The sequence below is a fragment of the Colletes latitarsis genome, chromosome 2 (genome assembly GCF_051014445.1).
Source record: "Colletes latitarsis isolate SP2378_abdomen chromosome 2, iyColLati1, whole genome shotgun sequence".
NCBI lineage: Eukaryota > Metazoa > Arthropoda > Insecta > Hymenoptera > Colletidae > Colletes > Colletes latitarsis.
This window is the reverse complement of record NC_135135.1, coordinates 28154008-28282409: the sequence shown is the minus strand read 5'-3', so window position 1 is coordinate 28282409 and position 128402 is coordinate 28154008. Positions and strand designations below refer to the sequence as shown.

Below are 128402 nucleotides of genomic sequence, written 5' to 3'. Positions count from 1 at the left end.
ATTCGATACTTATCCTTCGTCGACACGACGATCGAGCGTCCGCAAATATTTGGCGGCCGATTTCAGGCAGTTTTTCTTGGCAGGGATTCCGGTGCTCCCGATTGAGGAGCAAAAGGTCCGAGAGGACGGCGAGCGTACCGGTGACGGAACAAGATACATAATAAGAGCGGCCACCATTATTTTGACATGACTCGGGTCGAGCAACTCTGCGGCGAGCCGCGTTCTCCGCTTACGTAATTCCGTCCGACCGCCAACGTGCCGCGAACGCCGACGAAATGAAAATGAAAGTAAAGCGACCAAACATTGAGTCGCCGTGCCGCCTAGCTGCCATTAGCGCTGTCGAGACCGAGTCGGATGGCAGAGAAAAGGGGCGGGGAGGCGAGGGGGGACCTTTGTTTGGTAAAAGTTTCTTTCCGCGGATGACAACTTCCTGTCCTGAAAAAATATTTAAACGAAGAAAATGCACGGTTTCATCTATCCCACATGGAACGTGCCAATTTTAATTCTCGATCAACAAGAAGTTCCTAAACTAAAATACGAATTATTATGTTTAGGGGTCCAGGCAACCGTCTACGAAGCCCCCATTTTTATTATTAAACATTTGCATAATGATCCGCAGTCTAAACATTTTAAAGACAGAAATAGAAGTTGAAGAAAAGATGTACAAAAGACCCTATTACCAGACATCATTGAAATGATTACGATTGAATGTATTATTTGAATTTCAAATGATTATTTGACCTTTCTGAGATAGTATAAAAATTGAAAAATTTCGCTTCAGCGTTCGACGATATATTTTGAGACGGAATACGATTGCGAACACATGAGTAATGTTCCTGGTAATAATTGACTCACTATATAACCTATAACTCATTGTTTCCGTTTGTAAATATTGACTTTGGTAATCGACCACTTTTTTTTTTTTAATGAACAGCACACGTACTGATTAATCGAAGCAATAGAATGTTTCAGCTGCGAAGATCACCTGACCTCGCACAACTTGATTTACATTTATACGATCGTGCAAAGGAAGTTCGGTAGACGGTAACTTCGAGACACAAAATCCGGTAAAAGAATCGGAGCTCGCTATATTTACGAAATAATCTTCCAATAACTTCGTCGTCTGTGTTTACAAACGCGGAGATAAATGAAAACGATTAATTACCAATAATTAAATACAATTTACTGATTACTGAAACCTGTATTCTATTTTATTTAGTGTAAAATATTCTCTCAACGTGCTTAGCGAGACCACTGTTATACAAATATTGTCGAACCTAACAGTGAAATGCAAGAAACTTGTAAGAAACTTGTAGGAAAAGTGATGTAAGAGAATTTCTTGTAACGAAACGGTCGATGTTGAAATCATCGAAAAGACTGAAGAAAGCTAAGGTGCAAACTATTGCAAGGCATTAATTACGCCAATCGACGTCAGCGAAAGATTTAATATTCGAAGGCGTTATAAATGCGATTTAGAATTCAGAGATCTCTCATCGAGAGTAGAAGAGTGGCGATATTTCTTGGTCTGATCTATTTTCTTGCGATTCAGTCGCTCGACCAAGCGGTTGGCTCCGAGCCACCTATTGCACCTTAGCAGCCTCTTCCTAACTTTCCGGACCTTGCTCCCATTTCTCTAGTCGAGGTGAGGCCGTGTAAATAGATTCGTATCTCGAGGAACGGTCACTCGAACGAAAACTGATCGCGCGAAAATGCAGATGGCCGCAAATAAAGCTGCAAATAAATCTTTCGATTCCTACGATGCGTTCTGAACCCAATTTCGAGTACGCGATTTTGGTCCATAACGTGTACACGCTGTTTTTTTGGTTGTTTGTACTAGTATATTATATTGTTTCGCGTATTGCGAGTGGCTGAATACGCATCTCGAAACGGAAACTCGGTTCGAACCGTACCATTAGCGAAACAGATGCCGCGCTGACGCGTTTCGCGCACCACGAAGGATTCGATGCAAAATTGCCGAAAGGCCGATTTCACTGACACAGTTTCCCACCGAGAGAAACAGTACCCGCTAGCGCAATAAAATCGTTTCTCCCTGTTTCCGTGTCGGTGCCCTTAGCAGCGCTTAGTACGTGCGCCGTCGAAGGCCAATTTCTAATCCCCTTTTCGACTCAAGGATAAGAGAAACGCGGCCTCTCCTTGTCTCGGACTCCACCCGGAGGGACAAAAAGTACGACGAAAAACTACGCGAAGAAAAGGCCTGACAGCCGAGGGAACCGGTGGAAATCGTCTTGGATAACGCGGTGGTTTCCTTCGACGCAAAGGACGTTCCGACAAAAACCCCAGGCAACTTCCTTAAACCTCTTTGACGGTGGTAACAATAAAAACAAGGGGGAAAAAATTAGAAAGAAAAAGAGAAAGATGCCACGGAGAGTAGACGAAAGAGAGGGTTGAGAGGCGTAAAAACTCTCATAATCTCGGCATTGTGACTGGTAACGGGCCGAATAATTTCAAGCCGGTCGCTTGTAAACGACCTCGTAAACGCCTCGTAATGCCACGACCGTGGGCTCTTTTTGGTCAGCCCTTCGACAGACACGCGGAAACGAGGCGTGGGTGAAGGGTTCCATTCCCTATTTTCCACGATTTCGCTCGTTTACTAATTCTAGGGACTATTGAATCCAGGGATAAGAACGTTACGATGACTTTGTTTTCTATCCACGGAGTTACCAGTCACCTACGTTGGGCGAAATTTCAATTAGTAAACAGTAAATATTTTATTTTTTAATAGTTCGTGTACTTTTAATATCTTGGGGAAATTCTTTGATATTCGAAGGACACTGAAATATTTCAGTAAGTTTGTTTAAAACGATTATTTCAAAAATGCGGTAAACTAAATAATGTAATTCAGAAACCGTAACGTCGTCTTCGAGACGAAATAAATAATTTTTTCAGACAGCAAACAGTTCCATAGTGGAACGTAAACAGCTATATTGCAAAGTAACTTTTTGCTTCGATAGTACGATATTACAATTTCATAGTATTTCTATTTCTATTCGCGGTTTTTCTATTCGAAAAACATCCGCGAGCGATGAAAGGAAAAACGCGATCGCGGCAAAGGAAAACAGTCATCGCGCGAGAACCAATAAAAGGGGAAGAAAAAACTTTTCCGCGTGTGAATAATCACGAAGCGTTCTCCGCGGGGATCGTCGTTGCGACTTCAACACCTATACGAACGTCGGGCGAAACCGCGATGCAATTTGCATACTTATTGGAAGCATAAAAACGATCGTTTATCATTTATACGCAGCGATTTGTAATCAGTTAGAACGGGAGTGTAAGAAATTATTTGCAAAATTATCTCGTGAACCATCTATTCCGAATGCAAAATGGATATACAGTAGTCGTGTAATTAGAAATAACAGAAGGGAATAATTCACGGTTCGATCGTTGATGTAACCTAACGTGTAATTATTTTAAAACGCCTGATCGAACAGGATGCACGCTTGTTCGTAGTTTGATCTTCATTCGATAAATAAAGTTACGTAAAGGAAAGTTTGTATTTTCCACCTACGATAACTAATAAGATGTGTTGAAAATTAATTTATTTTACGTACACTCTAGGCAGGCACAGTACAATGAAAACGCGAAGAGTAAATTATACTGGAATTAGATAAATATACAAGGTGTTCGGCCACCCCTGGAGAAAAATTTTAATGGGAGATTCTAGAGGCCAAAGTAAGACGAAAATCAAGAATATCAATTTCTTGACTGACGCTTCGTTTCCAGTTACATGAATTTTTTCTGTTATTTCGTTTTTCTGTTATTCGTCCGTTTCGCGCGTTTTAAATTTCGAAAAATGAGTGACGATTTTCAGAAATTTCCAGCGTCTCCTTCCTCGTCGACGTTCATTGTTATCGTTTCTTCTCACCTCCCGAGCCCCACGATTGCCACGAACGTCGTTTATGGCCGCGTCTAAGTTGGCCGAGGCTACATTTTACAGCGTTTCTGTCTCAGATGGTTCTTTGGTATCTATGCTTCGTTTCTCCTATCTGCTCGTTCAAGGTTGCAATTTTGTCGCGCGCTGTTTCTTCCAACGAGATTATGCTACCTCCGATCAGGACGCTGTTTTTGCATTTTCACGGTGCGAAACGAAGAAAAACGCGAGGAGCCATGTGCAACGCTCGCAGAATCAATAACGTTCGACGATTACGTAATTTTAGTACGTTGACCAAGAAAATAATTATCGAACACGGACTACTAAACCTTAAGGACATCACAGTATTTACGATCAAAATGGAAGCAGCACGATTTCGAGATAGTAAAAAAAAACTCAATACAACGTGTCGAACATTAATTTATGTAAATTTGGAAATAAATTGGATGAGTGTACAATTATTATCCCGAAGCGTATCGAAAGCCTTAACCTATCGTGCAATTTTTACAGAACGTTTAACCAACATCGAACACTTTCGATACTGTAAACTTCCGCCAGAGCAATTAGTACGTATTTGTCTCCATAAACTCGTAAGTTAGTGCCTCTGGACGTCAAGTCTGATTTTACACCGTTGAAAAGTGACATTTACGACGAGACAAGGCCATCGAAAAGAAAGATAGCGCGCAGCCAGATAACAGGCAACGAATAGAGTAAAAAAAATAAAAAATAAAAGAACACTTTCCTACGAGGTGGAACTGCGACGGACAAAGAATGCTTACATTTTACGAACGTTGCGTCACAATCGATCGAGTATCGTACGACGGCGCAACACGTTTCGCAACGATAAGTCAATACGATCGCACCGGGAACCGTGTAATCAATTTTCCATATTATCGAGCGTCGATGTTCCATCGAACTGTAATTGCTTAATTAATCAGACGCGACAGGAAGAATCCGCGAGGTGGATACGCTCCAACGCGACGCGAAATTCTCTGACAAAACAGGATCCTCGGTTGCTTCCACCCTCTGGCGACGCCACCTACAAGGGGGTTGTTAGACTCGGAATAACCAGACTTTACGTCGTTTTCGAATCGTAGAGCTTCGTGGATTCTTCCTCGTCTAAGCATATTTGATCGCAAGGACGTTTGCTCTTGGGTCTTTCTCTCTGAATAAAGTCCATTATTTGCTCGACTCTCTCAGAGACGAGACTCTTTCATCGTTTCCTAGAACCGTTCTCCATACGAGTTTGATCGTGACTGACTTTTATGAAATATTTCTTAGCTCTCATGAACATCGATCCACCCCTTGCACTTCACGGTTCGCCAGGAATTTTTTAGATTCAACGATGAATGAATCCACGACAACGAATAAAAGTGTTGGCTCGTTTTCGTTCGTGAATTTATTCGTAAATTAGAATCTATCTAAATCGAAACTTTCATTCGTTATTCGCGAACAAGAACGACACCGATGAGAAACCCGCATTTCGAGTCCGCGTGTCATCTATAATATTGCATAATCTCTGTTAGCGTCGCGTGCATAAATAGCAGGCGTTAAATGCATTCACGAATTTTAGCACGGTGCTTTATCTTGCTGTTAAACTTTATTACAGTTATTCGCCGTGCGCTATCCTTCGACCGAGTTTCCATTTGTTTATGCTCTATCTTACGTCTGATACTAAATACTGTTCCGTATCTTCCGTAAGGGAGTTTACGATCCGTCGAAAATTATTGTGACGCGTTTGTCTCTTGTTAATCTTTTAGTTGCACCTCCTTTGCTAAACTTCTGGGTGCGCCATTGATCTGTCGAGTCGAGCGCGTGGGTTGGTTACCTGAAACGGGCTGCACCGCAGTCTATAACAGCTCATTATGACGTCAATTATAAAACGCCCACGCTATAAATAACTTTATTTTATAATGAAAGCTTTAAAAAATACGCTGGTATCTCTTTTTTTATTTTTCATACGTTTTTGGGGGTGAGTTTAAGGCATAAGAATTCTAGTTATGCTTTTTTACGTTTCTGTAAAACTGATAATTTTTTCAAATAATTCGTCGAATCATTGTCAAATAACGCCCGACATACGTAGACATTTTACCAAAGAGGTTCGCGATAGAAATTAGGCACGTCTCCTGGCGCTAGAAATAACATCTCCTGTACGGGCAGTGTATTGTTGCTTCCTTAAACAAAAGTACATCTGCCAGTACAAGACGGTAAACCATCCACAACCATGAATATAAATTATCTATTAGTAGACTATAATTAACTTGACACTGTCGGCTCTGAAAACTTCAATTTCAGGTTTAGAATATCTCGAAGACATATTTTTGAAGTTTAATTCGAAGAAGAAATCAAACCTCCTATTTTAATTGAAATAAAATCCGCGACGTCTGATCGATCCGACGCCATATTGTCATGAAATCTTTTGCAAGTAAAAGCTAAGGGTGTCTTCAGAGGAGAATGCAAAAGCGATTTAAGTAGCGTAGGCTGTTCTAAGGATCCCCCGTGCGTTTGTATCGCCGCGTTATCGGTAAAATTTCACGTGTCGTCATTGCAGTTGCCGTCATCGCCGCGAAGAACAAGCGGATCAGCTTCAATTTCTGGCCGACCCAATTTCGCAATTTGCAGTATCTACGTACGGGCTCGCGAGTGTATGCACGCGGTGGCGATCCAGCAGCGACGAACTGTCGAATCGCCGTCTCATTGTTTCCTCTATCGAAGCAATTTTCGTCGATCGAACGAGTCGATTCGACCAGAGGAAGAATTTTCGTCTTTTCCCGCCGGGCAGTCGGCCATTTTTACGCATGCGCTCTGCGCGCGCGGAGAAAGCCAGGATTAAATCGAATAACATGCTTTTGTCTGTTACAAAAAGTCTAAAGGCAAACAAGATTTTACGAAACATCGAGTAGACGTTGCACGATCTAAGAATGAGATTTTTGGGTTCAAAAACATAGTTAATTATTCTACACAGGTGGAATAAAATCATTATTTTAGTAGAAATTAAACAGTAATCGTATGTTAGGTGTTATAGAAATCACAGATGAATGCATTATTTCGGCGAAAATAGAATTGTTTAACTTCCTCTGTCTGTCAACGCTTGTCTCGGCTATATTCAAGCCATTAATCACCTGTTCCGAAGATCACTGGTCCAGAACCATAATTATCAGCTCTTTCAACTCTCTCCGTATCATTGAAAAAGGGTACTTGACCCAATCTTAACCCCGAGTACCATTGCAAGAAGTTTTCTCTCGAATCTTTCATTTGTCAGCAACTAAACCCAGAGACCAGGCTCGAAATGAAAATTCCTATTTTTATTCCAATTGCGTTTGTCTTCTAACCATAATTCAGGCCACGCGTCATGCATCTTATTTCCATCTACGAAGTCTACGCAGCCGTGCTATCTCGTAACGGTTCAATTAACGATCGATCATTCCATTTTCTAATATTTGCGTGAAATAATATTCAACGAAGATTTCAACGCCCGAGTGGACGCGTTGAAATAATTTTTTTCGTTACGAAGAAAAGATGGCGGTGTCTAGAGAAGCTAAAATCTTGGAGTTACAGAGGTTTCGTGTTATTAACGCTGTCGGGTCAGCCCGGGTTAACAAGTTGTATAACGTTGGTATATAACGCGTTAAATTGTACAGCGTGGACCATCGAGTCTTTGGCCACGCAATCTTCTCGACGGCCACCGATTATCCGTAACCGAAAGTTTCAGCCAAAGAAAACGCTTGTTTAAGGTCGAACAAATGAAGCGCTGCAAAAGTAAGTTGTGAAACAGTTGTAAATAGAAAGGGAACTTTATTTCCACCGGCGCGTAGATAGGCTTCGCTCGCAAACGACACGGTCGTCGGCGTGTGTGTCGTGGCTAAGCGTTAAAAACGCTTGTGCATGAGCGATGAGATGCGTGAGTGCGCGTGCGATCACGTAAACGTCAGAGACGCGTATAACCGCGCACCAAGTATAAGTAGGCCACGGTGCTTTCACACGATAAGACCTTATCAGACTCTACGCACGCGGCTTTGGCTTCTACCGTTTCTTCCTCTCCGCTTCCATTCGTATTTCCCGCCGACACCATATTACTCTCTGCGCCGGATACTCTCTTTTCTCCCTCTGTTTACTTTAAGAACAATTTCGATGATATTTCTTTTAATAGGAAAACACGTTGACTGTTGTGAGTACTTTTTCTATGTATAGTTAAGGAATCGCACTGTTTGGCGAGTATTATCTAGACCTTGAATTTAAAAAATGTGTGAAGAGCCCTTTACAGTGATCGTGAGATATCTAATAATCTTCTATAATCGGTGTTACTTTTGTAAATAATAAGAGGAACCTACTATCTGGTACGAGGAACATGAAGTTGTACGATTCAACGATGAAATGAATCGTCGTAAGTACAAAATGTATTTAAAGAAATAATATTGGATGACACGATGTTGTATTAATTGAAGAATTGATTGTAAATGGTGCAATAATAAAAAAAACTACTCAACCTATGAATGTTATTAAGTTAGACTTGTCACCTATAACATTCTAGAGTCAAAAAGTATTTCAACAAATTAATAATCAATAGCAAACTTTTACCAAAACAAAACAAGTTTAATTCTAGAGAATAATTATTGAACGTATACGTATGGTATACGTATGGTACGATCGTTCCAATAGGAATTTATTTCAATAACGATGGCCTCTTCTTTCGTCCAGTGGCATCGCCACGCTCGACCCCATTTCGCTCTATCCAATTTCCATTTCGCCCCGTTTCCACTTTCTTTGTCCCGTCTCGCATTCGGACATCTCTGTGGCCTATCTTCGTCTTTAGTTTTTGCCCTCGGCCAGCTGCACGCACGATTAAGCCCTTCCCACGCACGGAAGCCAAAGGATTGCGAAGGCCACCGACCACCGCGTGAATGAAAGCGTCCTGGAGGCTCCCGTTTCCTCTTTCCCCCCCTTTTCGACCAACACTCGGAACCGTAACAATCAGCTAACAAATACAATAATTAAAACTGAACCATTAATAGACGAATCTAGTATAGATGCATGTTTAATTCAATTGTTTACATTAAATCGTAGGATAGTTAGCCGCCATCTTGGAGGAGCGTGAGAACCGCGAGTGCTTCTATTTTGGGCTCTGAATTGAATATCATTGGTTTTAGAATTGTTTCTTTCATACATTTGTTTCAAAAATGACTATTATGAATGTTTCATAAGAGAACTGTATAAAATATGGTAAATTTCGAAACTTAACTGCTTCCTTCCTTTTTCCAGTCTTTTCCAAATTGAATCGAACCATTTTCTTTTATAATCTTTCAACGAAAAAATCCAACCTTGTGGAATTCTACGCGATAAATAGAACCGGAGATATGTCGTTTCAAGGTATGACAAAAAAAGTGTAAAAATCACGTGAATATACCTCATTTGTATACACTGCGTGTTTCCTACACTTTTTTTAGTTAAACTTTGAAACGCTGTATCACCCGATATATTTATCGTAACGAGCTTTACAAAATCTCATACTTTTCGTTGAAAAGCAACGAAAACCAATACCTTTCTGCCAAAAAAAATCACGTTTTTTACATTTGAGTACATTCGTTCCTTCTATTTCTAATTATTGGAATTTTATGATTTCTGTGGATCGATCATCCCTTTCGAAAATGTTCGTTTCTTCGACTTTCCTACTTCGCGTCGTGTAAGAGTTTATTAAAATACTGGTAGAACCACTAAGTACCGCGCTGCAATTAGTCCTTCGTAATTATCGTATACAGGAAGGAGGATATAATTCTTCTGCTACCGTCCAGTGAGAATGGTGTTTACGGAATACATACGTCGTTGCGGAGGCGGTCTCAGAAGGAAAAAGCCGGACGCGATGGAACTTACGTAATCGCGTAATAATCGAGCTAACGAGATATTTAGCGAGTTCCATAAAATTATTGCTTTTGACATCGTTTCTGAGCATTGCGTTGCGCAATTGCTCCTGAACGTCAACTGTATTCTCGTAGCCCGTGATTTCAGTTCGAGTAACGTGTTTTGTATCGAGTAGAGTCGAAGGCTTTCTCGGTAATAATTTAGAAGCCAAAAGACAGCTTCTCCAGGACTTCGCAAGAGCAAGAAAAACAATACAATAATGATTTTGTAACACGTTGGTTATTCGAAGGGTTCAAGTTGATATAAGCATGCAAGAGGGAAATGGATCAATTTAATGGTTTACTATATCAACCATGCAAAGCTTCTTTCATCTCATAATATACATTTCATACAATTAATTCTTGAAAAAGAAAACAAAATACACGCATATAAATTATTTTTTTTTCAGTACGTAGCGTAATTTATTATCTATTATTTTCATTCTCGTTTCCTATTTCCTCATTCTATACCTTTTATTATTTTCTTTTTTACCGTACTTAAGGTTCAGTTAATAACAGTATAAAACTGCATCTCGTCTTCGAACCCAACATATACTTATTTTTAATTCCATACATTCGATCTAATTTTTTTTTTCGACTCGATTCTGATTCAATATATGCATGTTTGATACAACACTTTAAAAAATTTTTGAAATTGATACTTAGAAACAAGGAGTCACTAACTAAGTAACTGTATACACCTAATTTCCAAATTTTCTCGAGTCGGTATCGACGATGTGCACTGAAAATCCATCGATCTCGTCCGAGAATAGAACCGAACAGCACGAAGGCGCCCATGTAGTCGTTTCAAGGACCGAGAAAATCTCCTCCCTTTCGGTGGAAACGTTTCGAAAATAATTTACGGAGATGTAAACGACAACGAGGAACGCTTTCAAGAGCGGAATTCGGTGCTGAGCAAGTTCCATTGTAAACGGGGTAAGTTTTACGGTCGGTGCAACAGTTCTGGGAGAACAGACGATCCTTATTTATACCTGCTCGCAGTAATTAACGTTTACGACATTTCCGGCTCGCGGGGACGGAAAGTTTTGGTCCTCGAAATTACAGCCCGTGCCGTGTCTCTCGCTTTCCACCGTTTATTGGGTGCGTTCGCTCGGTCCCGGGACCAGTTGCGACGAACTCGATCGAGAGAAAGAGTTTCGAGAATGGCCGACAACCGAGATCGGTTCATAGAATTTCCCTTCGAAGGTGAACCTTGCGAAACCGTAACTCGCCAGAAATCTTAAGGCCTTCCGAGGGTTACGTTCCTTTTAATTTTTTGCCCAACGTCTAGCAAAAACGTCGGGTTAACTGTCCGTCCAAGTTTATTTCAGCAAATGTTCCGTCGTAAAAGTCCTATTCTTCTTCCACGAACAGAGGGAACTCGCGTTATCGAATTATCGAAATCGTGCTTTTACCCCGCGGAAAATTGTAAGATTTAGTCAATAACACAGAGATACAAAGGAACCTTGGCTGTCATGTCGGTCTTACTCTAAAAAAATAGAAAAATTCGACGATTAACCGCACCTTGGCTGTCTCTTTCTGTGCTATGATTTTTTTTCAATTTATTTGACCAGTTCTCTTTGGAGAAAAGTGGAGGGTTATATAATGAAAAAATATAAAATTTCGTAGCATTGGGTATGTTTGGTTAGGGTATTCCTAATTTTTCTATATCTTAGTAAAATTAGAGACTTTGTTTGCTAAGAAATTTGTGTCTCGAATAGTTAATGAGCTTCGAAACGGATTAAAAGCAGGTTTTCGACGCAGAAACGCGGGACAAAAAAGAAAATGGAGAATTTTGGGACGACGGTGGTAGATTTTTCGCGATCGATTGGACGATCGGCGTCGTAACGAGGCGACGTTGGGATTTTGTCCGGCGAATACGTCCCTGGATCGCATCGACGCGTTAACTCGTTGTACAAACAACAATGTAAAGACCTTGAGACCGCAATGGTGCAAGGCATCGAATGTAAAACGTTCACATAACGTTATGACATTACATAATGATCTGTAATGCCGCTGCAATGTCGTGTCTGCCGTGCTCGACAACCAGATGAGAGATCAGGATCGTCTAGAAAAAGGCAAGAAGGTACATGTGGGATTTAATGATCCGCCAGTCAAGGTGACGAAAGATCGAGCGATACGTCGTGTCGTTTATCGCGTATTTTCTATTTGTCGCGTCGCGAGCACGATCCTCGAAAACACAAGCGATTGATAGGCGCGACAATTCTAAAAAACCGGAACTTGTACCGAAAAAAAGTTGCAAACGATGCTCGATAGTCTAGAAATTTTTTCCCCATGGACAATAGTGCAAGAAAGAAAGCAGAAGATACTGTTTCCATCCTATACAATTCCTTATCTTATCGTATTACATGCAATGTAGACGAAAAATAGTTTCTAGGTTTATAATTCACAATTATTTGCAAAAAAATCACGAACAGAAAAGTAAATAAAAAGTTGTTCAAGACCAACAATTGATCTCTAGTAATTAGAATTTTGTAGAAACTTGTAATAATTTGTATAATAAATGAAGTTTGGTTAAAAGAGAGTACGTTTAGGTAATGATGATTCTGAAGGAATCTACGGAGAGTTTAAGAGACTCTTGCAACCACACACGCTGCTCCATGCCCGCTCCCCACGTGTCGATAGGGTTACAACACTTTTAACCGCTGAGCAAACACAATTTTTATCTGAATTTAATCGACGATGCTCCGACAATACGTGAAAACAACCATAAGCGGCACAGAAAAGTAAACTCGCGAGTTCCTCGCCTCGATTATTTCTCTCGACGCAGATCGCGCGGAAGTCGATTTTTAATCTCGGAAGTGAATAGGATTTCGGAGGTATATGTATTCACCAAAAATGATTGTAATCGACCCCCGCATCCAAATATAATTTTTCCAGAATGATTTGAAATTTTTGAATTTGATTGTTAATAACTTTTTAACGAAGCCCCCATCAACAAATTGGTATTCTTCATTTTCGTCTTATTTTGGCCACTAGAATCCCCCATTAAAATTTTTCCCAGAGGTGGCCGAACACCCTGTATAAAATAATAAAAATTCAAATTCTTGGTAATCTCATCCAAATATACAATATTTTACAACAAAATTATTTCCACCATTGTACCATTTCATGTTCTTCGTGCTTTATTCGCACATAATTTGTTCATATCGATCGTAGATTCGCGTACAATCGAGCGTCAGATTATACCTCATCGCGACGATGACTATCGCGACGAAAATTCCGCGAAGTAACATTTATCTGGCATCGGGTTTCCCATTTTTTTTTTTTTTTCGTTTCAAGTCTCGTTGCAGCAGAGTTCGCACTCGATACACCGAGATTGCATCAACGTTTGTTCGCATCGATTTTTTCCTCATTTTCCCTGGCAGCCTGGCCGACTATTGTTTTCCAATGCCGTCGGTCTATTCAATAGCGCTTACGTTTTTCCTCTTCTCCGCGAGCAAAATGGCAGCCACGGTGCGTGCGCGTGCACGTCACCGCGCGCGTTTTCCGCTTTGGAAAGTCGTGGAGGGCCTTCGTAGCCATTATCTGGTCACGTTCACGGAAAAAGGGAGTCTTATCTGTCGTCGTTCAAAGATTCGTCACGGATTCTTGCTCGCTGACTCTTTTCACGAGCTATCGTTTCTATTTCGATACTAGAATTCTCTTTTAATTCGCCTTCTTCTCTTGTCTCGTTGGATTTTAGAAACCCCCATCTTTAAAGTCATGTTGCTTGGTTACTGACTATTTTATACTAGTTTGAGAATGATGCTCTTAGAAACTCGGTATGGTTGTCTATTTTCTCCCGATGAAAGTTGTCTTTTAGTGTTGGTACTTTATGAATATGATGCGATAGATTAAAGTTCTGAAAAACCAACTGTTTGTGCAACGTCGATATCTGTATTTAAACAGATAATATTTCTGCTTAGCGAATCCTAACATGTGCAAATATTAATATACCAGGAAGTACATATAACGTTAAGTTGTAAAAGAGGATTTTAATTGCTGCAGAATTCAACTTCTCTCATCAAATATTATAAAGCAAAGATTATTGACTTGGGGGGCAGAACAGCTCAGAGGTAAATTAAAATAATTATTTCAAGTCGCTTAAGTAGCAAACTGATCAAGTTCAGAGTCAACGAAATCAAAAATTTTCATATACCACACTTATTTTGGTTTCTTCCTATTAGTTAAACAATCGACTTTTCATTGAATAAATTTGTTAACAGCGGGGCAGCACGTGAATTGGCAACTGAACCAATGCTTCAATGTTTCACAAGCTATTATGACTAACTCCATTCAGCTGCCATCAGATAATTCATAACGTGTTGTCTGAAGTTATTTTAGCGAAACAATGTAACGTTCTAGGAGTGTTGTTTGTAACACCGGTTGAAGGAAAGCATTATTACACGTTCGTCTTATCCGTGAAATTAAATTTGTATTTTAAACAAGCGTCGAAAGATACGTAACGAAAGAGCGATGCCTATCTGACGAATATACAATTGTAAGATGATGAAAGGACAAGGTACATTTGCACAATTTCCACTCGGAACATCGTGAAAGTTAAATAGAAAAAAATAAATAGATAACCTGCGATCATCCCTTAACTCCGTATCAAAATAAGTAAATAAATAAATACATACGAGTTCTTTGAACTCGACGAAGGCATATTTAGAGAAAAACCAAGTACCATTACGCTTTTAAAGGTACAAGCTTTTCAACATTCGACTATTGTTCCTCGTATTACAACGATACGCGCCAGAAAACTGTTCTGTTGTCTGAAAATTTCCTTAACCGAACGTTCGTGTTTCCCAATTAGTACGGATAATGATACCACGTTTAACGACTTTAAACGGTTTGTCATCCGAGCGTCCCACTTAAGTGTCTCACGAGTCGAATCGGCCAACTTCGAGGAAACGAAAGGTAAAGAAAATTGACGTTATTAAACATCGTTTCGAAAAATCTAATTCGCAGGAAACGGAGGTTAATCGGCTGCGATTCTGAGAGGTTTGTTTGTCGTTGCACGCGCACAATGGAGTCGCTTCTGGGCGAGAAACGACACGGTTAACAGGTTAACGGAATGGTAACGGCCACGGAACCGCCGCGGAATTCCTAATTACGTAACAAGTAATTACGTTGGACGTTCCTTCGACCACTTCCTAGGCAATTTTACGACCGCTTCGCGGGTTTTTTCGCCGGACCATAGCTCCATGGACGCCCGCCGGTGTAAAAATATTCCAACTGTATTGTGCAGCGGCGCAGTAGGCGCGCATTTCTGTGAACAGCTGTACGTGCAAAGTAGAAGGTTAACGCATGACATCAGCCCGTGCTATTACAACATTCTATTACTTCGTTCTATACAACGACAGCGTGGCAGTCGTGTTCTCCACTGTCCCCGAAAAACGCGATTCACCACCGATCTGTGGTGAACCGTACGTTCTCGGTGGAGGTGGGCACCGCTCGATGGCGGCAGATCGCCCCTAACTATCAAAATCGCCGACCTATACCCTCAGGATGTCACCAAATTTGATATCAGTGACTAAAGTGGCGTCTGAGACCCAATTTAGGAATGGATTCCACTCCAAAAAGAAGAAAGAAATTATATGGTCCTGTTTGACCTTATCTTTGGGTGGTGCACAGAGAGAATTTTTTATTAAAAATTACCCTGTTATATAGAGGAAGCCTGGGACGACCTGACTTTTCAGATTCTACTGCTGTAATCATCCCACCAAGATTAGATTGTACAGTGTGTACATGGTAATACTCGACTTAAGGGTAATTTCACCCCATTTTTCACCCCATACATTAAAATATTTCTAAACTTTCCATTTTCACATTTGACGTCTTTGAATAACCTGACACTTAGTGCTCCAATGCTCTAGTGTTTCACAAATGGATTGTTACCATTCTCTTCTTTCCACCCCTTCGAGTCAGGACGAGAGGTTGATGGATGTGATGTAAGTTCCCAATTAAAATTTTTCTCAAGAGTAAAGGTTTCGAGTGGACCACAGATACGAGTCGCGGCCAAATATGATCAGGAAGGATTTTTCCTCGAGCGCTTTCCGTGAAATGTAAATGCAAGAAGCGAGCCGAACGAATAGAAATACAACGGCGATGGACGCGAGTACAATGCTGGCGTACTAGGAATCGTTTTACGACTTTCAATGAATTTATGAATAATAATTTACTCGGTAACGTTGGCAAACCGTCCGGTTGTCCGGCTAATTTTTGTCGTCGACGTTCAAGAACGAAAAGCGCTTAGCATGACAAAAACCGCCGCGTGATTTTGCAAACAACGCGAATTGAGCGCATAAATGGATAGATTCGTTCGCGTTCAAGCTATTATTAGCACGCTCGAGGAGTTTATTCGCGACGCGTTCGATTTTACCTTCGAAACTCTAATGAAAAAACTTGGTTTTCGCGTTTCTCGATCTCGTTTGGTAAACCAATCAGGAACTGGTAAAGATAATCGTCCTTTATTCTTTGCAAAATAACAGAAAATTATCCGTAACAAATTTTGGAGCTGTACTTCGCTCGTGACAAAATGTTTTACGCAACTTTCTGCTTTTGGGGCACAAAGAGATTGAGGTTCGTTAAATCACTGTATCCACGATGAAAATAATAAATTCCACGCAACGAATAACGAATATATAAAGACAGTGATTAGAACAGACAATATGGAGTTTCGAGTTTGAGGCCTGTAAAAAGAGGTAGCTCGTCGATGGGACCATGGAAGAATCACAGGGGTCTTCTAAAATTTTATCAAACGACACGCTGACACGACGCGCCACGAAAATAGTGTACCTATCGCTGTTAGCAGTCTGTGCATACGCTTGCACAACCTTGTTCTGGTTTTAGAACGAGCCGTATCTTTCCACGGAGAAACATAAGCATTTTTTCATCAGACGCTGCCTCGCGACACTTATCGCGACATTGTACGGCCGATCCAGAAGAATTTCCAACGTCTTCGATATTCTCGCGCACGACAGTTCCTGGATCGCGGATTCTATTAATGCGAGCGCAATTTTCATACCGTCGATACAATGAATGTATAATTAAGTCTCTCGGGCAGAAGTATTATGCTAAGGACTGTAATCAATTACGAGAAACCGCGAGCTGCGATACATACTTCGAGCAGGAAGACAAAGCGGCGTAAATGACGTAAGTTCGCTCGACTGATCGAAGCCACGATGGAAAGGTATTTTCCTCGAATCCTGCCGGGGCGCGGCCGTTACGCGAGTTTTTCCGAACGGGGGCTTGTTTTTTTTCATTTTCGAATTCTCGTTTCGCGACGCGTTATCGAAAAAAAATAATTAAATGAATAATTGATACGCGAGCGTTGTTTTCGCGACGATGTTACTTAATGCAACGCTCGAGACTGGATACCTGGCTTTTCTCGATAAAAACTCGTCTATTTTCTTAATTAAAACTACTCCTCATGTATTATGTATATATCTACCACAGCCAGAACTGTTTTTTTTTTTAATTGAAATTCCTAAAACCTTATTTTTTAAATTGCATCCTTAGAATTTTATTGCGTTGTTCGAAGATTTAGACAAGAGTGGAGTACGTGTTTTTAGAAACGTTTTTGTCGGAAGAAGTTTTCTTCGCTCGCTGTTGACATAATCACGAGAAGTAATCGAGATATTGCCTTGAAATTTTACATACTTGTTCAAAACATGTCTGGCTACGAGTATTAGAATTATTTAAACAGAGTTTCCCTAATTTCCCATATACACAGGAAACAGCCATATTTACACAAATTTTATATACGTCGTAGAATTATGTTTATAGATTACTTTATCCATAGCAAGTAATCACTCTAATTTTTATTCAAATATTTAACGTACACCCGCAGCATTCGAATATGCTAGATACACAAACATTAAATTATTCGAATAGTCCCAGTTTTATAGTCGACTCGTTCGACCGGCGGTCCCAGGAGCGAGCGATAAGATAAGCCATAACGTATTATAGAAAAATAATGCCAATATGTACACGCTATAAATGATACTGGCACTGTATCATCGCCAGAGTATTATCGCTGAATTAATGAAGTTTCTCCGACCGAAAATAAGTCCAAACACGATCGCATTCAGATTATTCTTAATTATAGTTCGCTCGAGTTACTTTCTTAAGATTTTTGACTATGTATGATTGTGAATAATCCGAACGAAGGTGTGTTTGGACTCGTTTTAATTGGAAAAACTTCGCCAATGCATTGGTGAGGCTTTAACGATGGTATCAAAATTTCGGTTCTTACGCCATCTTTGAAATTCTATATTATTTGCTTCAATGCAAAAGACACTCCTGTTTTCAACAAGTTTTCAAACTATGTAAGTACTAAACACTTAAAACGTGTTTTTCATTGATAACTGGAAATATTTTTGAATAATTCTCCATACGTTTCGGTAAATTTACGAAGCTTCAAATATGTAATAAACATGAATAAAAAAAAGTAATTCGAAACTTAATTATCGCAACGAGGGTGAAGAACAATTCCCCAATCGCCTGGAAAAATATTCAAAATGGCCTCCCTGCGAAACAGGGATACTTGGAGTTTAATTAAACATAACGAAGTAAGGGTAACAAGATCGTCTGAGAAAATGGTGTCTGGGTCTGAATTAGCATTTTCCAAGCCGGACAGGCGAGTGTCGGATGACTTATGAACGAGTAGCAGCCGTGTGTGTTGACGAGCAGCCCGCAAACCGGTAGAAAAGCACGGACTTAACGTAAGAGATCGGCCGCGAGGAGTACGCCTAGTTACCGTATACACCGTGTGAGAGTCGCGATCGTCGAGGAGGCAACCTTGAAACTGGCCACCACCTCCAACTTCATCACCTCTATCACCTACACCACCGGCGCGTGGTGCGCATCAACGGCTCGACGACCGGTCGGTAGCAACTGCCAGTAGCAGCAAGAAACTAACCAGCACCGACGCGTTCGCCGTCTCATCGGAAGCAGTCCGGCAGCAAGTTAGCATCGGTGTGCAGCAGCAACAACTAGAGCAGAATAAGAGGAGAAAGGGACGGGGAGGGAGGGTCCCGGGTCGGTGAAACGACCAAAGAAAGATCCCTCCCTTTCCTTTTCCTACGACTCCTCCTCCTCCGCTTCTCGTGCACGTCGTACGTCCTGGGCAGCCCTCGCGAGTTCCAGCTCCGTCTCCCTCTCTCTTTGTCCCCGTCCCGGTCTCTCATCCTGTCGTCCTCGCGCGTCTTCTTGCTCCCTTCGTCACGGGGAGCAAACCGGATTCACAATAAAACGACTCAGCCTCGAAATACACGCGAGACCAACGAGGATCTAAACCTATACGGTCAAACTGGATCTCCATCTTTCTACTTCTCATTCTGCATTCTCTTTCCCTTCCCTCTCCATCTTTCTCTACCCCCTCCGTTCCATTTCTCTGTCTCTGTTTTTTTTTCTCCTCGCTCCCTCGTTTCCCCGGACTTCTCTCTTCCTGCCCTTTTCTCCGTTCCCTTCTTTCGCCCGTTTCGCCGAACCGTCTCTCCTCGTCTGATCACGAGTGAAAGGGACCGTGGAAAGAAGGGAAGGCTAGACCCGCGTCGCGCTGTGAGAAAGGTGCAAGTACTTACGACCGTCGTCGACCGCCACGTGGGATGAGGTAGAGGCTAAGGAGTGTTAGAAAGGAGTATCGGGGTGGGAGACTGGGAGCTCGGAGCCAGACAGAGACGAAACGAAAGAGTTCGGGAGGTGAGACTGTCTCACGAGTGACCAAACGGGGCCAGGGGGGGTGTTGCTCCATAATTTCGGACCCCCGTGTCAACGGATTAGTTTCCAACGCGCTGAAAATGTTGCGACGAGGAGCAATGTGGCGGACTGCACGGAAGAAGAAAAAGAGACTACGATTTGCTTTGTTGCTCGTCGCCGGCGAGCAAAGTAGACTGTCCTAATTATAGCCAAGCGTGAGTCAGACGAAGAAAACAACGTCCGTGTTGATAAGATTGCGCGGATAGCAGGAGAAATGTTGCGTATCGCCCGACGCTGCAACCGTGTAACTGCGCTTTCAGCGAGATAAAATTTAGTTGTGGACGGTAACAAACTTCCCTCGGTTTAGTCGATGCTTTTTAATCTAGGAAGGAGCTGACTCGAATAATTTAATATAGCAAACATTATTATTTTGTTATTATTATATAGTGTAGAGTACGTCGAAACGTCGAATCAACGCGCAATCACAAAAAAAGTAAATAAAATTGTAGCTTTCTAGTTCGTTCGAAAGAATAAAGAAATAAGTATGTACGTATAAAGTATGCAGCGACGAGTAACGAGTATAGAATTATATAAATCGTACGAAAATCGTCGAAAATTAATAACGATAAGTGCGGATCGATGTAGCGCCGAGGATAAAGAACGCCTGAGGATCTCGAAAGCGTAAACGCGAGAGGGGAATGCGAAAAAATAGTAAGGTGCTTAATTGCATGCGTGCCGAGAATTGAAGAGGACCTTGCATTCGTCCCCTCTTCTTCTCTCTCCTACTTTGACTCTTTCTATTCCGTCCTCTCCCTCACCCCCCTCCAACGCCTAACTCCTCATGCTCTTCTCTTTCGCGCGTAATGATAAACAGCCGCGTGCTCCCTGTAACGATTACGCAAAACGTTTGGCCTTCTCGACGCGCTTTTAATTTAGACCGCACCATAAATAAATAAATAATATCTAGTACGATAACTCAAGGCAGCCGGATCAGCCGGCGGGTGTGCACGCGAATTAATTAATTTTCTCGACAATTACGACCACGCTGATAACGCGGAGCAAATATTTGACGTAACGCGCCGCTCCTTGAGAAACCGTTTGGCGTTTTTTCGGGGGTACACTTTTATTCATCGGTGTTTCCACGAACGACGTATTCGGGACACAGACGCAACGATTTATTGTACGATAAACAGAGCCGTGTTTGCCTTCGTTTGCGACCCCGGACAGAAAATTATTACGCCCCTACATTCCAGTTATGAAAAGAGAGAAATTGTCGATAGTAAATTTGGAAAAAATTATAAACTGCGTCACGCTATTTTCTATATTTTCTATAACTCTTAATGAGCTCAGAAACCATCGATTAAAGTGGGAAACATTTAGCCACGCGATAAACGAGAACGAGTATTTCGAATAACGAGTTAGTAATTTTCTGATAATGGTCGTGGAAGGATAGTGTATTAAAAAAGATGATTAATCGCGTATGGTGTCAACCGTAGATAATAATATACTGTTAATATCGTAAGAAAATATAATTGGAACAGTTTTCTGGTTGAAACGAATAATATAGTATCTTGAGATCCTGTAATAAAGCGTATTTCTTGCACGCCAGGAGGTGGGTCTGTCAAGATGCAATTATAATAAAGCTGCATCTTCCATTTTCTCAAGAGTACGATTAATCTTCGGGTCGTTGGTATATAGTAGAAAATCAATGTTTACAATAACATCGGAATTGCAGTAATATAGAAGAATATCGGCCAAATTTTGTTCGAATAAAAAATAATGAATAAAAATTTACCCGTAGAAATTGTTGCACGAAAAATCGTTACGTCTGTGATTTCTAATACCGTCGAACGATCGATCGCGTGCACGATGTCTCTTTTAACGTTTAATACTTACGCAACAGTACCTGGTAGAACTTTTTATCGAATATCGAAACGATTTAAGCCACGTAAACTCGGTAACGTCGGATTGATTAAGACAACGTTCCCGGTTGGAGCGTTCGTATTTGTCCAAAAGGTTACCGATTTCTCATCGATTACCGGCTAAATCGTTACTCGTGGAAATGACATTTTTAATGGCACAATATCGTCGAAATAGACCAAACGAAGGAAATTGGGTCAAATTTGTAATAATTAAGTAATAATATTCGAACAATACTGTTCAAATAACGATATTCGAGATTATTTGTAGCATTTGGCAATGAAATTATTCGAATAATCGTACTGTGAATATGCAGTCTATGTATATACAGGGTGGGGCATTTGAAACAGGTCACCCGAATAACTCGTTTATTTTTAACGAATCTTTTCCAAGTTCTTGACGAATTCACGAACATTTATAAACATTCCGTAAAAAAAGAATTTATGTTTACTTTTGTTTCCAAAAATGTATTCAGCGCATTCGAAAAGCTCTTTAAATTTTAATAAACGGCGGATAATTGCAAAGTGTATGTAAAACTGATAAAATTGTCAATAAATAAATAATTCCATCGGTGTATTTATAAATTCCTTGTACAATGTATCAAGCAATTTAGTTCGGTAGCAATATTACTGAAATATTGGAATGGTATACAATTAATAGAACAGTCTGGGTTGCAACGTGGGGCACCTTTGGCGACGAGAAAGAGCAAAAGTGAAGCGATATCGCGCCGAATTGCACCGTCGTCGGCGTGCATATCGCATCAGCTGTTCCTCGACCTCCTTTCCGTGCGGCCCTCGAGCGAAATTCGTCTACCGCTCTAAGTATAGCCAGGCGCTGCCGTAATCTCCGGACGCGTGCACATCGTTGACCGAATCTACGAATGGCAATAGCTGCGTGTAGGTACATACGCGCCGGCCCGTTCGAGCTCTCACGGAGAAAGAGGGATAAAGAAACAATCACGTATCTGGTACACCGACTCGAATTAAAGCCGCGCGCACCGGTCGGCCATGAAATTCTTTCGAAGAATGTTTATAAATAGTTCCAATGAAAAGTAAAACGCTCGCCTGAGCTAAAGGTTTCGTTAATGAAACGAGTCCGACGGCCGATCGACGCGCGTCGACCACCGATGAATGAAAGGGTTTCGTGGGATCGTGGACCACTTTGGTGTTTCGACGACGCGGCCGGTTACGCAATCCCGCGGCACGGACACGCACCTACGTATCAATTTGGAGCGACCTAAACGGTGGCGGTCCGGCTCGAATATCGATGATACACGTGGGTTTAAAGAGAAAACGAACGCGCAAGCACCGTTTCGTTTAGAGCCGTACGATAGGTTAATACGATCGCCAAGTGTTCGTTAAAGATGTTTGTGTCACGAGCTAAAACCAGTAATGAAAGTAAACACGGAGGAAACCTGAAGCCGAAGGTGTTTACCAGCGAGTCATTCAAGCATTTCACTATCGATCACGGCTGAAAGCGTATTCGATGCATAACTAGAGCAACGGCATAATAATTCCTCCGGATGAAAAAGTTTCTTTACGCGCGGTGGCTGCGCGCGAACCGATTGGGCCCCGGCGCGCGCGGGGGCCAAACCGTCGTTTTTCCTCGAGTGGACGAAAAGAGCACGTGGGTGTGCGGTATAGGTGGCGAGAAGAATAGAGAGACCGACGGGTTGGAAGGTCGACGGAACGGAGCCGGGTCTAGAGCGTAGAGAAAGAAAGAAAGAAAGGAACGAGGAAAGGGAACGGAAGAGAAGGAGGCGGTGAAAACGTAACGTTCTATCTCCTCGGTTCGCGAGAGACTGAGGAGACGCGCAAGCGCGTTCTCGCGCACGAAGAGCACCGCGAGCCGGAGTGAGAAAAGAAGCGGGAAAGACAAAGAGACCGTGGGGGAGTGGGAGGGGGAGAAGAAAAGCAAAAGATAAAGTTCCGTGACGGCGATAAAGGAAGACGGGAAGAATCGGGAGAACGAGATAGAAATTACCGGAGAGACAGTGTGGACGCAAGAAGAAAAGGCTCATGGGAGGACGAACAGAAAGAACGGAAATGTACGGGGAAGGAGGGACAGAGGACGGAGGACGGAGGACGGGCGAGAGAGGGGGAGGGGGAGGGTCGTCGAAAGAAAAAGAGCGCGCAAGGGGTCTGCGGAGAGCTCTCTCGCTTCATTCTTACGTATTACGTGCACGAGTACGAGCCGAGTCTTGTATTACACCATTACCGTGACAAAGAGGCCTTCTATCCAACCGCATCCGAACGACGAGGATGAAAGCACCAGCAGCGTAGAACCGTTGCGATTATTTGCGTGTGCGTCGTCGTTGGTTCCCGCGATAGACTTATGCACGCGGCTAGATACAGAAACGAGAAAGAAAACCGTCGCGAGAGAGAAGGGAAAAGCCAACGAAGAAAGACGGACGAACAACTCTATACTCGTATCGCGCGAGAGTACGTGCATGTGCAACGGGGCACACCGACGCCAGTACACGCGCTAGTCGCACAAGCAGAGCGGCGAACGAGGCGCGCGCACACATAGACGGGGCTCGTGAACGTGCACGGAAGGAGCAACACCTCACAAACGAGAGGCCTAGGCAAGAGAGCTATTTGTAATGTAATAGTGAGAGCACCAGTGGGGAAAGGGAGAGTGGAGGAAGGTGGTGGTAGGTGGAAGGGCGATGGTGGGAGGAAAGAGTAAGCGTAGGAAAGAGATAGGTAGAGGGAGAACGAGCAACGGAGCGAGGGAGATGAGAATAGGTGCCACTCGACGAGGAACCAATACTACGGTCCCTTTACAAACCAACTCACAAGACTCGCGAGGCCTCCTCTCTAGCGTGAGTATTCCGCCAGGGAGTTCTCGAGAGAGAGAACCGTGCTTTTCGGACCCTCAACCCTTTCTGGGCTCGCCTGTAAGCCACGGGGCCCACCTGGCCTCTTCTCTACTACTACCACCACCACCACCACCACCACCACCACCACCACCGCCGCAGAGTCACTACCACCGTTGCCATTTATCGTCACCGTACTGACGTTCCGATCGGTGGATGGTGTGTATATACACGCGCGTTTACGAGCGGTCACGTCCGTGCGACCACACCACTACCATCGAATCGCATTAACCACCACCATCGTCACCACTACCACCACCATCTCTCGCTGACTGCCCAGTCTACCTCTCTCCGCGTTTACCTAGGACCAGACAGAGAAAGCGAAAGAGCAAAAGAGTGAGAGGCGAAGAGTAAGAGAGGGTCTCGGCTTTGCGCAAAAGTTACGACGGAGCGAGGAGCAGTGAGACACACCGCGGAGACCGGAAGAGACCCTCTCTCCCTGAAGAAGTCCTCCGGCGAAGTGAGAAAGAGAGACCACGCGCGAAAAACATAGATCGCTTCGATCGAGTGTCTCGACTCTGTGTACATACGCGGGTGCGCGGGCGTGTGTGCAGTGCGAAATAATATCGAAGAAACCGACGTCGACCGCTGTCAACGACGTGCTCTATCCGTTGTTTCTTTCTTCGTTTTCGTTTTTCGTATTTTCTCGCCGCCGCGGTGTTTGGTATCGTCGCGCGGACAGGCCACGTGGTCCACCTGGTTTCCTTCTTTTTCCGGGTTTCCCGGTAGGACGCGGCGAACAAACGTCGCCCCAGCGGCGCGAACAAACGTCGACTCTGTTCGGTGATCGCGCGGAAGGCTTCGAGGCGTCGTCGTTATCGTCTCTCCGGTCACAGTGCGCCGTTCCCGAGGAACGAAAACACCAGAACACGTGCTCATCCGCACGTGCTTTCGACGACGCACGTGCTCTGTTCGGACTGGTCCGGCTGCGTGCACGGAGGAATCGCTTTCGGGGCCTGCTCCCCCGGAAGGAAGTCCGTCAGAAGTTTCGAACACGGTCGGGGAGAAGAGCCGCGGCGCACAGCTGGTGGAGAATCGACGCGAAAAAGTTTACGGGGGAATTTGCGCGCGAACAGGTGTCGTCTTGGTGGACACGGCGTTGACGGTTGTCGGTGTGCCACGAACGTACACCCCGATCGATAGAAAGGAAGTGAAAGGAGACGAAGGAAAGGGAGAAACGAGGAAAAGAAGAAGCATCGAAACGAAGAGCGAGTCTCTCGGCCGTTCGGTTTGCGCCGCTTACGTACACCGAGCAAGAGCGGGCCCCGCGTTGTGTAAGAGCTGAAAGTAAAAGTTGAAACCGCCGACTTGGGCTCGCGGGAGCGCGTGCGGAGCGCGCTAAAATCCGATCCTGTCTCGTAGGCTGGGCATAGCCGAATATTACCTACCTCTCTCTCTCCTTCTCTTTCTCGACGGCGGCTTTCGGATTTGGTGTACCCACCATCGCGAGCCGTTTCACGTCGACGTGTTCCCGCGGAAAGCAAACACGGGTGATTGTCAGGAATTCGAACGGTGGAACGCAACGAACGCGAACACGAACCACGAAACGGGAAACCAGAGCGACGAAAGAACCGTGGGGCAATTGTGCAACGACATTTCTAATACCGTTACTTCGTGAAATCCACGGGAGGAAAACAGCGCGGGATACGTGGTCGTCGTTCAAGTTCGATACGGCGAAGAAAGCGATGGAAACGATCGTTGCCCGGCCGCTGCTGCTGGCGTCGTGCGCTACGAAACGCGAGTGCTCAAGGTCGTCGCCTGTATCTCGCCGGTAACCCGCTTCCGGGACGAACGTCGACGCAACGACACCCCGATCTCGCGGTTGAATTCGAGCGTGGCTGTCTCTTGATTCCTCGATCGCGTCCCGCTCGCTGCAACAACGTTTCGTAAAACGGATTACAAAACCAGAAGAGAAAGGAGACAGAGAAAGGGAGAGGCAGGGGAGGAAGAAGAGAAGCGCGAGAGGGACAAGGAGAGAGACAATCCCGCCACAGGAAATCGCAAGGCAACGATACACACGGTGGAGATACGGTGTTCGAGCACCGCGTCGAAGGTGGACGACGACGAGGTGGACGACAAGACCCGCGGAAAAGAAAATCCGGGGAAAAGGGAGGAGTCCGATCGTACGATCCGGATGTGGCTGGATCCACTGGTTTCCTTCGCTGTCGCCGACGGTGCGCGCCGCCTCGACGCCTCCTGGAACTGGATTTTCCCCGGTGCTCGTCCTCCTGGTGCATCGAGGCTCGGTCCCAACGAGATCCCGAGCTCGTGAACGCCGCGCGGAGACACGCGGCCGAGCGGAATTAAAAGTGCGCTTAAAAAGGTTAGCGGGATAAAAAAGGCGCGCGCGCGAAAGGATAAGAGAAAGGAATAGGAGCCACCTCCGAGTCCTTGAGAGTACCCAACGGGTAAAAGTGCCGCGCGCGGAGCCAGCCGGTTGACCCTGGGCAGCCAACGGAGCAGACCCCGTTGGAAAAAAGTTATCCACGTCGTTGTCGTCGTCGTCGTCGTCGCCGTCGTCGTCGTCGTCGTCGTCGTCGTCGTCGTTGTCGTCGTCGTCGTCGTCGTCATCGTCGTCGTCATCGCGGTCCGTAAATCTCGTCCACTGTGCGCGTTTCTTCCCATCTTGCATCCCCGTTTCGAAGTCGTCCAGCTACGGATCAGGAAACATCCGGGGAACAAATTCCAATTTCCTCGTCTGACGGAAGAATTCCAAGCCCAGCGATCGAATATTCGAACACGACGCCTCCTCCGCCGCCACCGCTGCTCTTCTTTCCACGTATCACGACTATGCGGACGTGCTCGACAGTGTGAAGTGTTCTCTCAGTGCTCCCGATATCGTCGCGATTTTTCGTCTGCGTTCCACCCACGACGTGCCGCGATCTGTTTCCCGGTGGTGAGATCTACGCTCCCGGAATATCAATGTACGTCACGTGTATGCACCGTCGTCCTCGTCGCCGCTATCACGGGATTTCGGGTCGTCGGCTCGTGGAGATGCTTCGTGACTCCTCGAGAGAGTCTTAACCGGAAAGTAACTGCGATTTGTTCCCATTTGGATACCATATTGGATAAAGTGCGGACGATCAAAATTACAAGGTAAGAGAAAACAAAAATATAACACGCGCAAACGGCCGCGATACATTGCTTTCGGGGAACGTAATCTCGCGTGACGCTCGTTGCACGGTTGTCTCGTTCGTAATGAACGTAACCCGAGTATCTGCGATTCGCAAACAATAGACGCTTCCGACTGCTACTCCAGTGTAAACATATTGGTAAACGTTTCCTTATCGCGACGGGAGCGTACAACTTCGCGTGAATCTCGTTTCGCGCGTAGATAAATGTGGCTCTTTGTGCGCGAAAATTTAACGATACCGCTGATAATATTTACACTCTCTGGCGACGCAATCGTTTCTGGCGCATACGTGCTCGGATTCGCTCTCGTTTTCGTCTCTGTTTTACTCTTTGCGATATTTTTTTTAACTAACGACTGGGCGAAAGTAATGCCAACTCGTCGCCCGATCGCCAGTTTAAATGGAGACATCGCCGCGAAATAATATATTTTCTCGCGCGGAACGACAGTCTGTCGCAAGAAACAAATAACAGGCTAATACCGTCGAGCATCGAGCACGCCATCGTTATTACCATCCCCCGTTGTCTATGGTTGATTAACGGTCATCGGGGAAGAGGATAACGCCGACTCGATCGCTATGCAAAAAACACCTCTTTGAGACGTGTAATTCAAGTTCAGGTGTTTCCATGGCCGGTACGTAGCGTTAGTTGCGCAACCATTTTTAAGAAAGAAGAAGGCGCGCTCGCGAGAGTCCAATGTGGTCATCAATGGCTCGCGATGACGGATCGTAAAGAAAAAGCGATCTTGAGTCAAGGTCGGGCTCGTCGAAAGGCGTCTTTACGCTCGTCATTTCGTATTCATGTGGCCATTATCTGCCGGATATATTTATGTTACCCTCTCTCATTGTACCGACGCATATAGGAGTTTGCATCTACGCAAATATCCACGGCGTTGCAAACAGAAATTACGGTCAAGTTTGAGAGACGAACGAGTTAATTTTACCTTTTCCCCTGCGCGCCAATTTCTCGCCTTTAATGAAGAGAGAAAAGAACGAAACGAAAGGAAAAGGTAGCCGTGACTAACCATTGATAGAATTCCTTGTCCATAAACGGGACAAAAAGAAGGACAATTTATTCGTTCGGAGCGCGATTTGTATTCCCGTCCATAACAGGATCTTTGTGCTTGAATATTATTTTTTTTCCTCTGTCTTTTACTTTCTCGACGGATGATTTATGCCGAGGGATCCAACGATGTTTTAAATATTTCTATCGGTGATGGAATCGTTGACGTTAACGTACGGATACGCGACGATCCGATTAATATTACTCGCGGCGACGAAAGAATTTCATCGGAATAACTTTTCCAAGCGTCGAACAGGAAATATTCTTATCGAAGACGGGTTATCTGCATGCTTTAGCAGCTTCTACGTTAGCAGCTTCTACGTTAGCAGACACATTCGCGAATAAATTATTGGTCTCGTAGGTAAACGAACTTCCACGATAGTAAACGTTCGTGATTACACTACGGCTGGGATTATTCAAATATTTTACAAGTATTCCGATGCTTTAAATGAACTTGGAATATTCGAGTGTTTCGTGACTGTTATACGAATATTTAAATACCGTCGAACAAAGATTTTTGCAACACTTTTCTACTTCAACGTTACGCTGTAGAAAATAGGAAAATTACAAATAGAAAATGATTCTTAAAAAACACTTGGACATTAACGTCCAAAGCAAATAAAAGATTACGTGCTACCGTTTTAGCAGTTCAAATTGAAATTTTTAACGAAGATTTCTTTCTCAAGATACATCAAAAACTTACCAAACAAAAATAATCCCAATAAAGTTTACTCACTTTTTAGTCGCTCGTCGTTTGGTTCAAGTGTTAATTAATTTATACATGCAAAGTGGAATTAACGCGTAGAACATATCAAGGCCTAAGAAACGAAATGAATACTATTACTGTTCTCTGAAATGAAGATTTAAAAGTCAGCCAACCTGATAAACCGAATAAGCGAAGAAATGTGGAAAGTAACCCTTCCGTAAACTTATCGTTGTACAAATATTATTATCGATGAACTTAAAGGATTTGATTTATAACTTAAATGCTACGAATACATTCCGATACTTACAGAACGTTTCAACGTAAGTATAGGCCTCTAGCTTCCTTCAAATTAGGTTGCACAACACGTACGACAAAACATAATTATGATTTTATCTATAATAGTCTCAATGCTTACTGGAAGCTCGTGAAACATTGACCGATGCTATCTCCATTTATAAAAGTTTTTCATGGTCAAATAAATTGTCTAGCTATCCACGATCTAATTAAACTTATCTCTCGTTCTAGGCCCCTTTGTGCGACTTTCTCGTTTAATATTATGTTTCGTAGAAATAATCTTCTAAACGCGCGTTCTATTAAAAGAACACGAATCATTGGAAACTGATTTTTTCCTGTCCCCTTTAAACATTTCTTCGGTATCGTAGTTTCTAAATACCAAATTACAATTGAATTTTATTATTGTAATCATAATATAAATAGTATTTGTAGGAATGATTTGGATAGAAAAATAAGTGGTTTGAATATTCTTCAAACATGCTTACCGAATAAGTAGAACAATTCTGTTTTCTTCATTCTAATTTCAAATAAAATGATGTGAATATTTCCTTTGAAGAATCATAAAAAACCATCGTGTTTACGTTTTCATAAAGTTTCGAGTGGCTTCGTTCGAATGACTTCGAAAAATCCGATTGACGTTTTATCTGCGTTACGTCTCCGTTGATCGAGCGCATCATCGATTCATTAAAGGCGGTAATCGGGACTCTCGAGCGATTAATTAACGAGGAAGCCGGTAATGAGTATCGCACGGATCAGATAGGTCACGGTACCCATTCGAAACAATGTCGCACACCTCTCGCGTCGATCGGCGCCGATTAACTCCCGACGATCGACGCACCATCGACTAAATCAATCGTGAGTCATGCCCAATCGATCTTACGTAAGTCGAGTTTACGTTTCTTCGCGTAATCGCGATCGACAGGTAGACCCGCGGCATTTCTTATTTCTCCTTTCGTCGATCGGTTTCGCGAGCGTGTTCGATACTCGCGAATCGACTTTCTTCGTTCTCGCGTACGGATAATCGATGGCTCGATCGTCGTCGATCGATCGATTCGGCATCGACGAGTCCTCCGGGTGTCGGCGGAACTGCAACGCGACGGAATTATCGCCACGCAGAAACGTTTCATAGTCGATGATAAAAACTCGATTATCGCGAAATGATTGTAACTAATATAGGTGCCGCGAGATAACTATAATCAGGAGCGCGCGTAGTGTGCATACTACCGTGTGTATATTTAACTCTGTTGCAATTTTTTGTTTTGGCGCTTAAACGTTGTGGAGGTATGAAGCGCCGGTAATAATATCCGACAAAACATGGACGCTTAAACGTATTTCAATGTTTTTGCGATCTAACGGAATACTAATATTGTCGACCGGAAAAACAACTATTCAGCAAAACTGTACCTGTTTAGAGTTATATTTGTTCGATAACATTTACGTGCGAAACGTAATCTGATTTTAGCAAATACACGAATGCTCGATCTTTTCCTTACGATAAATAATAATAGAGTAATAGTTGATCTACGGTAAAAAACTAAATTAATCGTTTCTGGAGCTACTTTAATCGCTAAGTTACTGACACGTTAGTCACGTGACGCCAAACTTTTCATTCATGCCGCGTCGACATCGCTATCTTTGAACCGATTGCAACATGTCGCCTCTTAAGCCCGTACGATTACGATTATGTTTAATTACGAAGTGGTAAACGTAGTTTCTCGTTTTTCTCGCTACAACCACTTTGAGACATTTGATAATCAGCCGCGTGGATATGATAGGAAAATATGTAGAAAGTAATCTATTATATAAGTAAATGGAAAATAATTTCTCAATAATAAGGGCACAAATAAGCCTTATATTATTAAATGAGAGAATTCTAAACATACTTAAGTTTCCTTAGAAATTATATCGTTCTACAGATCGATGCTACTTTCGAAGAGGACCACGCAAGGTGGTTGAAACGTAAAAATGAGCGTGTAAGATAATGACATCGCTGTTATTCCAAAGCCACTATTTACCTAGCTCCTCGGTTTAAACATAATTTCGTACAATTTGCTATTACAATCGACTCGTACGACCTGTCCGTCAACGTACGAGAATATTGTACATTATACTGTCTCTCGTATATCAGAATTACAAACGTGCAGTCGATAGTAACTCGCATTCGTGCATCATGCTCACAGTATAATCATCCTGTTATCTAACACATTTATGGTTTTGGCATAAAGCTTGGGACATAAGAAAAAGACACTCGACGGTTCGAAACGCTTCTTTACTGCAAAAAGTGAAAGTTTTCACATTCATGGTCTGCCATAAGGGGGACAATGTATACACGGAGCCATGTTTGTACTTTTTCATTCCTCCATTACGGTGGATAAGATCGTAAACTAAAAAGATAAATCATTGAATATTTCAATGAATCTTAAAAAAGAACTTGATTTATATTTATAGGATCGAATTAATCTCTGAATCTCGGTAGCAAACATTGTTGTAGTATGTACAAACAGCGATTAACCAATCTCCAGGAAATTTAATAGGCATGTAAAGTATGCGTGGCTTATCGCTGTGGCCACAACGAACACGTGTATCAGTAATCATTCTTTTTTTCAGTCATATTCTTTAAAGTGTCATCACTTTACAGATTTTCAATACTTTTATCTGTTCGTGCTCGTGCTGGGCGCGAAACAATTACACGTTATCAGCTTCGGGCGAATTACATTTGAAAACAATTACCAAGACAACGAGTTCTTTTCCCACAAAAGCTCTACGACATAATCTAATGATGCATCGACGTTTAAAAATTTGTAAAAGTATAAGTCTTGCCGATTTGTTATCGATCGACGAAAGGGTGCTGTACAATGCGTCCTGGCCGACCGCAAAGGATGAAAAGCGCGTTGCATTTTCTTCGTTGCAATTTTCGCGTTCCTCAGTCTCGCTGCGGTTGGCTGGAACGTTTCTCGACCGACGATAAGACGGTTATTAAGACGCGGTTTCGCGTCGCGGAGGCCACGGATTGGCCGAACAGTTTCGACGTGCGCGGGGTACACGTTAAATGAAGTTGCAATTAAGAGAGCTAAAAGCTGCGCGGCTGACTGTGCTTCTCAAGGCCTCGGGCCTCGCCGGAGCGTACTTCCGTTTCTGATTAGCTTCCTCTTTTCCCACATCGTCCTCGCCGTTTTCTCTCTTCCCTTCCTCCCTTTTCTCTCCCGTCCTCTCTCCGCTTATTATTTCCCTTTCCTTTTTTCCTCCTCTTTTTACCTCGGTTTCCCTCCCTCCCTCCCCATCCCCATCGCCGCCCCTGACATCTCGGCATGCGCGTTCTCTCTTGGTTCTCTTTATCTTCGGCAAGCGTTATCTCGCACCGTGGGAAACCGCGCGTGCGATTCGCGCCGCGAGAGAGAGGAAATCCTTAGTCTCGTTCCTCGTTTCTGCTTTTGGATCTTGATAATCGGCCCACGGTGCACCATTTGGTCGTGGACGTTGACCGTGTGTCATTTCTTATTACTTTTCTTTCTCCTTTTCGTTTTATTCGTCGTACGTATCGCGACTACACGCAAGGTGCGACTGGAAGCTGTTTGAAAACCTAACCTGCAAGGCCCGACTTGAAACAAAATTGATCGATGCAGGAAATGCGCGTTTAAAATAAATCGAATGATAATTATACCCATATATTAAGGTTATTTGTTGAACCTTTCCTCGTACGTATTGTTTCATTTGGCGAATAAAGGAATAAAAGTATACACGATGGCCTGTGGAAGATAGGGAAAGTCAAAGATGGCGGATCTAACGACGAGTTTAAGAAGATTAAAATGAAAGACAATCTTGCATAGACAATAGGTCAGCAGTTAATTTTGAGTTTCTATGAGGCCCCAGATATTTTTCCATATTGCAAAGTAAACTATAAGTCACGAATCTTCCAAGTTATGTACCCTAAAAAAAAAAGAAGAAATGTAGCGCTTCGAGGCGCGCGATTTTAAACGAAACGGATTCGAATTGAAATCGATCGTTCGATTCGCGTCCATAGGTCCTGGATTGCGCAACGCTATGGTATGCAAGAATATAGCTGAAAAGTCGATTATTGTTTCCGCGTTGGAATAAAAATCGAACGTCGTCCCGCGGTGCACGGAGCTCGGGGATTTTAACGACTCCACGAGACGTTAGGCGAAAATGTTTCACCGGCGGCGTACACTTTCACTCGTCGCGTCGCGTCGTCTCGCCGAATTGGCAGATACGATTACGTCGCGCGACGAGGTTTCTGTCGATCGTGCGAAACACGGTCGCGTCAGTGCTGTCTCGATCTTCCCAACCCAGGCGAGGCACGTTTCCAGCGCGGCCCAGCAGGAGTCGCTATCATTCGACGCGCGAAGAAAGTCACTCTCGTCCCTGAATCGCAAAACGTCCGATAGAAAGAGTCTCTTCTCGGTCTAATCGATGTTTCCACGCGAACGCGTTTTGCCATGCCGGTGACGCAACCTTGAATATTTCACGTCTTAGAGGGCACCGAGAATTTAGTCGACGAGCGACACCTATCCCCCTTTTATAAAACATTAGCTTTCGTTAGTCCTATTCTTACTAGTATCACTATCACTATTATTATTGAATCTATTTATTATATACAGTATAAAATCTAACCCTAAATCGATCTAACCTTCGTAGTACGAATTTTTCTCGTCAGTATAGTCGGATCCAATATGAAGGATGGAATATTCCTATCAATGTATCTGTACGCATATTTAAGGGTTGTATCGTCCATATTGAATTTCGAAACTATTACCTCGGATTCGTAAGTAGTGCCCTCCTGTAGTCAGACATCGAGTTTTGATCAATTAGTACCCGCTATGGCGCGCCATTTTGAATCTGATACTTTCAACTCCAAAACATCCCTAAATACTGATTGTCTTATACAGGTTGTTTAATATTCTGAATAAACGAACGTATTAACTAAAAGCAGCTCTTTTGAACACACTTTTATTAATAAATTGTATAGTTGAAATATAATTCCAAACATTCAGTTGTCATTATTTTATTAAAAAGACGTTTTTGAGTTATTTGAATTATACACGTACGCGTATATTTAGATTACGTAACCTCGCTAAAACCATTCGCATTTTTCGCCGGTCGAACGTGCATTTGCGAAACACGCCCCACTTCGAATGACAATTTCGTGCAAATCTCGGCGTGGTCTGGCAGTAAAATCTCCGAAACGACGCGAATTACGTAAACCGTAAAGTCCTCGATACCTCAAGGGAAGTTAAAATAGAGTGCCGAACAGGATTCAGAAATCGAAATACTTTGAACGCCCACGCGATGCGATTCCGTTCCCTCGTGTATCGATAGAATCGTCCCTTGTATCCGCAGTTTCCCAATTTATAATTTCTTGCGTGGCCCCGCGCCGGAGGTAAGCGATGGAAAATTATCGTGGAGCTTGTCAGGATCGTGTGGAGAGAGTTTCCGCCCACGCAATCGTTGGAAAAACATAACGATTCCTCTCTAGTCGAGCGAAGCGTCGGTTAGGAACGCACTGACAGCGTCTGCCTGCATTTTCAGTCTCCTCCACATTGAGTGTAGACTATTCAAATAATTTATTATTAGATTTTGAGAATTTATATTACACAAGAATGAAATGCAATTTCAAATCTTAAATAGTACTACGTTTCTTGTTCCTATTTTATGTCATTACATCGTGTTATAGATATCCTGTAATAGTTGACTTCGCGTATAGCTCATTAATAAGATCCCTGAGCTAGTATCTTGAACGTGAAAGAGCGAGTGGTGGGGATGGGCCAGACTATTGGATCATTGCTTAGGCTTATAAGATACCTAGAAATATACTATAAAAGAATAGCAATATCGTAATAATTTATTTACATTTGAGAATTTAGTAAAATTATCTTGATAACGGACTATTATTAGTTTCGATTCTCAACGCGTGAACGTGCATAAATAATTTTTAATCATCGACTGTACTTTATGTAGAAATATACAAATATTTGAATAGCAGAAGAATGGACGTCCCCAGAGCGCCGCTTCCATTCAGAACGAACGCGAAACGGTAACGCTCGTGGAAGAACCGAGCGGACTGTTACGTTCAGATTTAGTAAATCGTAACAACTTTCTAGACCTTTAACTCGGAAGCATTAGCTATTTTTATCATGCAACATTTTCCCCGTTCGCAGGATCTTGACTAGCCTGTAACGCGCGTCGATTTACTTGAAATTTTCAGCGCGATCCACCAGGATGGGTCCTGATTACTTCGCGTTCGTTATCATCTGTTGGTATCGCGATTTGCCCGTTTCGCGCAGGTATTCGCGACTGCCTCGTGGTATTTTCCTCTGGGTTCTGGCCCGTTCTGGCTCGTGGCGATTGTAAATCTTGCGTTCTGGGCCCCCGCGGCCGAGTACATGCCGAGTAACAGCGGCTAAGAGTATATGTATACGTCCGCCAACCCTTTCTACCTTCCCTTTCACTTTCATCTATCGCATATACTCGAGGCCCCTTCGGAACTCGCCTGCTTCTCGCTCGCTTGGCCTACTCTTTTGCTACCTACTTGCTCTCTACGTGCAGCCGCAGGAAAAGAGAGAAGAAAAAAAAACGAATATAGGAAAGATAATGTATGCCATGTGCAACGAAAGAATTGTTTCGCTGGTTGAGCCGGCCTTGAATCGTCCCGGGGATTAATTTAACGCTTGGACAAACGACGCCGTTAACTCCTGCATCGCGGCTAAAGTCGCGGCGTTATTCCACCAACGGATATTATGATAAATGTGTACGGTCCAAATAGTTTGTGGGTAGAATCGTTTATAGAAAATTAACTATGTTTGTTCGGTCCTGTAATCTGGAATACAACGAGCAGCGTGAGTACGCTGTTATTTCTAAGAAGAATCCTTGTTCTTTGCTCCCGGATTACGCGTGCAACGAATAAAAGGTTGCGCGGATGAAAGTTTGTGCGCATAAAATACACCGTCTGGTACGCATTGTGTGTGGTATTTGTGCCGCGTGGGTAATATTTCCGATCCAGACCGTAACGCACACCGCGTAAAAGTTACGCGCGTTACGAATACCGCAAAAATTTCACGAATGTAAATGCGTAAACGCGTAACGGTTCTTTGGATAATATTTCGTTCCATAATTGAAATTTTTGGACGATACCCACGGTGGGCAAATTTTACGTGTTTCAGTGTTAGTTACATTTCCCTAAGAAATTGTTAGATTGCACTTTGATATCCGCCATATTTAAATGGCGTATAATAATAATATTTAGACACTCGAATATTCGAATAGCGAAGTATTACGCACGAACGGCTACAAAACAGTCGAATATGAAATTGTCGGAGTACCGTCGGTCCTAGCAACAAGTATGCTGTAACGAAGCTATGCAAATCGAAGCCTAGCACGATTGAAAGTAGTGACCTGCAGACGAACGGCATTGTAACCTTCCTTTGTGACCCGAATGAAATATGGCCGGTCGAAGTGCCGGGAGTCTTTCAAGCGACAGTGAAAGTGTCCCAATTTTCAGGAGAGAAAGAGTTTCCGAAAACATTAACGGTAATGCGGGGCGTACGTAACCATTGTCGAGCGTACTGTTAGAATCTCTTGTTGTTCGTCGAATCAAACGCATGAACGAATGCGGAAAAATAAATTGCCCATCGTAAATTATGCAGACTTAAATACTTGACTGTATTATACAATACTGATTTTTTGGTCTAATTTGAAGACTGTTTTTCGAATACGATTTAAATACTTTGTTACCGCCATGTGTTGCGAATATATAGTTGGCCCGTAAAAAATGTTGCGAATAGTGTTTGGAAATTGCAACGACGATAAGGATTATCGTCGTTTTTAACGGTTCGCGCCTGCCCACCGGGGATTCACTTTGCCTCCTTAGCATAAGCACACGTTCGTTTTGCAATAATAAGTTCCTGTTGCAATCGTTATTTCACTTGCCGTTGCGTCGAAAGGCATAGGCACGCCTCATTAGAGGCCGTGACTGTCCCGATTGTTGTGCTTTTATTTTATACTAGGCGCAAACGTCTCTGTCATCGCTATTACTCACGATCGATATCTGATTCTTTCACCCGCGTTTCAATAGCTTTCCATCGATCTTGCTGGCCGGTTAATTAATCTCGCCAATCTGCGAAATAATACGGTGTTGTCGTTCGCTTCGAAACTCGTTCAATTTAAATATCTGTCGCCATTGCTCGCCACGAAAGTCTCGAAATGACTGTATCGTACAAGCTGGTGAGGTCTCAAGCCTAAAAATTGTATCTCAGCGCGTGTTGGACACGTTTCCTGAATTTCTAAACAGCATCGATGTTACGAAGTCATTCTTATGGTTAATTATTTCGATTCATGGTTGAATAGTTGAATCTTTCGCCCCGGAAATACACGTCAGAAGTGTATAAATACATGAAGAATATAGCGAAAATTAATTTCAAATACATGAACGTGCAAAATAAAAATAGTTAAATCATTTTGACTTATGACACGTTCGTGTGTGTGAAAAAGGAAAGATTCGTCAAAAAGTCACCGAACCGACCCAAGTATGCGACTTTCGTTACTATTCTCTCATAAACAATAATTCACGCGATACACTCGATCCCATCGCTACTTTCATCGAGTGCTGCCGGACTCTGAGCATCCAAGCGATCCGCCAGGCAGCAAAGTGGGGGAACAATTCCCCTCAACGAGGAAACTGGAGGACTCCCAAGCTGATTCTTTCGTTGTTTTTAGCACAAGTGCGCATAGAATTCTTTTTTTTTTGCTCTAGTACGCGTCAACGCCGAAACTAAACAATAAACCATAGATTCCTCTCGCCAAACATCGGTGTTAATAAACAACGATCGTATTACGAAATGAGAAACCACGTGGACGCGGATAATTCGCGTTTAAAAAAAAAAAATCGCGATATAAGTGCTTGTGACGGATGTGTTTTCCTTTGGCATTTCTAAATACCTTTAAAGGCGATCGTCGTGCCTCGACAGCATCTGTTAGATCATCCGTTAGATGCGTCGAAAAATGGCAACTTTCTTCGACGACTGAATACTCACGTGCTCGGTTACGCGTTCCACGGTGCTTGTCTACACCCAACTGACAGCGTAATTTCTCCTTCGCCATTGTTGCTGTCAAACGATCTCGTAACCGTCGTCTCCCTCTCGTGACACGCTAATCATCCCCGAAGCCTGTCACGTCGCGCCACGGAACGGTCGACCCACATACCGAATTTCGTCCCGCTTTGTCCTATCCGAAAGCGTAGTTATAGTCGTTTCCCGGTTATTTTCGCCGAACACGACCGGACGGTCGATCCCCGAGCCAGAGGAGAATGAACCAAAACGTATGAATGAATTATCGTCCCCCAGCAACACCAGTCTGCGCTGAGAATGCGCCCCGAAACACCACCCACCGATTCGTACGTTTCAAATTGGATGTTTTCTTTTTAAACGTCGTGCAGAAATTCCTTGCAAATTTAATAACTTTTAACTCTAGAATCAGCCCTTAAATTTTTGACGATTTTTAAACTGTTAACGTTATTTGAATTCAATGCGGAGCTATCGAATGAGTGGAGGACCATTGAAGAATAGAAGATGGTTTTTAGGAACGTTTCACGAGTTTGCACGACCTCAAATGCAATAGCAACCTGTCCGGGGTATCGAATTAGATAATCGCGAAAGGCGAAACGCGGGCGAATCTCCATCCGGCCGACGCAATGACCCAGATAGAGAGAGGCTGCTGAAAAAGTTCAAGTGGCTGTGTTTCGGAAATAATCTCGCGGCGTTCGCATTCAACAACAATACCCACTGTTGCACGATATAGGGCCACGACGAGACCAGCGCGATTCCGTGATAGATAAACGATATCAGCGCTGCCTATCTTCCGTTTTCGAGAGTATCTTTTCGGGCCTCCGCCATCAAACAATGCACCTCTACGCTGGTTCACCGTTGGAACTTGAACGAAACTGTAAAACTTTCATAAATTAAAGTCACTCCGTTTTAAGTTTACTTCTACAGTAAACGCTTTAATTCTTAATAAAAGTTCTCGAACAACACTTGTTCCTCGACTTTCTAGCAAACAACTATTTTTTTTACTTGCTTAATATTGCTCGAGGAATCGATTGAATAAGCAAGTCGTGATTCGAGACTAATCCTAACGATCGTTAAGAATAAATTTGAAAATTTGAAGTTTCGTTCAAGTCAAACTTTTTGGGTACCCTACTTTTGATTCCATACAATAGTTACGAACGTGTGCGCGCGAATCACGAACACTGTCGTTGAAGCACACAGTCGTTAACGACAAGTCCCCACCCACAATGTGAGATCATTTCTATTACGTAAGTGTCCAGTCCACGGTGTGGACGCGCATAAAAGTATCGGATAGCACTACACATGCCGCTCTAGTGGATGATAGATCGCGTCGTTCCGGATAGTTTTCTGTCGCGCTAGAATTTCGAGAGGAAATGGGAGTCGATCGATCTCCATCGACCTGGCGACGGTTTTCCTAGATTTAATATTTGTCATTTATCTTGTCTATTTTTTGGAATTTTTCTGCGTTCGAATATTCGGTGATTCGATTATCTGACGAATATAGGTAGGTCTCGATTTATTCAAAATTTACTATTACTTGTATATTCCATGAAATTATACCGTGGATTCATTCTCCTTGCTTCCTTCGTTATTAGTAAATTTTGATTGCATTTTGACATTTTTTTCGACACACTGTTGATCGCATTAATAAAACGAGAGTTACTGACCCTTTCATCCAAATAATGCCTTAACATGTGAACCGAGGGGATATGAATTAACTTGTCATTTATACTCGTTTGTATCTTCCGATATGCATTACCGCTCGAAAGTACTTGATAATTTGTTACGCGTTTGATAGCAGATTAAAACTCTGATTATTATAATTCTGCAATTTTTATGAAAGTAAATATACGTAATAAATGGAAACGCGATCGCATTGTCTTTTTAGTAAATAAAAATAAATTACTCACGCATCGAACTCGTAAAATACTTTCGAACGGCAGTGTCATTTCGTTTCCTTACGCGAGATCTCTATCTCGACCATAATATTTGTATTCGTATAAATTATACCGTGTTCGCATTTTTTGCCGAACAAGACTCATTAAATCGTCTTCATTCAGTTTTAACTACTCGCACACGAGCATTCATAATCGAGGAATGACACAAATTAAATACGCTGCATAAAATAACTAATGGATCGTTAACTTAAGTGACTGCATTGGCGCGGTAAGGTATTCGATAATTTAAAAACACCCACACGTCGCATAAGTCGGACATTCGTCAAAGGTATGAATGTATTACATAAAAAACGTTTTTATCGCCAACGAAACCGATTTCATATCTTTATTTATTCAAAGACTTTATTCATAGTAATGGGGGAAACATTTAATAGAACAAATTGTTGTTGGATACTAAATAAATACAAGGAATATTAACGAAACCACAGATGTTTCACGGTAAAGAAAGCGAGATGAAAGGATTGCAGTGAATTGCAGTTTCGCAACCTGACCTCGAATTAAGTACGGATTATAAAATTCGACCGACGCCACTGAACTGTTCGGAAACGGAATCCCCTAATTGTTTCGAGCTGCGTGGAGCAATAAATAGAGCACGGAATCGAGTTTGCCTAGAATTTCAAAGTGCCTTGATCGATGGATACAACAGTGGCGCCTGTAATAGGATTCACTGGTAACACACGATCAATCGCAACATGGGATTGCATAACATTTCGAAAAGTCGACGTAACGTGTCGGAAGTCATCGTTAACTCTGGCTACAGTATCGTCACGACTGACCAAGCGTGAATAAACAAATGAACAACCGACCAGTGGCTCGGATCATCGAATTGCTGGGAGTTTCGTCGACTCTAACAAATTTTTCATCCTTTTTTTATTTTGTTGATTAAATGGTAACAGCGACGGAGGCTCGACGCGTTGGTTTCCGATTGACAATCGTAACGAGGCATCGGGAATAATTATTCAAGGCTACGGTATGTTGCAATATATCGACTGGCTAGTTATGTCGATGAAAGTCCCCGTCGAGTTTAAAGAGCGCCAGCTATAAAGCGCACCAACGCATACGAAGGAGTTTAATGGTACGCGTCCCTTTTATGAAAAACGTATCGTTTGTTTCTTCCACTGATGTCAAATAAAAAAAAGACTAACCGACTATTTTTATAGTCTTAGGAAATAAAAATGGAATTAAAATTACGTAATCATGGTTACGGGATGGTTTAGGTAAAGTGTTGGATTTTTTGAAATAAAAACAATAGTTCAATAGCTATTGAGTTTTTATAATAAATAGAATTATGGTGATTATCTTTGGTGTAAATTAATAATTAATAAAATGAATTCATTAAAAATATATTTGACTACTTTATTCGTGGGGAAAAGTTTGATGAAAATTGGCGCGCCACGGTTAGACGGTGTTTGTCGTCGGTGTGATCGGATTGGAATTGAAAATTGCACGCTAGATCGTCGCGATCGGCCGATCTATTTCGAGAAAGTATGCTCACATCTCGCGGCAAACGCGAAATCGCACGTAGAATAAGAGTCCACTTCGCGCAAAACGTTGGTCATCACTTGACGTCTCTCGTTTCCGTCTGACTCATTTAGACGCGGCAGCAAGGCCGAGCCAAAAGCAGCGATCTTGGCTTTATTAAAATATGCCTGCAAGGCGATCACAAGGTAGCGAGCACGCGTGAAACCAAATAAAAGAAGTTTGCTGGCTGGTCGCCGTTTCTGGAGAAAAAAAATACGCGCGTGTCGGTGCATTTAAATTCCTTCTCGTAAAATTCCATTCCCCCTGCAATGGAGTATGATCGCGACGCAACAATCGACAATACTCTGCTGCGTACGTAACATTGTAGCACTTCTAGATCACTTGATTAATTTCATACTTAAGTTTCAAACTGTTAGTATTTTATATAAACCAAGTAAAATATCGAGTATACGAATTTATCATAAAATTTTTTATAAATTTTTACTTTTCCATGTTTGGTTTCGCTTTGAGACAACTTGAGAGATCGCAGGCTACCCTGATGGTTCTCCACAGTCGCTGTATGGAGTCAACGAGGGTGAAACAATCTTAATAACACGGAGTAAACCGTTTACTGTGCGCTGATAAGGTGTTCCATATTAGCCGGCTGTATAATAATTCGAGTCGTCCTAGCCCCAGCTCTGAAACGCTGGAGCGCGTGTCTCCGCAAAGGAGAGGCAGAGAGAAATAGCGGAAAAGAGGGGAAGCGATAGAGACGGGGAGAGAGAAAGAAGAACGATCGTGATTGCGTAACACGAATGCACGCGAGTATCTCGCGGCCGTGTACCGGCACCGTACGTAGGTGTATGTAGATCTTTTAGGTAGTGAAAGGTCATCCGTTTAATAGTCCTCAAACAGCTGCATGCGCGATCGGATCTCCGATGACTAACTCGCGAGAGAAGGATTCGACGAGTTATGGCGCGCGCGGTGCATCTCCCGATGCATAGTCGAAGAAAAGCACCGACGGAGGATGCCACCAGCCTTTGACATTGAATCGAAATTTCCCCTCGCCTCCGTTCCCCTTTTGGCGACCGTTGTTCGCGTGATTTTAATTGCGCAAACGTTGCTTTCGTAGCGTGGGCGTGCTTTTTAAATTTCGTTCGAATCGACGCGTTTGGTAATCTTTCGCGCTGGTCGACGCGTGCGCACGCGCCGCGATATGCACGAAACCTGGTCGCGCGCATCCGTTCGCGCAGACGGGTTTACGAAGCCCGGTTCTTCCCGCGCGAACCAGACGACCAAAGTTTCGCGGACGCCGCTCGATTTACGAACCTTCGATCCGAGAATATTTGTTATAAGAATTCATTAATAACTTGTGGTTTATATTTCGAGACGCTGCACTGAATTAGGTGACGAACGAGAGACGTCTTGGACGCAAACCATCGATTATTTCGAACCTGCATACGAAAGTACCCGGTTAATTCGTCTTGCTCGGTTAACAGGTTAAGCCCCCTCTTAGAGATGTCCCCTAGTCTGCAAAAGACTGGTACAGGGGTTGACAAACTATGGTTTGCTGTGTAAAGCAGATTATAAATGCAAAGGATTATCGGGAGGTTTATCCGCGGGTTTGTCCGATCATCCTTTCCACTGATCTTTTCTATGAAAGTACCTGCTGGCAAACCTCCAATAAACCTCGATCTTGCACGGGCTAATTATATAATTATTATTGCACGTAAGGTTGCGTTCGTTCTTAATTGAGTTTCATGGTAGACTCGTGTAATTGCTGTTTTGGTAGAATAGTTCGACGGAGTAATAATTATTAACTAAAAGTAGAATTCAATGTAACGATCATATTAGTATCCCTGCACGATTGAAACCGTTCTGCGTTATTTCTAAACGCGTCTTAGAGCATCAGCAGTGTTATATTATCTGCAGCAGTTATTATTCGTTTACGTAAATTTTCCATACTCGTTATCTTGGTGTGGTGTGGGATTTGATAAAGCCCCATGCAAAGAAGTCTAAAGGGGTTAAATCTAGCGATCAAGCCAGGTTTTATGAAAAATCTCTTTCCAAACTTCTCTTCGATTTCAATGCATTTCTCTGTTTTGAATTCGTCAAATCATTTTTGCAATAGATTCTTTGCTACGAAATTTTCAATACAAATAATTACACTTAAAAATAATTTTCCCGACCCCCTAGAAAACCCTTTGTGGCACCCTTGAGGGTTGCGACCTACAAGTTAGGAACTAGTGGCCTAAAGTCCATGTTAAATATGTACATTCTTCGAAAATGAACTCTTATCTGGTGCCTCTTAGTGTTATCTTTGATTTTAGGTTACATACAGTTAGTATAAACGCACTTATTGTCGGTACCAGCTTGAGGTAGGTGCGAACGGTGCAAATATTATTTTAATAGTCAAGAAAAATCAATCAAAAGTGAGATAACAGCTTATTTAACAACGTTGTTATAATCAAATTCGATTTGTTACTCGCTTCAACCGAGGCTCATTACCTATAAACATTCTTGTTCGTCGTTAACATTCACTTATCCAAGCAGGAGCGGATAAACCCGTAATCTTCTTTTTGCATTCGAGAATCTCCAAGTATCCGAGCGTCTCGGAAAATCCGGGATCTCGGTTTCTTATTCGAGATTCTCGATTTTTTTTTCGAGAATCTCGCTTGAAACAAGATCCCGGTTGACAAACCAGTCTCGTCTCGGATTGGAAATTCGAGACGAGATTATCTCGCGTCGCTTTTTCCGGGATCCTGTACGGCTCTATGTGGCATGGTAGCTCGATGCAAATCGACCCGCGGGTCAAAATAAATTCGACGTACAGTATTGCCTCTTAAACGGTGGAAAAGTTTATTTCAAGAATTGACTGTAGTTGACGCTGTCATACGCGTAAATAAATCCGTCTATCGATGCAGACCGTAGATAGCGCCGAGGAATTCTAAAGAATGGTGGGGATAGCTCGCGGACACTTAAGCGGACAGATTCGTGGACACTTAGGCGGACATCGGTGCACTTGCTTTTGGATCGTACGTCCGAAGAGACAGCTCGCGGTGCGTTTGACAGAAACGATCATTTGTTGCATGCGAACACGCAACGCGCGGAGAGGCGCGTGCGTGGCATAAAGGCGGACACGCGCGCGCGCGACTGTTTATACGCGTGTATGCGAACGCGCCAAGGTTGTGTGCGCGCACGTACACTCGGGTACGTGTTCCCTCGTTAATGTAAGGGGAGAAAGGACGAGCGTCGTGGAATCGAGAGAGCAACGTTGCCGACGTCCAAACGCAAAAGCGCATTTTTCATTTATTCCTTTTTTTTTTTTTTACTGGCGCGAAATCGCTCGTCCGTCGCGTTTCCGCGAGATCCTGCGGCTCCGGTGCACCGCGATCGGACGTCCTTCTGGTTACGCAACCGGTTAAAAGTGTCAGGCGCTCGATCTCACGTCTGACATCATGTTTATCGCGCGAGATCCTTAAGCGCGAAAAAAACATACCGATCGATCACTTGTTCGAAGGAAAGGATAGGATGAATGAAGATAAAAGGAGCTAACATAGAGATTAACGTGGCTCGAAAGGAAAATGGCAGAGAGTCCCGAGTTCCCCACGGTCGACCTTGGGACTTTCGCCCCAAAAACGCTGGTGAAAAATTTCCCCGATTTTGGCAACGCTGCTACGTGCGCGCGCCGCACGTGCACCCGATTGCTCCATAGAGCGGAGAAGTACACGACGCATGCGCATAACAAGCGTGCCCTTCAGATCCACAATGATGGAGCATCTATTAGAGGAGGCGATTGTTCTTATATAATGAATGGATCATGTAACTAGCCGCTTCACGGACTCGCCTCGAGAAACAAGAGACAGAAAGAGAAACGAGAAGAGAGCGGAGAGAGAGACACCTTCGCGCGCGTACACATACAAGGCCATAAGACGTCCACGTACACACACGCGACGCGTACACCTGGTGAGTGTGCGTTCCTGTGTGCACACGCGTATGTACGCGCGCTCGTGCTCGAACACGTACCAGTTAGAGTCGGCTAGGTTGGTACGTAAGTGCAGCTGAAAAGGCTTTTTACTTTCTGGCCTTGAACGAAATGTATCCGGTGACTCGACGACCGCCGATCGGCCGAGGGAACTTCGTCGTTCCCCTACGTCGTAACGAGTCCTCTCCTCGCTATCCTGACCGTCGTCGTTATTTTTGACGCGCGCGCTCGGTGTCGCCGTGCGAACCGATTTCTGGTTTAATTGCCGCTACGGACAAGTGGATAGGATAATAACAGGTTTCGCGGCGCGGCGCAGTTATCGAGGCTGCGATCCAGAAACGCATCCGCGCGTTATTGTTCTCGTTCGATATGAAAGTGTCGCCGGAATCACGGAAACGGGATCGTCGTCCACGACCGAAATACGCTAAACGATCTATTGCCGAGAATTGGACGGTGTTCCATTATTCTTCGAAACCTGTAGCTTCTTCAACCGTTCAAAGACCATGACTTCTGCAAATCGAACATGGAACATTTAGGTATCGAAATTCCTCAGCTACGTCTCCTCCTGTTTGGAAAATTTACAAGTCGAGACAATGTTTACAGAACCATTCGCTTTTATTAGAAAAGCTGTCATCCTTGGGCTGCAAGGGTAAACTAATATCGTGGTTCGAATCGTATGTGTTCCCAATTCTAGATCTCTTCCTACAGATGTCGGATATCGGATATTCTCCGCGGCCATTTTGGTACACTTCTCTTAGGGATGAGAAGGTAGAAGGTTCAACCTTTAAGATATCATCCAGTTCTCGTTGGTATTTATGTCTACCGTCTTCAATTTCAGTGTGCTAAATATTTTATTAGATTAAAAAGTCAGTAAACGAGCGTATTTCTCGAACCATTCTCCACGAAATATGATAATATCTAAGGACGTTTTATAATTGACATCATAACGAGCTGTTAAGAGCCGCGGTACGGCCCATTTCAGGTAACCGATCCACGCGCTTGGCTTCTACGGTCGGCTGGCCATACTACTCTCGCACTATATTATTTGAATGAAGTTTACAAACGAAATGAACAAGACTCATAGTCGTTCCGACGGTGTATCCGCACATTTATAACAGTTTTACTGGCTCTTTGCCAATTACACCCGTTCCATAACAATCTGATTTATAAATATCTGCTCGGTTTTTAATTAACGTCGAACGTAAAATTACCATTAATCTTCGGAATTAGTTTCTATTTTAATTAATATTTTTAATACAGTAGAAACGCATCAGCCTATTAGCTGGTTCTCTTCGGCGTAATTTTTATAGGATAGTACTTGGGTCGGCCGTTCAGATGGTGCAACTCGTTTATTCTCAAAGATGGCTGTCTCTTGGATCCTCCCGGAATCCTCCTGTATTTATGAAGTGTTAGATAAGACCGTATCGCGTCCAATTTATGGAGATCGCTATCTCCCGCAAGAATCAACGATCCCGTCTCGTACGATCGTTCCTCTCCGTTCGTATCTCGCGATATTGTTTTTCGCAATGTCTAAACGCGCCGGGGATTTTCGTAACGTGCCGGCGCGAACCGAGAGGGGCGAGGAAAATGAGAAGGTGGGACAGAGAAAGAATAACCGGAGAGAGTACGTCACAGTCGACGGAGCGACGCGCAAGCGGGAGAGCGTGAGAGACCAGCTGGAAAATAGCGATTCGAAATCGGGGAAAGGTGTGAGTCACGGGTTTCACGGGGTGTCATAACCCTGCCCTCGAGTTACGCGTTTTCGTTTCGAAAATATGAAACACCGGTGTCCGCTCGAGAATTAACGATCCACGAAGCTATTTCCAACGATTTCAAATCGATTGTCAAACGAGGCGGGGGGAACGCAATCATTCGTAAAGCGATTCCATAGATTCCGATCCAGTCAACTCGAAACAAACAAACCTATAAACAGACGGCTTCGAACAAAAATTCGAAAAACGCGCCATTCGATTTAGCGACTAAACATTTTGCAGTGGCAAAGTTGTGAATTTTATTTGTGAAGATGTATCGTACGAATGAAATTTCGATTTATCGGTGATCGGTAGTAGCGACGCGGGGAATTTCATCTCCGGTCGATGATGTTTGCGGCGGTTTGCGGTAACGCGGCATCGCGAAGCTCCACGATGTTCCGAACGAATGCTTTTCGAGGCTCTGGGGGGTAGAATGCGTGTATGTACACGCGAGAGGCCCGATGAGACCGCGAAACACGGCCTATTGAGGCTGGCGAAACGTAATTGGGCCCACAAAAAATGGAGCGGAAACGCCCGGACCCCATTACAGGCCTCGTAACGAGTTCTCTCCGCGTTGCTCAATCCTCGCTAGCTGACTCGAACGGTTTGAGCCGCCTCGCCTTAATCCGCGCCGTCACGATCTGTTCGCTTCGCGATAAATACCAAATGGTTCCATTATTTTCGAGAATCGTACAACTCCAATTTTATTAAGCATTTCGAACGACTAATTAATCATAGAAAATCTGAGATATCAGTAATCGCGTTGGTCCTAGGACAGGGCTAAGAACCCACCGGTCGGTTAATCGTTTATTTCTCGTAAAATATTTTCAAACAATAGTTCATCGTGTCTTATGTGTTTATTAAAATTAATGTTTACGAATCGAAGGATGCAATGGTTACGTACGCGCGTATGTTTGATGAACTTTCAAAAAACTCAAACTTTCTGAGTTGTGATCTTGATGGAACCAAATAACGATACAAAAACAATGTAACGATTGAAACTGATACTAGAAAAGTTTCTCTAATGAGGCCTAATTCGCGCTAGCGTGTGTCGATGCGTAAAGTTTTAATAAAGCAATCTTTGCTAAAAAAAATACTGTGGTTCTTGGTGCTCATATTATTTCTAAAACATTTTCATCATCGACTGGTGGGCCCAATAGGGATCCTCTTTGGTCCCTTTTCCCCCACTTCTAGTGTCTGTAGGGTTGATCGTTCGCGCCACTAAAGCGTCGATATTCGACTCGTCGCGTTTCACTTTCCCGCGAAATAGTTTTCGACGACCTCGACGTACCGCTTTTTCTTTCGTTGTTATTTAATCGTCGGAACGAAAGTAACAGTGGCACGATAACGCCACGGCTACTTCGTTCCACATGCCCGTTGTTATCGATAACTTGTGGTGTGTTTTGTCCACTAATCGTTCTCTCCGAAACTACGTTTCAAATTTTACCGAAACGTGAACATTTTGAAAATTATTGACTTTACAGCTGTTTGAATAATAGTCTGTGTCAAAATGGATACTAAAACGTATAACTGTTTGAATAATAGTACAAAAATTTCATTCGATAAATTATGACCGTTCGCTGGCAATCGAATGAGCCGAGTTTTATTCTGGTATCTCTTGAAACGCTCTCCAACGTGCAAACCAGACTTTCTTTTGCATTCTTCGCATGTATAACATATTTCTCTTCTTTCTTCTTGTACTTTACGATTGGAGCATTCTGTGCAATCTTCGCGTTTTTCTCGGGAACGTGGAATAATTTTATTCGATCTTCCATTTAAACGTTCTTGTCGATCGTACTCTAGGTTGATCTACATTTGAACTGACAGTGTAATTATAAATGCAAATCTTAATCATACCATGTTATCAATACCGATGATACAATTATTACATATTTATCGGAATTTAAAACGTCTTTCCTCCCATAATAAGTTGAAACGTAATAATGATAATTGCAATTATTATCGAGCCCAAAATGGATTAACCAGTGGCGTCAAGAAGGTTCCTTTCAACGTCGGGTAATAACGTTTCATCGACAGACGTTTTCTCCGTTTAAGGCCACGGTTTTTCGTGCGAGTTGCTCGATCTTTTTCGCTGCTCGACCCCGGTGTGTACGCCCCTCCCGATCTCTCTCTCTCTCTCTCTCTCGGCCCCCGGTGTCTCGCGCTTTAATTTCCAGCCTCGACATTTGCGTAACCCAGTTTCGCCATTGTTCGATTCAATGGTAGATCGTAACGTCCGCCATCCGGATAGAAGATTATAATGCTCGCGTGTTCATGGTACTGCGCATCGTTGCACCGAGGCTGCCACAGTGTGGAGCGTCGCGTGTACGTGCACGGATCGTGACAAACCGAAAGTAACCGCACACAATTTCTCGATACGAGCGCTCGCGCGCGCGCGACCGTATTAGTATGCCGCGGCGATAAGCGAAGCGTCGTCCACGGAAAGTTCGCGCAACAAAATTTACGAATTCCACCTACTTTCTCCTCTTATCTTATCTTATCCCGACCTCGCGAACTCGTTGCACCAGTTTCCCATTGTGTATCGTCACTCGTTTTTTCCTGCCACAAATGCCAGCCTCGTCGTTTACGGTGACGACACGAAAGTCTACAGACCTATTGGTATTATCTCTCTGCTCCAAGGAAATGTTTGCCGACTCGAAGCCACTCGCGATTGCGTAAAACGTTCGGTTCTCTTCTGCGATCGAATAAATGTTACGGCCCTCGCCGAATGCAAAATGTTCGAACGACATTACGAAAGAACCATCTTAGGATCGAGGATTCAAATAATACTTTCAAAAGTAACTTGTTCCAAAGTCGAAGTTCCGAGGATTCGAATTTCCCGCTCACGGTACCGACGCTCCACAGTTATCAGCGGTCGATAAGATAGAAATTCGTTGCTGTTTAACGACGCGACGCACGGAGTTTGGCTCGACACGCGCGGTGCAGCACCTGCAAAGCAGAGACAAGCTCCGAGCAGTCGGGGCCTGATTCGCCCCCCTCTCCCTGCCCTTCTGGCGAGCAAACGGGCCAGTCTCTACACTTATCGACGCGGAGCCTTGCTCCCACTAGACACGAGACCCTGCCCGGCAGGTCTTCAAGGCCCAAATAGAAGAAGAAAGACGAACGTAAGCGTAAGCGCGGACGTAATGCAGTCGGCCGGCCAGCGATTGACCCTGAACTTCACGAGCTATGCTTGTTAACAGCAGCAACACGAACGCAGACGTATCAGCAACGATTTCCTTATTCAGCGATTTTCTTAGTAAGCGGTCGACGAGATATTACGTATACGGCCGAGTAATGCCCCGCGCTTGTCGTACCATAATTCTTGCCCAAGCATCGTGCACCTTTTTTCTCGCGTTCTTCTCTTTTCGATCGTTGGGCAAGCGATACGTGCCTAATACGTATCCGTGAAATTTTATTTTCTATCTGCATTGAGATTTTTTAATTAACACATTCTGAAACCTTAAACTTCTTTATCGCAAAAATAAACTATTTTAAAAATATTCCTTTGCTTTTCTTAACCTTACACGATTGGAATCGCAAGAAACGCTGTCGTTCACTTGTAAGCGACGCGTCGCGAAAGTTTTAAGCTCTGTGCACAGCGCTGGTTTAAACGATGTTGTTCGCGGCTGTGGCGAAACGTGGAACGAGATCATAACCTAGAGCGTGCTAGTTCATTGCACATTTCCGTCTGTCGATTCGTTCGACTAAAATATGGGAGCGTTACCGCGTATCCATGACATCGATCGTAACGAAGAAAGTAACGTACGTGAGCCTCGATTGCTTAGAAGGATGGAATTCGCGTCCTCTTCGTGACTCTTACCCAAGGTCTTGCCTTTCCAATTCGATCGGATCACTCGTCGAAGGTCAGGCTGATGAGTATTCGTTTGACGAGTTCTTCTATCATGCCGATACCACGCGAGGACGACTTTGTGAAAATGATTCGCGACCATTATTCAGCTAATTAGTTCGCAGTAGAGCTCGGACTATTTGAATATTTTATGTGTACTACGAACAAACTCTGAATACTATTTTCCGTATTAAAAGTATATTTTAAAACATTAGGATTTCTTTAGCCAAGAAGATTCTAGCCTCTATTAAAAATGAAAATATAGAGGCACCGAGTAAGATTTCCTGATGAAGATTCGAGTTACAATTCTTGTAAAATCTGTGTGTCTGTGATTTCCTTATAACTTTTACAATTTTTTACCCGGTCCAGACATTTATAAAATTACAATTAAAGAATTGGTAAACGAAAGAGAGGAAGGATCGCGGTCGAGAGGATCTAGCACCGTCTCCGGAGTAAAACGAACGAAAGTTTCGCTCGCGTTCGCGAGTCCCGAGTGTGAAACTCCATTGTGCCTGGGACACGTTTGACATTGCGGAACGCGTCGATGCTTATGGCATTGGTTTCATAATGTTAATTATACTTCAGCTATCCGAGACTACAACGCGAAACGAAACTTTCTCTCTCGGCGGCACCCTTCGTGAAACGAAGAAATGCACGGTCGGTTGCCACGACGAAACGCCAAATTTATTTTTTAAAAAATCATCGATAGCGAGCATGGCTGAAACGTTTTTTCCATCGTTGCGTCACCGTCCAAGAACGACACGCGTTGAAGATTCATTATAAATAAATCATATTGTACCACCGTGTATAATTTGTTACGACGCTCCGAGTAAATGCGCGACTTGTTCACCGTCGACTGAGTTACCACGTTATTTTCTAATCGCGAATTAAATTGCACTGCAGTTACGTGAGTCACGGTAACATTTCGTTGCGAGCCTGATCTTCGACGCCGCTTCTTTAACAGGAAGTTTCTCGATAGAGTTGCACCGAGAACTGCAGGATTTCCCCTCTCGACAAGATCATTAATCAGTGAGATCGCGTAGTGCTTCGTTACGTTATTGCATCTCAGGCTTCTATTATGTTTATCGATGCACTGTTACTCGCGAACAATTATCTCGGTGGGTAGGTAAACTTGATTTCCCTTCCCAGAACGATACAATTACGATCTAACGGCTGAATTCCAACTATTACCCATCCCTGTTTCGTCAATAAAATGGTTTAATAAAATGAACCTTTGCTAACATCCAGAGGTTCCTCCAGAGGTAAAACTATTTTTGGATCTGAATATCTACTCTAACTAGAGTAACTAGAAAGGGGGGAAATGTATTAATGGTCTATTGGAAAATATCTATGCGAGCTACTGTTCGGAGAACGAGCATAAGTTCGACGCTTAATTACATAAATGAGCTCCCATCAAGCACAATTCAATTCCTTAGCAGAAAGCTAAGCGAATGTCAGAGAAACGTGAGAAACATAATCTTGCGACACGTCACCGCCTTCCGTCGTTTCTAAGAGAGGCGGGGCACGGAAGGATGAAATTAGTGTAACGAAGCCGTGTCTCTGGTATGACGCGAACCGACAAGACCGCATTATTGGGTTAAGGACGTCACACATGTTTCGTTTATTTCGTAGTTGCGAAAGAATTTCCACGGAAACTGTATCTAGCTGCATATTCCTGCGCGCTCGTCGCGACGATAAGAAATGTTACTGCCCAGTTACGTGTACCCGCGAACAATAAATTATTGCAATCTTCCTGCGAGAGATACACCTTCGTAATATTTTGCAACATCTGTTTCGTAATTTTTCTTTGCACGATCGAATGGTCCCTCGCTAACATTATCAAAGTAACAAATAAAAATTCAATCTTGAATTCCTTGGCGCTGTTTGGCCTCGACAACACCTTTTCTTTCCAGTTAATTTTGTCGTAATTTCAAGTTGCAACTTTCTTAATGTCTTCGATGATATTCAGCGTGTAACAAATGTCTTTTCTTTGCAGATGATGTATACTGACGGTCTCCTAACACTCCATTATGGGAAGCATCCAGCGACCTTGGCCGCAGAAGTCGGAGCCTGGTACACCGGGGACCGTCACGTGGACGTGACGTTGGCTTGCGACGATGGTTCCGTCGTCAAGGCCCATCGCGTAGTTTTGGCGGCAGCTAGTCCCCTTTTGGCTGGTCTCCTTCGTAACCCCGCGTTGGACCACGTGGTCCACTTGTCCGGGGTCCGAAAAACACAGCTAACTCACCTGCTGGAATTTCTCTACAACGGAGAAGCTCTAATTCCAGTGAGCAAACTTTCTCGTCGAATCGAGTCCCACACCTTTTTTAGATAAAAATATTCTTTGAGTGTCTTTTATCGTTGTTGTTCGTTTCAGTCGACGGAACTTACACCGCTGAGGGAACTGTTCGAACTTCTTCAGATAAAGTCGGAGCTGTTCGAGCCGAATCAACTTCAAACCTCTAGCAATTCCGACCCCGAAAGAATACCCACCCCCCAGCCTTCCGAGGGCCAAGAAAGCTCGAGCTATGAGTCGCAATACGACGGCAGGTTGGTAGAGAAACAGACTACGGACGCTAAAGTGTTCGTGAAATGTCAAAATGATCAGCGAAAGAGATACCGTAATTTCTCAGATAGAGAACTATTAAGATTAATTTCAACTTTTCTCTGATCTTTGCTCCGCCGGGGAACGGTTACGCTTGTGCAAGCTATCGATTCGCGTAATGTCATTCCTTTATCTCCTTTCGACATTCGTGTGATCGAGTAATTTGAAAATTATAGCCAATTTAGCGCGCGTTTGGACGTTTCAGGCAGTCCAACAATCCCGCGGACTGTTGCTCGGTTCTCATAAAAACCGAAGGCTGCGAAGAGGAACCGGAAGTGGACGTGGAAGGCATCGAGGGGGAGGCACTCCTCACGGAGAACAGGGAAAGCAGTATAGAACCGCCCCGAAGGAGGGATAGCTCCGATCCTGTGAACCTGAGTCTAAATTCTGGCACCTCCACTACCAGCGAAAGTTCCCACGATATCGTGCCTAGGTACGAATTAGTTAGGAGATATGCAAATCTTTCAGATAAATTGCTGCCAGGGGATGGGATCAAGTTCGATACAGGAGCACACAATGGGGCAATCTCGATTATTCGCCTGATAAATAATGTATTTTAATGGAAACTCTTTGGCAATTAATAATGAAATTGTAAAACGCGCTTCGAGAGTCCACTTATGCAATAGAAAATATTAAAACACGCTTTGATAGCAGATACTCTGCCATTCTATTATACATCTTTAAAATTATATGAAAGTGGTTGCAATACTTTAATGGTCTCCTGTGTTTTATGAAACTACTTTTTTATCATACATAGTGGCCATTCACCAGTACTAAAGAATATCACGTTTAATATGGAAGGACTTTATTAAAACTTCAGTAGAATTACGTTATTAAATTTATCATACAATTGTAATCGTCCTCAAAGAAATGTTCAGCAATTTATTTGCACAATTTGATAAAGCATAGAAAAACCATTTCAGCCATTTTTGTATGGTTTTAAAGATATATAGTAAAATAGAGAAACACCTGTCTGTGTATTTAAGAAATGTGTTCACCCTGAAAATTCAACTCTGCTTTGGAAGCGGTACTTTCATTTGTCGACATTCTGATAGAATCGCAACGTAGCCTACTTGATCCCACCATTGGCTACCATTGGCCACTATTGGATACGGACGAATGTAATTTTGTTCACCCAGATCAGAAAAACAAATGCTGGAAAGGCGAGAATCTCTGGAGGAGGCAGAAGAGAGAAGGAGGCAATTGGCGGCTCGACTCGCGCTAGGCTTAGAACCGGGAAAACGGAAACCAGATGAAATACCTATACCACCTGCGGAGGCATACGTTGTCACGCCCCATCGGAAACGAAGGCCAGGCTTTCACAACGCACCTGCGCAGAATCCGGCTTTTGTACCATTTAATCCTGGATTCGAGACGCCAAGGCGATTGCAAGCGCCACATCCCCTCAGCGTCTCGGCACCTCCGTACCTGGTACGATATGAATATCATTTTCTTGGTACGATATAGTGGTAATAATAGCGATAACATTCTCGTTACGTAACAAACACAGGAAAAGGTTAATGTTAGGATAAAAATACGCGTACGTAAGCCTGCAACGGTCGAGGCGAGGAACAGCCACTCTGCTGTTATTTACCATATCCTCCGATAGAGCAGTATTTTTTTAGTGAATACACATACCTCCGAAATGCTATGCGCTTTCGAGAAAAAATATTCTTCACTGAAATTATAATCTGTGGTCAGAAATGTTTCTGTAATTTCATTTCCTGTCTCACTTTCTCTCGTATTCATTTCTCTAACCAGTCGGTAATGTTGCGAGCGACACGAAAATGGTAATGAGATTCTAGAGCCCCAGAAAAATGGGCGGATAATCGGAATTTTACTGTACTATAGTGGTACAAAGTTTGTACAAGATTCTATAATGTTAAATTTGAATAAATTTTGCGGTTTGCAGCAGGACAGGTCGGTGACGCCACCAGGAGCGTCTCACAGGCCACCGAGCGCGGACCCGGCGTCGGCGACGGGATTGGAGCCACCGTGGGGCTCTTGGGCCCTGCCCCCAGCGAGGGCCCCACCGCCCCCACCGACGGACGACCCGCCGAAATCTACCCCCGTTCGCGAGTACCGGTGCAGTTATTGTGGCAAACAGTTCGGGATGTCTTGGAACTTGAAGACTCATCTGCGAGTGCACACTGGCGAGAAACCGTTCGCGTGTAGACTTTGTGTCGCCATGTTCAAGCAAAAGGCCCACCTGCTGAAGCACCTCTGCTCGGTTCACAGAGGCGTCATAGCCGCCCCCGACAATACGTTCACCTGTTGCTTCTGCTCGTTGAGTTTCGATAGTCTGCAAGAGCTCATCAGGCATCTGTCGGGACCGCACAACAATTTGCTGCTCAGCAAAAATCTCCACGACTAGCGACAAGGTTAAGGCCCAACCGGTGCTCGAAGCGAAACTCCGCGAATCCTCTACGGGGGGGATCGGAAAGTACGAGTACCTTCTCAAAATTTTATTTTCTTTTTTCTTTTTTTTTTTATCGCGACGCGAACCACTCATAGTATTTGCGCGCTCGATCCAGCATTTCTTTGTACCGCTTTTTAATAGAAAATTAATGGATCTGGACGATGATCTCGAGACGCCCAGGGCCACTCGCGAACAGCTGTCTCCAATTATTTTCATTAATTCCCACGGCATACATCCCGAGAACTGTTTTAGTGTCTCGAGAGATGTCGTACCCTCGACGATTTTGAAAATCTTTGGAGGAAGCGCGCGTCGATCGTTGTTTCTTCGCGAAGAGAAAAAGGAAACGCGATTTTCGAATTGTACGGATTTAACGAGAAACCAAAACAGCGTTTTTCTTTCGGAAGAAACAGCAGACACGCACACGGGGGCACCGGAAGAGCCTTTAACGGAAGCGTTCTGTCGTTCTCGCTACTCTTCGGGTACGCGACAATCAACTACCAGTTTATTATAATAAGCGATGACCAGTAATTCTGACCAAATAACATATTTCCGCCAATCGACGTAAGTCGGAAGTGTGTCGGGTATGTTGACGGTCTTCTCATCAGGAATCGTTAAGGAAGCCGAAAACGAGAATACAAAAAAAAATGTGTGGAAGGCGGCGAGAGTCAATTATTGTCGCGAATGATAATTGCGTAAACGCACCATTTTTCTCGTTGCGTCTTGCTTTCACCGAAACGAAAAAAAAGAAAAAGCTCTTTTTTTTTAGCGCTTTCGTTCGCGTCACGTGACACTCTCAGCAAGACGTCTCGTTTACCTCAGCGCGCGCAGAATAAATCTCACATGTAAATAACGTTAACGTTAGTAGTAGGGAAAAAAACAAAAGCGGACGGATAACAATTTATTTATTTTACACTTTGCAAAGGGACCAACCGATTTTCCACCGATTTCTGTCTTAGGTAGATCTTAGGTGTCCTGCCCGCCAATCGCCTCGAACAAATTCGCTCGTCGAGAGCTGAACGGTGTCGAAAAAAAATTCACGCATGGGAAGAATTTTCGTATTCGAAGGCCAAGGAAACGGGAACTAAAAGACATTGGCGTTCTCCTCTATCCTACGAAGAGGAACATTATCGACGTGACGCAAACGATCGATAGAACAAACGTTAATAATGTTCTTCCGCGTACGGATCCCTCGTCTTCCACTTAATCGTCCTCAGTTCTTCCTTCACCATGCCCATATTCCTCCTCTCGTGTGTTTTCTCTTTATCATTTCTTTCCATCGTAGACATCTTTGGTATCTCAGCGACACGAGTGCCTTGTCAAATGGGTCCAAATTGGTCGATTGGGCAGTGATTTCATGTGTTCATAGGCTTAAGATACGTACACGTGTAAGATGACGATACGAGCTCGCTTAGGAATTGAAGGAAACGTTAATTAATTCACGTAGAAAGGTTTTAAATATCACTCGAATTAATCCAAGTTTTGTTAGGATCTTTAAGTAGTAGCTTTTATTTCTCTAATTCCTTTTTTCCGTTGGCGCAGGACGTCATAATCATTTTTTCTTTTTTTTTTTTTTTTTTTTTATAGGTAGGTATTATTACCTAAGGTGCCTTGAAGAAGGGCCTCGACCTCTCTTTACCTCCTTGTCCGCGCGAAAATCTCGAGCACGAAACGAGCGGCCGTTTGCAAACGATATTGTATCGACTCGACGTACGTTCGTACCATGGGGTTTCCAAACTCAGTAGTTGCGTATTAAGAATGCAGGCGTCGCTAGTGTACCGCGTTCCTCCTAGGGCTTTTCTCTCGGAAACCTTACTGTACCTCCACTAATCACCGTAAATATGAAATTACCAAATCAGCGTACCAAAACGTACGTTCGAAAGAAACGCGGTAGGACCTCGATGACTGCAGGCGAACTGGAAAATTCGTACAAGTATCAAGATTCGTGCAATTACCGAGGCAATAACGAGGTGTTCGCGTGCAAGTATCGAGGTTCGATCGCGACGGAATTTCGATGGAACGCCCTCTTTTTGTTCTCGCGACGAAATCCCTCGAAGCGACGATGGCTTCGCGGAACGTTCGATAACGCGGAAAGGAGCGTAAGAAGGGGTTAGAGGGGTGGTGTGCGCTCTCGTTAAGCCAGACAAAAACGGCCAGCACAAAACAGTGAACGCAATGTGATACTAAATGATAATAAAGATAAAGTAATTATTGTTTAGCGTGCGACGCCTCGGCGCATGGCACAAGCGCAATCCGCGGCTACGACAGTGAAAAGGAACGAGTCTCTCGACCGTGGTTTGCAATACGCCCGACAGACGATCCCTTTTCATCTGCGAGTCGCCTAAATAATTGTTAGTAACCAACGTTTCGTCGTTTCTCTTTTCAACCCCTTTTTCTCCTAGAAACCCTCCTCCAAAACCCCCTTGTCCCCTCTTCTCGAGACGTAAGTGCACTAGGGTTACGTATACAGATTATTTTACCGTTCATTAGTTACGTTACCGTGTATGCATACGCGCGCATACGCACACACAGACACACGTACACCGACACGAACACCCACACTGTATACGCACACGCTCGCGTCCAGATGTCCAAAATGGACACCTCGTCCTTCTCGGGCGTAGCGAATTACTTGTAAAAATAAATGATTTTAGATCGATTCGATGGTTCATTCTCGTCACTCCCAACCGATCGGAGATAAATGTATTGCGGAGGGAAGGAAAGATCGGTCCCTGTCGTCTTGCAAACAAATCGAGACCGCCAATATTTCGTTTGGAGAGGGGGCGTCACTTTGTTCAAATGGATTTTTAATTACACGGCTGGCGACTCGAGCTGAGAAAAGATATAAACAACGATGGGGGAGGAGGCGTTTCGCAAGTATCGCTAACGCGAATCAATGCAAGATTTCGCTTGGTTACAGAACCTTACGAAGGCTGAATAAAACGACCGGAACCTACCAGGTCTAATTTTTCTTCCTCCCTGCAATACATCGACACGAGCACAGAGTATTGTTCGGATACGAGTAAAATATTTATGGCGACAAATATGGGAAACCTCGACGAGGGTTGTCGATTTTTGGCTAGTTTGATCGCTTTCGATTTCAAGGTTCGCGAGGTTCGCAAAATTATCTGTTTTTCGTTGTCCCTCCCTTAGTTATTTCCTCGAATTATCGTCGTTTACGTTTGTTCTGCCCCTTTGGACATCTGGTCAGAGTTTCGTAGATTTTAAGCAACTTCCGAGCGGAAACTGTTTTCCGCGTGCTTTCTTAGTGTTCATAGGTTTACAAGAAATAAATTAATTCAGACGACAAACGTGTAAGAGGAGATAAACGAGCGATGACAATCTGGCTCGCATCAATATCCTTTCCCGTTTCCTGACAAAGTCAATTCATTCGTAATTATCAACGATCGAGGCTCGTGCATCTCGTTCGCTATTCGGTACGTGAAAGTAGTGCACGTTTACGGATTGATACTATTACTATTATGGAATTTGATCTTTTAAACATCACCAAAATAAATAGTAAGAAAATTTTTAAAGTACAAAGAGTTGATAAATTGTACGAATATAGAGTCAAAATTTGGAAGAGCAGTTTTTGGATATGGTCAAATACCGCACGAAACGACCAAAGGACAAAATAACAAGGAATTTCTATCGAATGATTATGTAAATTGAACGTAGCGGTTCCTCGTTTACGGTTCGAAAGAAATGTCGGATAAGTATTCGACTCGAAACTAACGGTTCGATGACTTTAACGATTTCGTACAAAAAAAGAACTCGTCGAGGGGCCCGTTACCGATACTGCTTAAGGTGTATGCTAAGCACTTTGGCAATAGTATCGATTGCATAATTGCAACGTGGTAAGTAATGGTTCCTGTTTTGCATCGCGGAGAACTCTGATACCTATTCCGTTTCTGAACATAAATACGGACGGTAAGGTCGAGGTTGTGAAAACCGACTTCATGAATGGCCGCAAGAAGAGGAACGACGCCATCAAAGGTGTAAGTTTCGTAATCCGTGCATTCCCAGATGATCGTAACTATCTACTTGTTCAAACTTATGGTCAAAAGCATAAAATGTTATGTCTATCTTTGTTTTTCCTTTGTTATTAAAGCCAAAGTAGACCAATTTAGTGGGTTCAGTTAACACTAGAACTATCAACAGTTATGGTGTATTTATTTGTACTAACGAAATTAAAATGTTTATTCATTCTCATATAGAAAACTACGGTTTTTCAAAAATCTAGTCGAGTAAATTGTTTAGAATTTTTATTGCAAATTACGAATGGGCCATTTTGATAAATAATTGTAGTGCTTAAGGATAAAATCTATGTAGAATAAAGAGGAATTATACCAAGTGAGAGTCGAAATAAAAAGTGGTAGTGGGAGTTAGCTGTTAGTAACTCTTGGCGCGTATGTACGAGCATTTGTAAAGTACAAATACGTGATTAGTGTGTAATTATCATTAACACTCGGCCAGCCAGGCTGGATCAAAGTGACCCAACATTGGCACGCTGCTCTGGGAGGCTTGCGTTTGCCAAGATTGCAATTGAAAATCGACGAGTATTTTCACTTGCAATTAATTCTTCGATTACAACATACTTCAATTGCAGCTAGATTTTAAACGTTGCTCCAAATAGTGTTCACGTAGAATGATCCGATTCGAATAAAACTTGATCCCCGGATAACAAAATGTGCTCGTAAAGAAAATTTACAAATTTAACTCGATTGTGAGAGATTCTTAACTGTCCGAAAGTGGAAATGAAAGAAAATAATCCACGAATGCTAGCTTTTGGGATCACGGTCAAGGCAAGGAAATTTTCGAACGAGGGATCGCGCAACCTGTGACCTCGTGCAGTTCCAGAGTCGTGGCGAGCCCGTTACAATTGCCATATATATTCAGGAAATCTTGGCGTTCCATCAAATTGGCTGACACCGATCCGCCAACCGAGGGGATTCGTCTTCGCTGACCAAAAGTACCGTTCGTCGAGGAATTGCATAATGGAGCTTGCGTTCGCCTGTTTCAAGACGAGTGGTCGCGGCTACCACCTTTCTTGAACTTTGTTTGCCAAGAAGTCTCGACGGTAACATTGACCAATGACCATCGTCTGTTGACCAGATTCTCGGGCCACGGAGAGTACCGTAAGAATACTCACGTGTAGGTAAAACAGAGGGGAGTAGTGGCCGGTCAACGCTCCTTCGCTCCCCGGTTAATGTATATAAGACAAGAGGTTCGAACGATGCCAACGACAGATCCACAGAAGACATGATCGGAAAAATTGTTTTGGTTCTATCGACTTTGGCGTTGGCCAGGGCCCAGATACCCAGTCTGGGCTTCTGTCCCGACTACGTGCCCATGGCGAACTTCGACATGAACAAGGTAAATAGAACAGTGACTTTGCCCAACGAAAGTCTAAATTCGTTCGAAACGTTCGGTACCGAATTACTCGTGTTTTAAAAATTTTCTAGTTTCTATCGATCGTCTATTGAAGTAATTTCTTCCATTTTGTACTAGGTTTAAACAAATATTTATACAAATATAAAGTACTATTATTTCTTACTATATACTAAAAGCATTGAGGCACTCGTATAGTATATGATAAGAAATAATAGTACTTTATATTTGTATAAGTTTTGCAAGCATTCTGGTCACACCTAAAAGTAATCATTGTTCTCTTTGATCATTGTTTAATCATTGTTCTCGTTTGTGTTGCAGTTTTTGGGTGTCTGGTACGAAACTGAAAGGTACTTCCAGCTCACAGAGGTGGTGTCGCGATGCGTTATGGCAAATTACACAGTGGGTACCGACGGTAAATTCCACGTCAGCAATCAAGTTACGAATAGATTGTGAGTACCGTTAAAAAATTCAGTGTAAATACCAAACGAGGATTCGTACATAAAAAGTCAATTATTATTATTACATTCCTGATCTCCAATCGTATACAACTCTAAGATTGAAAAGCTTGCCATTTATACTGTACAAAATTTTTCTCCCACGTAAAATTTCTGTGTTTCGAATAATAGCCCGCAGATCGTAACCCATGATTAATTTGACATTTAGCACTGGCATCAAGAGGGTAGTGGAGGGTGAAATCAAGAAAGCTCCTTCGAAAGCCGAGGAAGGTAAACTGGTCGTGAAGTACACGATACCATTGACGCCAGAGACGAAATATTCCGTGCTCGAAACCGATTATGACACCTATGCAGTTCTGTGGAGTTGTTCTGGTATTGGACCTTTCCACACGCAGAACGCTTGGGTCATGACGAGAGAAAGGCTGGCTCCAGGAACGGTCGTGCAAAAGGTTATTTTTTTTACCACAACTTCTTATCTAAACTATCACTTTCCTACGAAGTAACATTCGAAGTTTATTCGTAGTACAGAAATATCTATAAAACGTTCAAACTTCCCTAATCCTAAATTTATACAAACTCAACGCGTCACTCAGAGTTACATCCCCATAGAATCAAGACAAAATTATTCTCCTCTTTATTCCCACTTAAAATAATATTCAAATTGTAAAACAATGTTTCCCTCGATCAGGCGTACGCCGTTTTGGACAAATACAAGATCTCCAGGACGTTCTTCGTGAAAACCGATCAAGACGACTGTGCTCATTTGGACGTGTCGCCATCGAAACCGGCGGAAACGAAACCTCAGGAGGCGAGTGTCTCGGAGGAAACTGAGGAAAGTAATACCGGAAACGTGAGAACAGCTATAGTGCCGGACGCTCCACAAGTGATCAGCGAAATAAAGAACGTCAAAGACGACAAGGAGATAACCAAGAACGTCCTGTCGGTCGAGAAAACGAAGAAACCGTCGATTAACACCGTTCCCGAACGAATCATGGAGGTGGCCGACGCCATGAAAGAGGATATGCCCGAGAAAAGCACAACGATCGTCGAGGAGAAGAAATCAAACGAGTCTAAGGAAAAAGAGAATGCTGACGAAGCTATAAAATCAATTGCACAAACGGAAAATACCGCATGAAAACAGCGTTTAAAAATTGATTTTTCCTCGATAGACGCGTAGATGGTGGTTAGTTTGACGACTTCGGGCTCGTAGCGGTTTTCTCGAGAAAACCAGTCTCGCCAGAATGTTATTGTTCATTAGTCATTGTTCCTTCCGGGTATTATCACTTTCATTAGTTTATGGGCGGAACGGGTAATTGCTTATCTTTAATCATGTACAAATGCGAAAAGAAAAGAAAAGTTGAATAAATTGTTACGTAAAATGTTACTGAGAAATCTTATTTTGTTTACCCCTCTCCTTTAAAATTACTCCTTTAAGAATTGTACGCGGAATTATGAAAATTTTAGGAGATAACAAATGTCGTAAGAATAATATACTCTACGATTAAAATGAACTAACATTTATATTCGACAATTATTAAACTCTAATATTTATATATGCAAGATGCGACAATAAAGTTTCAAAATTAGCGATAGTCTAAATCTTGTCGAGTTTGGTACAAGTAATAACAATTACTTTTATCGAGTTGTTTATATACATAAATCAACAGTATACTTTCGTGACTTAATTTTGATAGATCGTCATAGTTTCAAGATGGAATAGAAAATAAGTATCAAATTCTAATTTCAAACTACTTGCAACAGCCACAGAAACTTTCGAAATGGTTGGAAAGCGCGTACGAAGACGAATACATTGTCAATTACAGCTATTCTTTTGAGTGGTAATTTCGAACCGATTCAAAGAAGACTACGGTACAGTGAAAAGAGAAATCGGAGTCTGCTGCATTCTTATAACTGATTTAGGCCAAAATAGGTGTTACACTAACTAAATACCCACTTTATTTACCGAAGATTAGAAACCATCTTGAAAGGAAAATTTTCACGTGTTCTAAATAGCGTACAGAACAAACAATTTGGAAGAAGTTCTCAAACTTTATATAAAAAATATACGAATATCAAAGAATAAAATATAACAGTTATCTGACGTGTTTTTTATCACCACAATTTCTTCTAACGCACTATTATAAACTGTACTCCGTATAATATACTATCCATACAAATTTTCGTTAATATATTGCATCTTTGTGTGAAGTTATACCCCTCAAGAAGAAGAAACAAAACAAATACATTTTCGATCCACTATGGATGTTGAAGAATCGATCAACGGAGATTTGATATTTTTCTGAATGGTAACTTCTTTGTATAAAGTTATACCTCTTCCCAAAAAAAAACAAAGAATGTAATATTTTTGATCCACCGTGGATGTTAAAGAATCAGTATTTCTCCGAGTGTTAGATCAACGATGCTTCTATCTATAAAGTTATACCCAAAAGGAAACAAAGAGTGAATAAAGTGGACGTTAAAGAATCGGTCGCCGGAGAATTGGTCAATGGTACATTTGGATCGCGGACCTGGGTTTTTTGAACTTGGGACGTACCGTTAGTGACCCACTAACTGACAGAAATTTTTCGAACGCATCCAGTCAGCCTTCAAGAGTTCGTCCGCGTAAGTGGACGGCGTAAGGAACGGGAAGAGGCCAGTCACCGGCGAACAGTTCATCGCGCGAGAAGTGTAACAGTCAACCCCGACGACCAGTTCCTCGAATCGACAACTATTCGTGTGTACAACAATTATCAATTCGGTACGTGTTGCGTAGGGGTATCGAAACGATTCGTGATCTTCGTGGTCTCCACTTCCTAACGACGATTACAAAGTTTGCGATCTCGTGACACGCGCGTTCGTTTCGAGTGAAACGTCGATGCTCCTATTCAAATTTGACACTGGGGAAGAAAACATTGTCCAGAAAATGGGACGAACGCGCAGTGTACTTCAATTTTTTTTTCGATCGTCTTGGATGCCCTTGTTTCCATAGGAGAAAGTATGAGAGAAATAAGTAGCTTGATTCGAAAGAGCAACGTACTCGCGAGAATGAAATTTTTCTAGGTTACCGGTCTCTTAGAAATTTCAAGGTCGTTTAAGGTTTCTTCTTTAATGGAAACTTGTAACGTAATGTGCACGATTTTATAAAAAATTTTAGATTTAAGGTGTGTTTGAATTTTCACTTCTCGCGTTATTTATGTTTGACAGAATATTTGACTTGGAGAGTTTAGAATATTTTTGTTAAAATATTAGAATTTAACTGGCCTTGTAGAAAATTTAGAAAAATTTCGTTTAATTCTTCAGATTTTCTCTCGATTAAAAAAGAAAAACAAGATAGTATGTTCTTTTGCCATGATATAAAAGTTTATTTTAATCGAGAAAACTCGTTATACAACTTTTAATTGCATAATGAAAAAGTGCTAATAAAACTGAATCCAGTATGGACTAACGCAACGCGGATATTATTCAGTTTTATATTAATAATCTACGATATAGGTAGGAAAATTGTCGTTGCGACAAAGTCATCTTCGTTAGTAATAAATATTCTTTCCAACGTGTTATCATTCTGAATTTGTTGCGCCCAGATATAGAAATAACGGTAACTATGCAAGCAATACCTGTATCATAACTGCGTCGCTAAAAGAGCTTCGACCACTCAAAGTTAACTGTTCTTTTGAAATGTGATTCGTTCGAACTGAGACCGTAATTTGTCTGCCGAGATACATTTGCAACCATTATGCGTAAAAAATCACGCTGCAAATTTATGTACAATATTCATTTGCACACTAATAACGTAAAATAATTTGTAGCCACTGATATAGTTTACTAACAAATAATTAAAAATGTAGAATTTTTGGATGAATAACGAATTATTAATTCATATTTTGATCGCTCGGAACAAATAAAATTTGTTATTTTATTTACAGAAAAAAAGGATGATGTTGCGGGTGTGTCTAATTCTAATAATCGCGAGCGTGGCAGTGGCACAGGTGCCATTTTTGGGTGCGTGTCCAAACTTAGAAACAATGCCGGATTTCGATCTAAACAGGGTACGTATAACAAAACCAAAAATGGACAATATTTTTATCTGAATACAAATATTTGACCTTATGAACTTATTACTCATCTTCGAGATAGCGAGAAATGTTAGAAATTGGAATGGATTTTTTCAGCCTTTCTCTGTGTTATTGACTTACTTATGAGTTAATGCAACCGTCAATTAGAAAGTTGTCCTCGATGTGACAGTGATATACATTCGACGTAATGAGAAGCACATAAATTGTTCGAGTTGCGCGAAAGTTCATTCCAGTTTTATCGAATCACATGTCAAATAATTTTCTATTATTCTACTATCAAAGATATTTTATCAATAATTATCGTTTTTATTTCTGAGCTAATATCGAATAATCGTTTCGAAAAAAGCACCCAAATTTGTCTCTAACAAAATTGCTCTAGAATTTAAGTAATCATAGTTGCCTTACCGTATTTTCCAGTATATAGGGAAATGGTACGAAGCGGAGAGGTATTTCGCTCTTTTCGAATTTGGTGGAAAATGCGTGACTGCCAATTACAGCCAAGGTGAAAACGGATCGGTAAAAATTTTGAACAAGCAAATATCTGCCCTGTAAGTATGATTCGTGTATGTTCTATGGCCCTCGACAGTTTTCGCAACGTTCCAAAATTTCGAAATGAAATTTAAACTACTAGAAAAAATATAACTAAAATCCTTGGTATTTATTCAGGACGGGAGTATCTTCGAGCATCGAAGGTATCGGAAGAGTGATTGGCAGGAACGAGGATCCTAAATTGATCGTGACATTTCCATCCCTACCACTGCCTATAGACGCGCCATATTGGATCCTCGACACTGATTACAAATCCTACGCTGTGGTGTGGAGTTGTTCAAACTTTGGTGTATTCAGGTGAACATACTACATCGTTTGGTCACTCGATAAATGAGTCATAATTACGTTATAAATATTGTGTGAATGTTTTAGCGTGCGAAACGCATGGATCCTGACGAGAGAACCGAAACCGCCAGTTTCAGTTTTGGAGAAAGCTTATCAAGTGATCGATAAAAATAACATAAGCAGAGCGTACTTCATTCGCACGGACCAGAAGAATTGTCCGGAAGGAAATTAAACAAAATGTTAAAAAGTATCGCGGAGCTTGTTGTAAAATAAGTTAACGGCATTTCCTAGGCTAATATTTTCTTTTTAATCATAAATCATAATGAACACCCAATTCATTTTGTGATCGTACATAGTTAACGTTCTCTTGCTATTAATAATAAGTCGTATTTATTTTGTGCGTTTAATAACGCACGAGCAACACGTAATTCGCTTTATCGTGCATTGGTAAAGTCGTCTGATCTATAAAGATTTTTATCTGCTCTATTTATCTTGTCACCTGCTTTTGTTAATGAATTCGCGAAACTATTGCTAAATGATTCTCCGTTTAGATAGAAAAAATTAAAAACTATTATAGGTTTTACATACTGGGCACTACAAAAGATAATGTGACGATTATTTTTATATTTTGTTACTTTTTATTGTTACATTTACTATACTTATTTATTTATTTATTTATTTATTACGCAATGTAATTAGACTGAGCTGTAATAAAATGTACGATAATAAAGTGCTATTTATTGAAATAAACTGGAAGAACGAGTTAGTCACTCGCAACGTTACCAACAGACTATAGAAAGAGATCATAGCGCTTATCATGGTAGGAAATGATATTACAGGAATTCTTTTGTTTTTTAATGGAAAATTTAGTTCTCAGAAGTAAGTCACGCTCAATGAAAATGAAATTAAATTATAACGCTATTAACTATAACGCAACACTATTTTATAATATAGAAATTCTAAACGCGATTTATAACAATAAAACCAACCGCGAATGGTGATTATTCGTAACACTACTCTGAATAGCAAACGCGAAAAATAATAATTCGCAACGCTAAGAGCAAACGCGATTAATATATTCACAACTCTATGAATATATAATGAAAAAAGTTATTAACATATTGACTGCCACGTATAAATAAGTTTCACATGAAAAGTATAAATACATCGGTCACAAAAGACCTTTATTAATAGAGGGTGGTTTTAATCATTGATTCGTGCGATACGAAATCTTAACAAATATTAAAATAACTTTTTACAAGAATACCAATCGCTGTATGTAAACTCCATACAGAGTATGTACTCGACGATGGTGTGAATTAAACAATTATAAATAAAACTTAGCATTGTTTAACATTCCAACGCAATAGTTTAAACAATTCTTAACAATATGTGGTATATGAATAATGAAAGGGCCCATCAGTATGCGTAAATAATAATTTTTCGCGAAATAATTTGTCCATCGGACGCGTAAAGATGGCTGACGCACGCTGTGCTCTCCCCACTCCTCCGCCACTACATTAAAGGCTCATGCGGAGACTTACGTGTCTCATTCTCGCGGGGGGGTCCAAGGGTGGCGGACTGGCTCGGTGGGTATCCCGGGATCATCCTAGAGGACCAGGAGGACCAGGGGGACCAGGAGGACCAGGGCTGACCAGGGCTGACCAGGGCTGACCAGGGCTGACCACTACTGACCAGTGCTGACCACTTGACCAATGGTGAGCTTGTGATGACCAATTGCGTCTACTTGCTGGTCAGTGGTGAGCTCTGTTCAAATTTCCCCCCTCTCTTATTTTATTGATGCCAAATTTACTTGTATGTTTCTGAGTACCGTTTGATGGAAATATTGATTTTGTTTGATTTACTGGTTTCTGTTTCGTTTCTATGGATGTTTCCCCTTATCGATATTCTCTTGAATTATTGGTCATTTTTGTTCTTCCATTATCAATTTTGACAATCCTAGTGGTATCTTAAGTATATGTGGTCATTTACTGTTTCTATCTTTCGGTTGTTTCTGGAATTCATGTCTGTCTCTAACAAGAACTGATGTTGAAAGACGATCTATGATAAAATACTGCTTTCACTTCTTGTTATTTCGTACAATCGTCTGACTCTTTCCTGCGTACATCAGTATCGTCAGTTGATTAATTATAATTTTTACTTTGATGTTATTTGTGATGTGGTTTCGACGTTTCGTTCATTTTCTTCCGATTCTGACTCGATAAAAATATTCTCAATTCGTACAATTCATTGACTCCAGCTGGATACATCAGTATCGTCAGTTGATTAATTATAATTTCTACGTTGACGTTATTTGTGATGTGGTTTCGACGTTTCGTTCATTTTCTTCCGATTCTGACTCGATAAAAATATTCTCAATTCGTACAATTCATTGACTCCAGCTGGATACATCAGTATCGTCAGTTGATTAATTATAATTTCTACGTTGACGTTATTTGTGATGTGGTTTCGACGTTTCGTTCATTTTTTCCGATTCTGACTCGATAAAAATATTCTCAATTCGTACAATTCATTGACTCCAGCTAGGTATATCAGCATCGTTTATTAATTAATTACAATTTTTATTTTGTCTTTATTTGTACTATTCTTAGGACATTTTGCTAAGTACACTGCTAATAGAATAAGACCCATACTAACATACATCATTTAATTCTTTAGGTATCAGTGTTTCTAAATTTCGTAGGTTGTCCAACTTACAGATTTTCATCTGCTCCATTACATTCTCCGATACATCAGCGCAACAAATTACTCCTCTACATTGGTCTTTATTAAGTGTTCTTTAATGATACTAACACAAGTAGCAGTTTCTGTTTCAGGTCAGATCTATTGTAGATCAATTCCAAGGACATCGAGGGAGGATGCTACAACCGCCGAGGAATTCAACCATCAAGGGATTCAATCATCGAGGGATTCAACTACCAAGGGATTCAACCACAGAGGGATTCATCCGCCGAGGGATTCAACCGCCAAGGGATTCAATCATCGAGGGATTCAACTACCAAGGGATTCAACCACAGAGGGATTCATCCGCCGAGGGATTCAACCGCCAAGGGATTCAATCATCGAGGGATTCAACTACCCAGGGATTCAACGACAGAGGGATTCATCAGCCGAGGGATTCAACCATCAAGGGATTCAATCATCGAGGGATTCAATCATCGAGGGATTCAACTACCAAGGGATTCAACTACCAAGGGATTCAACCACAGAGGGATTCATCCGCCGAGGGACCTTTAATTCCAAGTACATTAGTCTTAAGCTTCGTCGCGAATATTAAAATTAACGTCGAAGATTTCTCTATTGTCCGTGTTACCGCGCCCTACCAAGTAATTATTGATCAAGTAGCTTCACTTTCTCTCGTCCTCTCGTTTCCCGCTTCGATCACCACTGCTTTAATGTAGAAAGCAAGTGATCGGCCGTGTAGTTGGTCCAAAGGATATAATCGCCTTCCCTTGGTAGCTCGAGATATCAAGGGCAGTAGATTCGATCCTAAGATCCGCTGCATGGTTTAGCATCGCGTCGCGTCGCGTATCCCACGATTTAGCTTCATCCCTTCATAAAAGAGATAATTGCTTGGTACCACTAATTTAGAAAATAGGAGTCTCGTTTTCTCCTATCTTCTCAATTTTAGTTCCGAATCTGCTAGCTCAAATTTCGACGTTAATTTTAAGTCTCTAGTGTATCCGCGTATGTGCCATGCAATTGTTTACCAACTAGCTTCTCTCGACTCGTTATCTCGTTTCTTGCTTCGGTCACCACTGTTTCGTCGAACGAAACATGTGATCGGCCGTCCAGTTTGTCCGAAAGATCTAGTCGCCTGCCAATGATAGATCGATTTCTAGAAATAGAAATCAATCTACCAAGGGTAGTATCGATTCGATCCAAAGATCTGCTGCACGGTTCAGCATCGCGTCGCGTCGCGTCTCCCAGAATTTAGCTTCACCCCTCTTTTTAAACAAAACAATTGCTTGGCACAATTAAACTAGACTTAAGCGTCGACGACCATTGTACGCGTCTCCGTATGTCAAGTAATTATTTAACAAGTAGCTTCACTCGACTCGTTCTCTCGTTTCTCGCTTCGATCACCGCTGTTTCGATGAACGAAACATGTGATCGGCCGTCCAGTTGGTCCGAAAGGTCTAACCGCCTTCTCTTGGTAGCTCGATTGAAGGAAAATGTTTCTTCGCTGGAAGGTGTGGAGTTTCCGTATTCTGCGGAAACGCATACCTTCCAGCGGAAGTCGTTCCTGTCTCAGGTACTCTCTCTTTGTCAGACAGCCCAAGTCGGGTCCTTCGGGCTCCCGGCGGGTTGCGTTGGAGAAATGGAGACCTCGATTCAGGGATGCAGCATCCATTTTTCTATAGAGATCGAGTTAGCAAGTGCAGTAGGTTCGGTCCTCAGATCCGCTGTACGGTTCAGCATCGCGTCGCGTCGCGTCTCTCACGACTTAGCTTCACTTCTCTTTAATCTAAATAATTACTTGGTATAATTAAACTAGACTTAAGCATCGACGACCATTGTACGCGTCCCCATATGTCAAGTAATTATTTAACAAGTAGCTTCACTCGATTCGTTCTCTCGTTTCTCGCTTCGATCACCGCTGTTTCGATGAACGAAACATGTGATCGGCTGTCCAGTTGGTCTGGAAGATCTAACCGCCTTCTCTTGGTAGCTCGATTGAAGGAAAATGTTTCTTCGCTGGAAGGTGTGGAGTTTCCGTATTCTGCGGAAACGCATACCTTCCAGCGGAAGTCGTTCCTGTCTCAGGTACTCTCTCTTTGTCAGACAACCCAAGTCGGGTCCTTCGGGCTCCCGGCGGGTTGCGTTGGAGAAATGGAGACCTCGATTCAGGGATGCAGCATCCATTTTTCTATAGAGATCGAGTTAGCAAGTGCAGTAGGTTCGATCCCAAAGATCCGCTGTACGGTTCAGCATCGCGTCGCGTCGCGTCTCCAATAATTTAGCTTCATCCCATTTAAACAAAATAATTACTTGGCATGGCTAATCTAGTTTCTAAGGATGTAAAAGGGAGATCGATGGAACTGTGATTCCATCTATCTCCCTTCGGGTCTCCATTCGCAGCAACCTCCTCGTGGTGAGACCTGGGTAATATTATTTACGTTTAATTAATAATCGTATCACTCTTAGCCGGGTAATGCAATTATTAATTAAAAACTAAATAATATTAGCAAATTGGCTGCGATCCGCTTTGCATAGGTCATCATAAATATAGAGCTTTTTCGCTAGGTTAGTTTTGATTCTCATTGATTCATCCAAGATTGTAGAGTATTGTCAGAGACGAGGTATATGAGTAAATCTTTCAACTAATGTATTTTTTCGGCCCATTTTTATGGGGTCTCGAAACCCCACTACCATTTTCGTGCTATTTATAATATTACCAACAGATTTAGAAATGAATTTCAATCCCTGCATAGTCAACTCACATGTATTCATGCACACACTACAGCTATCAGCCCATCAATACTAATTCAGTGAATAGTGTGTCAACTGACCACTATCCACGAGAAGAGGGCGCTAAAATCAGCCCTGAATTTTCAGGTCGGTATGGCAGTAGACCTTTTACCCAATGTACTTTTTCGGCCCATTTTTCTGGGGCTCTGCAGCTCCATTATCATTTAGACGTCGCTCACAACATTACCAACAGGCTAGAGAAAGCGACCATAGCGCTTCTTATGGTGAGAAATGAAATTACAAGAATTCTTCTGTTTCCCAACGGAGTGAAAGAAGACTCAGGCTGCGAAGACTCACAGCTGATTGCTGAACCTTATCCAGAATATCAAACGCGAAAAAATAATCACAACACTAAAGAGAATTGCAATCAAATTCATATTACTTGCAACTTGCAACGCGATTAATATTCGTATTTCGTAACGCTACTGTAATTCGAGATTAATGTTCATACGTAACACTATACTGGAAAAGCAAACGCGAAAATTTTCATTATTCGCAACTCTAAAGTTAACTATAAAATTAATTAGAACACTAATGCACACCGCGATTTACCCCAAAATATTGATTGTTGTAATATAAGTACCATCTGAAAAACTACACCTAACTACTATAACTACAGACAAATACAGTGACAAAGTAGTAACAGAAAATGACTTTCCATCCTCATCCGAAGACGAAGATGAAGAGCCATTCGTTGTAGCCCACTCTTGAGACAATTTGTCAGGGCCTCTTCGACTCCGCAGAGCCTTTTCTCTCTTCGGCGGTCCTGCCGATGCCTGAAACTTAATACTAGGCTCGAAATTCCGTGCAACATACAGTCCTTGAACGATTCGAGGAATCGTTATCAGAACAGATGTGACGAAACTCGAGCGGGACGAGCGTCTCGGGAATCCTGCCGCGAACGAACGCGACCGCGAAGAGCGACAGTAAAGCCGCGCGATTCCAAGAATCGAAACTAAAACCAGAACAAACGGAACAATCCGTTTGGATCGGCTAACGTTTCGACTCCTCAAATCGAACTACAGGCACAGGACTTGTACAGTCCTGCCCTGACCCTACCTACTTACAACTAACACACATACCAGAAAGTTAAGTTACCTACCTACCTAACGCTATATTTAAAAAATTCCAAAACTCATTCTCGCAAGCAAACACTCCACGGTTCTCACACATAATGTCCGGGCGCAAAAGCCTACACTAGAGAGGATTCCCCGGGGTTCCTCCGACACCCGAACATTTCACACAACATTCATACTCTAAGGTACGTACCAAATCCTGAAATCGGCTGACAAAAACTAATGATCACTGCGTGTTTTTATTATATGTATGTTATTATTATAATTGATGAGAATCTAGTGTTAGAAAATTTTTAATTACAAAATAATGAAACGACGCACTTCCACAGCCTAACCACACACACATGTGGAAAGTACGTCGTGCACGATGCACTAGCTTTGCCAACCGCACATGTATAGATTATTGTTATAAATCTAAGTCATCGTGCCCGTGGCCTACACTCACTCAAGTAGCACCTGGGCACTTGAGTGAGATTAGGCAATGAACACGGAAAAATAACCTGGAAATCCTGAATTAGAAAAATGATTAAAGTGAATACTAACGAATAACAAAATAGTATATATTTAAATAAAATACTTTCATCAAGACTTTACGATAAAATAGTTTACTTTGAAATCGCAGATAAATTATTGAAACAAACTAATTAAAATAATCTACCCTCGGGCAATTCTGTCATCAAAGCATATTATTTAAAGATGAAAATAGTATACATATCATGCATGACTCAAGAATTTATCCGTCGCGAAATGTTTTCTTGTGCATAAATTGAAACATATTTTTCAATATGTAAGGAAAGGCTTTGGTATCTTTGATACAAAGTCATTCAATTATATCTACATGCGAGACACGAATAAAATGAAAAAAACAATCAATATTCAAAATTATATATTCAATAATCATGATTATAGCAAATGTAATTAAGTTAGTACAATAATTTATCATACTATGAAGCATCCATTTACCTAATTCGTAGCGAGGAAATCGCGGGGCACAAGAAAACTCTAGCCTACACTAAAAAAAATATAACAGTACATGTTACTACTCACGGGTATGATTCATACCCGTGGTCACTGTATTTATCAAAAATTGCACGTATACAACTGGTCACCCGCGTCGATTCGGACCTTTTTGTCCTACGACGTGATGGGGGACCAGAGGAAACAAAATAGCATGCAACTCACCAATTGTAGAATGAAAGCACCCGCACGTCGAAGTTGGCTAGCAGGAGTCATCAGCGAAGTCATGCAAGAGGTTCCTGGATCCATATGTAGGTACGTTGATGGGATGTTAGGATCCTGTAAAAAGAAACAGCAAATATAACACACTACTTCTTAAAATGTAGAGATTTTAATTTTAATAAAAAAATGTCTGCTATTATTGAAAATTTAATGTAGCAACATTTCAAAAAAAGAACTTTTTCTAAACGTACACGGAACAAAGTACGAAGATACTTACATTTTTTGCTCGTGGGCATCGGCAAATACTCCTGTTCATGTATGCACTGACTCTACTATCGCGATTCATGAAGCAAAGGGAGCACCGGTGCTCTGACTAAAATTTACGAGAGCGAGAATATACACCGACTCGAACTTCGCGTGTCCCTAAAATCGAAACGATAATTTATTAGAAACCACTATGCTTCGAAAAACGAAACACTCTAAACGACGCAAGCACTGAATTTACTGACCGCATTGCGCGCGGCCGTCAAAATTTCTAAAAAAAAATAAACATTTCGGATTAGAAATAAAAAATAATTTAGTAAATACACAGATCTGTCTATCTATCGATTTAATATTAAATTTCATCGATAAAAACACAAAAATTGGTAAACATATATAGGTACATACTCACTTGTTATAACGAAGTTGAGTTTACCAACGAATTTCTTATTTCCTCGATTGGCGATGTCCAAGCATTAATGGCGTCCATCCGTTGCATGCCGGTAGCGTCCCTTTCAGTCGAAGTGCAGCAAAGTCTGTAACAGAAATAAATCAAAAATTACGATCCGATGCGTTAAAATAAATGCATCCAGACCTTAATTATAGATAGACTGAACCCGAAATATGGTCTATGAATTGATAATTACGTTTGCATGTCGATTAAAGATGCAAAAAAATGCACGAAACTGACTCGACTTTTTTCGCGATTTCGACAGAATTTCTACTAAATACGTCTTAATATTGCACGAAAGCATCAAGAAAGAGTAACGGAGAGTACCACGAACGATTCTGGACATTCAGATGACAATAATTAATAATTACGTACCTAATTAGACGGGAAACTGTCAACGCACTTCTCACCCTCTTTTCCAGACTAAGAATGACGAACAGGATCGGACGCGTCTACCGTGTGAGGAGTGGGGAGTGGGGTGAGGGAGTCACGTACACCGTTTCGACTCTCGATGTATACTTTGAAGGAAAGATTAAGCCTTATATTTCGAATAACTGAAAATGAATAATGTAGATACGAAACATAAATAAAATAAATACAAAAAGATACCAAACAAACAATTAATTACTTAATTGACGTTATACTCTTGTGACGTCAGAATGCAGGCCGCTCATTGGCTCTGCTTGAACATTGAATATCGACCTGTTATTGGATGCACAAGTTACTAGATCGATTCAAATATATTAACTCTAATCATAGAAACATGTGTTAATATTAGTTTTCAACCTAAATTTCAATCAATTTCTTGTATGAATGTTCCTTTTGTATATAGTATATGTTCTGCAGTTATTTGTCTGAATTTTCACTAGATCTACATAAAAGCCTATCGTGATTCTGCGACGATACCATTTGGTAATCTGTTGTGCAGGCAGATGTCAGCAGCAATTATTTTTTCGTGACACACGGATTAACGACACAGACAATGCATCGTGTAGACGTGTAAAAAACACAGTTTCCCGTGCCACGCGACCAAGAAATCACGAGCTCAGTTCCAAGGCGAAGTCGAGAGGCTGGCGACCAAAGATAATAAACACGGACCGATCGAGTTTCCCTGGCCTGCGAATGCTAGCAATGGTAGGAATAAAATTACTTTTAAGAAATATTTTAGAATACACAAGAAATACGTACAGATGAGTAATAGGTTAGAACAGTCATTTACTCAAACATTGTGAATATTAATGCTTTTGTGTACGCTATACATAAACTACAAAATTTACATGAAAAGCATTGATCAATTTTTCAATCAAACATTAATATATTTAAACGTTATTAAGCAGATATTTCGATCGATTTAATTACCCATGAATAGTATAATACATCGATATATCATTTTTAAGAGACACTATCGAATTTATCGAATGTATCGATGTTCAAGCAGAGCCAATGAGAAACTTGCATTCTGATGCCACAGGAATATATCGATAATACATCATTAAGTAATTAGTTGTTTCTCTGATATCTTTTTATATTTATTTTACAGCCACAGATCCTAAAAAAAGATATAATCAATGTTATCCGAAATATAAGGCTTAATCTTTCCTTCAAAGTATACATCGAGAGTCGAAACGGTGTACGTGACTCCCTCACCTCACTCCCCACTCCTCACACGGTAGACGCGTCCGATCCTGTTCGCCATTCTTCGTCTGGAAACGAGAGTGAGAAGTTCGTTGACAGTTTCGCGTCTAATGAGGTACGTAATTTTTAATTATTGTCATCTGAATGTCCAGAATCGTTCGTCGTACTCTCCGTTACTCTTTCTTGATGCTTTCGTGCAATATTAAGACGTATTTAGTAGAAATTCTGTCGAAATCGCGAAAAAAGTCGAGTCAGTTTTGTGGATTTTCTTGCATCTTTAATCGACATGCAAACGTAATTATCAATTCATAGACCATATTTCGGGTTCAGTCTATCTATAATTAAGGTCTGGATGCATTTATTTTAACGCATCGGATCGTAATTTTTGATTTATTTCTGTTACAGACTTTGCTGCACTTCGACTGAAAGGGACGCTACCGGCATGCAACGGATGGACGCCATTAATGCTTGGACATCGCCAATCGAGGAAATAAGAAATTCGTTGGTAAACTCAACTTCGTTATAACAAGTGAGTATGTACCTATATATGTTTACCAATTTTTGTGTTTTTATCGATGAAATTTAATATTAAATCGATAGATAGACAGATCTGTGTATTTACTAAATTATTTTTTATTTCTAATCTGAAATGTTTATTTTTTTTTAGAAATTTTGACGACCGCGTGCAATGCGGTCAGTAAATTCAGTGCTTGCGTCGTTTAGAGTGTTTCGTTTTTCGAAGCACAGTGGTTTATAATAAATTATCGTTTCGGTTTTAGGGACACGCGAAATTCGAGTCGGTGTATATTCTCGCTCTCGTAAATTTTAGTCAGAGCACCGGTGCTCCCTTTGCTTCATGAATCGCGATAGTAGAGTCAGTGCATACATGGACAGGAGTATTTGCCGATGCCCACGAGCAAAAAATGTAAGTATCTTCGTACTTTGTTCCGTGTACGTTTAGAAAAAGTTCTTTTTTTGAAATGTTGCTACATTAAATTTTCAATAATAGCAGACATTTTTTTATTAAAATTAAAATCTCTACATTTTAAGAAATAGTGCGTTATATTTGCTGTTTCTTTTTACAGGATTCTAACATCCCATCAATGTACCTACATATGGATCCAGGAACCTCTTGGATGACTTCGCTGATGACTCGTGCTAGACAACTTCGACGTGCGGGTGCTTTCATTCTACAATTGGTGAGTCGCATGCTATTTTGTTTCCTCTGGTCCCCCATCACGTCGTAGGACAAAAAGGTCCGAATCGACGCGGGTGACCAGTTGTATACGTGCAATTTTTGATAAATACAGTGACCACGGGTATGAATCATACCCGTGAGTAGTAACATGTACTGTTATATTTTTTTTAGTGTAGGCTAGAGTTTTCTTGTGCCCCGCGATTTCCTCGCTACGAATTAGGTAAATGGATGCTTCATAGTATGATAAATTATTGTACTAACTTAATTACATTTACTATAATCATGATTATTGAATATATAATTTTGAATATTGATTGTTTTTTTCATTTTATTCGTGTCTCGCATGTAGATATAATTGAATGACTTTGTATCAAAGATACCAAAGCCTTTCCTTACATATTGAAAAATATGTTTCAATTTATGCACAAGAAAACATTTCGCGACGGATAAATTCTTGAGTCATGCATGATATGTATACTATTTTCATCTTTAAATAATATGCTTTGATGACAGAATTGCCCGAGGGTTGATTATTTTAATTAGTTTGTTTCAATAATTTATCTGCGATTTCAAAGTAAACTATTTTATCGTAAAGTCTTGATGAAAGTATTGTATTTAAATATATACTATTTTGTTATTCGTTAGTATTCACTTTAATCATTTTTCTAATTCAGGATTTCCAGGTTATTTTTCCGTGTTCATTGCCTAATCTCACTCAAGTGCCCAGGTGCTACTTGGGTGAGTGTAGGCAACGGGCACGATGACTTAGATTTATAACAATAATCTATACATGTGCGGTTGGCAAAGCTAGTGTATCGTGCACGACGTACTTTCCACATGTGTGTGTGGTTAGGCTGTGGAAGTGCGTCGTTTCATTACTTTGTAGTTTAAAATTTTCCAACACTACATTATCATCAATTATAATAATAATATAAAATTTCTATTTACCATTTATTTGGCAATAGTTGATATTGCATACACAACAGTAAAATTATAAAATGCTTAGTAGATTAACTTCTCGATTTTACACATACATATTCTATTGTATTAAAGACAATATTAAAACGTTCTCTATAAATGCTTATATGTACGTATAATAAAAACACGCAATGGTCGTTAGTTTTTGTCAGCCGATTTCAGGATTTGGTACGTACCTTAGAGTATGAATGTTGTGTGAAATGTTCGGGTGTCGGAGGAACCCCGGGGAATCCTCTCTAGTGTAGGCTTTTGCGCCCGGACATTGTGTGTGAGAACCGTGGAGTGTTTGCTTGCGAGAATGAGTTTTGGAATTTTTTAAATATAGCGTTAGGTAGGTAGGTAACTTAATTTTCTGGTATGTGTGTTAGTTGTAAGTAGGTAGGGTCAGGGCAGGACTGTACAAGTCCTGTGCCTGTAGTTCGATTTGAGGAGTCGAAACGTTAGCCGATCCAAACGGATTGTTCCGTTTGTTCCGGTTTTAGTTTGGATTCCTGGAATCGCGCGGCTTTACTGTCGCTCTTCGCGGTCGCGTTCGTTCGCGGTAGGATTCCCGAGACGCTCGTTCCGCTCGAGTTTCGTCACATCTGTTCTGATAACGATTCCTCGAATCGTTCAAGGACTGTATGTTGCACGGAATTTCGAGCCTAGTATTAAGTTTCAGGCATCGGCAGGACCGCCGAAGAGAGAAAAGGCTCTGCGGAGTCGAAGAGGCCCTGACAAATTGTCTCAAGAGTGGGCTACAACGAATGGCTCTTCATCTTCGTCTTCGGATGAGGATGGAAAGTCATTTTCTGTTACTACTTTGTCACTGTATTTGTCTGTAGTTATAGTAGTTAGGTGTAGTTTTTCAGATGGTACTTATATTACAACAATCAATATTTTGGGGTAAATCACGGTGTGCATTAGTGTTCTAATTAATTTTATAGTTAACTTTAGAGTTGCGAATAATGAAAATTTTCGCGTTTGCTTTTCCAATATAGTGTTACGTATGAACATTAATCTCGAATTACAGTAGCGTTACGAAATACGAATATTAATCGCGTTGCAAGTTGCAAATAATATGAATTTGATTGCAATTCTCTTTAGTGTTGTGATTATTTTTTCGCGTTTGATATTCTGGATAAGGTTGAGCAATCAGCTGTGAGTCTTCGCAGCCTGAGTCTTCTTTCACTCCGTTGGGAAACAGAAGAATTCTTGTAATTTCATTTCTCACCATAAGAAGCGCTATGGTCGCTTTCTCTAGCCTGTTGGTAATGTTGTGAGCGACGTCGAAATGATAATGGCGCTCTAGAATCACCTCCGAATTTTCAGGTCGGTATGGCAGTTAGATTGGGCCACGAAAGTTCTACTCGTATACGATTGATACGAACCATGGTGTACTGTGAAATTTACTATTTCTATTCGGTGTACACAGATGTCACTACCAGCATAAACTTTCATAGGAAGAGTATCATCTTAAAAGAGACAAGAGTAATAGCAACATTATCTAGACACCTCAGATGCACGACAATAAGTAAAATGCATATATCACGAACAAGGTATAGATCAGACCTAGCAAACGATGCTATTTTTTATCATATAATCTTGGGACTCCAAAGCATCATTATCATTCCCAGGTCACTTGTATCGTTATCGATTAAATCAGATCTATGTAAAAATTGAATAAAGAAGAGTCGATATCTTAAGATATTATTCTTCCCATAACGATCGATTAAAGAAAGACAAGACACCTTCGTAGAAAGCTGACTCGGTTGGAGGAGACAATCGACTGATTAAAAGGCGAGATTGAAAATGTTAACCAAGAGCGAACAGTTTCGTAAATGAGATCTTAAGACGGGGGTAGGATCTAACCAGTAGTTAGAATAAGTCTGCGGTAAAACTGAACCTGTAGGATTCTTTCGAACTAGCCGAAAATCCGTAGATTCGGCAGATCCATGTAATCCTCGCAAGGTAATCAGGAAAGGCCGGGAGGGAAATTAATGGCAGTGGATCGGTGCGATGCATCTGAACCCGGGGCGGTTCGAGGCCAGGATCCAATTTGCCCGTTAATCGAGAGACCGTCGCGTCGCGTCTAGGTGAGATTCGAGGATACAATCGTAGATATACATATAACTGGAGTGCTACATCCGAAATATCGAACGTCTTGGTTCGGTCTGTGTCTTTTTGATAAATGTCTTGTTCGATGTTACCAGCTTGACGCGTTTCTCGAGACAAATTCTTCTGTGGATGTCCTCTTCTGGATGATTGATATTTTTGAACATTTTATAATCAATACTTACGTAATCGCAGAATTAATTAATGAAAATGAGAAAAATCTCCGTTATTTGGAATTACATCCGAAAATAAATGTACGTACTCTGTAAGAAAGGCATTTCAAGTCGCAAAAGTTTCGAGAGTAGACGTGGTAACGAACGAGATTTGCGTAAATGAACAGGAATCGATAGAGAAACGATTAATTTAATTTTAGGTCTTTTTAACGCGTGATTTGTTAAAATTTATCGCGAATGAATAATAAACGAGGTCGTGACGAGTTGTTATTTTTCGTGGATAAGTACGACGACGTCTGGAAAGACGTTGCTGAGATTCGGTCGTTCCGTATTTACATAACGTAGGCAAGCATCGTGACTTGACAGCACCGGAAATGATGTTCTCACCATACTCTGCAGGTCATTTCCACGAAGAGGTGCGTGGCCGATGTAGCCCAGAGAAATCACTTCCGACTCGCTGAGCCGGAAATTCGAGCGAATCCCTGATCCCGTGTCTATCTCTCTCTCTAATGCGAAATGCGGATCGTCAGGAGTATCGGTGTTTCGATACGTTTCTGGATCGACGTTGTCTCGAGTCGTGGGATTATCGAGGAGACGGAGGATGCGTAATCGACGAATCCGATAAAACAGTCGGAAAAGATGAATTTATGGGCAATAATTCGAGCGCAATCAATTACGGAGAACAGTAGGAATAACTCGAAGGAAGAAGCGTAATAGCTTTGGTACTCACATACGTATTTGTAAAGTTTCTGACGTTACGAACGAAAATCTATTTGACTTTTACAAATTAGGTACCGTAAATAATTATTATGTGGATATTAAGTAAATGCAATTGGATAAATAGACGTCGAATTCATCGCATAGCGAAAGACGCCCTGAACAGAGCACGACCACGTAGCAAACAATTTTTACGAGAATACGAAAAAGTTGAAAATTCGTACCAGCATGGCAGATGTCGTGCGTTTTACGGCAATAAATACCTTAATTGCAACCCGAAGCTACTCCTTTTATCTTTGCTCGATTACCCTTGGGCGAAAAAAGTCCTTGAAGGGTATTTAACGTCTCGTAATTACTTGCGTAATTACTCTTCGTTTAGTCCGGTAAGAAAAAAGCAACAACCAAAACGCGCAGCAGTTATAATGTTTTTCTTTCTCTTTGGGACGTGAATATTTATGCGGTGGTATTCTCGTTGACGATCACGGTACGAAGAGCACAAAACAACACTATAGTCGTTACGATCGATCGAAACCTTTGATGTTTTGATTTTCGTAGGAGAGGTTTTATGTTACTAAAGCATGTCGATAATTTCCAAATTTTAAGAACGCGCAAGTCCGTCTATATTCGTTTAACGTTGAAAGCGATTCGCATCCGGTGTTAGAGATTCGTAAAAGAGCCTGGAAGCTAGTGGTATCGGTAATCGGAGGGACGCGAGATTCTTGCTGTGTACACGCGCGTCGACGTAGAGGATCGTGAACGCTTAAGCCGAGAAACTGTAGCATCGACGTCGAGGCATCATGGTCGACGACGCAGAGACGACGAGCCGCTAATTTCCTCGCGGAATCGTCACACTCGGTTTGTCACCGCATCCGGGAAGCAATTCCGTAGATTCTTGCTCCGAGGAATGCTCCCTTTGATCGTCACTCGCGAACATCACTCTAACAAGAAACGGCGCATAACTCGCCGCTCTGTATCTGCTGATCCTCCCGTTATAGCTCTCGTCTGGTCCTTTGAAACACCTTCGTTACAGACGCGAACGATATTTGTGAAAAGTTACAGAAGGACCACTCCAGTTCGAAAGTAAAAATATCATCGTAATCGAGACACGGGTCATTTTGCGGTCCGAGAAGGATAGATTCCGTCGATGTTAGGGCGGGACGTCGTCTCGAAAAAAATGTTTATTTTTAGAAATGGACGGTAGCAGGGTAGAAATAGTTGCAAGGATATATCTCGTCGGGGACGGAAACGTGCCGCGGATCGTGGCTGATTGTAAACAATTTTAGGATCCTCGCATCCGTGAGATATCCAGATCTGATCGGAGTATCTCGAGCCGGCGTTGATAATGTGGCGGAGCTGGCAATGGGGACGACATTACCGTCGCAACCCCACATCGGACAGGACCGAGGGTATCAATCAGTGGTACACGAAAGGGGCGCGGTCGGCCACGTCTGTCGTCGGATCTCGCTTTGTCTGCCCGCGACAGATAGACAGAACCGACGCGTAGTTCCGACGTATCTCTATTCGATGACGCTTTTGCCACTGGAAACGCCACGCCACGCCACGCCGTCACGTTACTTTGTTCGCGACTTTCCCCTCGACGCTCGATCCTATGGGGTGTTAATAAATTTGGGCGGAGCTGAATACGAGCAGAGGGAAGGGAATAGAAACCGTGAACAAATTTACACGCAATTTTAATTCACGATTCTTTCGTATTTTATAGAAATTAACAAGTTAAACGTAACTAAAAGCAATAGTTGATTGGTTTTCCGTATCCGTTATTCAACTTTTTAAACCAACTCTTTCGATCTTGGTTCGTATTAACGTCACGGTACGCGATCGTTGCGTCGTTGGTTAAGAAGCAAGCGAATCCTTCACGGTAAAAAGTCGTTTTATGCGCTTGAATTTGACGATTCGCGTCGCAGCGTGTTAATCTCTGGACTCTCGGCTTCTCGAGTAATTCGGGTTTCGAACTTTGTCTTCGACGGAGTTTCCAGACGGCGTCCGACAAACAACGCCAAAGGACTTTCGCGAGAAAGACATTTCTCGAAAGACTAAGAGATTGGAAAATTTCCATGGATAGAAACGCCGCGAACTTTGAAAGTTCCTTTGGGCGACCGAATGTTTTAATTTGATGATTTCCGAAAAGATGCTTTTACAGGGCGATGTTAGCTTCCAGCCGGCGTACTCTGGAATTATTTGTTTCCTCCGATTTAACGTAGAAAGATATTGTACCGAAGAAAAAGGAGAAACTTGCTGGGCGAGACGGGATCCTTTCTCGTCGAGGCAGGCCCCTTTAAAAGCTACCAAGTATTGCAGGAAACAAAGGATCTTTCCATTCCGGGTATTTCTGTTTTTTCGCGACTCGGGCAGTCGCTCGCGAAAATCCATTGTTCGGCCGCACGAGAACAGCGTCGACGAAATTTACTGTAGGGAAAACGAAGAAGGTAGATAGGTCCAACGATGAAAGTAGTCGGTACTCGTGCCTTTGACTTCTTTATTCGCCTTGGTACGGGACAATCGTGCTCACCGTCTCCTTAAGATGTACCTAAGAAAAAGCTTTTCCTGCGACTTTCGTATGTTATCTAGTTTGCGCGAGCATGACCTTACGATAACGCTCGAATTGCGTTTGCCAGATTCCCGATCTATCACTGGACAAGAAGCCAGATCGCGGTGCGTAAAGTGTTATCCGATGTTTCGCGTTTCTTAATTTTCTACTGCGATCTCGCCTTCTTTTCCACGCTCGGAGGTTCCCAGAGATAATTCAAGAGCACCGTTTGCGCGGGAAAAGATAGAATGGTGTATCGTAGGTAGGTATTTAATTTCGCGCGAAACAACGGAGAAACGGGGAGCTAAATTTTCGACGGAACAAACGTCTGCTGATCCTTTGAACGCGTTGGGACGGCTGGTTGCGCACAGTACCTACCGTGACAAAGCCGAACACGGTGTCCTTTCTTGTGTCGCGTTTCCGAGATCTCTTGCCGTTCGCGAAACAATTGCACACGCATGAAGGAACTTTTTTCACCGGAGCCCCCCATGATCTCTGGCCATTTAGCCAACGAGGCGGCTGGCTGTGTGTGACTCATCTTTCCCTTTCGTCGACGACTCCCTCTCTCCGACTATGCATTTCGATGCGTCCTCGTAACTCTTGTCCCATTCGGTTCGAGACGACCGTAAAATCGAGCATTTCTTCGGGCAAAGAGACGGACAATGGTGATTTATGTTGTCGGAGGATCCGCGACATCTCACTTCCGTCGATTCTCGGTTCTACTTTTCATCGAGAGCCTCCCATACATGTATACACATACGCGTGCTGGAAAGAAATCGAAAATTGGGAAAAGTGATAGTTCCGTAGGAATCGTTCGATTTTCGAATAAATAGATTACCAAATATTACTCGGAATTTCAGTTATTATTATAGAATATTTTGGTGGTGCCGTTAAACGTCGCGAGCATGTTAAAAGAATCGGCTGCGGCGCTCAAATTAAAGCATCGCTTTGAAAAAGAGGCGTAAAAAGAGGAAGACTTATTCGAGAAAATGATAATCGCGCGGAGCGAAAGTATATACGAGGCAGGACTCGGGCAACAAAAATAACGCTCCTCCGAGACCGAGCGGATATTAATATCCTTAGAATGGTGAAACGTCGAAAAAGAGGAAGGAATAATGGCGTTAGGCGTTCGCGAAGGTGTGGGTTAGGTCTGGCACGGACAGGCACTCGACGTAGGAACCGCGCAATGCCACGTACCTTTATCTCCGGCGGTGGGTGCGAAAACGTACTCGGCAAGTATCCGGTGCTAGATCCGGCATTGGGGTCGAAGAAGCCCGCAATGGTAAACCAGTGGAGCCTCGGTGAGTTTCGGCTCTGTTATCGGTCGTCACGGCAGGAGGGACGCTCGGACATTTAAAATGCAGATTAGCGCGGCTCGAGGAACGCAACGCAAACGCAAACGTAAACGTAAGAGCGTCGGGTGGCAAGTGTTTTATTGGAGCCAGCTTCCGTTTTACTTCCCTCGGGCCAGCAGCTGCCACGCCACGATGCCACCGCGAAGATAAAGTCACCTTCGAGCTTGAACCATCCACTAATTTATCGATCCCTGATTTATTCGACGGCTCTGCTTCCCCCCCGGCTTTAATTATCCGTCCCGCGAACACTTGGACGAATTTTAATGCAACACGGGAATCGAATTAAATATCGAAACAAGGTCGCATTTTTAATCCCTGATTTCGCCTAATCAGCCGAACGCGTTTAATTAGTTTGTCCTTTGATCGAGTGCTTGGAATTGGTAATTTAAACGGTGCTCGTGATTATCCTTCGAAAGTTAAAGAGAACGTCGATTCTTTTAAAATCATCGCCGAGCGATACGGCGGCAAGAAAGGAAGCAAGTTTAAGAAGGTAGCATCGAAACTTGTCAAAGTTTGCCCGACCAATCGACACGGACGGAGATCCTTTCGCGACTTATCGGAGCCGAAGATCAAAGCGTGGCAAGCAACTCGAGGCAAAGCGTCGTGATTCCGAGGTAAACCAAGAAGATCCAGACTAACTGGAGAAAACTGAGCGGGCGGGTAGAGGTATGCAAACGCAAGACCCAGAAGGTGGTGGCGTTAAACCGGCTCTAGGAACTTGTCGATTTACTCAGGGTGTAACGAGCTTAAAACACGAGCCGTTCCGGGTCGGTTGGGCCTGAGTCGACTCACCCTCACCCAACAACCGCCTAGGCATCGTTCGTCGTCGATCGTCCTCTCTGTTTCTCCGGCCGACGTTCCCGTCTGTCCGTCTCCGCGCATCTCCGTTTCTCTTTCGTGTCGGAAGCCACGAGCGTTTGGCAGTTACATGAAATACGAGGGTGAGACTCGCTCGATGCGCATTGTCCGTTCGCAATGTTTCAAGCAGAGCCAGTAACAATAGAGACACGGCCGGGGAGTGACCTCGGCTCGATTGTCCTTTAATTTACGGGAATTGCTAGCCCCGGTTCGTGTCTCTCCCAGAGCTGCAAGCACTCGCGAATACCCGGCTCTTTACGCACCCCGCGAGCCATCTCTTCACGCGTCAAGCCCGTTGAGTACGCCAACGCACGCCACGAGCTTAATTCGATCTCCATAATCGCTCGGGCTTTACATAATCGGGGAGTGTTAATACCGATTCCCGCTACAACCGATTCTCGCCGCGATTGAGCGACGCGGATTACACCTGCACGTCGCCCCATCGCCGCGCACACCTGCGCCGACGACGCGGTCCTCTCTCGTCCCGCCGTTACCCTCGATTGCCCTCCGCTTTTTCTCCGATTATCGACCGACCGTTCAATTTCATTCAATTTACAAGGAATGCCCGATATATCGATCGCGAGTCTCTCCTCTGTCTCTTGTCCACCGCGATTTTTTTTCTTCGATTCGCCGGGAGATGACTTTGCAATTCTCGACATTGGAATTTAGAAAACTCGTTCGAGAATTTATTCATCGTTAAAGCGAAACCGGGATCTTCCGGGAGAAGATCCTAGTTACTTAACACTAAACCTACCACGACCGGTTCAATGATTTATATTATTTTGTAAAAAAAGAGACAAAATTTATCTTGGAACGCCTGCAGTTCCGAAATCACTCACGTTTTATCCATTATTCAGACATCGTTGGAAGCGATAAACCTTCCTCTTTGAAATGGTCTTCGGTTTTTGGCGATCCGACTTTCCGTTTTCGAGATATCGTAATTTATCTAAAGGGGTATTTTTCTTAATTTGACCTCTTTGTCGCGCGTGAGTTAAGACAGTCGTGCGATGCGCAGCGTAGTATTTCCAAGAATTTACTACGCACTGTTTACTATTTTCGACTGGTGATGGTAGGAATGATTTGGTATTAAATCGTTGATTTTTTGCTTGTTAGTGTATGAAGGGATCGACCTCTATCCTCGTAACTGTCATCGTTGGCGCTGTCGAGGCGGCCAAGGAGCGATTAGAAGCGGGGGCGTGATCACGCGCGTAACTAGAACCAAAGGATACTTTGGTGCGTGGACTCCTGGCGGTGAACAATCGTTTCGCACCCTCGCCTCGGTGCGAAATGGAAAATGTATCTCGCCTGGCAAAGCTCAAATAAAGGGTGGGACACACGCACGAGGGTCATCCCAGTTATCCTCTGGTCCCTACCAACTATCGCTCTTTCTCTGTCCGTCCCCTCGCAATCCATTCCGTCGCGTGACATTGCTACGACAAATAGTCCTTCTCGAACCGTCAAAGGATTAAAGTTGTTTCAGCTTCGTCTTCTGCTTTAACTACTACTCTCGAAATGTTTGCACGTAACGCATCGATTATTTGTCTATTCGTTTTCCAGAAACAACGAGAAAACGAACAAAAGACGGGTCAACGATGAGTCACGCGTTGATAATTGAACGGTACGATGCATAAAGCTCGAGATTCATTGGTGAACGTTAAAAGCGATTTGATTTTAATCGATACTAATTCCCGGGGGAATTCAATTCCGCAATTTAATTAACATCGCGCGAGGCGGAGAAGGAGCAAGCGTCGAACGCGAGCAATCGGACTGGCAGTTTTCGCCAGCGTGCGCATTTTAGTTGTACCGCGAGACGGTTTTTCGTCAGTTGCCTTGGAGCGGACCAAGACAAATAAGAAACGACGGCGCACCGCAAGATTTTCCATCTACGGGTACCAGCGTCGCCTGGACTTGGACAAAGTAAACACCGTTCCGGTCTCGCGGTAAAAGACGAGCGAGGAAGCTCGTTAAAAACTTTTCGAAGCTAGATATTTCCGCAGCGAGCTACTCTAACGTTTCGTTCGAGAGCTGTTAACGTCCGGTCGCCTCGAAGTCTCGATTACGCGCTTACGACCGAATGTTTACCGAGGATGCCTCCTCGGGTACAATTATTTCTCACGTATAAATCGAGCATATATTTCTATATCGTAAAGAAAAGAGCTTTTTCAACGATGCGTAACGATAGCGCCGCTGCTTCTTTGTTTGCGAGAGAGAAATCAGTCTAGGAAAGAATTGCAAGTAGTATTGGGTCAGACGTCGTATGTAGTCAGCGTTCGTAAAGCCTGCGGCTAAGAAAAGTTACTCGGCTCTGTCCGCATTCCTCTTACTCGTGATACCACATTCCTCTTAATCAGAGTCTCGTCTTCCTTATTCCACGGAATATTTCCATATCGTGAAAGAGAACCGAGATGCGTCCCATACGATAACGTTTCGTTTGCTTCTTCGACTACGCGACACGACCTAAAATTTTCGAAATTTTAAACAATTCTACACTATTTCGGCGCGTATAATGTATTGCTTTGAACGATCGTATCGCTGTTTTTCAAAAAATAAACTAAAACTGAATTATAATTGGAAGGGGGGTAGCGAACGTTTTCAAACGGAAAACGTAACATCGGAGTAATACTCGTTACCGAAGCAACCGGTCGTGGCGAAAGATATACGAGTCGGCATAGGAATTTCATTTAATCCGAGGTTCCGCGCGGACGGTCGAGATTCAATTTATGATGTAATCAGGGTCTGCACGACTCTGCTCTTCCCATGAAGTCTCTTTCGCGTAGCGAACTCACCGATAACTCCAAACATGACGCAGCCCTTTTATACTCTTTCTCTCTGCCTAGTCCCTACGTCCTGCTGGTTTCGCACGCACCTAAACGACTGCAATGAGAAAGAAAGAAATTAAATTCCAGGCATTGTTCGCGGTTTCGATCATAGTTGGTTCTTTTTCTACGGGATGTTCCGAAAGAAACCAGGCTGGCTAAAGCAAATATGTCTTGCTCGATAAAACGAATGCAAGTACCGTGGAAAAATCGCAAGTTGCCGAGTGCCCAGAAACTTTGTCGGTACGCGAGCAACGGGATAAGCTCTAATCCTTGGATGAACTTTGTCTTTATATAGGATTCGATAAGAGTTTTTATCTCGAAAATGGTGGAAAACTAATGTTCCAAAGGCAAGTTCGAGACGGTTGTTTCTCGCGACGCGCGAGCAAACGTTCTCGCACAATTTCTCTGCTGTCCGGCGCACAAAGCGTCGTTCTGTATTTCACGCGCTTGTATCTCTGTCAAGAAAACTATTCTCCGGGACGTGGTCCCGCTCCGAGAACACCGACGATCAATCTCACGCATGACACTGAGCCTCGCGGAGTTAATTTACCACGGGGAAAGCTTACGTATCCGTGTCTAATTGGAGACCGCCTAAAAGCGCATCCCTCTCCACAGGCGCGCGCGCGCGTGCACGCACAGCCAGGCACACACCACCGCGTCACCTTTTCATGGTTTAAGCGGACTCGTTCGGAATTAATTAGTCCGTCGGGAGCGGGGGGTGAGATGAGAAGTAACGAGTGGTCGGTTTTTACGCGGACGCGCTGGGTAATTAGGGCCGAAAGCAGTCTGACCGACCTGCTTCGACGATCTATCGACGGTACGCGACCGGATCGAACGGCGTCAATTACCGACAGACCTACGGGCCAAATACGTTTCCGGCTGACGGCTTAACGAACGCTCCGAAATAAAATCCGAGGAGAGAATTTAGGGGATAGCAGGCCGGAAAACGCAGACACGATCAGAGTCACTGATCGATACCGAAACACATACACCCCCCTTATGTTACTTCTATTCGACTTTTAGTTTTAAGCATTTTACGCAAATAAAAAATCCCACTGTGTGCCCTAGTTTTCGATCGGTTGAAAATCCGTAACCGTTCGCGTTCTGTAATTAATGGATATTTAAACGATCCAGTTACGTATTTTATCTGGAAATTTCAACCGCTCGCAGATGCAATCGTCTCGCCATGGAAATAAAAGTCACGCGTCATCTTGCTAGCATTGCCTTTGGCGTATCGGTTAGCACGAAAATTCTAATTTCCATGGTTTTATTTCGATACGCTGCCGCGATACACACCCGGTCCCGAGTAGTTTCGATCCGGTTTCGTTACCGATACGAATCTCTGTCCGTACGAACGAGCTTTGCGCTGCAGTGATTCGGTACTATGGACGGATAGAAGCAATAAATGAAGTCCGTCGGTCGTAGATGAGAATCTGTCTTTATTCGTTCCAATCGAACGAGATATCGCATCATCCATATTTTTCTTAACGCTTCTTCGAAAAATTTCCATTGTTTTACCGATGCAGGTTTAAGCAGAATAGCATTTAATTATTTGTTCGCGATCAATAATTCGAAAATAAGAGCAATTCGAAATTTTAATTCAAAACCGCTCGTCCATTTTTATAGCTTTTCCCCATTTTCAGATTTTCCTAGCTCGTGCGTTAAACAATCGTTGGAATTAATTCTGCGCGCGACACGCCGCGAAACGGATCAGTCTATTTGCGTATCGGTTGCATAACACGAACCGTCCACAGGATTCAATTAATAGCCATCCGTGTAATAGACTTCCATTGCCTCGACGATTCAACTAATCGCGAGAACGATCCGCTCGATAACTTTTCTAGCTGAAAAATTGCGAGTACATAATAAGAAAGCAATGGATAAATACGAGAAATTTTATATGCAACGAAATGAAAAGTGATTTTTTTAATAAAATATAGTTTCGTGTCGAAGATGGATGAGTTTTATAAACGTTGGAAAGATATCACCGTTACACGGTCGACGATTCAATAATGGAGATTAAAGCGTCGATCTCGTACGTGTCATTGACCGAGCACAGGATTCGCAGCGTCTCCCGAAGACGGTGATTAACGAGCGAGAATTAGGCAAAGACCCTGATGAATAATTATGCGCTCTGAACCCTCGGCAGCCAAGAAAGACCGTCGTGTCCGCCGTGCGGCCACGGGAAAAACCAAGTAACAAAAAAGCGGCAGGGATCGGAACGATAGACGGGTCGAAATCGAGATTAATCGACGTTGATTGAAAGAAGCTGCAGAGCACCCGTTGTTTCTCCAACGAAAAGAAAAGTGACGAAGGAGCAGTTAGCGGACTGCCGACGACCGGATCTTGCGAATTAACGTGTGCGATCCTGTTCAACGAAGGAACTTACAACACGGAGACTGCCTCGGAGGACTCTGCGCGATCATTAATCAGTATGCCAAGAAAAAGAAACAGAGGAACGGCCATCTTTTCGGCGCCTGATGAATCGAGACATCTCGGTCACTCACGGAGATGATTTTTATTCCGTAAAGTGCGTTCTCTTGCTGCGTGGGATTTCTTTCGGTTTCTTATCGTCTCTCGGATAGTTCTTTTTTTCTAAGAAGGGCCACGTATTAAAAGTAAAAATACGAGTAAATATTTCCGCGAAATATTTATAGCCGTGCGTGAAGCATAATAGCAGAAACAAAGAGAAAGTCAACTCGGTGCACGACTATCTGAACGGTCATAGAGACATAATTCGAGGCTATCAACGCGGCGGAATTTATGCGCGTGGTATGTCGGACTTCACGAGATAATTCCGAAACGTTGCTGTCGCGTACGACCGGATAATCCGCCGTGGTACGTTTCTTTTTTCGAGCCACGTACGACCAGACAGAGTGTGTATATTATCGCGCGTGCAGGATGCAGGTCGCGCGAAAACAATTTCGCTCCGCATGAAAAATACCGCGAGGCACGCGCGCTCGCTCGCTCGCTTCTCTGGCCAAGGTGAAATTGTAGCTGGTACGAGAGATGATCGATCGGCCCAGCGGGAAAGAGAAAGAAAGAGATAGGGAGCTGTTAGGTTGGTAAACATATCTTTCGGGAAGACACCTGTACGAGGAAAAATATACGAGCTCGGTTTCGCCAAGTGACGTGGAATCGCAGCTAATTTTTACCTCGGGGTTCGCTTCCTATTCTTTGCTAATTCCACACCCACGTACACTACTTAACTTGGTTCGAGTGTTTTCGATTTTTCGAATTTTAACGAGGACGCGATTCGTCTGGACGCACATACATAGCTGTAAGTGCGACCGGGAATGGACACGAATTTATCTCGTTCCAGGGAACAAGCTAACCCTACGGCTGCGAGAATAAATTATCGTAATCCCTCGTGGGCTTACGTCTCGCTACCTGTTACCGCGGATTTACATTCGAATTTTTGCAATTTACATTTATATATTGTCGGCTGCCGAAAAATGTTCCTGCGATTATTTCCACGATTCGTCTCTGCTATTATAATCCCGGTCGTGCTCGTTAGCTTCCATCAAAAACCTGTTCGCGACAATTTAAATCCCGCTGTTGGGATCAAAAATATAAAGTACACCGCGTCGAACGCACTCGAACGTCACCAGCGCGATTCCAGCAATTAGTAACGCAGCGGAAACCACTATTTTATCGGTGAATAGGGGAGTATTTATTTAAAGCAATCGAATCCCCACGGTGGATTAAATAAAATTCAATCGAACGAGAAGCAATTACAGAGCGAACGAAAAACCTGACGCAGAACAAGTCGACGAGCAATATTCGATCAAAGATTTTACGAAGACGCGTTCCACCGGAGCTCGCATGCTGTGAATTTATGGTCCTAGGGACTCCTCTATACATACGATGGACACGTCGAAAACCGGTGCGAGACGAACACGCTATTTCTTTGCAAGTTCCTGCTTCCACCTACGCATTTCCTCTCCCCTTTGCCATCCGGTATGCTTAAAGGGGAACCGAGAAAACGAATCCATCGAAATTACATCGTCCCAGTGTGTTCGAGCGAAATCCTATCTACGCGTTCCTTCCTTCAAATTTCTCGCGGTCTTTTCGGCTTCCTCTCGATTATGACTCCTATCGAATCATGGTAACGCGCGAGATCTCGGTAAAACACGAATTCACGATGCGATTCGATCGTTTGCGAAGTTATTCGCCGTCGGAGCTTATTTTTCACTTATTCTTTAGATTTTACAATTTATTTATTACCTCTGAAACTGATTCGACTCGGTTAGAGTTCTCCGTTAAATTTATCGAGGCGCAAGTTTTACAAAACTCGAGCATTCTAGACCGATAGTTTAAATTATTTGTTGCACGGTCGATTTTCGAAGCCGTCAACTAATCCCTCTCTGTCTGATTCCCCATGCTCCGTAGGATTCGTCGGAACCAGAATCAAGGAGTCGCTTTCACGGACTGTCTGAATCCCCAGAGAAATCATTCCGAACACCTGCGCTTAGAGTGCCAATAACTGTAGAGTTTACTACATCATCTATACTCGCGGAGCCCTCGACGCATCCCTGGTAAGAGAAAGCGTCCTGTATTATTTACCGATGTCTACCGGCATTCTATCCTTTATTAAAGAATACGCACGCTTTGATGCAACGTGTCTGAAGCTCGATCGAACCGACTTCGGTGCTCCATTATTTATTAATTCCTCCGTCGGAGGGGACCGTGTCTTTTCGTATCGATTCCAACGATTTAGATAAAACGGTCTTCTCTCATCCTCGATACCTATCTATATCTTCACTGTTAGTTTTCTATTCTATCTTTGCTTTTTTCACCTAACGGTATCACCGAATCTATATTTTCTCTCATTGTTATTCAACGTGGAAATTGGACGTTTCTCTTCGAAGCAGTGTTTGGGAACGATTCCGTCTGGAACCTCGTCTCTAACTTTTCGTTTCTTTTCATAATTCAACGAAACGGTGGAGGTTCAATTTAATCTGGACGAAAACTTTTTGCAACCGAGTCCGTCGAGAACGCAAACAATTTAAGTTGTTCGAAGGAACGTGTTAATAACGAGTTTCGACGGTGCTTTTCAACGAATTGCGTTCGACGACCATCGTCGCCATTTTGGTCTTTGATCCAATCCATAAATTCGCGAATTCACCCTCTTTCTTCGAGGAGACATTCGAGACCCGGAAATCAAAGTGCGTTGTGTTTGAAACGATACCTCTGTTGCATCGTGACATTATCGTTCAAACTTTCAGATGGTGGAAAAGAAGGTTAAAAAATGTATGTTTACTTTTAAATTGGATCCTGTTTGAAACTACGTCGTACGAATACGTGTACATAGGTAAAAACGTAATTCCCAACTGTTAAAGGATTAAGGTCAGCGAACTTTAAATTTGACTCGAACGACTTGCCAGGAAGGTTATTAGCGAGTCGTCAAGTTCCCTCATATTTCACGCGGCTGACAAAGAATTCTCGCATCGAGGCTAACGTTGCTTTGAGACGACAATTAAAATATCTCCGAGACATAACCGTGTCTGCAGCATGAGCTGGCAGTCCCTGAAACGAGTGAACAGAAGGAACCGCGGCGGGTCGCTTCAAATAAAACAAGGTGAATTCTGGCCAGAGTCTTCAAAGAATGTTTAGGGTGGGGAAAGCGACAACTACGAAAAAAGACACGACAATTAAGCGAGACGAAGCTAAGGGGGCGCCAACTGTTTTAACCCCGTTTAATTGTTCCTTGAAGCATCCGAAATATTTCCTAGCCTATGTACCAAACGCGAACGAAGGTAAAACGTGCTCGCGAAGAATGTCTATCCAACTCTGTTTCGAACTAAACTATTCGGCTAAAATAATTCTAGATTTCCATTAACACCCAAACACTATAATAATTATTAATTAGACTATATTAAAAGGTTGTAGTAGCAAAAAATTCTTGTCGACACGGGGAACTTTCTGGTTCGTGTTTAAACGAAGAATCTCGTAAACGGGGCAAGCGTGTTTCGTTGCATCGATCGAAAATCCAGCGTTGTAACTGTCGAGTTGTCGGAAATAAGTGGATCGACATCCCAGGTGCATGAAGGTTATCGGTTATTCGTACTCGATTCACCTAAAACGAAGATAAATGCGTTTCGATCGTTTTCGCATACGTCCCACAGCCCATCTCTCTTTTCGCAACAACCAACTCCGATTTTTTGTTCCCGGTGCTGTTTCGCGCTTGTCGGTATCTACCCGTAATATCTATCGTACAAACGTTCTGCTGGGTTTATACCTTCGAAAATGTATAGACGGTTGTTTCCGCTTAATTTAGCGTTACGCTGTACAACTCGCGTACAGTTTTTCCATGTATACGCGCATACGATGTCTTTCGCCACTATTGGAAAAAGTTCATATATCTTGTAGATCGTTTACGACGTCGTGTCGTTGTATCTTTCCTCCGGCACGTGGTTTTACAAGTTGCGTATCGGTTGTTCTTGAACGATAAAGAAAGATACGAGCGGAAGGAGGAGGACATCGAACGCGAGAGGCGAATATTCAAGGAATATTCAATAGGACGTCGGAACTCATCGGACGAGTCCTTCTGTCGTGCCTCTCGTCCCGCAATTTGTGTGTTTTATCGGTGGTGTTTTCCGCTGGGGGAAAAAGCCGGCGGGACATTATATTTCTAGAGACTCTTGTTTGCGTCTCTGTCGCACGGAACGCCGTATAATTTATGCACCCCGCGGGCGCGTTCATAAAGCCCAAATATTTTAAAACAAGAGCAAAAGAGCAGAAAGCACGATGGCTGTAGCTGCGTGCGGAATACCCGTTTCGCAGCTAGGCCGTATTACCGGCGAAATCAAGAGCCTCTTTCAGACGACAAAGGACTAAGGATGTCTTCTTTCGCGTTTTGTTTCCATCGCCAGACAGATTTCGTTGCCGCGAACAAGCCGATGAACCGTACGCGATTTTACCTTCTCGATCCTGATGAAATTTTTATTAGAAAGACAGATTATCAGGCTTGCTTCCATTTCGCTTCACGAAACCTGCACGTTTCTCCTACCAGGATCGAAGAACATGATTCCGGGTGACAGTACACTTTATAGATGCAATTATGTACAATATCACTACTCCGTCTAATATATTTTCTAGATTCGTTAGCACCTTCGTAAACTCGAAACTCCTCGAACAATGTTATTCGTCTTCTCTTTCTCCATCGATAAAAAAGAGAAAAAAAAACAATTACTCGAGCGATGACAGGTTATATTAATCGACCAAGTTTCAGGCTAGTTAAAAAGTCAACCAGCTATTAATCCAGGTCTTGTCCCCATTCAGCCATTTTGACCGCGGTAACAGTTTCCAACTATGACGCTGGTTCCATCCGCGTGGTAAACTTTTTTCAGTACGAAAGACAAAAGCAACGAGAAAGAGAGGGTGGATGAAAAAGCGTGTGCCCTAAATCAGGCTAGTTGGCGCGTACTCGCGACCGACCAGTCAGTTTCCAGAAAATCCGCCATTGTTTTCACTTTAGCTGGCCGTTTTAAGCGTGGTCCGCGTAATAAATATTCGCACTCTCCCCTAGGATTACGCCCAGCAGGAATAATATTCCTCTTTATGCGTGTCCTTTGTTACGGCTTTTCGCGGATGTCGACGATAGTTGATGTCGTTGTCGAGGTAACCAAGTGCCTTTAGAAATCGTCTTCTTTGTTTCTCGGTTAAATTCTCGAAAATCGAATTTTCAAGTAGAATTTTTAAGAAAAGAAATCGTTAGCGTCACGGGCGCACGAGGGATTCCTGCCCTAACGATTCTTTTAGCGTCAGCGTGTAATTTACGTTCAAAGTAGACTTTGTCAGGCCTGCACTACTGGCTAGTCGAAGAAATTGTAGCGAAAAAAATAATAGGACGTCAGGGGTGTCTACGTGAAAGGGTCGTTGGCGTGCTGCAGCGCGTTAAAGGGTGTCGTTACTCATAATTAGCGGCGAATCGCCGAGGCTTTTACACGGATGAAGGCCTTTCCGAAACGACGGATTCGTGACGGCAGGCTGTTACGATAGACGGCCGAGCAGCCATGATATTATGCCGTGTTTCTGACCTGCGACCACCGTGCTAACGCTGCACCTTAAACTATGGAGAGAGAAAAAAGGTCTAGTTGCGCCAGCAAGTACGCCAAGAGAGCGAAATTTCTTCCTGAAACTTTGAGTCTTTCGAGTCTCCTCCTTAACCTCGTAGCAATTCTCTTTCGATCTGAAACGATCGATAAGTGTATTTTATAAGGACTCGAGTCGCCAACGATCATTCTATCGAAATATCCATTGACGCGTCTCTAATCGTCGACGACGAGAATCTCTTCTTCCATAACTCAGGTTTAAGCTTCTGACGAAAATCCACACAGTTTCCGGGTAAAGCACGATGTTTAATCCGCGTAATCTACGAGTCGACCGTTCCAGAAGCTACATGGCTAACATTGGAATTAATTCGAGCGCCAAATTTAATTATCGTTCCGTGTTGGCAGGTGTTGGAGAACTAGTTGTCAGAGACAATTTACCGCATATTGGGTGTTCCGTGCGGTTTCCGAGAGTCGGACTGTTTGTCGCCCACGCCTATAGCCGGATTCTAAATGCAAAGGTGGTTGTCTCTGTAACACAGACGTTCCCATGGTACCGACCCAAGGATCTAGCTTAATCTCATCGCCGATCACGATCGAGCTTAAATGCGAGTTCGCGAACCTTTAGCATCGTCGATCGTAAACCTTGAAATTGTCGAGCATTTTAGTGATTTATCGATCGGGAAAAAGTAATACAATTCTATGGTTGCGCACTCTAACAGGATCTATCCATCCATTATGGACGACACGACCGGTAAATGTGTGTTCGAAGAGTCTGTAAACGATACGATTCTCTGTCGTCGAGACGTTATCAAAGACTGTTTTAAGGAGCTTGTTTGGAAATTGTCCCATCGTTCGATGCGGTGATCCGTCTACCGAAATTTCATCAAAGAAGCTGATCGTCTTCTCAGCGTTTCCAACGAGTCGACGAAAATCTTGGAGCCATTCAACGACCAAGCAAGGGGGAAAAAGTTTTCGAAAAGAACGTTCCCAAGTCTGTTGAAAGGGCGAATGGTTTCGGTGGAGGGTTCGAATGAGAGTTGAGCGCGAACAACCTGCCAGTTGGAAGAAAAAACGTTGCACGGTCGGTCGTAGGTCTGATCCATTGGCAGGCTATAGATAGTGGAACGGCAATAACCACGAGGGTTTTTTCGCGAGTCGATTTTCCTCGTTTTCCCTGCGACCGTCCGAATCTATTCATACTCGCGGCCAGTCAGCAAGTTTGAAATTACATCGGCTAACGAACTCGCCTTGCCACCCTTGTCTATTCGCCTCACCCTATTCTTTCAACACCGATGCCCGCAACGACGAGGATCGAATAAAATTTCAAACTTTATTCGAATCGACGTCTCGTCGTTTGGCTTCCCTCTCATCGTCGCGAGCCTTTTTCTCCACTCGAACGACCAACAACAAATATACAACTTCTCGTAGACTCGATGCTAACCCGCGCAGTTAATATGTTTAGCGAAGACGACGAGACACTCAACGCCCCGTTCATAAATCAGCAGTACCGATGGAAGGAGGATGGTACCGCCTTCGTGTACATGCTGCGACCTAGTATACGTATACAAGCGTACGTGTTTCATCAAACAGTCGTATCGAGCGTATTAGCATCGACGTAATTTAGAAATGTTTTCGAGACAGATAGCCCGGCGCTGTTTGGCTTTCCGAGAATATACGACTGGTTCGAGGACCGAATACGTGACTCTGACGAAAGCCATCCTACGATTACGAGCGACGATGACTCGAGATATCGCGTAGATATCGAGTGTCATTGATAGTTTCGAGTATGGTTGAATGAATTGTTGAAAGGGGCAAGCAGCCCGACGTTGACAGGCACTAGACCGGACTAAAAAGAAGAAGAAAACAGTACGGTTCCTCTTTATTTTTACAAGTTAGATCTACTAGAAAGTTCCACGACATCCGGAGATCCACTGGCACGTGTCGAAACGTAACGACCAGTTTCCAGATTAATTTATCGATAAAATAAACGCAGACGCGTTTAGCGATCGCGCGACTCCTTAGATCCCCTGGTTAAAACAAAGTTGAACAATGACGCTTCTCGTAATCGCACGCACCGTAACTTTCGAGACTCTTCTGGTTGCCAAGGGCAAGAACCACCCCTTTGGTTTGCTCACGAGCGTGCATATAACACACACGCAACGTAACGCGCGTATACAAAAGAGCCGTAGTTGGTTCGTTCCGTTGAGGAATCGGTCGCGAGATCGGCGAGTGCCCTCGAAACAATTTATGCTGCTGGGCGCGTCCGACGTGCCTTATCTCTGCGCAACCTTCCCTCTGATAAGACGGCGAACGGTCTGGTCTCCACCGGATGCCTAGCGAGCAAAACCGGGAAGGACGCGAGGGTGAGCAAGGGCGTAAACCAGAGAATCGAAGGACCCGAAGCGGGCGCGTGTAGGTGCGACTCTTTATCCTGTCGTCGACAGACACGTTGGTTACGATTCTCACGTCGAAGGGAAGCGTAAGCGCGTCGACGCGACGCTCCGATTCAGGGGTAGATGAAAGGGAAAGAAAGTTTCTTTCCGCCGTTTTGGTACCGAATACTCCACGCTCTGGATGAAAAGCTCTTTCAGAAAACGCAACAAGATGACCGTACGTTTTTGACGTCTGCCAGGTTTTCTCCAGTTATTCCAAGTCTCGTTAGCCAAGTCCCGGGATCGAAGCGAGCGAAACGGGTTTATTGGACTTTTCACGATCCTTTCCGTCGAACGTTAATTGGATCGTTACGTTCGGAAGGAATCGATCGAGTCACCGATAAATAATTTATCCGTAAAAATGAATCAGGAACGAGGTACCGCCGCGCCGCGCCGCGCAGCGGCGCAATAACAAGGAGGCTTTTGTACTAGGAGAATATTGTTCCAGCGACAACTTGTCCGCGAATACCGCTGCGGACAAGACATTAAAAGGCCTAATTAAGATGACAAACTACACGGGGTAGAAATTAGCCGGGTGCTCGGTCCATGGCACGTCGGGTAGGAAAGGCGAGCGACGGCGTTCGCGCAAAAGGAAGCCAAGCCAACCGCGTAGTTAGAGTCGCCTAGTATAACGAAGAAGAAGAGGCAACATCGGACCGTCAGCTCCGGAAGAGCTAGGGCTCTCGTTGAAGGCTGCCCTCGTGTACGTTCCTGTACACATTTGAGCGCGGTTAGTTGCTGCACGGATTAACGGTTACGGCTCCGTGCAGACCGAGAAAGAGACAGAGAGAGACAGAGAGAGACAGAGAGCGAGAGAGAGAGAGAGAGAGACGGAGCAGCAGCCAGTTTAAATGCATTTGTATTTGCATTTACATCGGGCCGGCGAGCGACCAACACGGCCGAGCGACCAAATTGCCACCGCGCGACCAGCCTGCACCGGCGCGCGCTGGATTCCTCGGAAATAACGTCGTAAATAAACCGCGTCCGCCGCGCGCCACCCCTTTACTCCAGTCTTTTTTCTACCTTCCTATTTTACTTTACTTCGGTCCTTTCCGGTCCGCGTAATCTGCGGAACCCTCGCAGGGACACGCCTACGAACCGCGAGTTCGTCCGAGGTGATTGATCGCCCGGATTGCGTCCGGCAATTCTCCGCGATAACGTGCTACCGCGATTCGAGTTTCGAGTTTCGAGTTTACGCTCTGCTGCTATTTATAGGTGCGAATTCGCCGGAGAATTCAAACTCTTTGTTCGTATCACCGATCGGATATGGCTTTGACGAGACGTTGCGCGTCCAAGTAAACGATATCGACGCGAGAGACAAACTGGAAGTCGTTCAAGAGTTCTTTGATCAATACGTAAAATAGAGTTATTAAATCGCTTCCTCCCTCGGTTTACTACAATTTTACCTTCTTTTAACTTTGTCGTTGAGAAATAAACTATTATAGATACCGTTACTTGCACATAAAGTGTATTGATTACGAAGCAAGATAAACACGCGTCGTGGACTTAACGTTGAATCGGCGTTCTTTCTTTTCTTTTATCTTCGACGAACCCGCGTCTCCAAAGAAGCACGATTTATCGGTTCTTATTCAGGGGATTAAGCCGTCGGTGGCGATATCGCGAGAGTCTCCTCGTAGTAGATCTCCAGCCGCGAAACATGGAAATCTGTGCCAGACGAAAGAATACCATAGACCGGCACTGAATGCCTCCTCGTATGATAATACGACGTTTCTTGGAGAGAATGTGTGCAGTCGGTAGCTACGAACGCGGCAACGCTTGAATGCCGAATTAAATATGGTAAAAAGTACGCTGAATGGCTCGCGAGCGGTACAAGTTTGGCCGACGGCGCGTGAAAATGAATCGTCGAGGTCGCTCGATTCGAAACCAAGCGCGGTGTTCGATAAATTTTCGACCCGATGCGTCGTAAGTGTTTCTCGGTAAGAAACACAGAACGTTAATCGTGCTTGGTCCTGTATAATTTCTCGTTTGTATTCGGGGGATTAAGCTGTTGTTCGCGGTATCGCCGAGTCTTGCCACTCTTGCTTACCGTCGCGAGCCCATGCAAATCTGACTGGGAGGAAAAAGGCGACACCGCGAGGCTACCACGGCGCGCAGTCACTGCCAGAAAAGATAATGCGATCGGGACATCCTCGGAACGTCGCGTCGCATCGGTGCTTCATCGAACGCGGAACGCGTGGCTGAGACGAGTGCGTTTAATACGCGACCGTTTAGGATGCTTGCACGAGTTGCACAAACTTTGGAACTTTGGAACGAATAGCTGTCGATTAACACGAATCTATATTTATTTCGCGGGGAGATTTGGTTGTAAGGAAAGGCTAGTTAGATCCAGAGATTGCTAGCACCGAGTGTTCTGGTAATCGGTGACAAGGTGGCCCGACCGCTAGACGATCTTGAAGGTGGAGTGCACCGAGGGGTCTGGATCGGGTCGCGTCCTATCTGCTAACAAGATCAAGGGGCCCGATCTGGCTGACTCCTTGAGGTCTCGATACACGCGGCACGACGTGTCTGCGTTCGAGCTAACAACAGCGTTATCGAGCATCCTCCCCCGTCGCAGCCTCTTATGGAAACACGGCCATGCGTTCCGTCCTCCTACACGTAGCGGGGGTGTATGCTTCCCGTCCGTCTTCCCTCCTTCTCGATCCCCTTCCGCTTTCTACAACGCCACTCCGTGGCAGCCTCTTTGTCGCTGTACGTCGTCGTCGTCGTCGTCGTCGCCGCTCGGGATTCAAGCTGGATTCGATAGCGCAGCGACAACGATATCGATACCACCGGTAACAAAGCCAACGATTTATGGTGGCGATTTATTGCCGTATTTATAGCGGCACCTTGAACAGTGTCCGTATAGCAGTCGAGCGAGATGGCCGTTCAAGTTTGCACCGGGTGCATTCGATCGCACCACGATAAGGGATGCAATTTTTCGAGTTGTCGATCGAACCACAGTCGAGAGGTTGCCACGTCATTTTCGGTTTTTAGAGCGGTTTCTAACCTTCTTACCGCGAACGATAAAACATCTTAGTAATAGAATCGCAGCTTCTCAAGTTCCAATTAATATCATAATTCACCAAGTAACCAACAAAGTTATTGCAAGATGAACTACTAGTAGATTACAGTTCCCATGGTTAATTCGCTAACCTCGTAAACTAATGTACGTGGATTTTGAGTAAACTGCAAAAGATCTAGTTTAAAGCGGCTATCGTTTAACCAGTTACGGTACTAAAACCGTCAGGGTGTACATCCTCGTACCATGAACAACGGTAAAAAATGTACAGCGACGGAAACGATGTACGCGATCTCTCTTCTTGGCCGCCGTAAAAACATTTATCTGGACGGGCGATCCCGCGAGCAGGGCAAAATGTGGTCGATGAAGGAGGAACGAAGGCGAACGAATTAGCATGCACGTGCACGGAACTTTAAAGTTTAAACTGGCGCAATGTATGCGATAGTCGCTGGCGGAGGGCATACCAGCAATCCGTTAATATGATATAGCGTTCAATAAAGAAGAGTAGTCGATTAGATCGAGCTTGCTACCGGCAAGGAATCGCAAACGAAACCGTCGAAGAAAATTTACTTACGAAAAGAGCAGATTAAGAATAAATATTCCGAACCACGTCTATAAAAATGTACGTTGTGACTTGAATCTTTTACTTTTGCTTTTGTTCGATCGAGCGATGACTCGAAAGAATTAGCGCATCGAGGCAAATATCTACTGCGGTGATTAGACGGTAATAGCATTGGCAACTCGTCGCCCTTTTTCCCCTCGGTTTCCTCTAGTCGCGGGGCTAGGTTGTTCGCGCAACCCCGCCATAAATCCTCCACGCAGCCGATAGTTCGCCCCGTGGTTTCGGCAATGACGTACGATCGACGTGGCCCATAACTTAAGGCGGAATCAAAAGCAGATTACCCGTCTTGTGTCTTCCCCGTCGCGAACCTATCTCTTTGCAGCCACCCTAGGTCCCGCCGACGGTGCAGCGCCGCGGTGGTGCAATTTATCCTATTAACAAATTACCCTCTCACCTTCGTCTGTTAATGTATGCGCCAGTCGAGGCAGCCTCGGGGGCTCGCGGTGTGCGGGAGACACGAGGCGCAACCACTTCGCCCTTCGACTTTCTCCTCGATCCATGCAATCCCAACCGGTCTGACCTTTCGCAAGCAACCGTTGATCTTTCGACTCGAAGCTTAAGAGTCGGAACTACTAAAAGCGGTCGGCTAACAACGATTATTAAAAACGGTTGCAACGCAGCCCCTAGAACCGAGTCTATCCGAATGGTAACAAGGACCTATTTAGACTTTCTTCTATACATATGTACCTATCAGGTTAGCACTTGGCATTTTCAAGCTCGAAAGCATAGTTTTCGTTTGTATAATCATCGTTGTAGATTCGCTGGTGGGCTTTTCCTTTCTGCTCTCCTGCCCACATAGTTCGTAGACGCGTACTCGTTGCACGAGACAAACGTTGACACGGTGTCGTTAATCGCGCAACTGATTGCTGTCGCGTATTACGGTTGCTAACCGTCCCCAAGACCAAACTGTCGACAGATTTCTCGTTGAATCCGGATCGCGCAATAAGGATCTAATAACGCGGCGATAAGATGGTCTTGAGAATGTTTCGTCGTCGAACGTTAGTTAACAGGAACGAATGCGACAGTGGTGACAGAGATTCCGGGGATTTGTTGTCCGGATGTCGCGTCTTGAAAGGACGACGATCGTCGGAAGGGAGACGAAACGGGAGAATTGCGGTGGCTCTCGTCGGTGCTGTAAAGTTCGCTTAATTAAGCCACGGATTAAATTCCGGGCACAGGCCAATTTTCCACGAATCGTCATTTATCGAGCCGGGCTGCGAGCGTTATGCAAATCGTGGCGCTCGCATAATTCAACGCTGCCTCGCGGATTAAGGCCGGGCGTTCCCATGCAAATGTCGCGCGACCGAACGAGCTAGATTCTGTCTCGGGGAAGGAACGCACCACGACGACCTACAGACGTGCTCCTATCGAGAGACATTGATACTCGTTCGCGCGCGAGAACGAGAACATCGAGACGGTTTCGTTTCGTGGAAATTCGTCGGTGGTTTGCGAGTTTACGGTGCAGCCGGAACTGATGCGAGTCGCGTCGCGTCGCGTCGCATCGCGGGCTATTTATGCCCGTTCGGTGACTCGTAACCGGCTGCATCGCAATTTGTTAAGTCAACGGGGGTGGAGACGGGGATTGGTTTATGGTCTTGCCAGGGGTGTTGCGCGCTCGAGTAAGAAAATGTATGCAGATTGGTGCTGTGTTTAGATTTTGACGAGACCACGCGACCCGTTGCTAGTCTATACGGCTGTGTAAGTCTTGGTCGCCGCGCACTATTGCGAGCGACGATATACATATGCACTTGGTTTACGTCAAATTGATCGTACAGAAAAGTGTCGTTCGACACGATCAAATATCTCCTAATGATAAACTTAAAAAAATATGCTTGATGAGTTTTTCAACTGTATCTAATTTTGTTTCGCTCCTTAAGAACTCGATTCAGTCTAACGTTTCGCTTTGTTATATTTATTTTCGATAGAATATTTGTCTATTAATTTGCGGCCTGATCGACGAAAACAAACCACTTCCAGAAAATACTATATTACCAAAACCTCCTTCTTTTCCAGAAACAATGAATTTGTTTCTCTTTGATGAAATTCTTAATTGCTGGAGAATTCTTGCGAGATTGTAATTTTTGCAAAGATCGCACATGCCTGGGTGCATGCCGTGCAAAATACGCGGAAAATTTACTGCTTTTTAGCTAGAGATGTCGCGAAATTCCGCGTCGAAATTGTTTCGAAACTATGCGTGGTCGTGTATTTTGTTTCCGCGACGACGCAAAAAACCTGGCCGGACACGTTGATTCGCCGCCCTTTTACAGGCGTTCTCGTTCATTATTTATGGCATTGCTTTTCTTTCTGTTGGTATATCGGCGACTTTTCTTTGAAATTTCTATTAAAACGATTTTACTTTCTTTTAGACGCTTACGTTGGTCAACGACGCGTTTCTCAACCGGAGCGTTCCTCGATTGCTTCCTTAATCTTTGCAGGTTTCCTTTCGTTATGTAATTATTTGGAAAACAACTCCGAAACTCGGCACTGGAAGCAAAATGATTGCGAAAATTCATGTAATCGCGATTACGAACGAAAGAACAACCGAAGCCGATCGACGCTCATCTACCTATAGATTACACGTTGATATAATTGCGTAGTTAACCAATTAACGCTGTTAACGTTAAGCAGTTATGCAACTCGTTGTACGAAACAATCCAAGTCACTGAACGCTCATCGACACATAATTCATAGGCAGTTGAGCAATTATTACAGACACGGTTACGGCAATTGCTCGTGCAATTTATTCGCGATCGAATCGTCGTCGGCTTTGTACGGAAGCGGCCGTGCACGAGGAGAGATCGATTTCCACGCGGTTCGATCGCGATATCTCTCCGGACGATTCATAAAGGCACCCTTGCGCGGGTATTTTGTACGCGTGGACGGCATGAAGCGGCGGGAGGTTGCGGTGTAGTTGCGTGTGCGTGACTGGACGATCACGCGGCCCTTCGCGTTAACGGAACCGACGCCCGCCAATCTGATTGGCCTATCCTTCTCGTAATTGCCTGTAGATCCCAATCGCGATTAGTCGGGAAATTAATACGGTTCTGGACCTGGGAATTTATGCGACTCTGACGTGGATTATGCATATAGGATACTCGAGCCGCGTGGCAATAACCGCACCGTAACGACGTGCTGGAGATTCGGATAATCGATTTTTCGCTAACGGATCAAATAGATTGATTTTCCGGGAGAAATGTGGGTCGATCGAATGGTGCGAGCGACGCGACACAGTGTCTCGCGCGATTGATTACTCCCTCTTTCGTGATCGGGTCCAGCAGTTTTCGAGCGACGCGACGACCGAAGAAAGAAGACGGACGCTCGTCTGGCCACGAGCATTCGACAAAGAGAAACGTATCCAGTGGTATTAGCGTGAAAGGGTGGACTCGTACGCCATCCCTAGCGACGCAGGTCAACAGCCATTGTCCGACGGAATTACCACCACTGGTCTCCTGTGATTAAATGCTGACCCTCCCCCGCACCGGTCCATGGAACAGGATCGCGAGAGCGAGCAAGAGGCTTTAAGCTGAGAGAGTAACGTCGAGAGAGAGCCAAAGGGATACGTACATACCTATACGAGGGCTGGCATTCTTGCATACCTATACAGCTCCTCGAACCCTGCCAGAATCCCAGGACCCTCGTTCCATCGTTCGGCCCGATAATGTCCATTGTCTCGAGCATCCCACGTATCCTTCCTCTTGGACGAACCGATATCTAGAGAAGCCTACCTGAAACGGTCGCCGCGTCGCGACGCCGTGCCGTGCCCGAATGCTACCCAAATGACCGCTTAAATACACGCGCGATTACGTCTCGGCTGCCTGCGGCCCTCGTGAACCGTCCGAGGAACGCGGCCTCGGTATTCAAGTGCAAATAGCCCTGAACGTCATTCGCAACTTCCGATCTTCGTGCAGCCGGGACGCTCTCATTGTTGCCAGGACACGGGAACTCGACGCTCCGAGTACTACGAAGCGTTTACATTCCCGATTATCTCGACCATTCGTCGAGAGCAATTGGACCTGGAAGATTACGGCATTCGAAAGAAAACTAACCGGAACAGTAGGGATTTATAGCGAAACGCGAACCTTCGTGTTTAATTTTTAAGATGGAGCAGGACGAAATTCGATCAAGTAATTTGTAGAACAACGCAGGTGTTTGCTAGAAACGAGCTTTATGTACAAACACGGGCTGCTGCTTCTACACAATATGATTCTACATCGATCTCTTCTTTTTTAGATGTAATATATGTATACGTTTTGTTTTCTCATTATTTACAAGATATTGCAACGTTGTAAAAGATGAATTTTTATTTGGCAGTGAGGATCGATGTCTTAGATCCACGGGCCGAGGCGGCTTTCGAGGACGTTGGCGGCATCGACGCGTCCCATAAATCTTAAGAGGTTCAGAAGGTCCGCGAGAGCCGTGACCTCCTGGTGTTTCGCCTCCCAAAGATCCAAAATGTGTTCCGTTGGGCTCGCTTTCGTCGCGAAATAGTCGACGTATCTAAAAATAAACCCCCGTAAATCGATTTAGTCGCAAGTTTATCTTCCGTAACGCAACTATCCAAGACATAAACTCACCGATCTACTTGTAGTCTTTGCGCTAGCATTCTCCAGTCGTTTCCTCGAGCGCTAGGCGGATCGAGACACTGGCAGAGCTGTTTCCTCAACGTCTTGGAAAATCTTTAATGAACGGAAATATGGTCGCGTTAAAACATAAATAAAATCTAACAAAGCACACTCTAAGAGGGATATTTAACGAAACCTGAATGGTCTGGGAACAACCGATTCGGTAGTCCTGCTAGAATTTTTCCCACGTAAAACGACCGAAGACTCCGTCTTCGTGATCTTCTTTCCGCTCGAACCATGTTTCTTCATCGGATCCAGGTCGATTCTCAGGAATAGCGTGTCTTCTTCGAAACCACATTGACAAGCTTGTAGCGCGAAACTGAGTCTCACCTCCCCGAGGGTTTTCTCGATTCCAAAGGATCGCCGAATGCTCGTTCTCGTCGACGACCAGATTCGACGGTGAAGCACTTCCTGACGTTCCACGAATCCGCTTTCTCTGTCCTCGAGGTCGATGCGAAGCGGTGCACCACCCGCCCTCAAGCCTAGAACTCCATGATCCATACGAGTCCCGCCTAGTCGACGCTCCTGAATAACATTAAGGAAAACATAGTAAAAGGAAGACAGAATATAAGGATAGAGGAATATCGAATGTGGAAAATTAAAAAAAAAAACAACCTGTTCCGCTAGAAGCTTGAACGCCGCCTTCGTGTCCTCCATCAGATGACACCTGATGTGATCTCGCTCGCGGGACAAGTATACTGCCACGCAAATCCTTTTTACGGCTAGTCCTGGTGCTACGACAGAATTCTCGCCAGCAACCGCGTAAACGCTCGGTGTTTCGGTGACCAGGAACACCCTGGAGTGATCGAGCTGCGCGAAAGGCTGTCCGGGAAGATTAATCGGCTCGCCGCCCAACGTCAGTATCTTGCGCCACGTCGTCGCGGACGCGACATTGGAGTTGCTCGACGACGTAGTCGAATCGTTGGAACGTGTCTCCGTATCGAAGTCCGTCGACCAAAGGCTTAGCTCCCAGTTGCCTGTCCTGAGTTCGGCGCAATGCTCGAACTGAAGAATCACAGGTTTCACCAGGTCGATACCGTTCGGACCGCAGGCTACCACTGCCGACAACAGAGTCAAACCGGCTGGTAGACCAGGCCTCGGGGAGTCGTCTCCGAGGACGGCAAGATGAAGGCTGTGCCGTCGACCGCGAGGAATCGCACCTTCCGGGACAGACATGGAGACCCCAGCCTCGGGAACTACGAGAAGAACGCCTTGTTCGTCGACTATTGCTCTCACGATAAAGCCGCTCGTGTCCTCGTGACCCTTGTTGTCGTCTCCGGGTCTATCGCCGTTGCGATCGTCGTCGTCGTCGTCGTCATCGTCGTCGTCGTCGTCCTCGTTGGTGGTCTCCGCGTTACCTTGACACGTGGAACCTAATGATTCAAATACGTTACCAAACCCGCTATCCTACCAAAACGTTTAAAACGTAGACAATCGTTGCTTACGGGACGATCGACTTTCCTCGTTGTCGGACAATCCCCGGCCGCGGTGGGAGTTTCTACAAGAGGACCTGGTCACGGAAGAGCTGGGAGATGGTCTGGTCGTCGAAGGCAACGAAAGCTGTGGCACGTCGTAGTGATGCTCCGAGCAAGACCTAGACATTGTCAAAGCGACTTTCAACGGGGGACAAAGATCGATCAAGGTTTCATTTACCTAGGCATTCTGCTCGCGTTCGACTCGTCTATCACTTGCTCTAAACGTCTGTCGACGGAGAGGGCTGACCGATCGCTCTTCGAGACTACCGACTTTCCTAGATCACCTGGTCGACGAAAGTCTAGCCTTGCCACTCCGTACAAAGCTTCCAACCTTTCTTTCCGACGCATTAGACGCACGAAGAAGATGGTCGTTAACGCCAGAAAGATCGCAGCCAAACTCAAAGTGATCCACAAGGCCAGTATGTTTCTGTGGTCGATCGTTCTAGCTGCTGCGATACAAACCGAGCTTCAGACGCGCGTTTCACGAACTAGATACGATTTTGGTGCATTTACCTTCCTTGAATACTCGAGGTCCGTCTTGTCCGAGGGCTGCGTGCGACAATAGATTAGTTGTACGCTATTACGCAGAAACACAATCACTTTTAATCATCGTGTCGACGAGCTGCAAGCTACCGACAACTACTATTTTGCGCGCATCTTTAATCTTCCTCGTTCCGACCAATCATTTTTCGAAAAAAAGTATTCGAAACCTCCGACGATCGATTGAACGAAGGCGATTACGGTGCAGTTCTTAAAGAGCTGGTTATAGTTGCGAACCAAACGATCCGAATTTTTTGCGAGTCATTATTAATTTAAATCGTATCCTCTTGGCCACGAACAACGATCAACGATCAACAACAACGGATGCGACGCGAGAGCAAAGACAGCCGTTCGCTCGTAATAAATTGTTCGGTGCTGGACGAGTCACCGAGAACAATGAAAAAAGGGAAAAGAAACGAGAAGAACGCAGCTGGAGCTCACCGTTACATCGATCCGCGGAACAAGACTCGACGATGACGTCCTTGCCTTGACAGGGACGACCACCATTGCTCGCCGGGGGGTCGTTGCAGGATCTCCTCCTCGCTCTGGCACAATCGGGACCGCATGCGGACCACGAGGACCAACTTGACCATCTGCCGTCGATCGCTGAAAGCAACGGGTCAAGTTGAAAATCCCGATTAAATCTCGGTTATCGGATCGAACCAGCCCAGGAGGGTAACGGTTAGATCTCGCGGTGCGGTGTAATTTGTAGAGCTCGTCGTCGATACGAAAACGATCCGATCCGCGTCAGAGACCGTTCCACGTAGCTCGGTTAATCGTATAATTAAATGCTCGTGCATTTGTTGCTTACCGGGACAGGAAGGATTGCATTCGACCCTTTGCGTGGCTGGCCCTGGACAGGTTTGACCTCCGTTGATGGCCACTGGGTTCGTGCAGGTTCGTGTTCTCTTTTGTACACCTCGACCGCAACGGGTGCTGCAATCTGTCCATCCGGACCAGGAAGACCACCCGCCGTTTACTGGGAACGAGTTAGGAACAGCCGGAACGTTAGAGCCGGAGCGGATCGAACGATTCGACGGGGTAAAGAAACGGGGTTATCGGTCGCTAAAATTGCGTTTGGCAAAAGGTCTCACCGTAAACCGTCAACACGGCCGGTTCGCTGACCCGCCTCGCGGCGATGTTCTCGGCCACGCAGGAGTAATTCCCCTGATGCCTGAGCTCAGCCTCCCCTAGTATCAGGTGTCCGTTGCCGGTCTGCAGGAAGCTTCCGGATGACACCTCGTTCAGGATACTGTCCGGGATGGGCGAGGGTGGCGCGGTCGATCCGAGTATCGTCTCGAGAGGCGAACCGTTCTTCAACCAGTAGACCTTGGGTTGTGGCACCCCGAGCGGTGCCGAGCAACGCAATTCCGCGTTCCGGCCAGCCTCCACGGACACCGAGTACGGCGGCGACAAAAAGTGCTTCTTCAGGTCTGCGTCCGAGGGCAACGCGTGGTTTTAGTTTTAATATTTGCTCGATGAACAGACCGTAGCAAACAGAACGCGAGGGAGTAGGGCACTCAGCGATATTAGGCCGCGTGTATAAATGCAAGGGTGCTTTCACGAGCTGCGTCTATACATATACGTACCGTACTCGAGCGGCGCTGCTACTAGGAAAGCCAGAAAAAGATTTGCTCGATCCGCGGCCACAAGGGTGGCTGGCTATTCGTCCGGCCAGCCACCGGCTATGGTATATTATTCGGTGTGCCGTGTATACGCGGAAAAATAGCTGCTTTTATATCGTTCGTAAAGAGCGGTAAGCTGTGCCACACACGCGGCACACCGATGCACCGGCTACATTCTTGCTCTATATGCTCGTCTAGACTACTTTTGACCCGATGCCATATTGCCTGGCTCTCGGGCTGCTTTTTAATACGATCCTCGATGGAAAAAAATGAACGATTAGATACGCGTATGTGGTTTATCGAAATATCCTGATCTGCTATTTTCCTCCGTGGCAGCTAGACGCCAACGATCGATTTTTCTTCCGTTTAGATGGATTTCTCATCGGCATATCGAATCGCTGTATTTAATTATTTCTTACGTCTCCCCGGTTTCTCAGCGCTTATTTCAAAAGCGCTACCGTTTCCTGTTTGCTCGCAAATACGGATTTAATTCTGCTTCCTGTTTGCCTCGCATATTTGCGCGCCGAGCCGCGTCTCTACACGACGCATCCGAACCAAAATTGCTCTTCGTTTCCGACTGCCGCGAAAACAATCCACTTTCGTTTCGAGCGTAAGAAGGCTGACAATGAGTCGCGCGAGTGCAAGTCTCGAGAGAAGCAGCGATTCGAAAGCGACGAGATAGAAAGTCTAACGAGGAACGTCTGTCTCACGGTTCGCAACAATTTTCATGAAATCCTTTGAGAATAATTCTTAATCTTGTATTAATTTTCAGCGAACGATTCGCAAACTATTTCTTTTATCTTGAAATTTTATTAATAGTTTGTAAACTGGAAAGCTTCGTTCATGGTCCGAACCAATTGTTTACAAATTCGCGGTCTACGGTAACGATCGCATCGATACGAAACGAAGCGTTTCCGTTGAAAGTAACACGCGGACAAAGATTAGTCGAAAGAATTGAAAGTCGAGGCGCATCGTCGTGTGGCCTGAATACTACTGGTTCGTGCGGTTCACAGACTGCCGTGTCAATTTGCATGGCAGCGATACGCGTTTGCCTTCCAAAACGAAAAAAAAAAGATAAAAAAAAAATGTCGACCGAACAATGGACGGTTGAAAGGGAGTTGAGCAATTCTGTAGGTGTTTGCTTTACAATAGAATATCGATTAGATTTGTGACTCGATTCACGCGTCACGAAATATCCGGCGAAAACAAGAGAACATCCCTCGCGGTGGCTAGTCGACAGCGAGCTTACGAGAGTGAATTTCACGTTGGGTATCTCGGAACCAGTTCGAGAGTCGGCTCATGCTAATCTGGTTAACCAAGTTACGTTTTATGATCGATTTCAGGTGGTAGTAGCTACTGGTCGTTTTCTCTCCCCGATCCCTTCCATCGAATCTCACTTTTACACACCGAAACTGTACTCGAATACGCTACGATTACACGATCGTTCGTTTCTAACGACACGTCGCGACGTTCAATTTATCCTCGCTCCCTCGGTTCTACCAAATCGAATTCTACAATGATTTAAATAATAGAAATTATCGTTTGGCGGTATTCTCCTTGCAATTATAAATCTGCTTATTTCGTGCATGATCTATCGAAACGTTTCGATCGAACTAGAAATTGATATAATATGTATCGATTTTCAAAAAGCATTTTACCCTGTCAAGTATTTAATTATTCTAAAGAAATTAGGTCCAATAGTAAGATGTTATTCTGGACTTGTAGCTGCCTTACTGGTAGTTCGGTTACTCTGATATTTAATTTGTTATTTTATAGTTTCTGTAATAACTCGCTGTAATTTCTGGTTATACTCGGTCGACCATAAGCTCGCCAATTGGTGCAAAAATAACCATACATTGTTAACGTCTCTAAATGTCACGTTATGCATTTTTACGGTAAAAGAACTCTGTTGGCGATACACCCTTACGCTATTAATAATTTCACACTTAACGACACCATCGGTGTGCAAAATCTGGCCGTTGCTTTCTCTCCCTCGTTGTTCTTTGTGGAGCATTATCAAATCCAATGTACTTTAAAGCAATGTATTTTACGTTAGTATTTTTAAAATGTTCTTTCATCTATACTCAGGTTATCGAAATAGTGAATATTCCAAACATGGAAGACCACGATCCGTTTCGAGGGATTCTTTCTATTACGAATGATTGTTCTATCGGTGAGACGTCAAACTAATATTACTGACAAATAATAACATAAACGTGTTGGTTACGCTTATTCGTTCCGATTGCCGATACGTTGCTGTTTCCTCCAAAAATAAAGAAATCTTATGTTATATTTCTAATTGCGTTGTACGTAAAAGCAGAACGATAGAAGTCGTATTCGATCGAGAATCGTGACTCGCGAGACCAGAATGAATCGAACATTAAGAAAAGAGTCAAGGTAGAGAAATGAGGGAAAGAGATGTAGGTAAGATGAAAGGTAGTAAAATAAAAGTCGAAAAATAGGATAATTCTCAACTTACAAGCGACCTCAACCGTGGCGGGTTGCCCTCGAATCTGACCTGGTCCCGACCATGCCACGCACTCGCACTTGAACCTCTCCCTACCGAAGTACTCCTCGACCTCGTTCCTCGTCACGTTGAGTTCGACCTCGACGACCCTCGTTCCGGTACGAGGGTCGACAAAATCCTGGTGTTGCGACCGCTCAGCCCGGTCACCGTTACACCGAAAATACACCTGCAAACCAAGCGGAATAAGGTGCCGGGGTAATTCACTACGCGTGAAAAAAGCTCAATGTGTTCGCGTTGAGCCGGCTCTACGAGTGGTTAATAAGGCTCGAGTGAAAAATTACGGCGACGATGATGGTCGGACCCTATTTTGCAGACGCGTGAAAAACGAAATAGGACCAAAAAACTATCCTCCGTTGGAGAAGCAATCTGCCGGCTTTGTTTCTGCTTTGCTACACATCTCGCGGATCGCATTGTTTCTGGGACAAAGAACCGAGCGCAAAATGAATGCTATATAGCGTGGTACTTTCTTCGTACAAGCTGCGCGTTGATGACACCGGAGTTAATTTTAACAAACAAATTCGGATCGCATATTTTCCGTACCTGAAGAGCGTGTGCCGCACGACAGTGTAAGGTTGCCGGTTTTCCTTTCACAACGAACGCGTCGACGGGTTCTGCCAAAAAGATTGGCAACGAGCCACCCACGATAAGACCGGAATCACTAGTTATCGTCGCGGTTTCATAGTCACCGTAGTCATAGTCATCTACCGGATAATTTTCCTCGTCGTCTTCCTCGGCGTCATCTTCCTCCTTTGTATCTACGAACAAGGAACGAGCTACTGTATTTGAGGCTATAACGGAAAAATTTCGAATTATAGTACCGCGTACACCGAATCAAAGGATAACTGGGCATAGGAATTTCCATCGATGTCAACTTAATATACGTTTCGCATTCACCTGCAGCTCCGAAACGGTTATATTCGCCCATACTGTTATCGTTATCCTGCGCATATCCGGCCAAGGTCAGACATAGCGGCCGAATGGTGTACGCAGAGAGCAAAGAGTTAATTGAACAGGCAAAATAGACCGTACCAACCAAGGGACCGTGCTTTCCCTCGATCATCGTAACCGCGTTAACAAGCCAAATGACGTCGGACGATCGCGATCCAGCGATCGGACGTTCGCGATACGCGAAAACGCAACTTGGTCACGGTAAATTTAGACGTCCCGGCGCAGAGCGAGTGGCGGCCGAGCGATGGAAACGGTAAAGCTCGGTTTAACGAGTGCGCGCGGGATTTTACGTCGTGTATCAGTCAGCGGGATCCGCTCGCTTAGGTGATCTCTTAGTCTTTACGCTTCGTGTACGCAGACCGTCTCTTTCGCTCTTAGTCTTTGGTTAGTGGAGAATCGCGACGGAACTTTATTACCGTGCAAGCGGCCGGGCGACCGCGTCTCTTGTTCGACTAGCAGCAGTAAACCAAGGACCGGCTGAACGACGATTACCCTTGCTGTCACACTTACGGGAAAACATGTCACGATTTCGAGCCAAGGCTTTGCAGAATATTAGCTTGCACGCGTAAATTCGCACCGCAAATTTATCTCTCTCGGGCGAAGCTGTTTGCTTAGATTCGAACGCTTCAAATCCTCTTGGAGATGTGTTGTGACATTGCGTTCCTCGAGCGGCTAATGCTACCCATTTCGATATCGAATAGATCTATCTATACGTATGACGTCCTTTTCACAAAGCTTCGCGTACTATGTACATGTATTGAGCTACTTGGAAATACATGAGGATTAACTAGACTAGAATTTAAAGGTTCCCGCGTTCGCAGACGCTTAAAGAGAAAAAGAAAAAAGTACGGACTTTTAATTTCCATAATTCGATCGAAAGTCGATACAAGTTGGGAATGAAGATAAGATACGAACGATTGTCTAATTATTATTTTTAAATACATTTATTCCACTTATATTAATGCGTAATTATCATCAGATAGAAAAGTAAACAAATCTATATCGACAAATAGATAAAGCGTACGATGTACCGATGTACACGTGGCAAAATAAAGAAAACAAACGATCTTCTTTTATCTCCGAGCGTGCGTCTCGGAAGATTAAACCGCGGATGCAAGAACTAAATCAGTGATCCTTACTTTCAAGGGTGCTGGCGAGGCGAAGAAGCGCTAGAAGCAGTATACTGATCTTCATCTCCATCCTGCGAGCTCACATCTCACTGAAACCTACTTTTCAATCAACGATCTTGATAAAGTAAAAATAAAAAATAATCGATGGCGTCGATCCTCGCGTTCTTTTAAAATTCCGACAACATTACACGCGTCACTGATAGAGCAACGTCTCTAGATCCGTCTATATCATGGATCGACGTGATTCTCCATCGAAACTCGATCGATCGATCCGTCATCCGGCGCATCGAATCCAAGGACGGTTCATTTTGAAGGTAACGGGTACCTATCGAGTCCTGTTAGGGATAACTCCTAGTTTCACGTTCCTTTTTTTTTTTTTTAAATAAAGAAACGGTCGGATAGAGACACCGGTGTCGTTAATTAGTCCCAGTTGTAAATTACATGACCGATCTATACGGCAGAGGGGTTGGTCGCACTTGGTCGGCTGCACTTCCGCTTTCGAGCGTGCAACGAGGGGATGAGAGAGACACGTGACCGGCCGATGGCTGCGAGTCCCCCGCACTATCGAAAAATTAGACGAAAGAATACGGGGGATTCGCAGTAGAGGGTTGGCTGGCTGCCCGATGCTCGCGGCTCGACACGCGGTAGACGACTGAACCTACCGACGTGCGCGCACCTCTATATATACATATATATACGTCTCGCTTCGATACCGTCGCTCTTCTTCATCCCCTTGTCGTCGGGGGTGGTGGTGGCGACGCCGTCAGGGTGGTGGAGATGGTTGCCGGCGGTGGTGGCGGCGGTGGTGGTGGTGGTGGTGGTGCTGGCCTGTGCTCGTGCCCTCGGAGGCTGCGCCTTCTTCCGCGAATCTCCGACGATCCTCCTTCCGGAACGGGAGGATCCGAGCGAGACGCGTGCTCCTTCGATTCTCTTATTTACCAGTTATTCGCTTTGTCAGGGAACGGACCGGATGATAAAGAATCGAACAAGGCATCTTTCCATCGAAACGATCGTGGATCGCGATCTTTGGAAGAGAAATTAAAATTCGTTCCCACGAAGATGCAATTTTGACGCGTTCGTAACTTAGGAGAGCAATTTTCCTTCCGTTGCAAGTGCATTTTGACCCTGGTTCGTTGTTACGGTTGTTCGATCGGCAACTGGCCGATCCAGCGAACAACGAACCCGATCGGGTTGCACGCAGTCTACAAAGAAGAGATCACCGTCGAAAAGGATCCTCGCGGGAACGTATGGAATTTCCGACTGGTCGATCACCGTCGATCCGCTCGAACGTGAAATCGGATCTAACCACGGGAACGAGGTTAGAGGCGTCGATGTCTTTGCAGAAGGAAGGAAGGGTGTAACGGCAAACTAGCTTCCGAATCGGTCGGTTACCGATACCGGGGTTGGTGTAAATAAATCCCGCAACGGAGATCGGTTTCCGAAAACGACAGGATTGTCTCGCGTGTACACATAGGACACGTAGATACATAGGAGAGGGATAGGCGGCTCGACGTCGAAACTTGACTTACGCCGATAGCCTTCTCTCGTGGATGGTTATCGCGCGCCTTTACGACCGCTCGCTTTCCAGTGAACCAAGGTGTGCAGCAGTCGCTTAAGCGATTTAACGTAAACACACGTAGCAATTTGTCCAGGGGTTTATGTCGCCCTCGGGAGAAGAGAGATCCCACGCGGTCGTTTGCCGCGATCCCGCTCGGTCTGGCTCTACGCGGGGTGAAACAAGTCGCGACCAAAAGAAACGAAATGTAAGTGCAAGGGAAGAAGAAAACTCGAGGAAAAGAATCTGTCGTGCGTTTTGTTGGAAAGAATGACAATCGCGACCCGTAGTCGCGACTAATTGCGACCGCTAATTTCGCACCGGTGGAACAAGAATAGCGGGACAGGAGACGAGCCGAACTAAGGACGGGACGGGGTCTTGGCGGGACGGATCCAACTCTCGCGTGGGAGTAAGATGTACAACGGCTATCGTTTGAGCGACTCGGTACGTGTACGCGTTCGAATAAATTACCACGCGCTTGTTCCTTGTATAGCACGTGATATATCATGCTAAATCGAGATAAGCGCCGCGGCGGCTCGAATTATTAACGCGCTCGCTTTACCCCTGACGAGCGCAATCGGTTCGCACGCGAATGCTTATTGCTAAGCAGAATTACACCAAGGGAACAAGTTTTCTACGAACAAGACAATCGCGTGATATCTTACGTCACCGTTAATACTCGCCTCTCCCCTTTCCTATTCATCTAGTCGTCACGCGTCTTGCCACCTGTTGTATTTTCTATTCGATGTACAAATTACCCTTCGAAATTACGTATACTCGATCCGACGCTAAAAATGCCTTACTATTATTTGTAAACTTAATCGTTGCGAATATAGCGAAACCGTAGTGTCAAGAGACGCGCCGCGATGATTACGTGCAAACGAACGATTTTAAACGAGGTAATGGCATTTTGCATCGTTAAACGCATATCGATGATCTCGTTTAAATCGGTCCCGTTAATTGTATCCGCGAACTGTAAACACAATTGACGAGCGACGCGACGCGTAACGATCAACTTGATCATTAAACATGGATAATGCATCGCGGTCCGGATGAAACTCACGTTGCAGAAGATGCGAAAGAACACGAGGCAGATAACGGATGGATCGCACGACTATCTTTTATACGATAAAGATAAGATACTTGGAGGCTAAAGTAAGCCTAATAAACCACATGCTCCCGAAATCCTACACATTTTCGAGAAGAAAAATTCAGTACGGGCGGAACTTTAAACGTTAATAACTTCTTAACGAAGCCTCCATCGACAAATTGGTATTCTCGATTTTCATCTTATTTTTGCCTCTAGAATCTTCCATTAAAATCTTTCCCAGGGGTGGCTGAACACCCTGTGTACGTCGTGTGACATTTCTTTAGCGCATAAACGTCATGCGATTCGCGATAATTCATCGTTTGCCTCTTGTATCGCGTACAAACGCTTAATTAATTATTCGAAAGGTGCTACGAGCGCTATACGACGATGGAAAAAAGTTTCACGAGACCTTTAAACGTCGATTGTTGCGACATACCTATTACATCGTGTCTTCCGAATATAGTTATATATAACATAAAAATGTCTAGTTTCCCTGTAGTTGGGAAACATGATCGCAGCTACGGAATTACATCGATTCGCGACAGCGTACGCAAATCTATCGATGACGGTGGTCGAGGGACCGCGACGTGATTTCCTCGGATCGATCGCGACCTTTCTAAGGGGTTCTATTCTTTACTTCTCCTACGAAACTCTTTAATATTTCAAGAAACGCGCAGCTGTTATCTTCGCGAACTCGAGAAGCGAAGCCGATGTTTTGCTATCGCGTATCTCTGGATGGAAACGGGAGCCAACGGTAACCAATAGGTCTAGTTCCGGAGCGACGTCACTCGTTTAGGAAACGCGTCGCCGAACATTATTAATTCAACGACCGCTAAGAGGGATTCGCGGTTCGACCACGAACGTTACGGCGAAATACTTATTAGCCGTCAGCTATTCATGGTGAAAGTTCTTGCGCGCGGGACGACGCACAGTTGCCGCTGTATATTCGCGCAAGAAGACGAACGATTAACAACCGCCGGGCATGTACATACTGGCCAAGCACCGGACCCGTGCTCAGCCCATGGTACGCTTCATTAACGTACGCTACTTCCAAAGCTGTTCATTGATATTCGAAGGTAACGGAGGAGAGCTTGACAAACATTCTTTCGGACGTTGATTTTATTTCCATTTCGATCTCGTTTATTTATTTATTTATTTGTCGTAGATACGCGAGTACACGTACCGTAATGCATAAATCCAAAGAATTAGGCAGACAACGATCGTGTTATCTGTATCGAATAGCGTTCGAGACTTGTATTGTTAGAGAGCGCAGCGCGCAGGGGAAGTTGGGTTCGTTTGTTACGTAATTCACCGTTTTCATCAAATATTTTCTCACTCGAGTTTAACGAGAAAGACGACGCTACGCCTGTGCGGTTTAAAGACACCAGGAACGCTTCGTCGTGGAATAATGACGGTGATTTTCGTAGTACCTGCATGGGCATTTCGCGTTCGCAGTTCCGTCTCGTAGAGATTTTACGAGACGGTCCGGAACGACGGCCCAGCGCTCTCAAAGTCCGCTGTATGCCGATACACGTCTACGGAATATACGAAGAACGTGCGCCGTCGATGCGGAAGTGAAATTCACGCGACGGGGTTGAAGGGTTACTTTTACCGGATAGACGATCGTACGTTCGCATGGCCAACTACTCGATTGCCTCGTCGTTCATCTATTATGGCTGATACGAGTCTAAGTATATCCCTGGATCGTGCCGTCTCCTTCCTAGAAGAAAATGTGCACCCTCGTACGACCAAGAACAAACTAGATATCTGTCGTACAACATGATCATTCAAAGGGGACAAAGCGAACAAGAGAGAAGAAACATAGACGCACGGTATACAGTCGATGGATCGTTTCCCGATCTTTTATTTACATTCGCATCCCCAGTTCTAAATTCTCTCCGCTGGTCGCGAGAGTACATTTATAGCGACGCACCGTCGCGCGGCATTATGCAAAACTTCCCACAAGCCTTCTACAGACACGCGGCAAGTTTCCCGCACTAAACTTCCAAGACTCCGAAGCCTGTCGCTTTTTACCTGTACGAGAAACTTTGCCGGCGAACGAGCTTCCACCACGAAACGGCCTCAAAACCGTTCCACCCCGTGGATGCTCGCGAATGCTCGTGGATCCAGCGTGTCGCGAACGCACCAAAAATCGCCACAACGAACCTCATATTAATCCCTTGGTTCGAAGCTTCTTCTTTGATCTTTGCGGACATATCGAAGAATTTCTTCCAGATTGGTTTAACTCGAGCAGAGCTAAGGGGCGGAGGGGGAGGGGGTGGATGTTGCGAAGAGAGACTGGATAATATCGCTGGTTCGCGCATCGTCGAAAAATCGCGGCGCGTTCGGCGTTTCTATCGACTAATCCAGAAGCGATATTAATCCGTAGGTTCGAGGCTGCGCAGCCTCTCGAATGACGCAGCGAAATCCTTTGGTTCTCGAGGACGCTCGAAAAGATCCTGTTCAGGGTGGCATATCTAGGCGAGAATAGAGGAGCGATCAACGCGTCGGTGTTGATCGAAATCCGAGGTAGAGCGGGTTGGTGAAAGAGAGACCGAGCGAAAGGAACGAATTCGTTGGCGAGAAAGAGGTGGGGTTGCAGAGTCTCGAGAGGATACTCCCAGAGGATTTTCCGGCGTCGGAGGTAGGAAAGCCCCGCAGGCTTTTCCCGACGAGAGAAGTCCTCACAATACGTCGTTACGTGGTGGCTAACCCTCCCCTGAGCGAGGGCTCGTCGAGTGGATAATCGTTTTAGGGAGGGCGCCACAGGCTCGGCCCTAGTATTACCGCCTTTGTGGACGATGTTTGAACGCCGCCGGCACTCGGGCAATCAGCTCGATTCACAATCAGCGTACTTTCCACGTCGCGACCGATCGCCGACGGAAACCGCCTCTTCGCCGATTAAGTCCTCGGTGCCATGCCGGGGACTCCTCGATAGATTTCAGCGAATCGGCCCTTTTCTCAACCCGCCAGAATGCCAGATATCGCCGGGCTGATCTTTCAATCGACGTTAAACGTGTATTCCGCGTGCTCGATCGACCGGCTGAATGGAAACGAAAGAAAGGACGCCCCTTTTTTCCTGCTCAGGATATTCGTCCATTCGCATGCAAATTTTTTCCACTATCTGCGAACAACGTTCACGGGAATTTTATTCGTTCGACAGATTTTATTGGATCGGCGAGACGCTCTTTTAACTTTTCCGAGCGTGCAAGGAAATTTTATGTATCACGGATAACGTTCTCAAACCGCCTCTGTATGGGGGCGAGAACCCTTCATCCGTAGACTTAAAAAATCCTAAAACTTGCAACGTATTTTACTCTGGTTCGATACTTGTTTGCTAATAATACTTGCTTTCCATCCGGAACCCCTATCGTCGTCACAGGTTCTTACGGTTTGCTGCTTATAAATTTAAACAACTTGTTCCAATAGCATACACGACTCGATTCTCACGACTCTAGCTTTGTTTACTCTAGCTCCAAGTGTACAGCCGACTGGACGTTTCTATCCAAGGATATAAATACTCGTATCGATGCTCTCGAAATCTCCAGATTCTTTAAGTTTAATTCTTGAACCGATTAAAAGAATAGCTAGAGTATTCTCGCGCCAATCCTAACATTCTGTCGACGTTGACATTTGTTGCGCGTGTCGATGCTTCCTTAAGAGCTCTACCAGATTTTTCACGTCGGCGGTTTCCACGACGAAACGGCTGCGTGAGAAACAACAATTGTCGCGTAATCCCGTCGCCGAATTTATTATAATTTATTATCGTGCGTCCGGGGTTCCAGACGAAGGTATGACAAACTGTAGCCGGGCAAGAATAGCTCAAGGCCTTAATCGACATTCTAGACAGAGTACATTTGCAAGTAATGATTAATTCATCGGTTCATGAATTAAAATGTTCACGATCTCCATTGTAACGGTGAACGTCCCTCCTCCGTCCATTGAGGAGACTTTGGTCGAAGTGGAAATCCAACGCGAGAGGAAGTTACGTACGAACGACAGAGTTAATTTGTAACTGTGCGAAACGGAAGATAACTAGTCGTTACTAGTTTTTAATTTTCTTACTAAAATTTAAAGAATCCTTGATCTTTTAGGACTGGGTTAGGATCGCGTTCGATATGTCGAGATTTAGTCGTTCCCTTCCTTCCGAGAATTCGATAATTGAAATTTTTTCGAGGGGCTATCGCGATTAAAATTGTAGTTGCTTCGAAGTTCCTCTAAACGGTAGGGAGGGAGCTAGAGCAGAATGTCCAGGAGTAAAGCCGGAAAAGCCCGGAATCAGTGGCACTGGATTCGAAGGCGGCGCGAGAGTTGCCACGTGTGATTCTCGGTAAGCCGCGACCGGACCGGGCCGAGTTGAGTTGGTGAGTAACGCCAGCGCAGCGACGAGAAAATGGTCCTTTCGGACGCGCACGATCCTCCAATTACCCCGTATACACCGTTTACATAACGTATACACGCGCTTGCCGCTTTCTAGAGACCATCCACCGTTCCGCACACGCGCCACCACCCCCTGCCCGCACCGTGAACCCGAGGTTTGCGCGCATCGGCACCCTCGACGACGACCTCACGGCAGCCCAAGTAATTACAGACGCGTTTCAGGGAGCACCGACTGAATACAGAAATTATGCAGATTGTGTAATAATATTCGCCACACGTTTGCTCGGGTCAATATTGAACTAAGCTCGCTCGTAATTCCTCGCGGAAGATGCGGTCGCGCGCCGCGTTTCATTCGCAAAAACTTACTTGCCTGCGTCGCGTCGCATCGCGGCGTCGTTGCGCCTCCGTGAAATTCGCCCCGGGATAAAGAGATATTAAGAACGGTGTATCGGTCGATTGTCGTGTCCGCGACCACCAGTTCTTTGCGCGTTACGTGCCTTCGCATCTACCTTCTTTCGAGTTTCTTTAGAAAAACTGTGAAAAGACAAAAGGATCGTTGTTGATTTCTCTCATCGGTACCACCGATTAAACGTGATTCGGTCGAATTTATAAAACGTAACGAGCCGATTCTTAATGGTAAAGAAAGTGTACAGGATGACAGGGCCGGTGATTCGGGAAATAAATAAAAAGAGAAACCACTGGAAGGTTAAAGGTCGGTAGACGTGTCGTGTGGGAAAAATCGGTAGCCATCTGACTGTATCGAAACGTAAAAGCGGTTCGCGAGTACGATACTAGAAATCGCGCCGTAAATCAGTCGTTGAGCGCGCCAATTGATACGTCGCGAACACTCTTCGCGTCCTGGGTCCTGTCGTTGCTGGCTGGCTTTTTGTTGGTCGAAACGAACGAGGGTCGAGGCTAGCGCGGACGCGGACGCGGTCGTTAAACGCAGCCGCACTCGAGTACCGAAGTAACGATATGCTAAAATCGTTGCTACGAGGAGGGTCGTTCGCTCGCCCCCTTCCTCCTCGGCTATCTTTTCTCTATCGCTATCACGCGATTCTTGATCTACCTTTTTTCGACGATTCCCCTCATTTCCTAGCTTCCCCATCGCATTTCTACTACTCGTTTCTTCTGTTCGAAGCTACCCCCAACCCGGATTCGACTTTACGGAAGTGCAGTCGATGGCAAAGTGGCCTGCCGGCCTCTTGACGGTGAGTTACGTGGAAAGCTTCGTTTCAGGAGGCTTCTGTCCGTAACGCGACTCGTTACCGATGCGGACGCCCCAGGAAATCGCAACAGGCGAGTGCACTCGTAAGAAAATATAACGCGCCTTGCGTCGGACGTGTCGCACAGCCAGCCCCCCTCTGCCTCTCTGCTCTGCTGCGCGTCGAGTTTGATCTACGTCGCTTTCGAGTCTCTTTCTTTCGTGGGGTTGCAACGAACCATTTCCTCTTCAGAGAAATATTTTTTTCCCCCAAAGTTTCGTTCGACCGAACATTATTCCTCGATTATACATTTTCTCCTTTAGGTACCTACGTCTTGAAACTTTTTAGAAACCTCGCTTTGACTTTTTCTCCTCTTCCCCGCGTTTCTGACCTTTCGATATACTTTATCTTTACCTATTTATTCTTGTAATTTTCTATACGTACTTTGCTGTCCACGTACCTCCCGATATATCTCTACTTTACTCTCCATTGTCCCTTTTTTCATTGAATTTCCCGTTTCCATTGTTCCTCCTTGATCCTTCTATCGATGTTGGGACAAACAACCATTTTCTAGCAAGACTAACTAAATTTTTCAAAATATAATTTCTTAATTCTGTAAGCACCTACTTGTTTCGAGTGAAAAATAGATAAGGATGATTTAGCTAAGTAATCGAATAAAAAGGAAGAAACATTATTTTTCAATTTCAACGTTTAAACAAAGTTTCGCAATTTCGTGTTCTCGAGCAATTAAAATACCGAATCGCGAATAAGCTAGTTCACCGATTACGAAACACTTTCCCATCCAGGTTTTGAGACATGGCACCGCGATTCCAGTTGCGCCGCATTATTATTTACCCTTATCAAGATCGAAAAGTGCAACCAAAGGGCGTGCACGCGATAAACTCCCGCGGTATTGTGCCAGGAAAACTATCAACTCCGGCCTGCAGATATCGTTATCCTCTAGAAATTGCTGCTTCGTAACTGGTTGTTCGTTCGTGTGCGATCGTGTCGCACAAGTTCAGAATCTACTGCAACACCGGTGTAAATGTAATAATTATCAAACTACGTATTCGCTGGAAACTCTTGTCGTTGGGGACGGCGATTGAACTACGAACAGAATTAGCCAAATTTTATTCCCGAATAAAGAAAAGAAAATTTTGTATTTGCTCCTAGTGTCGAGTTCACTGTACGATACGTTAATATTTAAATACGTAAGATTCGTGCGAGAAAATATGATCAGATTCGTTAAGAATTACCTAAGAAGAGTATCGAAGATCCGAGTCTTGAATCAAAGTGATATTTAATAAGATCGCCCGTGGTCCTTGGCATTTCAGACGCATCGATAGATATCTCGATAGCGACGTATCGCGTCGAAACGCTGCGCCGCGCCGGAGAAGACGGTCTCCGGCCGTCTTTGTCCGACCTATCTCCACCCCCGATTTTCTCGATCCCTTTCTCAGGTAGTCTGTAAAGTTTGGAACGAGAGCGTATCAGGTGGAATTTAATCATATAAATGGACGAGCGTCCGACTCGGGTCGAACTCGCTCACGAAACGAAAAATAAAAGTTTCACGCGGCACTCGGCCCCTCTGTAACGGGGTTTGGGCTAACCCCCACGGAATTTTTCCGATCGAATTAGCCTCGGCGAAACTTCATTCGCAGTACTTGCATGTCGACCGCTGCGTTTCTCGATTTTATTTTCATTTACTACAGAATCAACGGCAAAACCAACCCGTATTTATACAGGGCAGCTTCTTTTTGTCACGATCTAGCAGGCAAACGTTGGCTAAATCCGCAAGCGATTACGTTTTTTTAATGTAACGTACATATATGTATGTATAGCATTTTCATACGACTTGTCTCATTTGTAGATCGTGTAGAAACTCGGTACGATTGTCGTTACAACTGTTAGTATAGTTTCTCTTAAAGTACATTGTAACGTGTTAGGCCGCTATAGTATTTCATGCAACCCCATAATCGGTGGATATGCAGTCTATACGATCATCGATCTGCTATAATTCACAAATTCCGGTCTGATATTTTTCGAATTAAAAAGTCGGGAACTCACGATCGCGTAAATTCTCATTAAAGAATCGTATTCTTGAAGTACGACCGATTCGACGTGCTTACGATCAACGCGATTGCCAATCTCCGATCCTTACAATGCGCGGTAAGAGGACCATGTCGTATTATTACCGATAACGAACGTGCGGGTCTTAAATAATATTTTCTTGATCCTTGGGGCAGTCGTAAATGTATGTGTACAAATACATACACAGAATAAAGAATCGAAGCAAATGGTATGTACTTGATTTGATAATAAAACATTTATACCACCCTTGATGTAATAAAATTCTGAAAGCTTGCCTTATCTTCTCGTCAGTCGTGACTTCCTTTGGGAAAAAATTTGTTGGACACCAAACGTTAGCCTGATAAAAAGTTTTATTAAAAAAAAGAGGATAGATACAGACGATATCCTCGTTAGTTTCCGAGAACATAGCTTGTAATATTTTATGCGGGTCCCTTTCGATATAAAAAAAAGTATTGCAAACAAGCAAAAAGAAAGAAATAGTCGATGCAATTGTACGTAAAGTTATGGTTTAAAAAGTTGCACTTTGGATAGGTAGGTGCAGCGATGTTGTCGCGGGGGACAGCTCTTATCGAATCGAAGAGCGTGATACAAACAACGGGAAAGCAAACAATGGTCACGAACAGAGAAAACGAAAGAGAGAGAGGAATATAAAAGACGAAAACGTCCAAGTGTCCGCGTCGGTTAGTTAGGAAAGCGAGAGAGAACGGAAAGGAAACAAGAGAAATGGAGGCGAAAAGGGGAAAAGAGAGTTAGGGAGGTAGGAGTCTTTCGGTTCCCACGAGATATCGCGTCTCGCGGCTGGCCCTGGAGAGACGATGAAAACAGAATCAATTTTACGGACGGACGGCCACCGATGCCTCGCCGATTGGCATCGATCCGATCGAGGGATCGAGCTTTCGATCTTCTCGGAGACGCG

At 43.9% G+C, this 128402-nt stretch overlaps 4 protein-coding genes across 6 annotated transcripts; 3 read left to right on the top strand and 1 right to left on the bottom strand.

Moving 5' to 3' along the window:
• Positions 1-24142: 24142 nt before the first annotated feature.
• Positions 24143-59891, top strand: Ken (zinc finger and BTB domain-containing ken and barbie protein). The gene is made up of 6 exons (XM_076783651.1): positions 24143-27385; positions 53556-53846; positions 53937-54109; positions 54370-54597; positions 55304-55595; positions 56077-59891. Exons 2-6 carry the CDS (start codon positions 53556-53558, stop codon positions 56536-56538), a joined length of 1446 nt encoding a protein of 481 aa, XP_076639766.1. The 5' UTR covers positions 24143-27385; the 3' UTR covers positions 56539-59891.
• Positions 59892-61275: 1384 nt separating this feature from the next.
• LOC143349122 (apolipoprotein D-like) lies at positions 61276-63740 on the top strand. The gene is made up of 4 exons (XM_076780101.1): positions 61276-61956; positions 62293-62423; positions 62638-62878; positions 63118-63740. The coding sequence occupies exons 1-4, from the start codon at positions 61843-61845 to the stop codon at positions 63562-63564; spliced, it is 933 nt and encodes a 310-aa protein (XP_076636216.1). The 5' UTR covers positions 61276-61842; the 3' UTR covers positions 63565-63740.
• A 1365-nt stretch (positions 63741-65105) lies between these two features.
• Positions 65106-67890, top strand: LOC143349820 (apolipoprotein D-like). The gene is made up of 5 exons (XM_076781380.1): positions 65106-65187; positions 66353-66475; positions 66920-67050; positions 67169-67348; positions 67424-67890. The coding sequence occupies exons 2-5, from the start codon at positions 66362-66364 to the stop codon at positions 67566-67568; spliced, it is 570 nt and encodes a 189-aa protein (XP_076637495.1). The 5' UTR covers positions 65106-65187; positions 66353-66361; the 3' UTR covers positions 67569-67890.
• Positions 67891-108478: 40588 nt separating this feature from the next.
• Positions 108479-117803, bottom strand: LOC143351457 (netrin receptor UNC5C). Of its 3 annotated transcripts, none has more exons than XM_076782956.1 (13): positions 117175-117803; positions 115628-115842; positions 115040-115253; positions 112030-112368; positions 111747-111914; positions 111377-111541; positions 110909-110944; positions 110574-110844; positions 110366-110514; positions 109536-110293; positions 109057-109445; positions 108873-108974; positions 108479-108795 (listed from the first exon to the last, which is right to left on the bottom strand). In XM_076782956.1, the coding sequence occupies exons 1-13, from the start codon at positions 117233-117235 to the stop codon at positions 108624-108626; spliced, it is 3039 nt and encodes a 1012-aa protein (XP_076639071.1). In that variant the 5' UTR covers positions 117236-117803; the 3' UTR covers positions 108479-108623. The 3 variants fall into 3 exon arrangements, with proteins under 3 accessions (XP_076639071.1, XP_076639073.1, XP_076639072.1); XM_076782958.1 differs by having other exon boundaries at positions 109536-110278; XM_076782957.1 differs by having other exon boundaries at positions 110574-110841.
• Positions 117804-128402: the final 10599 nt, after the last annotated feature.

Bases quoted from the DNA above. Each gene is read 5' to 3' on its own strand.
- Ken (XM_076783651.1), top strand. From the start codon at position 53,556: ATGATGTATACTGACGGTCTCCTAACACTCCATTATGGGAAGCATCCA. The intron at 53,847-53,936 runs GTGAGCAAACTT...TGTTCGTTTCAG, and splicing joins ACGGAGAAGCTCTAATTCCA to TCGACGGAACTTACACCGCT. The intron at 54,598-55,303 runs GTACGAATTAGT...TTGTTCACCCAG, and splicing joins TCCCACGATATCGTGCCTAG to ATCAGAAAAACAAATGCTGG.
- LOC143351457 (XM_076782956.1), bottom strand. From the start codon at position 117,235: ATGGAGATGAAGATCAGTATACTGCTTCTAGCGCTTCTTCGCCTCGCC. The intron at 110,845-110,908 runs GTAAATGCACCA...TTTGTATCGCAG, and splicing joins ACCTCGAGTATTCAAGGAAG to CAGCTAGAACGATCGACCAC. The intron at 108,796-108,872 runs GTGAGTTTATGT...GTTTATTTTTAG, and splicing joins CAAAGACTACAAGTAGATCG to ATACGTCGACTATTTCGCGA.
- LOC143349820 (XM_076781380.1), top strand. From the start codon at position 66,362: ATGATGTTGCGGGTGTGTCTAATTCTAATAATCGCGAGCGTGGCAGTG. The intron at 67,051-67,168 runs GTAAGTATGATT...GTATTTATTCAG, and splicing joins AACAAGCAAATATCTGCCCT to GACGGGAGTATCTTCGAGCA. The intron at 67,349-67,423 runs GTGAACATACTA...TGAATGTTTTAG, and splicing joins TCAAACTTTGGTGTATTCAG to CGTGCGAAACGCATGGATCC.
- LOC143349122 (XM_076780101.1), top strand. From the start codon at position 61,843: ATGATCGGAAAAATTGTTTTGGTTCTATCGACTTTGGCGTTGGCCAGG. The intron at 61,957-62,292 runs GTAAATAGAACA...TTTGTGTTGCAG, and splicing joins CGAACTTCGACATGAACAAG to TTTTTGGGTGTCTGGTACGA. The intron at 62,424-62,637 runs GTGAGTACCGTT...TTTGACATTTAG, and splicing joins AATCAAGTTACGAATAGATT to CACTGGCATCAAGAGGGTAG.